The 136546-nt window shown below is 36.0% G+C and overlaps 15 protein-coding genes, 1 long non-coding RNA gene and 2 pseudogenes across 19 annotated transcripts; 8 read left to right on the forward strand and 10 right to left on the reverse strand.

The window, feature by feature from the left end:
• Positions 1 to 8677: 8677 nt before the first annotated feature.
• Positions 8678 to 9977, reverse strand: LOC125185501 (serine acetyltransferase 1, chloroplastic pseudogene; annotated as a pseudogene).
• A 6853-nt stretch (positions 9978 to 16830) lies between these two features.
• On the forward strand, positions 16831 to 18329 carry LOC125221695 (pectinesterase QRT1-like). The gene is made up of 3 exons (XM_048123905.2): positions 16831 to 17125; positions 17330 to 17525; positions 17635 to 18329. Exons 1-3 carry the CDS (start codon positions 16872 to 16874, stop codon positions 18223 to 18225), a joined length of 1041 nt encoding a protein of 346 aa, XP_047979862.2. The 5' UTR covers positions 16831 to 16871; the 3' UTR covers positions 18226 to 18329.
• A 38-nt stretch (positions 18330 to 18367) lies between these two features.
• Positions 18368 to 22994, reverse strand: LOC125221694 (Agenet and bromo-adjacent homology (BAH) domain-containing protein). 2 transcript variants are annotated; one of them, XM_048123902.2, is made up of 7 exons: positions 22660 to 22994; positions 22008 to 22304; positions 21219 to 21283; positions 21002 to 21124; positions 19463 to 20188; positions 19108 to 19324; positions 18368 to 19003 (listed from the first exon to the last, which is right to left on the reverse strand). In XM_048123902.2, exons 1-7 carry the CDS (start codon positions 22706 to 22708, stop codon positions 18525 to 18527), a joined length of 1956 nt encoding a protein of 651 aa, XP_047979859.2. In that variant the 5' UTR covers positions 22709 to 22994; the 3' UTR covers positions 18368 to 18524. The 2 variants fall into 2 exon arrangements, with proteins under 2 accessions (XP_047979859.2, XP_047979860.2); XM_048123903.2 differs by having other exon boundaries at positions 22431 to 22993.
• A 3569-nt stretch (positions 22995 to 26563) lies between these two features.
• Positions 26564 to 28860, reverse strand: ZIP11 (zinc transporter 11 precursor). The gene is made up of 3 exons (XM_048120142.2): positions 28394 to 28860; positions 27310 to 27356; positions 26564 to 27218 (listed from the first exon to the last, which is right to left on the reverse strand). The coding sequence occupies exons 1-3, from the start codon at positions 28824 to 28826 to the stop codon at positions 26700 to 26702; spliced, it is 999 nt and encodes a 332-aa protein (XP_047976099.1). The 5' UTR covers positions 28827 to 28860; the 3' UTR covers positions 26564 to 26699.
• Positions 28861 to 32114: 3254 nt separating this feature from the next.
• On the forward strand, positions 32115 to 33099 carry LOC125217780 (uncharacterized). Its single transcript, XM_048119315.2, has one exon. It carries the CDS (start codon positions 32180 to 32182, stop codon positions 32888 to 32890), a length of 711 nt encoding a protein of 236 aa, XP_047975272.1. The 5' UTR covers positions 32115 to 32179; the 3' UTR covers positions 32891 to 33099.
• A 6888-nt stretch (positions 33100 to 39987) lies between these two features.
• Positions 39988 to 43612, reverse strand: ATSPO11-1 (Spo11/DNA topoisomerase VI, subunit A protein). Its single transcript, XM_048120866.2, has 15 exons — positions 43467 to 43612; positions 43269 to 43368; positions 42990 to 43063; positions 42766 to 42867; positions 42435 to 42508; positions 42034 to 42050; positions 41594 to 41663; positions 41479 to 41515; positions 41208 to 41255; positions 41049 to 41107; positions 40944 to 40975; positions 40762 to 40867; positions 40509 to 40629; positions 40365 to 40428; positions 39988 to 40269 (listed from the first exon to the last, which is right to left on the reverse strand). The coding sequence occupies exons 1-15, from the start codon at positions 43519 to 43521 to the stop codon at positions 40143 to 40145; spliced, it is 1086 nt and encodes a 361-aa protein (XP_047976823.1). The 5' UTR covers positions 43522 to 43612; the 3' UTR covers positions 39988 to 40142.
• Positions 43613 to 45542: 1930 nt separating this feature from the next.
• LOC125223737 (large ribosomal subunit protein bL21m-like) lies at positions 45543 to 47966 on the reverse strand. The gene is made up of 5 exons (XM_048127017.2): positions 47494 to 47966; positions 47306 to 47386; positions 46575 to 46676; positions 46012 to 46086; positions 45543 to 45905 (listed from the first exon to the last, which is right to left on the reverse strand). The coding sequence occupies exons 1-5, from the start codon at positions 47902 to 47904 to the stop codon at positions 45780 to 45782; spliced, it is 795 nt and encodes a 264-aa protein (XP_047982974.1). The 5' UTR covers positions 47905 to 47966; the 3' UTR covers positions 45543 to 45779.
• Positions 47967 to 58317: 10351 nt separating this feature from the next.
• LOC125223938 (Pyridoxal-5'-phosphate-dependent enzyme family protein) lies at positions 58318 to 62094 on the forward strand. Its single transcript, XM_048127257.2, has 7 exons — positions 58318 to 58543; positions 58617 to 58691; positions 59387 to 59530; positions 59706 to 60092; positions 60172 to 60407; positions 60858 to 61081; positions 61630 to 62094. Exons 1-7 carry the CDS (start codon positions 58343 to 58345, stop codon positions 61644 to 61646), a joined length of 1284 nt encoding a protein of 427 aa, XP_047983214.1. The 5' UTR covers positions 58318 to 58342; the 3' UTR covers positions 61647 to 62094.
• Positions 62095 to 63938: 1844 nt separating this feature from the next.
• LOC125222583 (DEK domain-containing chromatin associated protein) lies at positions 63939 to 71745 on the forward strand. Of its 2 annotated transcripts, none has more exons than XM_048125280.2 (12): positions 63939 to 64096; positions 64598 to 65675; positions 65798 to 65831; positions 67466 to 67545; positions 68047 to 68106; positions 68217 to 68327; positions 68583 to 68663; positions 68755 to 68835; positions 69686 to 70151; positions 70316 to 70428; positions 70835 to 70865; positions 71352 to 71745. In XM_048125280.2, exons 2-12 carry the CDS (start codon positions 64632 to 64634, stop codon positions 71522 to 71524), a joined length of 2274 nt encoding a protein of 757 aa, XP_047981237.2. In that variant the 5' UTR covers positions 63939 to 64096; positions 64598 to 64631; the 3' UTR covers positions 71525 to 71745. The 2 variants fall into 2 exon arrangements, with proteins under 2 accessions (XP_047981237.2, XP_047981238.2); XM_048125281.2 differs by having other exon boundaries at positions 68761 to 68835.
• A 1540-nt stretch (positions 71746 to 73285) lies between these two features.
• On the reverse strand, positions 73286 to 74426 carry LOC125222584 (nuclear transcription factor Y subunit B-3-like). The gene has a single exon (XM_048125282.2). It carries the CDS (start codon positions 74028 to 74030, stop codon positions 73437 to 73439), a length of 594 nt encoding a protein of 197 aa, XP_047981239.1. The 5' UTR covers positions 74031 to 74426; the 3' UTR covers positions 73286 to 73436.
• Positions 74427 to 76894: 2468 nt separating this feature from the next.
• Positions 76895 to 77980, reverse strand: LOC125218964 (Mitochondrial transcription termination factor family protein). The gene has a single exon (XM_048120791.2). The coding sequence runs from the start codon at positions 77920 to 77922 to the stop codon at positions 77041 to 77043; it is 882 nt and encodes a 293-aa protein (XP_047976748.1). The 5' UTR covers positions 77923 to 77980; the 3' UTR covers positions 76895 to 77040.
• Positions 77981 to 88603: 10623 nt separating this feature from the next.
• On the forward strand, positions 88604 to 89443 carry TIC20-V (TIC 20-v-like protein). Its single transcript, XM_048121416.2, has one exon. It carries the CDS (start codon positions 88664 to 88666, stop codon positions 89318 to 89320), a length of 657 nt encoding a protein of 218 aa, XP_047977373.2. The 5' UTR covers positions 88604 to 88663; the 3' UTR covers positions 89321 to 89443.
• A 7528-nt stretch (positions 89444 to 96971) lies between these two features.
• LOC125223926 (fasciclin-like arabinogalactan protein 1) lies at positions 96972 to 98397 on the forward strand. Its single transcript, XM_048127236.2, has one exon. It carries the CDS (start codon positions 97036 to 97038, stop codon positions 98266 to 98268), a length of 1233 nt encoding a protein of 410 aa, XP_047983193.2. The 5' UTR covers positions 96972 to 97035; the 3' UTR covers positions 98269 to 98397.
• Positions 98398 to 100342: 1945 nt separating this feature from the next.
• Positions 100343 to 104784, reverse strand: LOC125217601 (nudix hydrolase 2-like). 2 transcript variants are annotated; one of them, XM_048119120.2, is made up of 8 exons: positions 104368 to 104779; positions 103812 to 103985; positions 102829 to 102894; positions 102493 to 102630; positions 101878 to 101955; positions 101754 to 101804; positions 100752 to 100895; positions 100343 to 100661 (listed from the first exon to the last, which is right to left on the reverse strand). In XM_048119120.2, exons 1-8 carry the CDS (start codon positions 104368 to 104370, stop codon positions 100464 to 100466), a joined length of 852 nt encoding a protein of 283 aa, XP_047975077.2. In that variant the 5' UTR covers positions 104371 to 104779; the 3' UTR covers positions 100343 to 100463. The 2 variants fall into 2 exon arrangements, with proteins under 2 accessions (XP_047975077.2, XP_047975079.2); XM_048119122.2 differs by lacking the exon at positions 102829 to 102894 and having other exon boundaries at positions 104368 to 104784.
• A 1952-nt stretch (positions 104785 to 106736) lies between these two features.
• LOC125217771 (3-isopropylmalate dehydratase large subunit, chloroplastic-like) lies at positions 106737 to 114075 on the reverse strand. The gene is made up of 15 exons (XM_089056315.1): positions 113893 to 114075; positions 113634 to 113777; positions 113372 to 113542; positions 112344 to 112496; positions 112175 to 112243; positions 111916 to 112032; positions 111498 to 111572; positions 111337 to 111414; positions 111132 to 111227; positions 110863 to 110912; positions 110576 to 110630; positions 109123 to 109254; positions 108490 to 108537; positions 108235 to 108393; positions 106737 to 107012 (listed from the first exon to the last, which is right to left on the reverse strand). Exons 1-15 carry the CDS (start codon positions 113938 to 113940, stop codon positions 106875 to 106877), a joined length of 1533 nt encoding a protein of 510 aa, XP_088912441.1. The 5' UTR covers positions 113941 to 114075; the 3' UTR covers positions 106737 to 106874.
• Positions 114076 to 115674: 1599 nt separating this feature from the next.
• Positions 115675 to 120817, forward strand: LOC148934437 (putative disease resistance RPP13-like protein 3; annotated as a pseudogene).
• Positions 120818 to 122109: 1292 nt separating this feature from the next.
• Positions 122110 to 132001, forward strand: WYR (inner centromere protein, ARK-binding region protein). The gene is made up of 10 exons (XM_048126686.2): positions 122110 to 122468; positions 122951 to 125421; positions 126168 to 126767; positions 127283 to 128717; positions 129230 to 129573; positions 129659 to 129832; positions 129982 to 130139; positions 131058 to 131149; positions 131227 to 131348; positions 131750 to 132001. The coding sequence occupies exons 1-9, from the start codon at positions 122279 to 122281 to the stop codon at positions 131268 to 131270; spliced, it is 5508 nt and encodes a 1835-aa protein (XP_047982643.2). The 5' UTR covers positions 122110 to 122278; the 3' UTR covers positions 131271 to 131348; positions 131750 to 132001.
• A 46-nt stretch (positions 132002 to 132047) lies between these two features.
• Positions 132048 to 133074, reverse strand: LOC125223511 (uncharacterized). Its single transcript, XR_016128823.1, has 2 exons — positions 133026 to 133074; positions 132048 to 132799 (listed from the first exon to the last, which is right to left on the reverse strand). It is a non-coding gene; the product is annotated as an uncharacterized LOC125223511 (long non-coding RNA).
• Positions 133075 to 136546: the final 3472 nt, after the last annotated feature.

A 136546-nucleotide genomic window follows, 5' to 3' on the forward strand; every position in this document is an offset into this window, starting at 1 on the left:
TCTACATTCCATAAGGATTCGCTGGAGACTAAAGAAAATGGAAAGCAAAAGGTTTTCCAGTTGAGTGAGAACTCCTCGGAATGTCGGAATGTTGAGCCTGCTTTGCTAAAGAAGGCATAACTTTGGTTCTCCTACTATTTTATCAGTGCTTTAAGAGTTGGTAAGGTCTATGGAAAAGCTTTCGTCCTTTATGGAAATTATAAAAAAGGTGGTCGTAAAAAAGTTGATGTAATTGTTGTAAACACTTGGATTCGGGGTCATTCTGCCGGATTAATGAATTTGGGAAACACCTATAATATGAACGTCATGTTGCAATGCTTGCATTCAATCCAAGAATTGAATTTTGTCTTGAAATGGTGACTTGTCTCTTGAACTAAAAAAGGGTTTCCACAAATTGCGCAACTGTAGTTATAACATGTTGTTTGTTCGTTATTCAAGTATCCTCCTCCTATAAGAAGTGTTCCTGTGGATCAATGAATGATTGTTGCAACAAGGGAATTATTCAATGAACTTGATATAAATATCCGACCAGTGGCACCTGTGCATTTTTTTTAATGGTATGATTTAGTTCAATTTTAAAGTATTGTTGTATAATTATAGTTTTGGGTTAGATCTTCTTGAAATACATGGTAAATGGTCAAAACGTGTTTGTGTCCTCATCCGAATGTGCATAAGATCATTCTCTAGTGGAGATAGTGATATACTATAACGGTATACCACTTTTCATGAATAGTTATATTGAGTGACATAGATAGTTGTCAGTCTGAATATAGTTTTTCTCATTTTAATGTGGTTGTGTTTGTAGCAAATTGTCTCCTAAATAGTACTCCATCTGTTTGCCAATTATTGTCCATTTTAACTCAGAACGGGTTTTAAGAAATGCGAAATTGAATATGATTGTAATGAGATAATGGAAAGTGGAGTCTATTTACTAAAATGTAAGAAAATCAAAGTGGACAATCTTTCACTGAAGGGTCAAAATGGCAAAACTGAACAACATTTAAGATGGAGAGAATATACATTATACCTTTGTTTTTTTCATTTAATGAGTTATTTGAAAATGTATATAATAATTTTCATTTTAATGTTAAAAAAAACCCTAAGCCCGTGTTATTTGATAATGTATATAATAATTTTCATTTTAATGTTGCGACAAAACCATAAACCCTAAGCAATTAGCTTAGAGCATCCACAGTGGGGTGGACGATAGTCCGCCCGATGCATCGGGCATTCTATCATCCGCCATTGTAGCTTCGCGGAGGATGCCCGATGCATCGTCTGCAGACGAAGGCGTCGGAACACGCATCGTCCGCGATATCGTCCGTCCCTTTGCGGGTCACGCGGACGATGCAACGCGTTTTCCTTTTTTTATTATTTTTTTAATTTCATATCTATATATACCTCACATTTCTCATTCCATTTTCCACACTTTTCTCTCCCATCTCTCATCAATTCTCTTTTCCCCACACACCAATCTTTCTCTCACTAAAAAAATGAGACCCGACGACGACTGGAGTACCTCGGAGGGCATTACTCGGGCCTTATTCGATTGCGTTCATGAGGCTGTGTGATGCACTTTTTATTACCAATAAAAATACCTGCAAGTATACAGGGTAGATCTAGTATAGCTAAAGGTCAGTACCGGGATATCGAACACGGGGAATATAATTGCAACTGGCTATTATGTACTAAGCGTCAAATACTATCTAGAGAAACAAGAGAAGTTTTGGGTTTTTGAAAGTAAAACAATTAAAAGCAATCAAACAACTAAATGCAATTAAATCACAAAGATAAAATATGAGAGATAAGAGAATTCCATGGATGTGCGTTCACAGTTATGGTTATACAAATTCCAACTACAATACCCTAGCACAATTTATACTTTGAAAGGACGAGTCACCTAGCTTATGCTCATGCGATGCAAACGTTGATTACAAGATTAGGGTTGTCAATCCTAACACGTAACTCCATAAAGCTCCTAAGACCCTTGAAAAGTCCTCACTCTCAATTAACAGTGCCGTTTTAAGGGAAGCTAACTGTAGTGTCTACTAAGTGAATCTAACTCGCTAGAACTCTGTCACAGTTATGAAGCAAGTTATATTGAATCATGCAAGATTGTGTCACTCAATCATGCAGCATCAAAACTACTTAGGGAAGAAACAAAGTAAAAACAAAACGAATATTAAATAGAAAAAGGAATTGTATAAACCAATAAAAGTTACTAACACATCCAAAGAATCCTATGAATTTAGTTAGACATAATTGAATAAGCTAAAGACATAGATTGGAGTGAAAACAATTGGAACATAAAACTAAAGCAAATAAAACCCGTAGGTTGAATCCTTGTCGTTCTTGATGTTCTTGCTTCTTTCTCCAACCCCTTTCACAATGAAGAACTCTCAAATTTATGCTATGGAAGTAATTGGCAAAAAGAAGATGAAAGATTAGGGTTGGAGGTGGAGCTATGAAAGCTCCCCTTTTGGGGGCTAAGGAAGGGTTGAATTCTATGAATGAGGTTATGGGGTAATATATAGGATTTAGAATGATTTAAATTTGGTAATAAGTCTCCTCCAAGCATTAGGAAATATGTAATTTTCGTTCCCCATAGTAGAAGGAAAAGATTTGGCTTCACAAGGTAAGATCTTCTTTCCTTTTTCAATTTTCCGCATAGACTGCAGCTGGCAGCTTTGCGCGTCTTTGGTAGAACGGTCATAACTCTCTCCACAGAACTCCGATTGAAGTGATTCTTATACCATCTTGAAGCTATTTTCAAGACGAAGATAATGGTGTGTAGAAAGCCCCGATCGAACTTCTGGATCTCCAGCAAATTGAGTTTGAAGACAGCTGTTGCGCGCCGCGTTTTTGTGGCGAGCAGCCGCACCTTGGCCAGCGGTCGCCGCGCGTAGTCCAGTAGCTTCTGACTCCTTGTGGCGGTCGCCGGGCGTGTCTTTGTCTTCGCTGAGCGCCGGCGGTCGCCGGAAGTGTTGCGGCGGTCGCCGAAGAAGCTCCAGATTTCCTACTTCGCGTTTTCACTCCCTTTTTAGGCTCAAATATGCACATTTCTCACAAAACATGTCAAAATACCAAAATAGATAAAATATACAAATAATGAACATGTAATGCACCTTTGACATTAAAAACGGACCAAGTAATGGCCTTACAACCGTACAAAATCCGAGCGTATCACTGTGGCGGAGTGCTTAGCCGAAATGGAGCGCGAGCATGAAGTGGCGAAGCAAGTCCAAGCGGAGCAGATCCAGAGGCCGATTCGACGTCGGACGTTTGTCCGCCGCGAGCACGACTTAGCTCACCAAGTTCTGTTCACAGACTATTTTACCGAGGAACCACGGTGGGGCCTGCCGGTTTAAAATATGGCGGGATCTTTTTCTCCGCATTGTCCACACATTGGAGGCATGTGATCAATACTTCCAGTATCGGGAAGATGGCATCGGCAGACACGGATTTACGCCGTTGCAGAAGTGCACGGTTGCGATCCGACAGTTGGCCTACGGCACCACGGCGGACATGTTCGACGAGTACCTTCACGTCTGGGAGACAACAGGCCACGAGTGCCTGAAGAAATTTTGCAAGGGAGTTGTAGAGGCTTTCCACAACACATATTTGCGAAAGCCGACTACTGAAGATTTCCAGGCCATGTGAACATGCACGAGACGGTGCACGGCTTTCCTGGAATGCTAGAGAGCATAGATTGTATGCACTGGGAGTGGAAGAATTGTCCAACAGCGTAATGAGGCCAATTTACTAGTGGATACAAGGGCAGCCACCCGACGATGATCCTCGAAGCCATCGCTGACTATCGGCTTTGGATCTGGCATACTTACTTTGGTGTGGCGGGATCGAACAACGACATCAACGTCCTGAACTCATCGTATCTCTTCACCGAGCAATGCAACGACAATGGCCCGGCCATCGAGTTCACCGAGCAATGCAAACGGCCGCAAGCATCATATGGGGTACTACTTGGCCGATGACATATACCCGAAGTGGCCTGTATTTTTGAGGACGATCAGCTGCCCAACGGATCGTCACCGAGATTTATTTGCGCAATGGCAGGAGGCTGCGTGGAAGGATGTGGAGCGGGCATTTGATATACTCCAAGCGCAGTGGGCAATAGTGAAGGGTCCGGCGCGTTTCTGGTACAAGGAAGTCATCGCTGATGTCATGTATGCGTGCATCATCTTGCATAACATGATAGTCAAGCACGAATGTGGAAGAGTCATCGATTGGGGCGATGATGAAGCTGGATCTAGCACGGCGACTCCGCCCCACGTTCGAGGATTACCGATGGGCTACAATGAGGTTTTAGCGGCACAAGCGTCAACATTGGCGGGCCTACACACAATGGGGGAGGGGCTTTAACCCCTAATGAATTCAGTTTTTAAATGTTTTTTTTTTTAAGTTCTAAATGTATTCATATTCTATACACATTATTATATAAAAGCCCCTATTCATAATCTAAATTACATACAAATTTATTTTTAAGGTAAAAATTGAGAATTTAGCCCCTACCCCCTTTCATTTTTGCGTCTGCCACTGGGCGTCAATGCGCAACCAACAAGACCATGCTCGGCTCATGTCCGACATGGTTGAAGAAATTTGGTCACGTAACCGCCACTGAAATTGTAGTTTTTTATAAGTATTTTGTATTGTGCTCTTTCAATAAAATGTAATTCACTTAAAAAAATTTGTGTTACAATTTTATTATATATTCAAATATAATAAAAAGTCAAATAAATATAAAAGATAAATAAAATGCTATAGGGCGAAGTATAGGGCAGGCTTTTGGGCATCCCACTGCAGGTGGATGGGTAGGAGGATAAAATGCTGATGTGGTGGAGGATAGGGCGCTCTATCGGGCGGACTATAGGGTGCCCCACTGTGAATGCTCTAACCTAAATAGGACCGCCTAGTTCACGGTTCTGATTATAGTTCGACTTGTAGCCGACACTCCAGAACTAGCAATCAACGATCTTGTTCGAGTAGTATTGCTAGTTTCAATTTAACAATGAATCTTTAGTTGAGATTCAAGGAGTCAACTTAGCCAGGCCGACCCATCCAAATTTAGCTCGAGGCTGGTCCGATAGACTATGTAGGCAGATTTTGGGCCGGATACCCCACTAGCCACTAGAATTGAGTTCCATTTGTGTGCAAGTAAAATTGGGGTCACATCAAAATACACTTAATACAATTTGTACTCTATATATTAATTAGTATTCATTTTAATACTAAACATAATTTGTGGTTCAAATATATTTGTGATCATTTTACAATTTTAGTTCAAAGCATTATGTTTGAAAGTTTATGTAAGTTACACTCAAATAATCATATTTTAAAACATGTTGGATGACGTGTAAAATGCTCAAAAATCACAAGGTGGTGAAGGAAAGTATGAGGATGAGTCCTTTCGAATTTGCGTTTGGTCTACTATGTGCATTTTTGACATGAGTCGTTGGCCGTCGTACTGAAGGACTCCTTCAAAGAAACTCGTGATATCTCCGGTACAATGTTTATCCTCAGTAATGGAAATAAAACCTTAAATAATTCAGTGCTAAAATGTAAAAATATAATAATAGTTTTAAGATATTTATGTTTTATTCAAGTTTTCAAGTTTTACAAACTATTGAATGAAGAAGAATATTTTATTCGAAGTTTTCAAGTTTTACAAACTATTTATATTAGCTCGCTCACCTCACAAACCAACTCTTTCAACCGTCTTAGTTTAAGTTAAGCTAGTTGTCACTTTCCGCCATTGATTGTTGTAACGATAACAAAATATTTTGCGAGTTATCTTACTCACCTAAATATCATTTTGCTATAAATTTTTATTCAAATAACAAGAGAAGGTAACAAAACATGGGAAGAAAAGAAATAACACATCTTTTTCATTATTCTACATTGGTAGAGAAAACATCTAAGATATGCATGTTTTCTTGGAATTGGGACTGATATGAAATAATGACAATCCACACCATAAATAAGGAGCGAACCCTCATATATGCAATATTAATTGCTAAGATAACTATGTGATATCGATGACTAAGATAACTTAATGAAACAACTATTTGTTCAAAGCCTAATCATTTGCTTCATGTAAATTAAATTAATACTCCAGTATTTAATACTTCGGCCGGTATTCCGCCTATGCAATGTGTAATAACTTGGGTTTTTGCAAATGTTCCTATAACACTATATTGTTTGTTCATGCGTCTATAAATATGCGGACAAAATTATATCCAATATATATTCGCAAATGTTAGTATTTATAAGCATTTTAGCTTGTTATATATGGTTTACATACATCCACATATTTATAGGTCTTGTTTTCTTATTATAGAATTTTCTAATATAATCTTGTATATATATTTAGACTTTTTTCATAGACATCTAGATATTTTTGTTACAAAATCTAGATATATCTATTTGTCCATTAAATTAATAACTAGTTAATTTATTCAATTCATATTTATATATAATATTTGTAATTTTAATTATTAAAGGATTGTGATCAATTAAGATTTTTTAGCCTAATTAAGAATTGAGATGCATTATCAGCCACTCATTTTTATTAAATGGGTGGTTCAGAATTGGCACATGGAAAAAAAAAATTAGATTAATTAATTATGATGAAAGGGCAGTATGGTAATTTTATGGTACATTTTATTCAATAAATACTTTTTTTAACTTTTAATTTTTTTAAATTTTTTTTTGTCAACTACATACACAATTCATGTCAACTACACACATATAACGTCAGGGGAGTGTTATATTGCTAACTCAACACTTAATTGCTAACTACAACTAAATAATAGTTATTATATATTCAAATTAAAGGCCTACATCATCAACCTGAAATGTCAATACGATTAACAAAAAACGTCAATAAGGCCATAGAATTAATTCCAAAAATTATCAATATGGGTATTAATGTCAATTAACTACAAAATTAGTTATAACTAACTTTTAAAAGAAATCCCAAAACTTTAAATTCATATAACATATATCAAATTAAAGATAATTTATAAGGATTCCAACGATATGCTACATGCATATGTTCCGACGTCAAAATTTGGAAAAAAAATTAAAATTTTTTAATTTTTTCGTACAGCAGAAATGTCATATACTATATAAAATACGTCAATATAATACATGTAAAATGTCAATATAAGCAATGGGTTAACATTCTTAAAGCATTGTGTTGATATTTTCGGAACACTATATTGACATTTTCATCCCAAACCCTAATTTGGAGTTTTTTTTTTTATCTTTTTCGATTTAATTAATAAAAAATAAAAATTACACGTGGCAAATTGTAGACCACACGTTTTCTAAAATCTTATGGCATTAAATTAGTTGTACGTAGCAATTAAATGATGAGTTAGCAATTGATCAATCCCCTATAATGTCAACTACATATACAATTCATGTCAGCTACACTGATGCCCATGGTTCTGGAACCAGCGGTTACGATTCGGAACCGTCAGTTCCGATTTTAGAAATTGTTGAACCGGAACCGAACCGCGAGGGTGTTTCGCGGTTATGGTTTCGGTTTCAAAACCGGCGGTTACGGTTACGGTTCGGAACCGCCGATTTTCCAGTGGCGGTTCCACGGTTTTTTGGTGGTTTTTTGCGGTTCCGGTCTAGAACCGGCCGGAACCGGCGATTCCGGCACGGTTTCAGTTCCGAAATTTTAGAACCTAAACCGAACCACGGTTCCAAAAAGTGACGGTTTCGGTTCGATTTAAATCTCACAGTTCCGGTTCGGAACCGGAACCGTCAGTTACGGTTCCGCGGTTAACCGTCGTCAACTACGTATACAATTCATGTCAACTTTACACATATAATGTCAACTATAAGTTGTTGACATTTGATGTGCGGGCTGTTGACATTTGATGTGCATGCTATTCACGATAATACCCCCGAGTTGACATAATCTATTTGCAGTTGACATTTTGAAAATATTATGAATGAGTGGCTGAATATGTATCTCAATTCTCAATTAAGCTAAAAAATCTCAACCTAACGGGGACCCATTATAACCATTCATATTATATAAGAAGAAGTTTTATGTTGATTTAGTACTACCATTATTCAAATTTTATAAAAGTAAGAAGCTTAAAAAAGAAAAAATATCTATGAAAATAAATAATTAGAATTAATATGAATTTAACGTTAAGTATCCCCAAAATTCTCCTAAAAACACGTCAATTTGCATTAGGTTAAAAATTACTACTTCATCGTTTGTCTTTCTTTTTCTCCAATCCAAAATGGCTCCATGTTTACTCTGTTTCTTCTTTGTCTTGGTCTGGCACCGGTTAAGCCTCTATTGGAGTCGCAGTCTGTATATTGAAACTAATTTTCTAAAGGTTAATTATGCGAAATTATTACTTATTCTGCGAGTGGCATATCTAGGATCTTGTTGACGATCAATATTCTACTCTTCAATTTTGCTCAATCAATCAAAATTTATTTCTTTATTTTCTTATGTTTTTTATGGAGGGTTTTAGATTCATATATTATGGAAATTTTATCTACCTTCATTCACTCAAATCAAATTTATGTAGTAGTAGTATGTAAGAACAGAGCATGAACAAGAGTTGCTCTGTTTCACTTATTTGACTCTGCTTTTTTTGCTTCTTCAGCTAAGCAAACACGCAAATTAACCAAAGAGGATTCTACCTTTTTTCTTACAAAAATAAAACCTCAAACATTATACATAAACAACTCAGTCAACAAATGAGTAGTAATATCTAATCATAGTAGTAATAGCCAAAAAGTTGCACACACACACACACCATGTATATTAGATTAAGAGCAAGAAACACCTCTGCTAACAACACTTACTCTTCTTCTTCTTCTTCTATATAACATAATTAGACCATTCAGAATGCGAGGTCTGATCCATGGTTAAGCTCGGCGTCTTCTCCAGCCGCCCTCCGATCAATCTCGCCGGATTCCCAACCGCTGTGCTCCTCGCCGGCACCTGCTTCAGCACAACCGATCCCGCCCCAATCCTCGCCCCCTCCTCGATCCTCACATTGCCCAGCACACAAGTCCCCGCCCCAATCAGGACCCCATCCCCGATCTTCGGGTGCCTATCACCGCTCGCCTTGCCCGTCCCGCCCAGCGTCACGTTATGCAGGATCGACACATTGTTCCCAATCACCGCCGTCTCCCCGATCACCACCCCCGTCGCGTGATCGAGAAGGATACCGCTCCCGATCCTCGCCCCGGGGTGGATATCCACCGCGAAGGCCTCCGAAACCCTGTTCTGTATCAGCAGCGCCAGCACTTTCCTGCCTTTGCACCACAGATTGTGCGCGATTCTGTGCGATTGAATCGCGGAGAAGCCTTTGAAGTTGAGGAAGCAGTGCGCGAAACTGATGCAGGCAGGGTCCCGCTCCTTCACCGCCCTCAGATCATCAACCACCGCCCTAATTATTTCCCCATTTTCGACTAAAATCCCTAAAATTAAATCGTGGAGGATGCCGCTGGGGAGGCTGTGGTTGCTCAATTTGATCGAGAGGTGACTCGCGAGAGCTGATTCGATCGAATCGTGGCACAGAATCGAAGTATAATAGTAGCTAGACAAAATCGGTTCCTGCTCAATATCTAACCTGGCCTCCTCCCTCATCCGCAGCCACAAATCGGCGACCAGAACCGTTTTTGGTTGCACGCGATCGGCGAAATTAGGTCTGCAGCAGATGGCGTAGGTGTCGACGGATGGAGCGGTGCGGGGGGGAGTTGGAGTTGTGGCGGTGGAGGAGTGGACGCAAGTGGCCATGGAGCGGTTGTGTGGCGGGAAAATCGGCGAGGAGAAGAATCTGGATGAGAGAGAGAGGAGAATGGTGGAAGGGGAGAGAGATTTATTTAGGGCAGAGGGTGTGGCTGTGGAGAAGGAGACGGAGATGGAGAGCGACAGAGCTTTCATTGGAAAATGATTTTTTTTTTTTTAATTTTGGGAGCGAATAAATAATTGTGAGGGAGATGAAGCGTAACGAATTTGGGAATAAGTGGTAAATGGAACCACGATTTAAAAGGTCCACCACGCGCAGCCGCGATAGTAATAAGTCGTCAAATAGTGGTAAAAGCAAATTGAATTTTTTGGAGCCGTTGCTTTTTATTGTGGGTAGATAATAAAGGGAAGGCTGCAGATATGATGTGAAAGATTCGGATATAGTAATAATAATGATCTTGCTTGGTTGCATGCACTAAATTAAATACTTACTCCATATGATAGAAGAATCAAATTATACTACTCCTTCCATTTTTCATAATTTGTCACCGTTTGATCTGACACGGGTTTTAAGAAAAGTAAAGTGAGTTAAAAAAGTTAGTGTCATATGGATCCTATTTTTATATATTAGTTTTATAATAAAATGTGAATGGAAATGAGTTAGTGGATTATATGAGGTCCACTACCAAAAATGATAAAAATGAAAAGTGATAAATTTTTAGGAACGGAAGAAAATAGAAATTAGTGATAAATTTTCAGTGACGGAGGGAGTAATTTAATTGATAGCAATAAATGAATAAATGACGTAATTAAGGATTGAATTGCATATCTTACATAGTTTTGTATACAGAATTCACAAAATATGCATATACATCTTCGATCCTTATTATTTTAAAAGTTTTTTGTATGTTAATTTTTAAAATTTTGCCAAAATCTTATTTTGAATGCAAGCGGCTATAAAACTGTATGTGAATTTTAAACTATATTAATATAATCTGATCAGCGATCGATTGAGATTTTGGTACTAACATGCTTGCTGCCTCAATTCGTGGTACAATCAAATCATGCGGAGTTTTAATGAAATTACCAAACCTTTTACTTCCATGTAAATTGAAAAACTTTTGCTAAATTTTGATTTTGCAATTAATTGCTACAATTCAATGTTGACATGTTGACTAAATTACCTTGCCTACGTGGACGATAATCAAAATGGCATCATATTAAAGATAACCAAACAACATCACGTTACACGGAGAAAAAAAACAATTATTGTTATGGTTGTAAAATACTCCTATTACGCGTGTTTATTACTTATCTCGTTGTTGCTCTATTTTGTTAAATCGTGTGCTTAACTGATTTGATCGAACTTTAACGTATTACAAATTTTTCTATACAGAAGTAGAGAACAATAGTATAAAGAGCATTTAGAGCGAGGATTGTGGCACGTAATTTAGTTAGCATGTATATCCATTATGTAATCTTCATTGATTATGAAATCATATTAAATAGTACCGTTGATATGCAAAATTAGAAGTTAAAAGTTTAGAAATTTAAAAGAAAATACCAATGCCATATAATTATGTCAATTAATATAATTATATGTAAATTTCAAAATTGATATGAAAAACAGAATTTGGTTTTGATTAGGAATATATTATAGATATAATGATTACACCTATCATTATCAAAGTTCCTTCTATGTAATCAATTGAACTCAACTTGAAAAACTTTATGCATTCCTTTCTTTATTTATCCACTAGGCATCCTCTATAAGAAGACATGTTTGTTTTAAATAATTAAGTTTAGATTCTAAATAATTTGTTTGAAGAATGAAGAAATATAAATTAATAATAATTACCTTTATTCGGAATTAGTCGAAAATAATGTACTCTTTAACATTAAATTATTATTTTATTATTTTTATGAATATTTACTAAATAACCTTGTGTGACAAATCACATCATTGGGGCATAATTTTATTGAACGAATATACAAAGATAATTTCGGAAATCAAATAGGATGATTGGATAAACACACTCACAAGTCACAAACAAATATCACAAAAGAAAAAAGAAAAAAGTACAATTTTACCCATGGGAAATTTAACTAAATTATCGTATCGCTAATTATAATGTTTATTGTAAAATTCAACGTCCGCTTTAAATCTGAGGTGGCCAAACACCTAGTTTTTATTTAAAAATTAAATATTTACCTTAATATATAATTATGTTCTCAGGTGGCCATATCAATCTATCTTACTCACAAAACATTGTCCTTTTTAATTGATTAAGGTATCAAAACTTGGCCTAAATCTATGAATCCTTTGTAAAATTACATGGAAATGGAAATTTAATAATTAATTACTTTTCAACGAAAATGATTAATTTTTAATTTGTTCCAACAAAAATGATACAGTGCCTTTTCAGAAATTTTTATCTTTATTTTTTTAATACTTTCTCTATTCACGAAAAATAGTCGCATTTTATCATTTTATGACGTCCATAAAAAATAGTCTCATTTCGTAAATATGGAAATTTCTCTCCCATACTTTTACCGTTTTTTACCATCTCTCTCATAACTACTATATTTACTTTTTCTCATCTCTCTCATGCTTTATTTGTCTCTTACTTTATCTACTAGTAATTCTCTTACCCTCTTACTTTACCGATTTTTTTATTAAAACTCGCGTCGTCCACTGTATCAAGAAGTATATTTTACACATAAATTGTATACTACTACGTACATACTCTTGTCTTTGAATGATAAGTATCAAGAAGTACATTTTACACATAAATTGTATACTACTACATACATACTCTTGTCTTTGAATGATAAGTCATTTTATATGATGTTGAGTTCATCTTCGTTGAAATAAAATGAGCATTTTCTGGCAAACTTTTAAGTAGATAAAAAAGGAGTAAAGAAAAAGACATTGATCCAATATAGGACTAGTTTGTTTACAGACAAAGAAGAGAAAGACGAAAATCAATGGAGGCCAAAGAAATGACGAGTGCGATTACGTGTTATTCGCCAGAAACAAAAACAAAAACTAATTGTCTCAATTCTACAGGCAGCCTATGACTTTTTTTCTCCTTATCCATCATTCAATTACTGTTACATTGTTTTTTTCTCACCCTCTTTATTGACAGGGAATAAGTATTATACTTATATTAGGATGTTATTTATATTTACTACAGTACTTTTTAAGGTTTTTTTAGGTTTGACTATATGTGTACCAAAACACGCGCTTTTGGTGGAATCCGACCAATCATGTTTGATAAAAATCTGGTAGAATCCGACTAATCCTGCTCGATCTGATTTTCGGATTAAGGCTGAAAGTCTCCAGCGTGTGACGGGATTTGAACCCATAACTTAAGGTTACCACAGCTCCACGTTGCCAACTGCATTGCAACCTGTTGGTAATTTTTAAGTTTTTGATTCATTCTCTTATTAGAATTTGATTTTAAATTAATCAATGATTGTTTAGTTGGTTATATTTAATTCAAGCATATTATTTGAAATTTTAATAAAATTTCTCATCCGTCGATGAGCCTTGGTCTTCTACGCTTATCGTGTCGCGTCAATATATGCAATAATACAAAATGACGTATTAGAAATTTCATATTAGAATGACAATTTTTAATAAGTATATAATAACTAGGTTGTATGAAAATAATAAATCTTACTTTATTAATAATTATTTAGTTGGATGACTAAAATGTGGACAAAATTATGGGGTGCGTTAAAATGACAACACTCTTAAAATGACACTGTGACATCACGTTAGATTGCAATATTATAAACATTAGATTGCAATATCAAATACACTAGACTGCAATCTATAGATTGCAGTCCAGCGTATTGGATATTGCAGGCGGAAAAAATTGCAGTCTAGCGTGTTGGATATTGCAGTCCGCGAAAATTTATCCTTGAGCAATTTTTATGATTTCCACATGGCAGCTGATTATTCGTCCATGTGTACAAATGATTGGCTAGGATTGGTGGTATGGTGTTACCTTAAGAGGTATTGTCATTTTAACACAAACCTAAAATTATATATTTAAACATGTTTCATGCAATGATACAAATTAAATATTTAATCAAAATGAATTGTTTTATTAATATATAATCAAACCAAACGCCTCCAAAATAAATTAATCCAAACACATAAATCATCAAGAAATCAAAATACTTTAACAAACCAAATTCTAAAATGACTTTGGGATAAATAAGAAAATATTAATTTTATCTAAAAAAATGTTTTACCACCAATGCAATCAAGTGTATCAAGTTGACCCAAGCCCAACTCAGCCTACGCCTATGACTGAAACTGACTTAATTTGTAGTGTGTTATGCTGGATTTCTTTCAAAAAAATCTGGATCTAATCAAGCCCACTTGATGAATGTGTCGGACTGGGCTGCACAGAAAAAATTTCATTCATTTTTAATTTTACATACATTTTTATTTTTTTGAAATAAATTTCATAAGTTATAAATATTAACATTTGGATGGTTAAGTTTATTTATAAGATTTTTATTGTTAATTGTACTACTTCACATATATATGTTTATAATTGCATAGAACGTACTACCTTCCTCAATCCTCCCGACTAAGTTGAATCAAAATTTTTGGACACGAAGATTAAGAAATTGTATTGAAAAATAGAGAAGATGAATAACATAGGAAAGATAAAGAGGGAGTAAAGAAGACGATGGAATAAAGTAAGAGTGACTAGATATTTTATTTTTTGTCAAAAAAGGAAATGACTCAACTTAGTAGGAATATCCCAAAAAGGAATACGACTCAACTTAGTTGGGACGCATGGTGTAGTATACTATGTACTACGGAGTTTGTAGGAGTATATATTTTTTTCCTCCAAATATATGGTTATTTTATGATTTCGATATTTTTTGGATTTTCGAATCTTGGACAAACAGAAATGGTATGTTTTTGTCCTTTTTATAGCACCGTCCATAATAGGTGGTCAACCCTTAAGTAACTATTTACTGGATTAGAATATTAAATTGAGATTAATTAGTTACTTAAACGCTATCTAAAAATTTAGCTTAAATATTTCAAAATAGAAGTTACATTAATAAATAAATAAAATAATTTAAAAGAATACAAAAACTCGATTTTTCTTTCTCGTCTCTCACACTTCTAAGTAATCAAACATTAAAAAAACAAAACTTGACGACGTCAAACAACGAACCCTAGTTCTCACATTCCTCCACGAAAGCAGTGCAAAGATTCGTCTTCTTCATGTCTTGGGACTGTTGGTAAGTTATACCGTTCTACTAGTGAGCTTCGCGACCTTTGGCTCTCGTATGAAAGGAGGACGAAGTAGACACACAAAAAACGGGTTGATCTTAAATAGGGTTGACCAACTATTTTTGGATCCAATCAAAATAGAACTTAAATAGGGTTGACCGTCAATTTTAGACGGCGCGTTCAGAAAATGACAAAAAATGAACTGCTTTCGTTTTCCGAGGATTCGAAGATCCAAAAGAAAATGAATAAGACCCAAATCTATGTTCAGAAAAAATAGACTTTAATTTTTTTTTTCTAATAGCAATTTTTTTACTATACTTTTATATTGTTAGGATATTGTTGATAATCAATCCAATAAAAGGTAGGGTTATATTCTTCGTTGAGGCTTTAAGGTAGGTTTACATTCTTATTTGAGGCTAATTGAGTGGATTATATTTCATCATCCAAATCGATCATTGGTGTCGTATCGTTAGGGGGTTACTTTGTAATGTTTTATTTGGGTTTTTTTGTGTTAACTTTTCTAATTTGAATGATGTTGTTGAATCCTATTAAAGGTGTTTGTTTTCCTATTTTAATTTTTGGCAATTTTATACCTTAAAGGCTTCAATGATTTAAATTTGGCAATTTAAATATTTTACAGCTTTTTTTTCATTTTTGAATACGATATCCTGTGGGTGATTTCAGTACTCTAATACTTGTTATAGTATAGTTTTCAACATTTATTTACAAGTTTTCCAAGTTTAATAAGTATTTACCAATTTCATACCTTAATTAAAGTATTATTCTGTTTTCTAGTCTCCAATTACAAGACGTGAGTTATACCGTGTTCAATACAATAGGGGTGGATTTCTTTTATATTTAAAATTTCATATCATGTTAGATTTAGATACTACTCCATTAAACAGATGCATTTGAAATTTATCTTATTTTTTTTATAATTGTAATTATTTTTTTATGAAATTGAATTGTATCGTGGAATTTTAAAAAATATAAATGAATATAAATAATTAGTAGGGTAAACATTATAAAAACTAGAATAAAATTAGGGTAGAAAATAAAAATATTAAAATACATGATTAATAATAGTGGGTCTTATTTGAGTCGTTCTTATACTTGGACTAACTCTGGATTTAAAAAATAACCCAAACGAAGCACAAAACTCATAATTTGGGTCAATTTAGTAGAGTCCGAGCGTAGTAATTAGTAACCATCTTTTTTTATTCTATTCCTCCTTTTTAGTTTGATGCAGTTTTAACAATGGAATATAGCCTTTCGAATTTAATGTCATAGTGCCTCACTAAATAATCTCATCATAATCAACAATTAATCAGCACCTACACTATTTTTAATTTTTTATCTATTCATAAAATAACCACTTTCCATGACAATTAAATAAATATAAAACATGATATACGATACAAATTAAAACTCATTATTTGTTGATACATACTGTAAAATTCAATTAGGATATGTATATATCTTGTACGTAATATATTAATAGTATTATATTCATGATCAAGGCGCGCGTGGCACACACGCCAACTAGCTCAACAACACTTCTTTCCTCTCTCAAAAACATAATCTCAGCGAAAACATCGTGACTCAATCACTAAAAACATCATAAATCCTTCTCCTATTCGACTTCACACTTTAAACTATAAAAATCAGCACCCATCTTTGTGTTTTCGACGCCTTAATTCCCTCTCTTTAAAAAGCGCACCACCCTTTGCATGAAATCTCAATCCTCAACTCTGCTGTTTCACGTTTGAAATCCTTTCGTAACGCTCCCCTTATTTATTATTGCACCATTTCCTCCGTACTAAATTACTCCTAATTAGCAAAGCCATGAAATCGTTGTGGGTCTGGATTCTGATCCTTTCCCTGGCCTCCGCGCAAGCTCAGCCGAGTTTCATCTCGTGGGAAGACTTGAGACTCGGCGACGCAAGGTCCACTTTGGGAAACGGCGATGATCAGAGCAAGGTCATCGTCGTCTCCCAGAACGGCTCCGGAGATTCCCTCACCGTTCAAGGCGCCGTTGATTTGGTGCCGGAGAATAATATCCACCGTGTCAAGATTCATATTCTTCCTGGCGTTTACAGGTTACTAATTCTTTTTTTTTTTTCAGTTTTTTTTTTTTTTTTTTTTTGAGGGCGGGAAGTAATTTGATTTGTTAGTTTTAGTGCAATGCGGTTTTTGTTTGAGCTTTGTTAGGAGAGTGGGGTAGTGAGGAGGTTACTTTTTAGTAGTGGGCCTTTTCATTATACTACTATCAATAATGATTCTCTATTTATCTGGCGATACAGGGAAAAGGTGCATATTCCGGCTAATAAGCCGTACATAACGCTGATCGGAGAGGAAGGGAGAGCGGGCGAGACGGTGATAACTTGGCACGACAAAGCCGGGGACTTGAATGCAGACGGCGGCTACATTGGGACGTGGAACTCGTCCTCCGTCACCGTGCTATCCGACTACTTCTGTGCATCCTACATCACTTTTCAGGTGATCAATAAACTACATACATTAAAAAAAAAACTAAAAAAAAATTAAAAAATAAAAACTAAAAAATTTCAAATTACCAATCAATTTATGTGTTTTTTTTTTGTCACAGAATACAGTGGTGGTGCAGGGAGATTTAGGAGTGAATGGTTACCAGGCGGTGGCGCTGAGGATCGGGGGCGATCACGCCATGTTCTACCGAGTCCGGTTCCTGGGGTCGCAGGACACGCTCCTGGACGAAAGCGGCTCACATTATTTCCTCGAATGCTTCATCCAAGGCACCACTGATTTCATATTCGGCAGGGCAAGATCCTTGTACAAGCATTGCAACATATCAGCGGTGGCGGACGGGTTCGCAATCGCAGCTCATCACCGCGACAGCCCCCTCAACGACACGGGCTTCTCGTTTGTCAACTGCTCCGTGAGTGGAACAGGGGATCTGTTCCTTGGCAGAGCATGGGGAGCCTACTCTCGGATTATTTACTCCTACACAGATTTCAACATAACTGTGAGGCCAGAAGGATGGCAGGATTGGGGGTATCCATCGAGACGAAACACCGCGGTGTTCGGGCTGTACGAGTGCACAGGAAGAGGAGCGGTGAGAAACACTACTGAAAACTGGTCCAAAGCTATGAATATCACAGAAGCAATGCCATTTTTAAACACAGATTTCATTGAAGGGGAGCATTGGCTAAGGCTCTAGTTTCCATTTTTTTTTTTCATTCATGATTTAGTTTTTGTATAGAGAGATAGATGAGAAAGATTACACTGTCATATCACTTTTTTTTGCAATAATATACTATGCTTTATTTCAATATAATGGAATCCTCTAAAACCAAAAAGAGTAATGAGAAAATTCATGATTAATATAGAGGAGAGTGCACATGAATGGTGGATGGCCTTGTTTCTAATTTCTATACATGAAGAAATTACTTACCATAAATGTACATCTATTGTAGTAAAATTCTATTACCATAGCCTAAACAAGACTTTATTCATTAACTAACAGCCAGTTAGCAGCATCTCAGTTGCTTCTGCTTCACATTTCACCTCAGCAATCTCACATTCCACCAAGTTGTTGTCGTCTCCATTGACGTTAACAGCGCCTAAGACGTCACTGCCAGCGTTCCCCATCTCTTGTTCCTTCTCCTCGGCTTCATCTACACACTTCTGCTGCTCAGCGTCAGTGCATTCGTCTTTCAGGGGGACGTTGGTCAGTGTCATTCCCGCTAGCTCATGAATCGCTTCGTCAACTACACACAGTTTATTACTGGCAACAAATTTATCAACAGAGGTAGGAGAGTTATCCGATTTGGCTTCCTTGGAAGCAGCAGACGATGTTGAGAGCTTAGTATCAGTGCTCGTTGAAGATATGACGCAAAGAATGTTAGGATTTGGCTCGATATCCATCCACTTATCGCCAATCCAATCTCTTGAAACTCTTAAATTCTTCACCTCACTAATCAGGTACATATCTTCACCTGATATAACCAAGAAAACAAATACCTAAGCCTCAATGGAAATAGGAAAAAGCAAAACTAACACACGCTACAACCAAAACGAAAAACCTTGCAACTGTACAAACCTGGAATATAAATCTTGTAGATTCCATTTTCGCCATCGCTGGTGTCAGAGATGACCCCTTCCCACCAACCATCACTCCACCACGCATCAGCTGGATCTCCAACTCCATAGGTTGGGCTCCCTTCGTTGCAGGGATTGGCAGGTCTGACAGTGAGGCGGCCAGCATACCGCATCCCCAGCTTATCAGCCTTAGCCACTCTATTCGTAGGAATCCATTCCTACAGTTACCACAACGTAAAGCACACACTCAACATAGTTCGAAAATGATCATAATCATCCAGAAGAATATCATGCAAAGACTAGAAAGTTTCTTTTCCATTTCAAAAGATACACAAATAATCAAAAGATAATCATACCTCGAGGTTAGTGCCACTATCCTCATCCATGATATCTTCATACAGAATTTTCATCTGTCTCCTCGAGATCTCTGCGATTGTACATCTGAACCAGCAGCCACGCATACCACTGTCTTGGCAAAGAAACTCTGCCTTTTCATTCTGTAACAAAGGTCTCTGCCGAAATTGGCCATCAACATGCTTGAGAAAATTTGTCTCCCTGCTCAGCGGACCGTATTTCTTGTCTGATAGATCTTGGTCTGATTTATGATCCTCTCTGGAACTTCTATTCCTTTTAGATCCCACTTTTCCATCGTCCTCAGAGCTAAACTCGTCATCCTCAAAAAAATCAGGGCTGAAGCACGAGAATATTGCTTGATCATAATATCCCCGCAATTTACTTAGTTTGAATTGTTTTACTCTATTAACCTTGAACTGTCTGAAACAGTAATGAAGTCCACCTAACAAATCGTGTGGAAAAACTTCCACACATTTCTCATAGTGTTCACGAGTTAAAACTATGGCTGGGCCATCAACGCATTCAGCGCTGATCACCTGTATGTAAGGAGTGATAAAGACTTCTTTGGGATCAGGATTACGTAAAGCCACAACTCCCTCCACCTCCTTATTATGATGGAACCATCTCACTTTGACCTTTTTCTGGCTCTTTCTGTCTTCATACATATCCTCCAAATATGCAATATAGCGATTATCTTTCTCAGCCATTACAAAGACAAACGAATGAACCTGAATAGCAGGAAAAATGAAGACAAGTAATGAGAAGAAAATCAGCCTGGGATTTACAATGCTTTTCACATATAGGTCCAAAAAAAAAAACCATTTAGACCTGTCTCAATACAATGTCTCAGTTTGAAAAGAAAAGAAGCACAATAATCCATTTCAAGCATACATCTGATGGACATGGTGGTGGCAAATAGGTAAAGAAGAGCTACTACGAGCATCTTGCCATTCTACCAACTTAATATTCCTTCTTTCAAGTTGGAAACTCAAGATGCCACCTAAACTAACACGAATTATCTTGCCTCGCATAAAATTAAAATTAACACTTGCAAAGTTTACTTTTGTTTGACCAATAAATTTTGACTTAAAAACTTAATTGCACTATATTTTACATTATTAAAACTACTAAGTGAAAACCGGGACCCGTTTTAAAAGTACGACACGAATAATGACAAGTCAATAAAGAAAGCTTTTCTTAAGTATATAAATAGAGTATTATATTAATTTTATTAGGGTTTCTTCTTCCTCGCGCGGCAGCCATTGTTATTCCTTTTCCTCAGCAACTTTTTGTTCCCATATTTAGTTCAGCCCTCCCTATCATTTAATTTCAAAGATTCAGTTTTCAACTGCATTGAATTGGTGAGGGCTGACATTCTCGAATATTTTGAAAATTTTGGAAGTACAAAAAAATATAGAATTTTTTTTTGGTATGGGCTGAAGCCCTCCCCTGCCTCTTACTTTGTCCGCCCATGTCTAGATGAATGTTTATACAAGTTAAGCTTGGGAAAATCTATATATGATGGATTCAAGGAGACTTACTGTTATTGAAATCCCATTCCTGCGAAATTCCGAGTAATGCTTCAATTGCTTACCACAAGCCCAAGAGGAACCTGACCATGAAATGTCTAAATGATGACCTTTCAAATTCCTAGCTATGCGTCCCTGACATAAAATATAGTACAATTGTGAATTAAAAAACTCGGACGAATAGCAACAAAAACATGACGCCATAAAATAAACAGCGAGGAATGTGTACCTTATGAGATAGCATCTGAGTGCGCTGAGCATTTAATTCGGCAGTATTGTTACCTTTTGGGGACACTATGAGAAAATGAAAAAAAAATATTAATCCAAAAACAATTTGTAAATGTAATGTGAGTGCATTTAGAAATAAAATCAAAGTATTTAGGTCAACAACATAATTTTTTTACAACAGGAGTTAACAAAGTGTAGTTTCAGACGTTCTGCAAATAAAGAAAAAGGTCTTATGGAGAACCTTCTGAGCTACTACTATCAAAGGAACCTTCAACGAATTAACTTTCACTCAAAAATCATAAGAAAATCCTGACATCTCAGGAACTAACAACAGATTTTCGCAAAAAGCTTACCACAAAAACCATATATGGCAGGATGCGGGAAAGAAAAATGGCACGACATAAAGGAACGTATACCACAAATTACTACCAAGACAAGTTCCATGAAAATAATCAACACCTTCTAACTTTATACAGTTGGTTAGCGGCATAGGAAAAGGCAAACATGCATTGAACATATGCTAGGTCAAGTCGAAAGTCATCCACTAAATTTCAGCATCTCTGTGCTAAAGAAAATAACTCAAGAACCACAATGATATCCATAACCAAAACTGAAACTACCCAAAAAGATACATGCCCAAGAAAAATTGACATAAAACCTTTCAAACAAGAAATAGCAATGAACCATAAACACCAACCCAACAATTACAGCACATAAACTGATCAGTTAAAGCCGTAGAAACACAAACAACATAAGAATACCCAAAAGAGAGACTCATAGGAACGCATACTTGAGCGATCTCCTTGCCGATGTTGCTTTGATAACATGGAAGTAAGCCAGTTCACCACCTCCCTCCTCGACCTCCATCTGAACCCGGCCTGCACCGAGTTATCAGCCCCGTGGGCGCTAAAGAACTCATCCGATACAACATAGAACATGTGCCTAACACTCCTTTCAGTACCCACAACAGCAAGAATTGATTCCCCTGAGTTATCTTTCAAAAAATAGTGAACCACGCGGTTGCCCCTCTCCTTCGACACATATTGCTCCTTCCACTCCACAAAATAACGCTCATTCACAGCCATAGCTGGCAATCAAGAAACCACTTTTCACAACCACTTAGCCATCAGAATCGAACTAAAACCCTAAATCAAAAAAACTAAAACTACTCCCCCACAAAAAAATTGCGACAGAAACTACATCAACACCTCACCTTAAGGTATAGATTAGCTGATGAAAGATACCATACCGAAAAAAAATCAACAAAAACACCAAAATTCAGAAAGAATTTTAAGCCAACTTTGACCAACAGATAACCCAATACTCAAGAGATACAAAGAACCCTCTACGCCCAGAGAAACTCAGAAAATCTTGAAGACGTGAAGATCTATTAAACCATGTCAGATGATTAAAAAAGGGGGGCTGTGGTGTGGGTCAGAAACCTGAGAAAAATTCATCTGAAAACATAAATGGGAATCTGGCTATGAGCATGAAATTAACTACAAAGGGGGGGAATTGAGCCCTCGAGCAAGATTTTCAGTTGAAACAACATGGAGAAGAAGGGACTGCGGAAATTGAGAAAAAAGGAGGTATAAAAATGGAGTCTTTTCGCGGCGCAGACGTTTAACTCAAGCAGAAAGGGCTGGGGTAGAGTGATAGAGAAAGAGGAGCTGAGAATAAATAGGAAAAAGAGCAGAATCAGAAGTGCAAAAATGGAAGGAAGTGAGAGATTGTGGATGGGCTTCAAGAATTGGAGACGGTAGGGAAGAAAAGGGTTCAACTAACTCACTCAACAAGGTCAAGGGCAAATAAATGTCATTTCTTTTTTATTTTGTTTTATCAAAATAATAAGTTGACATTTACTTTATTTGACTAAATGGAATATCAGTAAATAAATAACTCATGAAATGTATAGGAATTTATCACATTTATAGGGTTGGTCAGTTACTTGAAAGTTAACACCTACCAAATTGATATTGATATCTTGAAATAATTGCATGTTGTTCCCTCCGCACGTGAATATGAGTCTTATTTTTTTTATTTTAGTCCGTTTTTAAATATAAGTCTCGATTCATTTTTACTATAAATGAAAATGATACTATACTTTATATTCTATTCACATTTCATTTAAAATTCAGTATATAGTATAAGTGAGGCTCATATACCAATAATTTTTTGTCACTCGTTTTTCTTAACATTTCTTAAAACTCGTACCAAAAAGAAATGTGACTCTCATTCGCGGACGAAGGGAGTACTAATCAAATAAAAGTATTTGGTCTTTTTGGCATAAACATGACTTTAGAGAAAAATAAAATGATTAATTTTACTCGATATGTAATTGTACTTGTCTTGGTATATGTGTACTTTCAACCCTAGATGGATGAGAAAATATATGCAATCAATCCATACATCAATTTTTTTCCCTTGCCGAATTTAAATTATAAAGTTTAAAAATAACGTGAAATGAATTTAAGAAAATACAAGGTTCACGATTGAAAAAAGTAAAAGAGCATAAGTTACATTACAATGTATACAACCTAAAGAATGACCTAGATAACAATTAACCCTAAAGAAGTCGCATAACAAAACGAGCTAAAAGACAAAATCTCGAAGTAGAAGAGCATCAAAATTCACTCTCAATCTTCATGTATCAACACATCCTTCCAGCTAGGCTTGCGGTCCTGCTTGCTGGGTTGCGCATGTTCTACACTACTCTCATTAGGCATGTTTTCGGATTACTCAACTCTCTCTCGTTTGTGGCTTTGCATGGCTATGCATGGGATTATCTCCGCTAACCAAACCCTTTTGGACACCACGTCGTTGCTTTTCACAAAATATTTTGTACATTAGTACCTTCAAGTCTTGACTAAAACATGAGCGAGAGTGCACTCACATCCTATATTATCCATGTCTCAACCCTTGAGGATTTGAGACCATCATCGAGTTATAATCAATGACATATCCAGAATTTTGGATTTTTGGGTATGATAAATAATCATAGCGACTTGGAGCCTCGAATTATGAGCAATCGTTAGCAAAATTAAGTATAGATAGAAGTTTATGAATAGATACAAAATGCTAAGAGTCAATTCTCATGCTAAAGAATGATTCAAGTTATCTTCAATGCTCCTTAAAAAAGCAATTGACTTTGATTGTAAAAAGATCTAAAACATTAGAAGTCAGTAATAATATCATTCAAATTTGACATGAAGTTATTTGATATTTAAAGTATTTTTTTATAGTTTACTTTTTATATATAAAACACATGAACTTTAAAGTTATACTATAGTATATTATTATAGTAAAATTCATATTTTGCAAGTCAACATAATGTATACAAGTCAATAATACCTCTTATATATAATTAATGTAGACATTATTATAATTTTCCATAAAAATAAAGAATGAAATTATTCTCAAATTCATGTATACAATATATATAATATTTAAATAGTTATATTTGTATTTACAAATTCATTAAAAGATTAAAAAAAATAAGAAATGATTTGCTAACTAGTAGTACTATTTATTAGAAATTACTAATACTATTTAAGGGTAATTATAATTAGAGAAGTTTTATCAAATTTACATCGAACACAGCAGGGACAGTAATTATAGTTAGAGAAGTTTTCTCAAATTTACATCAAACAAATACAGCAGAGACTGAGAGATATTATTTATTACTAGTAACCAAACAAATACAGTTGGAACGCAGAGAATATTATTTATTATTAGTTACCAAACAAAATCAGCCAAACAAATACAGTTGGAACGCAGAGAATATTATTTATTATTAGTTACCAAACAAAATCAGCTATGACGAAGAGAGTATTATTTATTACTTAGTAACTACTAAAATTATTTGAGGGTAGTTATAATTAAAGAAGTTTTGCCAAAGTCAAACCATGAAAACCAGTTGGGATGGGAATACAATTTATTACTAATAACTAAAACTATTTGAGGGTAAGTAAAATTAGAGAAGTTTCCCCAAATTTACACCCATCAAAACCAGTTGGGATGGGATAGTACAATTTATTACTAATTACTAAAACTATTTGAGGGCAAGTAAAATTAGAGAAGTTTCCCCAAATTTACACCAATCAAAGGCAAATCAGAAGTGGCCTCCACCACATATGCAATAACGCAACCCATTCTCTATCTTACCCTTTTCGTAATTGCTCTCTCCCTCCCCATCTCTATGAAAACTCTATGTTAGTATTAATTATTTTCTTCAATTTAAAACAGCTGAATTTGGACTAATGGCTATGGTGGAAGGTCTATTAAAAGATTTTGGGGGTACAGCTGCGTCCGCCACTGGTTATAATATATGGTCCCAATCATGCATAATTTGATCCTCCTTGGAGATTTAAGAAGATTATAATGTGATTTTAAGAGTGTTACATTTTAAAAATATGAAATACAAACATATGTAGTAGTAGCAATACTTAATTAAAAGAGGTGAAAAGTACGCCTTACATGGTCTAATATCTTGCATAACAAATTAGCTAAACGACAAAATATCGTAACGAAATAGCACTAAATCTCAACATTTATTTTCATATCAACACGTCAGTCTAGCTAAGCTTGTGGTCCTGCTTACGAGGTGGCGCATGCTCCACATTCCACATTGCTCTCATGCAACACGTTTTCATCGATTTTAATCGGGCCAGCTACTTACTATTTTTATAATATACTAGATTATACTCTTTAATCATCTTGGAAATAATAGTCTTAGGATAATAGATGTTTTAATAAGATTGAAAATTGTGTAGAGAATAAAAAAGTGTCTGGGATATTTTGGATGGAGTCTTCTATAGAATTATACTCCAATAAATATACGTTTTTCTATTATTGTTATATAATTTTTTACGAAAAGGAAATTATTATTTGATGCGATCAATCCAACATCTTTATACATTATCAAAAAATGTTATTTATAGGACCAATTTTTTAATGATGTAAACTTATAAATATATGTTGGTTAGACAGAGAGCCGAAAATGTCCCACCCTATTTTCTGTATCAAATTTTTTCCATAAATTGAAAGAAAAATTGTATTCTGCTTTCTCTTGTGTTAATCCATACTAATGAGCCCAGTTAAATTATATTCAGTCATTAACCATCATCTCTTTATGATTTAATGACGAGACAAAAGTGACAACCAAATAAATTAGGGTCAGATTTAGGGTTGGGCTTTTAGCCCAAAAATTGGAAACAAGCTTTAATTTTCAAAGGGCAACTTGCCAAATTAATCATGAAACATGGGCAAATTTTGGCTAGTCCACACTAGATGAATTTTTTTCAATTATCTCTGTCTTTCCCTTTCTTGGCGAATTACGCACTGATGTGACAACCAGTTTACCATTGCACGTCACAGTAGCGGCTTTTATGCTCTTGCCACCCATCATTAAATAAAAATAAAAATAAAAATAAAATGAATCTACAAAGGTTGAAGACCTAAAGTGGGAACTAGAGTGATGTATCTAAGTATCCCAAATCATCACAACAGCAATGACTCCAACACCAAACAAGACAGCTAAAAACCTATAATGTGGAGTGTCAACAGCCACCTTGTTGAGAGGCTTATACCCCTTGGAGAGCAGATGATTTATGGACACATAGATGAACACACCACAGGCCAGCCCCATCGATATCGCGAATATCCAGTCCGCCACCTGGCCCTGCGTGGTCGAGTCTATCACAATGCCGATGGCCACGCCAATCGGGGTTGAGATCGCGAACGCAAAGGCGTACGTGGCAGAGGACAGGAGGGGCCTCTCGGGCATCATCCTCAGGAGCGCTATCCCCATCGCGACTGCAGCAAATATTTTGTGCAGGCAGACCGTCCACAGAGCTCGCCAAGCGTCTGCTTTTGTCTCTGCCACTCCGATTGCTATCCCTTCGAAGACAGAGTGGAAGCACAGCGCGGCTATGAGCAGCACGCTGTCGCCTAGCGAAGTAGCCCTTGTGAATGAAGCTTGGGCTTCTCTAGAGCCATTGTCCTGAAATAACAGAACCAGCTAGGATATATGTAAACTTTTTTTAAGGCCAAATGTCTTGAAGTTGAACAAGTTTTGATCTTTTCAGTTTCACCTGTGGCTTTGTATCCAAAGACAAACTATTGTTGTTGCTAGGATTTGCTACAACAAAGAGAGAAGAATTAGGACAAACTAAATACTATAAGAGCTTCAACCATGAATACAGAATTAGGAAAAACTAAAAACAATTTAAAATTTTAAATCATAAAAATCAGATCTTTAAACTAATTCACCTACAATGAGGACCACCCATAAGTGAAAAAGCTACTACACCTAACACACTATGCAAGTTTAATTAATTAAAACAAAAACACAACCAAACCACCAATTCTATAGAGTGGGAACATAACTTATAGTTAAAGCTTCAATAAACTCAAACAAACAAACAAAATCTCATCATATACTAAAATCCAACTTATTCACCAAAGCAACCTTTTCAATTATAGCCTTAACCATGAAATATCTCCCAACCACCATCCATTCCATCTCAATCTTCACAACTCATCAAATTCATCGCAACAATTGTTAGGGAGATTTAGAATATTGAACAAAAACGGATAATCTGAAAGTCGTGATAAATCACTTTCAGATCAAATCAATTTCGGTGGTTCTACCAAAATATTTGATCGGATACAATTCAGAGAAATCAGAACTTCTATATGTTGATGTTCGAGAAGTGTGTAGAACCAAGAGAATCGATCAGATTTTGAAGAAGATGAACCAGTGCATCTGTAGATGCAGTGCATCTGTAGGAGGAGGGAAAAAACCGAAAATAACTAATTTTCAAAAGGTTTCCGAAATTGCAAATTAGTCCTTTGACTTTCAGAAATTACATTTTCGGATGAATTTCTTACACAGCAACTTCGTTGGAAATAAAAAATTTCCAAGCTGCCTGGGCTCGACCCCAGCCGGGGGCGCTGCTCCCGGACCCCCGTTCATCTAACATCATAATGAATTCAAATAAGCGTGCACTCCGCACCTCCAGACTTATATGATGTCTCATTATGACCATACTGATCAATCAAGTTAATCCAATTACACTAAAATATCCAACAACAATTCCAATTTGATTCAATTTCACAACTAAACAATAACTAATTACAACTAACTAAAATTAAATTCAATGAAAACAAGCATACCTTGAAGCTCGAGGTCGGAGGCATGAGCTGATTTCTTGGCGTAGAGATGAGAAACGACGCAATCGGCGGCCATGGTCATCAAGTAGCCGGCGCAGGCGAGCATGAATGCGAAGGGGTACTCTGTCTCCGTCAATTCGGCGAAAGTCTCGTTGGAATCGCTGAGGAAATGCATCAGGGCGGTGCCGAGGAAGACGCCGGCGGCGAATTGCGTCCCCATTATCAGAAAACCCTCGTTCCATTTCATGAAATACGGCGACATTCCGCCGGCGAATGTCGCCGCGAACACCAGTATCAGGCACCATAGCTTCGCTGAGATCAGAGAGCGAGACCTCAGGTTCGGCTTCTCCGACGGCGAGTCGGTGTCGGAGTCGCCGTGGGCGGAGGCGGCGAGGACGAGGAGGAGGAAGAAGAAGAATGGGAGGGAACGAGACATGAGAGTGAATTTGTGTGTATTATTGTGGCTTTGGTGTATAAATTAAGTTTCTTTTCAAGAATAAAAAATTTAATATGGACGAATTATGGGTTGTCTAACATGTCGTTGTCAACAAGAAGGTGACTGGGAAGTTTGATTAACAATTCAGCAGTCCGGACATGTTGCTACGCGACACAATTGCAGCTGCATATTACTCCCTCCGTCCCCGATTAGGAGTCACACTTTGACCGGGCCCGGGTTTTTAGAAATGTAAAGAAAAGTTAATTGAAAAAGTTTGTGGAATGTGGGACCCGTTTTTTTATATTAGTTTTATAATAAAATGTGAGTGAATTGAATTGAGTCAGTGGAAGTGGAATGTGAGACCTACTTACCATTTATGGTAAAAATGACGTGTGACTCTTAATTGGAGACGGACTAAAAAATGGAAAAGTGTGACTCTTAATCGAGGACGGAGGGAGTACTGATATGTTTGGAGCACTGATATTTTATTCAGAAAGTGTCTAATAATTCATTTATTTGCAAGGAAATTTACAGATGAAAAGAATGGAAGATGGGGAACGTAGGAGGCACATCACATGACAATATGTTCAGACTACTAGACTTTTATTTGAGAAGTTTGTAATATTCATTTTCTGCAAGGAAATTTACAAATAAAAAGATGAGGACAGAGATGAAAGATGAAGCCCATGATTCATATTACAAGATATGTCTAGACTACTGAAATAGACCACGAAATAGACAGAGATTTATGGTACAAGCATATTGTCACGTAGAGAGATAAATAATTTGAGAAATTTAGAATACAAATTTAGTAGCTAGACGCATTGTTAAGTTAATTATAATTGCAGTAATTATTGGAATTTTATTAGAAAAGTTTGTAATATTCATTTTTTTCAATGAAATTTACAAATGAAAAGAAGAGGACGGAAATGGAAGAGGGAGCACATGATTCTCTATAGGTAAGGCTTTGAAGGGAATCATATAAATATTGACCAAATAATGTTTATATATAACCAATAATGTGTTCGAAGCATAAGATACCCAGGCAATAAAATAGAGTATGAAAATAACGGATATCCGATGTCATTATCTCATTGTATGTCTTTATAAATTCGATTCGGATTTAAAAAAAGGTTTCAATGATACTATAACTATAGTTTTTTATTTGTAGCAAGTTCCATACCTCCATTTTTTTAATCTTAAAATATCATTCCAAATTTTCAATTCCAAGGGCAATTCTGGCGAAGAAAATTGGGGTATACATAAAATGATACTCCTACTATCCTTTTTGCAACAGAAATTCAATAAAATACCTAAGTAGGGAATTTGAATATAAGTACAGTAAATGAAGTTGGATACGCAATGGAAATTTATTGACATATTGAATATGAGTCCAAAATGTGGCCGAATTTATTAGTCCTCATCCCAATCGAGTGAATGGGACCACACTCATCTATTACCCACCCATTTTATTTCTTTGGCTTTCAATTTTTCCACATCCATCTCATCTGTTTTTTAGGTTATAGTATATTATAAATTGAAATGCATAAGATTATTATCTGAACGAAAAATAACAAAATCATGAAAATACTACTATATGTCCCGGAATAAGAGTCGTATTTAGTTATAACACGGATTTTAAGAAATGTAAAGAAAAGTGAATTGAATAAGTTGGTGGAATATGAGTCGGATTAGTATATTTATTTAATAACAAAATGTGAGTGAGATAAGTTGGTGGAATGTGGGACCTACTTATAATTTACGGTAAAAATGAAATAAGACTCTTATTGAAACGGACCAAAATGACAGAACAAGACTCTTATTGTGGGACTGGGGGATTATTAATTTAATCATTTAAACAATCACCCAAAGTGTCATTGCTAATTGATTATTGATGATCGCCATGTGCAAGTGAGAGCAAACATCAGAAAGATTTGCAATGGTACAAGCGATTATTAAGAGATCGTTTTGGAATTGCATATGTTCAAACTGGATAGGTTGTAGTATTTTCTTAAGGTCTCTTGTAACCGGAAAAAAAAAATTAGAACGTGGGAGAATTTACACAATTTTACATAAACATGAGTATACAATAAGCAAAGTTTGGATACTGAGTTTTATTAGTAAGATATTAAGGAAACAATTTTGATTAATTTTTAAATAATAGGATGGTACAAGAAAAACAATAAAACAGTCCTGATACACAATCAACATGGAGATTAAGATAGATGCCTTGCTCAAAACTACAATCGTTTAAGTTCAAATTAATATAGATGTACTCAGAATGGGCCCTCTTAAGTGGTGGGTCTTGGGCCGTCACTCATGCTAGCCCACTCTCAATCCCCACTTCTAGAAAATGAGACAATCTCGATTCAATATCTTTTGGACTCTTTCTTAATAATGTTAACTGCAAAAAAAGAATAAACTTTTTTCCTCTTTGGGTCTCATTTAGAGTAATTAAAATTTAAAATACAAATAGTAGTAGTATTATTTTTTTTTAGACGTATGTATCATTTTTTTTGTTTTTTTTAATCATAGACGTGTATATAGATATGTGATCAAATGAAAACTCTATATATTGTACAAACTCAAAATTATGATCTGGACCATTGAAAAATATCAACATATCGCAAAAAAGCATCAACAAGAAAATGTCAACAGAATTTCAACGATAGTCAATGATTGATGTTGTGTTGATACTGTGTTGACATTAAAATCTTGAAATTTTACACTGGGTTGATATTGTATTGAAGCTGTGTTGAAGTTGTGTTGAGGAGTTTTGAGTTTGTACAATATATAAATTTGCATTTTATCACTACCCCGTCAATATATCTATAAAAACTTAGCTACTTAGCTTCTAGCGAGATAGCCTCAAGTACTCTTGTTTAATAATTTAATGGAAATGAATTTGATCTAGTCCAATACAATTAAAGGTGATTAGTATAGTACGTGTAATGGATTATTGATTCTTATAGCAACTATAATTTGCTAAAATAAATTCATAAAATAATCAAGATGTGTTCATTTATTTAGGACCTACTAAAAAGTTTGCTACTACTATTTGTTTTAATTTCACCATGAAATAATTTGCATGAAATATAATTCAATTTGTTTATACTTGAGGTCAAAATTCAAATCTATCTTTTGCACAAAAAGATGGAATATGAACATCCTGCCATAAATATCCTTCCACTTTTACGTTCAATGTCGCAATCTGGGGGCATTTCTGTAAAACAACTTCCAACTCTTCACCTATAAAGAGGCGCCATTTTCCTCTGTATATTCACCATGCTTCTTCAAAAATTTATCCCCAAAACACACACACTCGCACACACAATTGGATCAAACCCTAAGAAATGGACCAAAAATATCACCCCACCGGATCTCAACCGTCGAAGAAGATGATCTCTCACCTCCTAATCTCCGTCTCACTCTTCTCCTTCCTAATTTCCTACTCCTCGTCTCTGCTCCACTCCTCCCCCAAATTCCACCCCTACTTCTCTGCCACCTCCTTCCACCTCCTCACCCACGCGCTCAGCAAAAACTGCCTCTTCCTCGTCTGCAACGGCCTCCTCGTCTTCCTCGCCAAGTCCTCCGGCTTAATTCGCCCTCCCGCCGCTCACGATCTCGACGATAAGCGGATCGCCGACGCCTTGATGCAGACGGCTCTCGACCGATTCCAATTGGACGAGACCGCCGATGCGGATCGCAATCGCGATCATCGCGATCGCGCCGGAGACGACGAAGGGGATCAGATCGGAAAAGAAGTCTCCATTTTCATCGCGGAGAGTGAGGAGGAAAGAGGAGAAGATGAGCGTGATTCCTCCGCGGACGGAAATCGACCGGATTCGGCGAGTTGCTGGCTTTTCCAGGACGATGTGGAGGAGCTGTACGGACTCGACGGCGAGGAAGGAGAAGATGATGATGATGAAGTGGAGAAGAAAGAGGAGATGATGAGTACGGAGGAGCTGAATCGGAAATTTGAAGATTTCATAAGGAAGATGAAAGAGGAGATTATAATTAGTGAAGCAAGGCACAAGGTGCTCATGCTTAATTCACCTAATTAAATTTAATATATTTATTTAAATATATATAAACACATATATATCGAATTTAATATATAATTTTCCTTTTGTTAGTGAGTTAATTACGTTCAATAGTAATGTAAATTTTGAATTTCTTGTATAGACTAATTAGTAGAAGCCACTTTGTTTGTATAGGCTTTTGAGCTGCTTTTCTTCTTTATTGGATATAAATGTTGTTATTATTTATTCCACTTCCTAACTTAACAAAATTACATTCGTTTGCAATTTACTTACAAATTTTAGTAGGAGTATTAAAAATATATAAAACCGCCATTCTTTGTTATATTCAACTTATATAATTCATACGTACTACATAAATTGGGACACCAAATTTGCACACTGAATTTGAAGTAACGAAAATGACAATTAATAATTTTAGTACAAAATATTTTAATTATTGTTCAAACGTATCGCAACTCAACTCCCAAACTTTTGATCTTACTACATGGATATTAACATTTTTTTTTCTGATAATCATCAAAGTTTAGGGTTTAAATTTCCACAGTTTCATCTCTACCTAGTTAAAAGGGATATCGACGCCTAATATCATGGAACTTTTAAAAAGTTGGGTTTTTTCCACGAACTTTGAAATTGACAAATAATATCACGAACTTTATCCCGAGTTTGTTATTTTCCACCAATGAAAAAATTTCAGGTATATTAATTGATTGAAGAACAAATTTAGAGGATGTGCTTCAAGAAAAACTATTCTTAAATATTGAAAATCTTGAGACTCTTGAAGTAGTTGTCGAGAAATTACGAAAAAAATCTGTATCATGATATTATTGCCGGAATTTTTTCATTGATGGGAAATAACAAATTCGGGGTAAAGTTCGCGATATTATTTGTCAATTTCAAAGTTCGTGGGAAAAACCTAATTTTTTAAAGTTCTGTGATAATACTAGTTGTAGTAATATTTTAAATTTTAAGGCATGTAAAATATACTGATGGTTAATACTACGATGTCACGATTTTTCCTTAACTATGTGATTATAATTAAAATAAGTTGGCATAGTTGTGAACTTGTCATATTACACAACCATGCCTAAATGCAACTGTAATAATAGCTAGCACTATCACAATCATAGAGAAGCAAACGGTATTTTCTTTAAATTACACATTTAATTTTGATCATACACTATAGTAAAATTATATTTTTCATTATAATTTTAGAGTTTTCATATACTCCATATGCCCACGATTTAAAAGATCTATTTTACTCCACAGTTTAAGATCGATTTACTTTTTTTTCATTTCGGTATATAAACCCCACATTACATATATTTTTTTCACTCACAATTCATTATAAAACTATTAAAAATGAGAATGATATTCCACTAATTTTTTTTCATTACAAAATCAATGAATTTTTTAAAATTTATGTTAAGTCAAATTACTTTTAATATAGTGGACCGAGAGAATAAAAAATTGTGTGTCATCTTATATATATGTAAACATAACCTAGCTAGTAGCTACCTTATTAAAATTGATTCCACATAGCACAGAGATTAGTTATTATCAAACAAATGAGAATATATGAGTCAAATGGCAAAAGCTCAAAAGAGAAATTAAATATCGGGAGTAAAAAATTGCCTTAGTAGTCATCTTGATTACTCCCTCTGTTCCAGATAATTCGACCCAGTATTTTATTTCGGACCGTCCTACATAATTTGTCTCACTTCACTTTTACCATTTTTGGCAGTGGACCCACATTCCACTAACTCATTTCTACCCACATTTTATTATAAAACTAATATAGGACTCATATCCCACTAACTTTTTCAACTCACTTTCCATTAGGTTTCTTAAAACTCGTGCCGGGTCAAAGTGTCCCGAATTATCTGGGAGTAGCGTTTTTAGTTTTGCATTTTACGTGCTAAGTTGAAAGTATAATTATGACTTTAAATTTAGTTTTTGTTAAGTATATCCCTATACATATATACTGCTACTACTATATACTTATCACACAATTATTGATTACACAAGTAATTAATTTATAGCAAAAATTCTATATTTGCGCTATATATCCGCGTCGACCCATCTCCTGCATGGATCATCATGAAGATTCGAACCACCATGCATGCATAGTCCATGGACCCATTTATTTATCCGATTATCGTTAGGGATATTCTTTTGAGATGAATATAGTATATAGTTATAGTTTGACTGGATCATTTACTTCATGATATAAAACACTTTGGAGGTAAGACTTTGGAAAATGTGTTAAAGGGTGGTAATTAATTGATGTGTTTTAAAGAAAAAAAAGGTAAAGAGTATGCTAACTATTTTTAGGATATTTCAAATAGAAGATATTCTGATTTTATGTATTGCTAATAATTTTTCATAGTAACTTTTATTCCAGTATAAATAGGGTTTAAGTTTTTGTTAGAATTTTATTGAAAATTAAAATAACTGTACCGTTTATAATAGAGGGATAAATTAATACAACAATATATTAGTGCCAATGAGATTTAGTTCAAGTGAGAAAATTCAATCTCATGTGTTTCTTGAATAAAAAAATGTTACACATCATATATGTACACCCCCCCCCCCCCCTCCCAACAAACATGCACACATTAATATTAAAGCAAAATAAAATGCAAATAATATAGAAAACGTGAGAAAAATGAAAATTCTTAATCCCTACATATTTAAAAATTAAAACTTGCAATAAATCCGTGTGTAGCACAAAATCATTTAAATTTATGTTAATAATTTAGGGGAAAACATGTGTACATAAGTATGTAAGTTAGAAATATAGTTGAAATATGGATGAAGGTAAAGTTTCAGTTAGCTGTTAGCAGATGCATTGTCTCTTCTACTTAAATCAGTTAGAGAGAACAAAATAAATAAATAAAATAATTAAAATTGGGGGGAGAGTGTTATAATCAAAAAAGCTTCTTTATTTGATATTCTCTTCATATTGGGACGGCGGGAAAAATATGCAATCGTTTAGTATTATTAGGGATCGAAGGAATCTTTATATGTATAAGAGCACTCCCAATGGAGTTCCCTTATTTCTCCCTTATTTCTCCCTAACTCCTGCCACATCAGCGCCACATCAGCATCACATTTTATCCCCAGTTTTTAGCCAACCCCTACAATGGTTTCTCCCTTATTTCTCCCTTATTTCTCCCTAACTCAACATTTCATTTTTACATCATCACTAATTTAATTGTTTTATTTTTATATATAATAAAGCTAGCTTATTTAATTTATAAAGATAAATCAAATAAATAGTAATAAAGTTCGTTGTATTAAACACGGGTACACATTACAACGAAGAAAATTAAAAAAAAAAAAAGTACACGAATGGAAATAAAAAATCAAAAAAAAAATTCAAAGAAAAAAAAATTCAAGGGCGGTGGGCGCGGTTTCTATTTGCCCACAATTCTTCGATGATATCGTGTTGTAGTGCTTGATGGGCCTCCTTCTGGTGTATGTCCATGAACGCCTGGAACCGTTCATGTTCGTTGTGCGGTACACCCTGGCGGGCGGACTCGGTTGAGACACCGTGACTCGATGATGCAACACTTGGGTCGTTGGTGACGTCGAGGACGCCTTCGTGTTCATCTTCGATGATCATGTTATGCATGATGATGCACGCATACATGATATCGGCAATATCCCCCTGGTAGAAAAAGCGCGTCGGACCCTTTACCAGTGCAAATCGCGATTGGAGCACCCCAAATGCCCTCTCCACATCCTTGCGCGCAGACTCTTGCGCTCGGGCAAAATACCTTCTTCTATCTCCGAGTGGGCATCTGATCGTCTTCAGAAACACGGGCCATTGCGGATAGATGCCGTCAGCCAGGTAGTACCCCATGTTATGCACATTGCCATTGGCCGTGAATTCGATGGAGGGGCCTAATCCGTTGATCCGCTCGTTGAAAAGGGGCGAGGAATTGAGAACATTTAGGTCGTTGTTCGACCCGGCTATACCAAAATAAGCATGCCAAATCCAAAGCCGTTGGTCGGCAACGGCTTCAAGAATGATGGTGGGATGCGTACCTTTGTAGCCGGTAGTAAACTGGCCTCGCCACGCGGTTGGGCAGTTCTTCCACTGCCAGTGCATACAGTCGATGCTGCCGAGCATCCCCGGAAAGCCGTGGGTCCTCCAGTGCCAATCCAGTAGGAACTGGCAGTCAGCTGCGTCCGGCGAGCGAAGGTAGTGCTCCCCAAATATCTCTCGCACGCCCTGACAGAAATTCTTCAGGCACTCGTTGCCAGTCGTCTCGCCGCATTGCAGATACTCATCGAACATGTCGGCGGACCCTCCATATGCCAACTGCCGGATGGCAACAGTGCATTTCTGTAGGGGCGATAGTCCGGGCTTCCCTGCTGCGTCTCGCTGGAGCCGGAACTCGGGGTAACGCGCGGACAACGCATTAACAATGCGCAGGAAGAGGGAGCGGCGCATTCTGAACCGGCGACGAAATACATCTGCCGGATAACGTGGTTCCTCCGCGAAATAATCGGCGAACAGCCGATCGTGCGCACCAGTGTGGTTGCGAGGGATGTATCGGCGCCGCCGGCGGATTGGCCGTTGGGGGGGTGGCTGCTGCATTCGAGCGATCTCGCTTTGTATGCAGCGGGAGATATAGTTGTTGATTGGGTTGTTGGCGAAACCCGCTACATCCCATCCGGTGGGAGCGGGAGGTACCTCTTCTTCGGAAGAAGAATGTGATATTTCCTCGTCGGACTGAGCACGAGACGATGAATCAGAACTCATTTAATAAAGATGGAGAGAAAAAAGATTGAAAATTTGTGTGAATGAAGTTTGTGGGTGATGAATGGAGGAAGAGGATGAAATATTTATAGGGGTGGGATAAAATAGCCGTTCGGCCAAAAAAAAAAAAAAAAATTTTAAAAATCGCCGATTATCGCCGAGCGTCGCCCACAGTGGCCGGCGATCGCTCGGCGATAATCCGGCGATAAATCGCCACTCGGCGAAGCAACGGTAACATTATCGCCGAATTATCGCCGACTTCGCCACAATGGCCGGCGATAATTCGGCGATAATCGGCGATTTATCGCCGAGAATTCGCCACCTCCATTGGGAGTGCTCTAAAGAAGAAAAGGATCGATTTGGTGGAATCTTTGGCGGCTATCCCTTTTTGTTCTTTTCTTTTTTTACTTCGAATCATATCAAATCATCCTATCTTTCTAATTTCATTCCTATGTTCTTCACAAATAGGATCTCTAACTTTAACTAGTTTAAATTTTTTAAAAATATAAAAAAATTCAGGATTTACAAATGAAAGAAAAGTACTTTGTGATTAATTTCTATAACAATTGATTACCTACTTGCGTAGGCATACATAACAAAAATATTGTAGAGACTCATTAAAACTATTCTTACATTCAAATGTAGTACAACAAGATTACGTTGATGTGAACACTATTTTTAAATACTCCTACTTCTTTCTGTTTTTCTCAAATTCATTTTTTTTGCTATGAAGTTTCTTTGCCTTTTTTGGTTTATACAATTTCAGCCTTTTTATTTATACAACAGTAGCAGTTTGGTTTTCGGTAATGTCAACTTCATAACGACAGAGCACAGGCGACGCGAGCAAGGCAAGTTTCGGCCTTTGTGGTTTGTTTAATTTTCATGGTGTATTTTAGGATTTTTTCTTCAAATTGTGGAAGTATTTGTTGTGAAGTTTTGTGGTAATTGTAATGCTTGTAGTAATAGATGGACATTAAACCCCATAAGCCTCCATAATCTATTTATTTGCATCGCTGCCATAAGTGAGACGTTTCTTTTATGGCAAGATGGTAATAAATAGTTAAAATGAAGAGAAAATAATACAGAAGAAAGTCGTATCTACAGTAGGGTTGAAACTACGGTTGAAAAGAAACGCCTCACTTATAATGGGACGGGGGGAGTATGTGTTATCTCGTCCGATCCTACAATTATCATTTCTAGATCGGCCATTTTCGTGTTTCTGACTCTAAAAATAAGATAAACTTGAATAGCAAAACACAAAAGTCATGCAATATCAACTCTCAAGTCATTTATTAAGTATTTACACATAAATTCCTTATTTTATTTCCTCTAGGCTCTATCCACATTCTGCACGACTCCTTACTTCTCAAACAGAATCTGACCTTGTTGAGTATATGAACACGTACAAGAAAAACAATATGTAAAGAAAAAAGGAAGAAAACTTTTAGAGCTAATAACACTCTTGGATTTCACCTCCTTTAGCTACTTGGGCAACATTATTTCAAAGGAAGTATCATTTGCTTGTTACAGAGATGCAAGTATTTTATACGTTGAATACAGTAATAAAAGTAGAATTCTAGACTCATTTGAATCACCTATCATTATGTGGCAAAATTTTAATCTGCCTTTCGTTTTCGAAAGACTTGTGTCGTGCAAGAGGCCCCTTCAAGAGAGGGCAGATGTTCATATTCCAATTACAAGTCAATATCATAATAATTAGGAGAAATTTTAGACTTTCTAACTTAACCACGTACATCTTCATCTGGAAGCTTCCTAAAGTTAAGTATATCGAGTATTAATTAAGGTTGAGATTGTGACCGACATTTCCTGCTAAATTTTGACACGAGGAGCTTACATTAACACATTATTGTTGCAACTTGCAAAATTAATTATGTGACTATAGTTTATTAGTAGTATGTTGGTAAATGGTAAGTGTTTTTTGCATCTACGATCGAATTGTTCCTCAACCACTTCTAAATGGGAAGGGTAGGTCTGGTCAGCCATGGAGACCCCAAAAAATTGAAGGCTTCGACATGTCATTTTATACACACATATATAGTTTGTTTATATATACAAAGACAAGAAGTTTAATACTACTACTATAGCCTAACATACACGTCTGAATTAGCTCTGTTATATGAGAAGTATATGGTTCGTATCCTCTTCTTTGTGTTTCATCGATAAACAATTAGGACAAAGACCTAAATAATAACCTACCTAAATCAACTAATTGAAAAATAAAATCATATTCAAATTAAATTAATTACATTTTGAAAATCAATTAAATTGATATGCAGATATAATTTGATTTATAAATTAATAATCTAATTAAATTTGTATACAAATTCAATTTGTGTACTAATTATATTTGGTTAACTAATATATTATGTTCACCGGTATTCACATAGACCAACTTACCTATTCAACTATTGGTTCAAGTTCAACTGGGATTGTGATTACAGTAAGTCAGACAATATTACCTACTTATATGCATTATAAAGTGATTTAAAGGTGCACTCCCCTTGCGATCTTGGATGGCAGATATTTCTCCGACAAGAATGTGAGCGACTGTGCTGATAATGCTTCTATCTCGAATTTGACTCCTCTATCCAGCAGTAACTGGAGTTCAGACCTAAACAGGATTTTGTCAAATACTATATCAGTTTTTCATTGTTATTCAAATAACAGTCAACAGTCAAAGTGAGCATGTATAATTCACAATATAACCTCCAGTGTGGGACTTCTCGTTCCATGTAACACCGACATAATACAGCTTCAGCCTTTTTCTTATCTGCCAAGTTGCCAAGTCATTCCACAATTTAGTTAACCTTATCGTCTTTCATTCAAAGGAAAAGTTATTTTTCATCTCACCTTCTGCTGTCAAATTTAGCAGGCATTGCTGAGGGAGTTGATAATTCTCAGTGTCTGATGGAAAAGCTCCAAGCCAACGAATCTCAGGGAGGCGCAGATACTTGGCGTCATAAGCCATTTGCTTCAAGACATCAAAATAGATAATGATAGTATAAGCTTATGAAGCTAATTGAAGGACAAACACCGTACAAGTAGTTGAAACATAGCTCAATCATCATAATTGCAACAGTGGATCAAGAATGGAAAATCTTACCATAGAACCAAACCTGTAGGTAACTAAGATATCAATACCATATGGGTCACAATCCACCAAACAATACACCGGCAGATGCAGAGTTCCAACGAGGAGATTCAAAAATCTGAACTAAGAAAAGGTATTATGTGCTGAAAGAAAAAATGTTGCAAACTAACACAAACAAATAAGTTATTGTTTACCTCCTTGTGGGAATATCAGGGTATCCTCTACCCTGTAATGAAAATGTTTATTAGACACCATTCTAGTAAATGTCAAACTAACAAAGACAAATAAATTACTCATACAGTGATAACTATGGCACGATTTTTTGTACAGAATTGATCATTTGCCAACCTCTGGAAAACTGCACAATAAAGTGAAGGGTGAAATGGTATTTTTTCTGTTTAAGAATATGCACAATTTAAGGAGGTTATATGAGGAAATGGTATAGAAGAAGGTCACACCTGATTCTTTCTCCACAATTAAGATATAGTCTGCCAAACTGATTATATCTAGTAAAAGAATCGAAGAAATTACAACCTTTTAACAAACAAATGTTGTAAGATTTCCATATTGTATCTAAATATCGTAATACTCCAGTTAAAAAACTCATCTCGTCACTTTCAGTTAGTATATAGATTCAACTTCATAATCAAAAGAACAGAAGCACTTTAAGTTCGATTTTGAAGAACTGTTGTATATTCAGTAAGGAGCTTCATATGAAGTAATTGCTACCTTCCACGTCTTCCACTTGGACAGGAATATGGTAAGTCTGCAGGACGAAGTTTGATAGTATTACATTGTTGAAGTAGTATATAGTACCATCTCAGTTTCACTTTCTTTATTATACCTTGTTAGGACTGCCAATGCAATCAAATTTTCTCCCGGCCTCAGAAAATCTCAACCAACCCATTACCAATCTGAAAAATAATCCAGAACATATCTAAATACTTCAAATAAAGAACAAAAAGAAAAAACTAACCAGATACAGGCATCTAACTAACTCTAATGAACAACGTATACTGCCAAGGGGGCAATGCCGGGAGTTTTGTTAGCATTGACAAATCCATATGGGCAGTTTTGAAAGGGAAAAAAAAAGGCAAAGCTAATTCAATTCCATGAAGGGAAAAAGCTGGTATATTAGCAGTATTCTGTTTAAGACAGATATTCAGATTTGGTTGCTAATGACATAACTTGAGCAACTGGAATCGTATATCTAAACGATATAGTAATCTGAGAGACACACATTAACCTCAAGCTCTGTTATATTAATGTGCATTTGCTACCTACCCGTTTCCAACAGATACCTGCAATGGAAGATATAGAGGAAATAATCATAAGTCTGAAGCCCATTTTATAGCATTTAACTGGGGCATCTGAATATTAAGATAACTACTTTCAAATTATTAATACTCCTGGGAATAAAGCAAAGGATATTTCCCCTGCCCAAAAACAAATACCCCTTCATAGACAATGTACTGGTTAGACGTCACATAACCATATCTACCGATCCAATCTCATAAACAAAAGACTAAGCATATCATACTTATCACTTATGGAATTGCAAACTTTTTACTGGAGTCAGATAAGTCTGTAGATGTATATCGCATACTGACAAGAGTGGCGTGCATACATGTACTGGTTCGTATGGAAAAGTCTGTAAACAGAGATAGTTCAGTCAGAAAATATACCACATTCAAGTTGTGCCGACTGCAGTGCAAAAGAATGCAAATGTCGTTTATTGCCCGGTCAACAACAGATTGTTCTGTTTAACAGTAAAAGGAGAATTAGAAGAGTCCTTAAAAGGATATGAAAAAGGTCTATCAGAAAATTCCTGATTTGGAACACATCCCCAGTATATCATATGCCTTGATACTTTCTGGTAGTTTTGCAGTTCGAACTACAAGCTTAATTTTCAGTTCCTCTTATCAGTATCATACCATCTAGTATGAATTATGAAAACTACTGCAATAGAACGAATAAAGTGGCATCTTCAGGTGAAGAGATTGATGGTTAATTTACCTTTAAAAGCTGAAGGGTGCATGTAATATATATCTCTTTTTGAACAATGCTTGTTTTCTTGAAGAAGTTGCTGAACTATTAGCAATACCCGGAGCAATAAATCTGAAACCAGAACATAAAATTTTCTTTAAATTGTAAAATAATTCGAACACCACACATGAAGATTTTGGATAGCTAACTTCATTCAAGTTCAATTAAACTCTAATTTGAAATGTTTCACTCACCCAACCTGCGTACTTGACTTTCTCGCTGTAGCACGAGAATTTCCTTTCTGTTTGGCAAGTAATAGCTGCAACAGCTACATATATGCAACAAAAACAAATCAAAGTTAGCTAAATAGAAAATCTCCACCAGTTTATCATCTCAAATTACTTGCGCTCTGCCGTAACAAAATTCTAGTAACATACATATTCGATACTCACTGCCATCGAAAAAAATGCAAAATCCAGAAAAATAAAATCGTCCTATTCAAACTCTCAGAAAACAATGTACAATCAGCTGACCAGTTTCCAGAAACATCGGCGCAATAAGAAGTGAATTGATCGATTCGTAAAATCGGCGATCGACCACCACATATATCTTCAACAATTGATCGCGTGAGCTCTGCAGTTTTTGCGATTAGGTTACCAATTACAATAACTGATGATGATGATGATGATGATGAGCACGTGCAACAAAATAAAAAAGAAGTGAGATTATACCCCTAATTTGTTTGAGCAAGTCGAATCGATTGTGGCACAAGTGTCTTCCCGCCATTTTTACAGAGTCGTCTCTTCCACCATGCGAAAATATCAAATTGTGATTTTATAGTTTTTAACTGAAAAATACTCCTCATCTAAAACTTTGAATAAACCCTCTATCTTCTCTTCCTAAATTTAGTCCTAAATTTTGAATTATAGTGCATTTTTATACTTGTACGGAGTATAAATCAAATAATAGTAGTTCGTTGTGATTTTGAGATATGTTTGTTATGATTATTTTCATTATTTTATAGATCCATATTAGTAGTATTTACTATTCCATTGAGTAAGGTGATATTATTTTAAGATAAAATAATACTGAAATATATTTTAAAATTGAGTTGTGAATTTATTTTAGTTATAAATGGTTAGACTATGAGTCAATGACTAATCATTCCATGATTATCCATTTAGAATTGAGTTGGGTGATAAATCTTATGAACCAAACATACTAGTAGTAATTTAATTTCAGGATATAATCTTGCAAATCGAGCAAACCCAAGATGACACTTAAAATTCCAATTTTGAACTTTCAATTTATAACTTGTTGAGAATTCAGAAAACAATCTGGTGATTATATTTTAAATTTCACACACATATAGATATATGTCCTTAAAAAAAATCAATAATGGGTTTTTTAAATGTCACACATAGATTTCCTTATAAGTATGGGTATAGATTTGCAAAAGGAAATGGAAATAAGTAGTATAGAATTTTCCTTAAAATGAGAGACGTTGACCCTTCATGATTCATGATAGGATTAACGTACTGTATAATACTCCCTCCGTCCCCCATTAGCAGTCACAGTTTGATCGGGCACGGATTTTAAGAAATGTAAAGAAAAGTTGGTTGAAAAAGTTAGTGGAATGTGAAGCCCACTTTTTTATATTGGTTTTATAATAAAATGTGAGTGAAGTGAGTTAGTGGAATATGAGATCTACTACCATTTATGGTAAAAATGAAGTGTGACTCTTAATTGGGGACAGACCGAAATGGAAAAGTGTGACTCTTAATCGGGGATGGAGGGAGTATCTTTTTTTATGATTTTTTCAAATCTTATTATAAACTTTAATCCAAAACCGCATATGAAGGGGATATATATCAACAAGATTTACACCTTTTACCATTCAGACCTTTTACCATTCAGAATAAAATCAGAAGAATAGCTTATCATTTATTGATAGATGAAGATCATTGAGTCAGATTGTCGGATGATAAACAAAACTGGCCCTTCTGAACTCAGAAGAAGCAAAAGACTGATAGAGAAAGATTTAAGGGAAAAACGGTTGAAGACGGATTTTATGACAAAACTACCGCAAGAGAAGACTATAGAGATCTTGGCAAGGCTCTCAATTAAAAACATTATTAGGTGTAAGTGCGTCTGTAAATCATGGCGCAATATCATAGGAGGGGACAGTTTTGCGACGTCTTATACTCTAAACTCACGCCTAGTTTGCGCTCATCGAGACAATGGGTTCACAATCTGCCGTGACCATTGGACACCACTTTTTTGGCTCGGCTTGCCTCATGCTCATTATCCTGTTATAATTGATTCAACTAATGGTTTGCTTTTGTTGGGGGATGGATGTGTTAATACTCTATTCATATGCAACCCAATGGCTCGTGAATATGCAGAGCTTCCTCCTCTGCCCGCACATAGTTGCTTTTTTTGGATTTGGAGTGGGAAATTTAACGGCAAAATATAAGATTTTATGTGCTGATCAATTTAGTTCGCATCGTCTATACACTCTAGGAGAAGAAGAAGGATTGTGGAGAAGCATCACAGCACCACCATGCATTACACTGCCTCGTGATTATGTTGCATCGTTGAAAGGTTTGGTTGGATATGATTTTCAAAGAAATCTTCGTATTTGTTGTTTGGACAACCTTAGACTGTCTTGTGATTATGCTGTATTTTTTAGCGGAAGTCTTCATTGGTTGGAATATGATTTCGAGAAAAATTTATGTGTTTGTTGCTTTGACCTTGACACCGAGCAATTTACCGGTTTTTCTCTACCGGATTATGGAGGCGGAAAATATAGCAATTATCGACTATTTATACCCTCTCTATAGTCTACTGTCTCCCCATAGTTTTGGAGTAAAGATACAAATAAAACGACCCAAAACATGAGCCCGGAATCATGGATGAACAAGGATAAAGACCTCAATTCTGAGAATGTAAAGGTCACATTAAAAACAAATATGAGTAGTATATCAGGCTCGAGCTGTTGGAAAAAATGGATCTTGAAAGCACTAGACAAGCATATGTGCCTATTAAGCTTCCATAGCCACCTTCTTCTCTGCCTTTTCCTTCTTTTTCGTTGGAGGAGGAGGCAGAGGCATAGTATTTTCTTGCTTCTCGATCCCTTGTATATCCGTTATCCTTAGTTTAGTTAATTCCTAAAGCATGAGACAAGTTACAGATAGGACAGCACTACATCTTCCATGGGGATGATAATTGGTTAAGAAATAGGAACATGTAAATGTATATTCTCATCTCAATTACCTGGCGATGACCTTTTGTTCGTCTGTAATTCTTTCTTCTCTTTTTCTTGAATATGATCACCTTTGCGTCTAGCGCCTGCATACCAAAAAATAAAAATCCTTACATAAAATTGAAACAATAATTTATCTGTTGTTAAATGACCATCTCATTGTTATCATATATGGTCATATTATTCCTATTCGTAACTTCAATAAGAAGTTGTCACAATGATCAAATGCCTAGAATAGCAACCAGCTTGATGCTTTTCTAAATTGTTTAAAATTATTAGGAACGGAAATAGAAAGCACAACAATTCTTTGCTAGTGCTAGTTCACCTAGTTGCCACCTTTTTAGTCCCCTGCGACTTAGAATCACAAATCCCTTATCTTGGAAAATAAGAAGAGTGGTGTAAAGGGGGTGAAGTTTGTGTTCTCTTAGTTATATGCCTAACTCCAGAGATATGACAGCCAAATATAGCCATACATTCCTAATGTCACCAAAAGAAAGTCGTAGACATAAGACACACGGCCCTTGTATAAACTGTAACTGAAGATAGTATAAACTAGAAACAAGTTACAACTTACGTGTTCCTCAACAACAGCATGAACAGCTGCTTCAGGCAAAATTGGCCTACCGATGATTGTCTGTGTTTGTGAACCTAGCATAAGAACCTTATTGAGGACCAACTGCATGAAATGAGAATACAAAGCTTAGAGATTAAATTAGTCCAACATCATTTGCATAACTAGAACCATTCAACATAAAAACAGAACTGCTGGACTGATTTGTATTCCTAATGACTGGATTCGTAATGAGTAATGATGTTCGGTGTTTACTTTATGGGATAGGATATATGGATAAAACATATGATTTCAGCATTTGAAGGATTAGATGATAAAAAAAAAGTCCAAGATGAGTTAATCCACCAAAAATTGTTAAATAACAGATAGTATCATTTTGGTTTACGAGGAACGAAATCACTAAGGAACATGGTTTCCAAGCACCTACATTGTATAGGTTTACTTGGACAGATGTTTGGGGGCTTCATCAGCCTCATCCGAACCGTGATAAAGTAGATAACGCAATAGCCTAATGGCAATACAGATTAATCTGATAAAATTTAAACACACATCCAAGATTTATAAGCAATCCTTGTTAAAAGATTCATAGCTTCTCCCCATGAAAAATTGTAAACCTAGCTGAATTTGTTGTTCATGAGTATAATCAAGCAAACAGAGGAAAATTAAATTCCTAGCAATACAAAACCAGCCAAATAGCTACAGTCATCAATAGAATATCTAACAAAATGATTGACCTTATCATTGATGTCGCAGTGCTTCAACCTCTCTGTGTATATGGTATCCCCATTGCTCACCTTGAATTGATGCGATCCAATCTAAACATCAAAATTGAAACGAAGAAACATTAAAAATTCATTCAATCACTCAATTTACCACACTTCCCTATCAGAATCAAATCCACAAACATGTCCGACATTTTCACCTGAACAACTGCGAACACGGGCTCATACAATTTGAAAACCCTATCTGATTTCTGGAGCGGGCCAAGGACCGTGTACCCTATCTCATTGGCTTCTTTCTCTTTTTCTTCAGCAGACAAATTAGCGCTGTTTTCTTCATTTTCACTGTAATCCTCTCCTTCTTCTCCACTTTCGTAATCATCCTCTACGTCATCGTCGCTGTCAGTGTGCCTGGAGCAAAAGCTCCGCGCGGGCACTGCGGCGCGTTGGTAGGCGTTAAATATGTTGGCGAAAATGTAGCTTGGGGGAGTGGCGGCGAGCGTTTGGTTGAGAGCGGGGGCGGTGTAAGGCGCTAGGCTTTCTGAGATTGGGGTTAGGGTTGTGATGGATTGGAGACAACGAGTTAGGGTTTGAAAGCAACGGCGATTCGCCATTGATGCCTGCTCCCAATTTCCTTACGTTCTTTGTTCTCTGTAAAAAAACTTAAAATTACTCTGTGTGAATGAAATGTTTGGGACAAAATTATTACTCACTTCTCGTGGTAAAATTTTGGGTTTTAATTTTCATGACAATAAATTTATACTCTCTCCGTCCCAAATAATTCGTCCCAATGTTCTATTTCAGGCCGTCCCATATAATTTGTCCCACTTTATTTTTACCATTTTTTGTAATAGACCTCATATTTAACTAACTCATTCCTACTCACATTTTATTATAAAATTAGTATTTTAAAAGTATGACCCACATCCCACCAACTTTTTCAACTCACTCTCCATTAGATTTCTTAAAACCCGTGCCGGGTCAAACTGTTCCAAATTATCTGAGACGGAAGGAGTAACATTGTTTAATATGAACTTTTATGGAATATACTAACAATCACATAAATTTTTAAATTTTGGTAAGTAATCCATACTGTATATAAAATAAAGCAAAATTCAATTTGGTATGGATTTAAGGCCATGCAAAAATAACAGGAGAGGATCCTCTACTCTGCTTCAAAACATATCAGAAAATGCTGTCGTGCAAAACGGCAGAAATCTAATCAATCTTCCTATTTCTGTTTTCTTTCGTAGTTATATTTATCATTCATATTAAATATTATGGAGTATTAGTTGTATAGTCATCATTCTTCATGTATAATAATTAACTCAAATATATGACATCTTTTTCATTATTTTCGTAGTTAATTTTAGTTATCATTCTTGAAATAAAATAATTAGCTCAAAAATATATTTTATTTACTGTACATTTTTTCTTTCTAGTACTAGTATATTATATAATAATGATGATTTCATTCATATTTAATAATTTAATGCTGATGATTTTGTCTCACGACAGATAATATAAGAATATGAAAAACAAGAATAAAATATTGAAAAAAAACAGAAAGAGGGAGATTGATTAGATTTCTGCCGTTTTGTTCCTAAATCTCTGCGTTTTGCACCACAGCATTTTGTGCTACGTTTTAAAGCACGGTAGGGGGATCCTCCCCCAAAAATAACACGGTCATGCTGTAAATAAATCATCATGTCGCTAGATTCATTTCATTTTATCTCAATACAGCTAAAATTGAATACCGTCCCATCTTACTCAAAGTAACACGTTCTTCTTTATTAGTTATAACATTCTAATTTACATAAATGAAAATATTACTCCGCATTATCTTACTTCATATCTTGTTAATTAACTAAAAAAGACTAGATACAAAATTCATATCAAATTGAAAATGTTCTACTTAGAATAAGATGGAGGAATATACATGTTCAACAAACTCTATACAATTTCCTAAACAATTTTCTATTTCAACAAATTCCCTATGAAGAGAAGCGATGATTTTTTTCTTAATTAATTAACCTACTTCAATCTTTCACTTGCCCACGTATTTGACTGAGCTGCGATAAATTTGAAATTTTATTAGAGCATCCCATCGATGCTCGTCGAATGAGCAACAGTCGTGCCGACGGCGTAGCGAGTATCGTGCTTGTCGTTGTGCTCTTGCCGGCGGCATGGACATGCTCTTGCCAACGAGCACTGCCGTGCCGAAGAGCACACTGACGCGGCGCCCTGCGATTACCAATGGCACACAGTATATTATTAAAAAAATATAGTAGAATCTTTACAATTAAAAAAATAAAAAAAATATAATTTTAATAAATAGTTCGTAGCTCGATGAGCCATTGGGTTAATTCAAAACCTGAGCATTTAGGGTTAGGATTTTAAAATTTTATCCCAATAAAATTTCAGCCCGATTAGCTCACAACCTGAGTAGGATTGGCCCTAATCCGCTAGGCTGGCCCAATTGACATCCCTATTGAGTGTCATAGTGTCATAATGACACATAAGCTTGCTAGATCTTCAATTGATTTCAATTCGGCGTATGTTTGGGACAAACCTCCAGCTCATGTGGCTGACTTTTTCATTTATTGTACGTTTGTCGTGATCAACAAAAGTTTTTTTTTTTCTAATTTTAAAAAGACAAATTAATGAATACATTTTTTCATTTATTGCATGTTTGTCATGATTATAGTCATTTACTCACGTCCGAGTGTCATAGCGTGCAATGACACATAGGCTTGCTATATCTTCAAGGGACTTTAGTTCGCCGTATGTTTGGGACAAACCTCCGGCTCATGAGGAGGAATTTATTGTACGTTTGTTGTGATCAATAAATGTATTTTCACTTTTTCTAAAAGGACAAATTAATGGATACATTTTGCTAACATAAATACATCAAGAAGACTCACGGACGAGTGTCATAGCATTGTAATGACACATAAGCTTGCTAGATCATCAAGGGACTATAATCCGATGTATGTTTGGGATAAACCTCGTGCTCATATGGAGGACTTTTTCATTTATTGTTCGTTTGGCGTAATCAATAAATGTATACTTTTACTTTTTTTAATAAAACAAAACACAATTACGCATTTTTTCTAATATAAGTATAGCAAGAAGACAATACTCACCATGAGTGTCACAGCGCCGCAATGACACATAAGCTTGCTAGATCTTCAATGGACTTTAATTCGACGTACATTTGGGGTAAACCAAAGGCTCACGTGGATAAAATTTTCAATTATTGTACGTTCGTCGTGATTAAATATGTTTACTTTTATTTTTTAAAATAAGACAAATTAATGGATACAATATTCTAACATACTAATATATCAAGAAGACAATACTCACGAGCGGGTGTTATAACACCGTAATGACACATAAGCTTGCTAGGTCTTCAAGGGACTTTAATTCAACCAACATTTGGGAAAAACTTCAGGCTCATGTGGACGACTTTTTCATTCATTGTACGATTTGTAGTGATCAATAAATGTCTATTTTTTTCTTTTTAGAAAGGAAAAAAAAAACAAATTCATGAAAATATTTTTTTCTAACATAAATATACCAAGAAGACCATACTCACAGGATGTCATAGCGCCATAATGACACATAAGCTTGATAGATCTTCGAGGGACTTTAATTTGACATACGTTTGGGATAAATCTCCGGCTCATATGGAGGATTTTTTTCATTTATTTTACGTTTATCGTGATCAATAAAAGTCTTTTTTTCTCCTAAAAAAAGACAATTTTATAGATGTACTATATTTTAATATGAATATATCAAGAAAACGAATTTATAGACAAATTCTATTGAGTCTTATGTTTATTACTTTGCATTCCTTATTACAATAAAAGTTCCAGAACCTACTAAAATATTGCAATATAATCATCAATGGCGCATAATATCATCTTTCCTTTGATTATGCTAAAATTTATTACTATTATTATTATAAGTTTATTGCATCACTATCGGATGACGTTGATACTTTTCCTCCTTGCTTTGTATAAACTATGCCGCATATATGTGTTTTTTTACGAGCATAAACATTTCTTTGAGTGAAACACATTTAACACACTTATAATTATTTAAAAGAATGCATTTGATAATTAAGTCCTTATATTAAAATAATAATTAGAACTATAATATTTTTAACAAAAATATACTAGGGCTACCGAACACTGAGCTGGATTTTACCAAAAATAAATAAAAAATGAATCTACTCGTTAAAACAACATTTTTATATCAATTTAACCTCAAAAGGCTTGATGCCGACTCATTTTTAATATTTTAATATTAAAATCGCAATATATTGTTAGAGTGAATCTTCACTAAAAAGTTTTGACTTTCATAGTATTTAATTGTATTTCTAGATATGCAATCATCATAGTACTAATAATTATTCCATCGAGCACAAATAAATGTTAAAAGGGAATGAATTTTTAAGCACACTTAACACCTAAATCAGTGAAATTCGAATGAGAAGATATCGAACACTAGGATTATACAACATCATCAATCAAAAGCATAGATAATAGTATTAAGAAAGTAAATTTGAACTGAGTGAATACAATCCAAATAAACCAATAATAATTGTCACTGAAGCTCAAAAAGGAAATATTGTAACTCAAAATCCAGTAATGAATAACAATATTAATATTATTCCGCAGATTTAAAATTCAGAGCCTGTCTAACGGCGTTAATGCGCCGTCACAGTTTCTCCATCTTCCGCCAACAGCAAATGCTCCGGCTCGCTCGCCACGTAAGCCAGCAGTCCTTCGCCGGTTTTCTCGACGGAATCTTCCGTCACCAGCGGAGAAATCCTGCCGATAACGACGATTGCGGCGAGGAAGAGCGCCGTGGAGACGAGGAGCGGAGAGAAGTAGTTGAGAATGCGGATTAAGTTCGGCGCGAGGTAGAAGAAGGAGAGGATTGCGAGGACGAATCCGAAGACGGAGAGGATTGCCAATTTGTGCTCGAGAAGCTTCTCCGGTATCTCCATGGCGTCGGATCGAAACCTCTCTCGCTGCGGAAAGATGCTCTCTCTCGAGAGAGAAGAAGGCTTAGTGTATGCTGCGAATGAATAGATTTGGGGTTCGCATTTTAATGGGCTATTTATTTAAGGCGGTTTCCCCAAATGCCCATCGTAATTACATTTGACAGCGGTGAGATGAATGTGTGTATTTTTACCTATGCCGTTACAAGTGAGTCAAATGCGGATGATTTTCATTTTGAACTTTAACTGCTTTTGTCGCCCATCCTTATCCCGACCTCCTTTATCATGATTTTCATTTTTCAGTTTTTGTACCGTAGTATTCTATTTTAGTCCGTCTATCAAAATCAGTTTTAGAATCTCTTTTATTATTTCATAATAGAAATTTTATTTGGTTATACTTATAATATGTGGTATATGAGTTTCATAATAGTAAAATATGAACGAAAGAAGTTGGTGGAATATAAAATCTACTTGTCATTTATGATAAAAAAATGAAATAGGACTTTTATTATGGGACAGATCGAAATGGCAAAACATGACTCTTATTGTAGGATGAAATATTATTAATATTTTATTAATTATTTTTATTTATGTATCTATCACTTTATCAATTTTGCATAAAAATTCATGTAGTTTATTAAACATAGAGAGTATTGCTAGTAGTATTTATTTTAGTAAATCCAGTCTTTAAAAATTTGTCATTAAGTGTGTAATGCAATTATTGTGTTTTTGTAATAATCTTCAGCTATGTATGGACGAGAAGATACAAAACTCGATGTCTCCATTCGTTACGAGAAATTGTCGTTAAGTGTATACTACAATTATTGTATTTTTGTAATAATTCTCCTTTTCGTACAGAAGCGAAACCGATATAAGAATCTCGATTTCTTCATACTTAAAAATTTTGTCATTAAGTGTCAACTGCAATAACTGTATTTTTTATAATATTTCTTCGCTCTGTACGGACGAGACACCAAGCTACGAGTCTCAATTTCTTCATTGAATGAAAATTTGTCGTTAAGTGTTTACTGCAGTTATTGTATTTTTCGTAATATATCTCCTTTATGTACGGGAGCAAAACCAATAAGCGAATCTCAATTTCCTTTCTTTAAAAATTTGTCGTTAAGTGATTATTGCAATTAGTGTATTTTTGTAATATTCCCTTTTGTATGCATGAGAGACCAAGATACTTTCGAATTTCAATTTCTTCATTCCTTAACAATTTTTCGTTATAGCTGCAATTATTGTATTTTTGTAATATTCATCCTCTTCGTACGGATGAGAAACCAATATACGAATCTCAATTTTCCATTCATTAAAAGTTTGTCGTTAAGTGTTTACTGCAAATTATTGTATTTTTATGGTATTCCTCCTCTGTGTACGGACGAGAAATCGAGATACGGATCTCAATTTTTTCATTCCTTAACAATTTGTTGTTATATATTTGTTGCAATTATTGTATTTTTTTAATATTGATCCTCTTCGTCGGACAACAAACCTATGTTTAAATCTCATTTTCTTCACTCTTTAAAAAATTATTATTCCATCTTTACGGTAATTATTGTATTTTGTAATATTCTTTGTCTGAGCGAGACCAAGATAAAATATCAATTCCTTCATTCTTTAGCTATAAAAGATTGTTTTTTAAATTAAAACATCATTTCCAAATGAAACACATTATAAACTAAATTTAATCAATATTTGATTTTAATTAGAAAGTGCAACATAATTCCCAGTATGTATAAATACCAAAAAACTCAACTAAATTTAGGTGAGCCCACTAATCATTACAATAACCTCATGATTTCATTTTTTTTTTCTTGTGGACTGGGATCGGTGGAATATATGACTGATGACACTTCAAGAATGTGTGACTGTAACAACTAATTAAATTTAATTGAAGTGAGAGATGAATGAGGATTTACATAGTAAAAAATGTAAATGCGAGAGAGAGGAATAAAAGTGGGAAGTGTGCAAGTGAAAGTTTGAATGGAATGGCTGTCATTTAGTGGTATGTAATTTAGTGTGAGAGTTGGTGGAGGCTGAGGATTGAGTGTGTCCTAATCTCTAAAGATACCATCCCATGAAACAACAAAATCTTGTCATGTGATAATGCCCTCATTCATTCTATTCCTATCTTCTTTGCACATGTCCATGATTCATGATTAAAAGTCTCATTTAATTGATTACAGATTATAATAGATATGTATAAACTTATTTATATCTATCAATGATTTAAAGTCCCTTTTAATTGAGTGCAGATCTAAAAAGATATAGAAGAAAGTTGGTGAAAAAATAAATGGAGAGTGAATCTTATTTTTAAATATTAGTTTCATTGAAGTCCATTCTTTAATTATGTACAAATTTTATAAAATATAAAGAAAAGTATGAAAAAAAAATCAATGAGCTTTATTTGTATATATTAATTTTATAAGGAAATACGAGAATAATGATTTAATGAAATGGAAAGTCTATTATAATATATAATTAAAAAAATAGTATAATTTTAAATTGGGAATATTGAAAGAGCAAAACTAGACATTATTTTGTAGTCAAAAGAAGTGTTATATTGTCTTTGGATTTGCTCCACTTCAACCTCTAGGAATTCACATTTTCCAGTTATTTTCTCTTCCAGTATTAATAACTTTGTCTAAGACATCTAAGAAAATACTCCACCTTTTTTAAAATCAAAACAAAAAAGGAAAATATCCAATTGGTACAAAATTTAAAGAGGGAACATCTTTTTTGGTCCACGAACTTTGCCAAAGTATCATTTTAGGTCCGTAAAATTTGAAAATATCATTTGAGGTCTACCAACTATGGATTTATATCAGTTCAAGTACTTTTTTACTATTTCCAAGTTTTTTAGGACGAAAATACCCTCAGTATCAAGAGTATATATATTTTTAATAAACTTTTTATATACTCATATTTTTTATAAATATCTTTACTATATATTTTTGATGAATTTTCTATATATAATTTGACCTTCAATATTATCACTTAATTTTGTGACATGCAAGAAAGATCCTTATTCATTTTTTATTATTAAAGAAAAGTTTTTTATTCAATTTTAAAATTCTTTAATAAAAAAAATTTAAGAAGCAATTTTACTCGCATGTCACAAAATTAAGTGATAATATTGAAGGTCAAATTATATTTAAAAAATTCGTAAAAAATATATTGTAAATATATTTATAAAAAAATGAGTAGTCCCTCCGTCCCCCATTAAGAGTCATACTTTTCCATTTCGGTCCGTCCCCAATTAAGAGTCACACTTTATTTTTACCATAAATAGTATGTAGGTCCCACATTCCACTAACTCAATTCACTCACATTTTATTATAAAACCAATATAAAAAAATGGGTCCCACATTCCACTAACTTTTTCAACCAACTTTTCTTTACATTTCTTAAAACCCGTGTCCGGTCAAAGAGTGACTCCTAATAGGGGACGGAAGGAGTATATGATAAGTTTGTTAAAAATATATACCCTTTAAGGTGTTGAGGGTATTTTCGTCCAGAAAAACTTAGAAATAGTAAAAAAGTACTTCAAATGATATTAACTCATAGTTGATGGACCTCAAATGATATTTTCAAAATTCACGGACCTAAAATGATGCTTAAGTTTGTGGACAAAAAAAATGTTCCCTCAAATTTAAAATACCCACTTCTATAAGTTCATGAAGAATTCACTATACAAACTTTTAATTTGGTACTTAAAACTTTCACACACACAATCGGTATAAAATTGTTGACGAAATCATGAAAATTCTTCGACTTGTTTAGTTTAATGCTGTGACATTAATAGCAGTAATAACAATGAAAAAATGGGGATGAAATCAGGAAACTAACGAACTAATTAATGTTGAAAATTAATGCAATAAAAATCCTCAAACGGCAACTCTATGCGGAAAATTAAAGACAAATCATCTCCAACTCAACAACACCAAATTCCTTAATATCTTGTGAATAGTGAAATATATTTTGAATTCACCAAGAGACACATTGCTTTATGTTACAAAGTTTTTCGATTTTTGCGTCTTGGGTTTAATTTTGCTCCCTAATATAAATAAAATACTACAAGTACGTCCCTCATTTTATTGACTTGTACGTCTCTCATTTATTTAAGCATTTACATTCTCAAAATAACATAATAGTCTATAATGTACCGATTTTAATTTTAACCAAAGTTAAATCGCATTAATGTTTAAAATATTGCGTTTGTAAGTATAGTAATTTCCAAGATTTATACGGTTGCATATTTGCCGAACGCTCTAAAAGAAGACGGATTTAGATTTTCAGTTTAATGGTTATATCAATATAATTTAATATTGTACTCGCTCCGTCCCATAATAAATGTTATACGGTCTCATAAAAGATGTTATATTTCATTTTTAGATAAAGTTCACTCTCACATTAATATATACTATTTTCACTCTCCAACTAACACACAAAATAATACTCTCCTAAAATCTCGTGTCATTCTCCAACTATGTCATCTATTATGGGACGGATGGAGTATTTAATTAGGCCATGTATCAATGTGTGGCATGCCTTACACCTGCTACGTAAGAGTATCTCCAAGGGGAGAGGTAAATGAAGAGGTAAAGTCATACAACTACCAAATTTATTTATTTTTTTTTATGAAAAATCAATCTCTAATGATTTTTAATGCATTTTGTACTATTATTTTATGATTTTTAATGCATTTTGTATTATTATTTTATTTTTAAAAAATGATTTACCTTTCTACATACCTTTATCGTTTAGAATGCATTATTTTTTGGAAGAGTATATTTTCCTTTAAAAAATAGATAATATACATCTTTTATTTACCTTTCTTTGTTGGAGATGCTCTGTGTACACATATACCCAAACCAACTCAATCATCCAGCCCAACATGGTACCCGTCTATCCGATATGGGTTGGCCTAGATTAGGCTAATCAGTGACACGAAATAGGCCTACAGCCCTAGAGCGAGCTTATCTATTGAAGCGAACTCCAATCAAGCCTATGTTTAAACATAGGTGCATCATAAAGTTCATGGGAATTAACAAATTTGGAGATAGTTCATGATTTTAAGACTATTTTCCCTTAAAAATATAAGATCTCAATTGTAATTATTTTAATTAAAAATAGTACTCTATTTAATAAAAAAACATGATAAAAAAATAATTTTAAGTTAACCGTACCCAACTTAGTCACCCATTTATCAAAGTTTAAGTCCATGTTAATTGAAAGAGGGAACATTTTTTTTTCCATGAACTTTGCTAAAGTATCATTTTAGGTCCGTGAACTCTGAAAATATCATTTCAGGTCTGCTAACTATGGGTTAATATCAATTGAAGTACTTTTTTACTATTTCTAAGTTTTTTCTGGACGAAAATACCCTCAATATCTTTAAGGATATATATTTTTAATAAACTTATCATATACTCATATTTTTTATAAATATCTTTACTATATATTTTTGATGAATTTTTTAAATATTATTTGACCTTCAATATTATCACTTAATTTTGTGACATGCAAGAAAAGATCTTTATTTTATTTTTTATTATTAAAATAAAATTCTTTATTCAATTTTAAAATTAATATAAAAAATTGAAAAAGCAATTTTACTTGCATGTCACAAAATTAAGTGATAATATTGAAGGTCAAATTATAATTAGAAAATTCATCAAAAATATATTGTAAAGATATTTATAAAAAATATGAGTATATGATAAGTTTATTAAAAATATATATTGAAGGTATTTTCGTCCAGAAAAATTTGAAAATTGTTAAAAAGTACTTCAAATGATATTAACACATAGTTGATGGACCTCAAATGATATTTTCAAAGTTCACATACTTAAAATGATACTTAGGCAAAGTTCGTGGACCAAAAAAGATGTTATCAAAAAGAAGCTCAGTCCAGCCCAGTTCATTTCAGTCGCGAATGGAGACGGGCCTAAGCCGGGCCGATCCATCAATGTGAGTTCAAATAAGACTTCAAATATTTAAATTCGAAGGCTACCTTACATTGAGAGAGAGCGATGGCGGTGCTAGCGAGAACCGCCAGCGCCGCCGTAAGCGCTCTATCTCTCATCGGTCTCCTCTCCTACATAATTTTGCATAACAATAAGTCTCGGAGCAGAAAGGCCGCACTCAGAAAGCGCCCTAGTGGCGTCGTCTCCGCCATTGGCAACACTCCTCTCATCAGGATCGACAGCCTCTCCGATGCCACTGGATGCGAGGTCATTTTTCTCTCTTTTTACTTTCCATTGAGTACTTTCTTAACTGCCATCTCTTCTTCTTTCTGCTGTGCAGATTTTGGGGAAAGCTGAGTTTTTTAATCCTGGAGGTAGCGTTAAAGATAGAGTGGCACTCAAAATTATCCAAGAGGTAGGTAATAGGTTGGTTAATTGGTCCCCTCTTCGGAGTTTCTGCAATTCCTAATTACTTGTATTACGATTATTCTATCAAAGTGTCTTCTTTTATTGTGATTATTATTGTGAGTACTAGGAACTATACCATTTTTGATAGTGTAGCCTATAAGAGGGTTGTTTTTGGTGATCTAAACTTTATGAAACATCATACTATAAGATGTTCTTGGGCTCATAATAATTTCTAATGAGTTTAAAAAGTTACTGTCATTTTGATCCCAAAATAATGAAACTGAGGGACTCTGCCCAACCTTTTCCTTTTATCAGAAAAGGATCATTTATTGTAGAAAAACCTCTTGTATCAACCATAGTCATGGTAATCACAATTTGTCTGTCAAAATTATCATTTTGTGAGCTCAAACACTGAAAAATCCAACATCTTGTGATAAACATACTACTAGTATCTATGAACCCCTAACATTTTTTGGATGCTAATGAAAATGGTTTCTTAGATTCTGATCTACCCTCCTATTCATTTTCTGTCTCTTACTTTCTATATTAGATAGGTTTTTCTAAGCGAGATGGTTTGATTTTTCAATGAGACAATAGGTTGCTGAATCTGGTTTTAAAAAAAAACTGTATAGTTTTCTGCAGAACAAATAATTTCTATAGTTTGTCATGGTTCTGTAATTTGTTTTGGTATTGCATTTGCAGGCTCTGGAATGCGGAGCTCTATCTCCTGGGGGAGTGGTTACTGAAGGAAGTGCTGGGAGCACAGCCATCAGTCTTGCAACTGTGGCTCCGGCTTTTGGATGTAGGTGCCATGTAGTCATTCCGGATGATGCTGCAATCGAGAAGGTATGTAAGATATGTTCATATTCATTATTCATGCATTCTTTGTTGTGTTGAGCCATATTCGGTGTATTTCTTCCTTTTACAAGCTGTATATACAGTTGCTCTTCTGCAGAGATCAGTTGTAAGATGAATTCATCTTTCACTATATTTTTGTTTACTCTTTCATCATGTTTTGCAGTCTCAAATCCTGGAAGCTCTTGGTGCCACTGTGGAAAGAGTGAGGCCAGTTTCAATCACCCACAAAGAGCACTTTGTAAATATTGCTCGGAGAAGAGCGCATGAGGCAAATGAACTAGCCTCAAAGTACCAAGAAACGAGCGAAATTGGTAACCATTTCAATCAGCTGAATGGCAGTGATGCAGTCTCTGAAACGAAGAGTTCAAATTACTTACCCGACTGCAAAGGTGGTTTTTTTGCTGATCAATTTGAGAACCTTGCCAATTTCAGAGCTCATTATGAGGGTACTGGACCTGAGATTTGGGAACAGGTTGGTAAAAAATTGGATGCATTTGTTGCAGCTGCTGGTACTGGTGGCACTGTCGCTGGAGTCTCTCGGTATCTGAAGGTCGTTGATTGAAGAATTGTAGAATCCCTAGGTTGACATTACTGAAACAGTGAGTAACCTTCTTTCACATAATCAACAGGACAAGGATTCCTCTACCAAGTGCTTTCTAGTCGACCCACCTGGTTCTGGTCTGTTCAACAAGGTAACAAGAGGAGTGATGTACACAAGAGAGGAAGCTGAAGGACGGAGGTTAAAAAATCCCTTCGATACGATCACTGAAGGAATTGGAATTAACAGATTGACAGAAAATTTCAAAGCTGCTGAACTTGATGGGGCTTTTCGAGGCTCAGATAAGGAGGCTGTTGAAATGTCTAGGTTAGTATTATCTATCCTTTTCCCTGAATCAAATGATGTTTAAAGTTTGGTAATATGTCAATAACAATCATTGATGCATGCTAATGCTCATTCTCCATATCTACAAGTCAAGGGCGAGCTGTAAAACATGTTTAGGAATATTCATCTCTGTACTTGCTGTGAAAATGCCAATACCCAGGACCATTTCATGCCTTCCATTTAAAAGCAGTAAACAGGCATAATTGGTCCTAAGTTTTGCTCATGAAACGCCACTACTTGTTCATGCGATAGACAATAAATGAACACTAGAAAGTAGAAAGCAAGGCCAACGACATGTTTATTGAAATACCATAGTTGGAGGGTAGTAATGTATCCTGTTAGGCTTCAGCGTCTCAGTGAAGTTTATTCCTTAAACAGCACTCTTTCGAACTGTGAAACTGATTGAAGTTCCGTCTGTGATTTGCCTGTCAGGTATTTATTGAAGAATGATGGGTTGTTTCTTGGTAGTTCTTCAGCAATGAACTGTGTTGGAGCTGTCAGAGTGGCACAACAAATGGGCCCTGGTCACACTATCGTCACAATTTTATGTGACAGTGGTATGAGGCATTTGAGTAAGTTTTACAATGCTGAATATTTGGCCAAGTATGGATTGACACCTTCAGCTTCTGGACTGGAGTTCCTTGGCATCAGTTCTGGTGAGAATTTCAATGACTCACTACTCTTACATATATGGCTTACTCAGTTAAAACTCTTGAACCACATGCTCGTTCTATTATCTTCTTCATTTATTGACTTATAGTGAATGGCTGATGATGGAATTCCAGTTCTAGACATCTTTAAACAGTTAGAAGCACATAACATTTTCTCAGGAAAGATTAATTGCACTTGTCCCTCTCCCCCTTATAGTGTAGATATGAAGCTAGAGAAATTGATAAAAAGAAGAAACAAAAACACATGCCAAATGAAGGACCAGCTAAGTCGTGTGAAAACTTTTAAATACGAACTAGTAGATTCCTCGGAAGGTCGACCCTTCGATATGGTGAGTTATGAGTTGTTTTTCTGGAACCAGTTTCAAGTACTGCTGCCTTGTAAGGTTCCCCCTTCCTCTCAACTTAGGAAATGAATACCTAAAAAAACATAAAGAAATTACAGGAAAAGGTAGTTTGAAATTGTCTGCAGATATTCAAGTATCGTTTTGCACTCTTTATCTCCTTTCCAAAAGTTTATATAAATCACTGCACAGGTGTGAAGGAACAATGATCAGAAAAGGCGATGGCTCTTGATGAATCTCGAAAACAAGGGAGTTTGGGGGAGTCACCCACCTGGCACTATGATGGATGAAGAAAAGAAGCCTCTGCCTCTAAAACGTGACAGAAAAATGCCAAGCTGCAAATTGAAATGCATCTTTCTGCATTCATCATTCTCATATGCCTGGTTTGTGATCTCATTTCCTCTTTGTGAGTTAGTCATGCTCTAATATCTGCTATAAAATATTAAATAGAATTTTTTATGAATGGAGTTGTTTAGTAGCATCATAATGGTTTTAGTTCATAATGCTAAGTTGCTCTTCTACTTCATCACTTTTTGTAAGAAAGTATTTGCATGAGTCATAATTTGATTGAGATTTGATGCAGTGCAAAACAAAACACATGAACAAAAAAAGAATGCATGATACAAAATATATTAACCCATGTCTTGTATTCTTGCATTTTCTGTTGTTTCTCTCATTTTCGCGCATCATTCTCGCTCAAAATCCAGTCAAATTGATCTTATTTGCTGATCGCTTGTTTTATTCAACGACTTTTTTCGATCAATCTACCCCAAAAGTATGGTCATACACTAGATTCACAATATAATGAAGTCCCTTCAAATTTGAAATTAAGATTAAAAAAAGATGGAATTTATGTGTAGTTTTCTGTGTAACGTTATGCATTTTTGGGTTTCAGTTTCGTTTATTGATCTTTTGTTTCCTTTCTCAAATTTTTTCGATTAATTTATTAAAAGTATGTTCTACTTTGATTTACGGTGAAATGCCTTCAAGTATAAAAGCGACAAGTTATACTACTACTAGATACATATAAAATTTTGTAGTGTATACATGTATTCTTAGCACAACATTACAGATTTTTTTGTTTGACCATAAGCGTAAAACTGGAAAAAATTGGAAAATTACGAAAAACTAGAAAAACACACAAAAACATAATAATGTGAAAAAAGATGGGTTGTCCGTAATTGGATTTGTACGCACTACCTAAGAGATGGAGATCTATATTATATACTAAGCTCGTTGTAAGAGATGAAAAGAAAAAATAATGTAAATATGCTCGTTGTAAGAGATGAAAAGAAAAAGTAATTTAAATATTATTAGTAGAGAATGAGATTCACTTCAAATTTTAGCAAAAACTCTCTGGGGTCGAATCGATGGTTGAAAGGCTCGAAAGAGAACATTGTTTATGGGTATGATACCTGTTGGTACAATGTTGAAAGGAGGGATAGGGTAATTTTTTATGGATCAAATAGACTTTTTGAGGATAGAGAGACTTGAACCCTCACGATTTTTAAAGTCGAGGGATTGTGAGAGAATTTCAAATGTTATAACTCCAGTATGTCAGGAAATAGTGAATAAAACTGTCCGTGTTCAAGGCCTAAAACGATCTACTAAATTCATCGAGTTTTTCCAAATAATCAAAATAACTAGTTGTTAACCACCCCGTAGGAACTACGTGATCACCCTAAGGGTGCCTTCTGCATTAAGGGGTCATGGACCGAAGTGGCAATACAAAAGTGTGTAAACTATAAAAACGAGTTAAGGTGGATTGCCCTGGAAACTTGCTCGAATTGGATCCTTTCGATTTTTCATATATTTACAAAGTTGTTCCAGTCGATTGAAATTAATCCTAGATCATTGCCCTGACAGCATTCAGACTTCTTAGCCTAGCAGTTGCTCTCCAACAACCCCGTTTTCATGGTTTAGGCTATTCCCATTTCTCGAAATTTCGAAAATGGAAATAATTTAATTTCGGTCAACAAACCATAATAACACTCGAAATTTCGAAAATGGAAATAATTTAATTTCGGTCAACAAACCATAATAACAAAAAGTGAATTATGTATAATTCAAATTTAAATCTCCCCTAATTAACCGACATTAACATTTCAGTCAAACAAAATCTACTAGTGATCTATTCGAGTTTGTGTGGCAAATTGACTAGGTTTTATAATTAATATCGTCCCAAGTATTAAATAAACTGGGCTACTAAATAAGGTTATATCCATATTTCATTTATTATATTTTGACTAAGATAGATTTCTAGTATTAAAAGGTTCATGTTACAAAAACGTTCACTATCGGGCCTTAGGCCCAATGAAGCCCATTAAATGAGGAAATGGCTGTTACCAAAGGTCAACCGAATCCGGATCAGCACATTCAAAGGAATACGAAATCTCATCCGTCCATCACTTCCCAAACCCATCTCAGCCGTCAAATACATGCCTAGTTTCGGAATCCCGCCGAGTGTCGGGCTTCACGATCCGACATGGCATTTAACTGGATTTAAAATCCGAATTTGGTGTCCGCGATATATAAGCTCATCCCCAAATGGTGAACCCAACATAAATTTTAGAGAGAGGAAAAAACCAGTAAAATCGTTGCACTGTGACAATTAACTTCCGAGGAAGCTCTCCTGCCTCTCAATTTCGCATTTATTATCGTAAGTTCAACTTAATTCCGGTTCCTGTTTGTCCCCCTTTCAGTTACGGGAACTGCAGTCTGTTTATTTTTCAGCTTTGTTAGTGAAATTGAGGTTGAATTTAGCAGCTTTGCACTTAGGGTTTTGAATTGTGCTTTGTGAATTTCGATCCTTGGATTAGATGCTTTTCATGCTGAATGTGGTTATTTTGTTTCTTTCAGTTTTGATGAGGTAGTTGCGGTGTTAGTGATCCTGTAGATCTTGTTAGGGCATGCTGATTTCGTTCTTTCAAATCAGCCTTTTTCATGATATGCACTGTGTTTAGGGGTAAATGTTTATGAATTCATGATCTCTTTCAATTCCAATCAATCGCCCATTTTGGTCCAGTCTCATGGTCATAGGTTACTTTTTTTTTTGTGATGGGAGTTAATTACAATGGCAATTTGATGATTTATCATTATTTTTGTTTTCATGGATGTATGATGTATTGATGGTACAAGATGAACTTCAATTAATATGCAGTGTGCTTTGAGCAAGTTGGTTTCTTTGAGCTGTTATGGGAGAAGGAGATGTGGTATCTGAGAAGCCTGAGCCTTTAGCAAACGGGAAAGCTGAGGTGGAGGGTGAAGCTGTGGCAGTTATGGAAAAGGAAGGAGAGCATGAAGACGGAGTAAAAGAAATGGAAGTAGATAAACAGGATGATGCGAAGAGTGAGGCTCAAAGTATGGATGTGGACAAAGATGATGGCAGCAAGTGCGAGGAAACTGTTGAAAATGATGCAAAAGAGGGAGAGGAAGAAGCTGCATCGGACAAAGAAAAGAAGGAAATGACAGCAGATATAGAGGAGGAAACGGCAGCGGATATAGAAAAGGAGGAAACAACAGCTGACAATGAAAAGGAGGAAACGGCAGCAGACAAAGAAAAGGAGGAAACGGCTGCTGACAATGAAAGGGAGGAAACAGAAGCTGACATAAAAAAGGAGGAAACAGCAGCGGACAAAGAAAAGGAGGAAACAGCAGCTGGCATAGAAAAGGAGGAAACGGAAGCTGACATAGAAAAGGAGGAAACAGCAGTTGACATAGAAAAGGAAGAAATTGCACCGAGCATAGAAAAGGAAGAATCTGAGTTGGACAGAGAAAAGAAAGACATTGCAGCCGAAACTGATAAGGTGGATATCGATAATGAGGAAAGGGAGGAGAGTGCTGAAGAGGAAACCAATAATATGGATGAGGATAAGGTTGAAGAGGAGGCTGATGGAGTGAAAGAGGATGAAGCAAATGATGAGGAGCCTAGCAAAGAGAGAGAGTCTAAGAAACGCTCAACAACAAAGAATAGTAGTGGAAAGAAAAAAAATAATAAAAAGGTTTCTAAATCAAATGATGATAAATCAGCAAGAACCCCCAATGAGAAAAAGTCGAAAGAGCCTAAAACCTCATCGGATAAAAAGGAGGAGACAAGAGCCTCAGTTGATAAAGAGGAAAAAGAGCCAAAAACCCCTGCAACTTTTACAACTGATCGTCCTATTCGTGAGCGAAAATCTGTAGAAAGATTGGTTGCCACAATCGAGAAGGACTCATCAAGGGAATTCCATATTGCCAAGGTGCCAATTTTAATTTTCAGTTTGGTGTCTTATCCCATTGTCGCACAAGTTTTACGGGATGGCTGTTACATACTAAAGTTTTGTTTTAAGGATGGACTTTGACAAATTAGCTTTGCTTTCAGGGTCGTGGAACTGCGCTCAAAGATATCCCAAATGGTATATTCCTTTACATGCTGTTTAGTGCGTGGTTGTTCATCATCATTATTATTAAATTTTATGTGTGTGTGTGTGTGTGTTTCATAATTTATGCGTCAACCTCTGATGATCTGTTGCATTTCTTTCCTGGGTGGTCTTGTATACTTTCTTTTTATTTGAGCTATTTGGTTAGCTAAATTAAGTTGGGGCATCATGCTAACTCTTTGAAGAAGTATAGCTACATGGCATAAGGGTCTATTTTATTCTATTCATACAAAAGAGCTGTACAGATTCAATTTAATTGCTATATCATGTCCTTACTTTTGAATGACGGTGGGAATTTTTTATTTCCTTACCCTTGTGAGTTGATGGAAAATATTTGAGGCCTTGATGTCCACCCTCTCTGTATTTTTTGGTCATTCTGTGTTGAGCAATAGTTTTTCTGCAGCATCCTTGTTCTCAATCATCTTAGTTATGTTTCACTATGTTCCTGCTTCTTCAAATTGGTTGAATTTACATTTTAAACACTCCCAAATCAATATCTTCGAAAGCTATTTTGAGCCTGCATAAATTGGATCAAAGATTTTGAAAGCAATAATGGATTTAAATACTGGTCTTTGATGAAAAATGAGATTCCCTCATATTTTTTGAGATAAAACTCATACTTCAAATGCTCATCTGTTGTATTTCCACTGCGACATGGGAACTTTATTGTGGTTATATCTTGCTGTTATTAACAAGATATAAGAACCTGTAAGTTATGAAACAGCTTTATAATTCCAGACTTCCAGTTATAGCTGCATGTTTGCCCATCATAGAAATTGTCATGGTGGCATTTGAATCTGTAAATTGAACTAATAAATGATAGGCTGAAATATCTGGCATCTGGGTTACTTTGGAATAATTGCAATCCTGTGAGCGTCTATTAGGAATTACCACTTGTTCTTCTCTACCCTCACATTTGGCGTTCATGCTGAGTGATAGCTATTATATTTGCTTAGTAAAATGTTTACCAGGAGATGATAAAAAATACAGACTATAATCTTGTATCTTGAGAATTAAATAATACTCTCGGTATTTAAAAAATAGAAACATTTGAAACGGCACGGGTTTTAATGCACAATTGATAAAGTAAGTGAGAAGAATTGGTAGAGTAATAGAGAGGAAAATAAAATTGAGTTAAGTAAGAGAGAGGAAGAGAAAAAGTAGTGAAAGTAGAGTTAGTGGATTGTGGGGCCCATGTCCTAAAATAGAAAGATTCTAAAGTTTCTATTTTTAAGGAACGATCCAAAACGGAAATAGTTCTATTTTTAAAAAACAGAGGGAGTATTTGTATTTAAAATTGATTACTACTTGAAAAGTCTCTAATGGATTCTCAGGTTGCAATTGAAAAATTAGTTTATTTATGTCCTGTATGACTGTGTCTATATATGAAATTAAAGTGTCATATGTTTGAGTGTTAAACCTTGCTATTCTTATTTATTATTTGAAGTAGCATTAAATGCTTGGTTTTCTGCGCTCCATGTACCAGCTCTCGGCACATCAAGTAGACATTTTTATTTGTGCTGTTAAAAATATCTTGTTTATTGTACATCATAATGATGCCCAATTATCCTGCATCTAATAATGAAATTGATCTCATGTCTGAGCTGCAGTGGCATATAAGTTATCAAGAAAGAAGACTGATGACACTTTCAAGTTGCTGCATACTATTCTCTTTGCAAGAAGAGGAAAGGTAAGGCTGTTAGAGTTAATGTTATTCTGGGTTTAAGCTTCACAGCACTTAGTTCCATGGTTGTCTCTCCATACCAATTAGATTCTCTCTCTGAGAAAAACCTAATATTGGTAAATTTAGGTTAAGCTGTACTCTTCTTGTGAACTGTATTTCAGGGTTTATTAACTTTGGAGTAAAAAAGCATATCCATTCCGCTAAAGCTTTTTCTGCATTCCTAATTTCAATTAGCATTTCATTCTCTAGTGTTGTTTTGGAGAATTTGTTTTGAACTCTATGAGATTCTCCAGTAGCAATACAACTACTCAAACATGCTTACCGATCTTACTCCAATTCCTGTTAGTTTGCTTGCTAATAGTAATCCTATCTAATTCTTGCACTTGATCAGATGATATGTCTTTGACAAGTATATGAATGCCAGTCTGCATGGGTAGCTAAACTGTCCGGCCTGTTAAACAAAGTCTGGATTATTTCTTCGCATTTATACTTTTCTGGTTTATGCAGGCTGCTGAAGTTAAAACCCACATATCAAGATTCTCTGGATTTGTTTGGAAAGATAATGAGGTGAAATTGAAACTTATTAATAGTATGTTCTACTTAAGTTTGAACATCTCTTTCTTCGATTCTCCACCTGGATATTGAGCTTTATGTGCTTCATATGAACGTGATATCAGGAAAAGCAAATGATTAAAATCAAAGAGAAACTTGACAAGTGTATCAAGGAGAAACTGTTGGAGTTCTGTGATATCCTTGATATACCCATCTCCAAGACGCATTCAAGGAAGGTTAGTTATATTTCTTATGTCCAAGCAGCTAAAGACCAAAGTTGTAAATCTGGTTTCACTAGCTTGGTTCCCATTTCTAGTCCATATATTTTGGATCTTCAAGATGTTTTACTACTGACCTTTTTCTTGTTAATCATTATTACATTGTTGGCAACCCTGCATAATTGTGTTTAGGTACTCTAGATCACCTATTCACCTTTACCACACTGTTTACTGGTGGAATGAGTTACTAAGTTTCTGCTTTTCTGTTCTCAGGAAGATATTATTTCCAAGTTGATAGATTTTTTGGTGGAACCTCATGCAACAACCTCTGAATCACTTGCCGATAAAGAGCAGGTTTTAACTTCGTTGATTTTTTATGACTTTTCATTTATTATTTCACCAATTATCTCCTCCAACTCCTATTCATATGTATTCCATTTTTAAGGAACAGTCAAATAAGGGTAAAAAGAGAAAGAGGGTAAGCAAATCTTCTGGGAGTAGTACGCCGTCAAAAGACTCAGCTAAGGTATATTTTTCAGGTTATGTAATTATTTGCTCCCTGGATTTTTCTTTGAAGTTGGACTCCTATAATTGGGCCTAAGGTTTTATTTGATATGCTCTGACTTGCCTTTGTACAAGATATTATTTGTACAATATCTGCAGGGTTATCTACAGTTTGTGGGAGCCAGTAATTATTATATCTGCGTAAATGAGTGTTTATTAAGTGGCTTCGTTCCATACAATTTACAAATTTCCATAGGATGTAATGGTACTTCATTTTTAATAAGATGAAGTTCTGTAATAACATCTAATTATAGCGAGCTGCACGTAAGAGAGAGCTAGACATTCACCTACAGATACTGCTGTAAAACTTTTTTAAAAAATGTACTGTAGCATATGTTCATATCAGCATCACATGTATATCTCTACATGTATACAGAGCATCATATGTTTAATATTGTCCCGTGGGAGTGTTTGGAACTTTCACAAGTCAGCTACTTGTGCATACTGCACTGGTCTTTAATAGAGCAGTAAACAAAAATAAAAGGGAAAAGGCATAATCGGTTGAGATTCAATAGATAGGAGATGTCATGGAAGCAAAAGAAACCCACCCACCAACTTTTGTAGTAGATGCTTTAAACTAATAATTTATATGGAGTTTGCTTGGGGATTATATTACAATGATAAGTACATTATCAATCCATCTGGCAAAAGTTGAAGAAATTAGAAGGTGATCAACAGTATATGAAAATTTGCAACTGACTGTGGAATTGGATTGATAAAAAGTAATCAAGTGGGTGATCAAATTTGAAGTTCTTGGAGATTCTGAATGGTGAATACATGCATTATTTGATATCATGTCTGGTATTTTGCAGAGTCGTAAGAAAACTGGCAGTGCCTCTAAAAATGCTGATGAGGCTAAAGGCACACCTCCAGAGTCAGAAGATGAATCAGGAGAAGAGAAAGATGATGAACATGAAGAGGAAGGTGTAAATGGTGTCCCAGAAAGATCAGATGATGAAATGTCTGAACAAGCAGTGAGTGAGGAGAAAGAAAGTGAATCTGAGAAGAAAGAAAGTGAATCTGAGAAGGAATCTAGTGATGACGATGGAAAGAAGAAGCGGCGATTGTCAAAGTCAACTGCAAAGAAAGGATCTGCTAGTAAAGCCAAAACCCAGAAAAAAACAACCCCTAAGAAGGCCACCCCCCTGCCAAAAAAAGTATCTGCCAACTCAAAAAGCATTGGTAGCACTAGTGATAAGAAACCTTCTAATAAGAAGAAAGATGAATCAGACAAGAAGGTGTCCGCTTCGAAGAAGTCAGCTGTTAAAGAGAGCCCTGGTAAGAATTTTGGTTTCTCCTATTTTATCAATTGTATACTGAGTGTCAAAATCTGTGTATGATTTGTTGTATTTGATTTCATAAATTAGGCCCCTTACTATGCACCTTCTGTCCTTTTATTGCATGCAGTTCCTGAAGGTGCTTTTATTATCTTTTAAATGCAGGGAATAAGGTTCTCAAAGTCAAAGATAAGCTCAAGGAGGAGAAATTAAAGCCGAGTGATGATAAACTCAGGGAGGCAATTTGTGAACTCCTTAAAGAGGTCGATTTTAATACGGTTAGTCTCTGAACACTGCCATCCAAGCTTTATAATAGGCACTCTACTGTTGAATGCTATTGTAATCGTCAGGTAGTACAAAAGACTAGAACCTTGGTGTAACAATATTTCTATTTTGCATGTGTGACTTGATTTTAGATCAGGTTTTTCTTTTCCCTGGTCATGTATTTCTTGAAGATGCATCTGATAAATGAGAGTCTTGGAGAAGTTAAAATACTAGTATTAAAAATAAACTCAGTTTTAGAAATTCCAGCTATAGCTTGATCAACCATGGTTTTTCCATCACTGTGTGTTGAAGTATGAACAAAATTTTTTCATCAACTGATATTTTTGTCGGTATTTTGTTTTATTCAAGTATCTATATTTTTTGTTAACATTTAACACATTCATCGTACTTGTCTTGCAGGCTACCTTCACTGACATTCTGAAGCAACTTGGTAAGTTTCCCTTATTATATTTTTCTCGCTGAGAAGTAATTTATTTTCACTCTGCCTGAACTTCCACTCTTTCCTTCCTATTCTCTTTCTATATACAGATGCTAAGTTAAAACCAGGGGTTTGGCCTTGACTGAGTTGTAGCTTTGCTTTTCGATTTTATACAGATGTCTGGATGTTAGTGTGTGTGTATTTTGGGTATAATTTAGTTCATGCAATTTCGAGAGAAGTTAATTATGAGCGTCCTAGTTCCGCAGGTCTTATTCACTCCATCAAAGTTCTTGCTATCTTTCACCCAACGAGGACATTCTTAGTAAACTGCTTCAGTTTCGTCGTCACGTTTTGACATTTTGGCAGTGGGGGGGAAGAGAGTGCTTAAAAACCCTTTTATACTATTAGCCTTGTCTATCTGTATTGTGTGGTGGTTGCATTCTGCGTGTCCCATCATGTTAAGGATGAATATATCGCTAATCCTCATCACCATTTCAGCCCAGCAATTCGATACAGACCTCGCACCAAGAAAATCATCGGTGAAGCTCATGATTCAGGAGGAGCTCACAAAACTAGCTGATGCTGACGAGGCTGATGAGGAAGAGGAAGAAGACGATGCCGTTGATGCTGAGAAGAAAAACAAGGCTTCCGCCCAAGGTGTGAAGGTCTAGGAACCTTGCTACCTAAGCCTGTACACTAAATGCTATATAGCCCTAAGTTTAATCATTTTGGTACCCGTAACTACTATTTAGCATAATCTTATTTTGCTTGGTGAAGCCAATTTGATGCTAGAGATAAACAGCTGCAGCAGCCTGTCATGTAATATTAGTACAAACACAAAGTTGTAGATTTTGTGCTTTACTTCCCCTTTATTGATCCAACTTCTCTATGAGCACTTTTCTCAGGTACCATATATTTATAAATAAATGTTATCATGATACATTTTGATGTTGCATTGAAGTGCAAGAGCAAAAGCTGTGTTAAAGCGATTAGAAGTGTTTGGTTCATAATTTTTCCAATAGAAGAAGTCAAATGTGCAAATGATGTTGTTTTGGCTGATTTTGGAAATGTCCAAACTGAGAATCTTTAGACAGTTATGATTATTAAGAATCCAAGGCAGATGCATTAACCACCAAAAGATGTCACGTGTAACAAGTTAGGTGAAGACTCTTTATTTTAGTAGTAGCAATTGTTAGTATAACAAAACAAAATGAAGTGGAGCACCCAACGCCGACCCCTTTTCTTTATTCATTTCAATCATAAAATGCAAGCACAAAATGCATCGACGTGTCTTTGTAATTATATTATTTTCATGAGTGGACTTATTTTTAGATTGAAATGCATCGCCATATGCAATAGGACTTAGGAGTATTATATAGAAATCATCCTAGTCATTTCGATGGATCAATAAACAAATTTATAAGCATTATCTAGTTCTTTTATAAGCTACACTTTTTTACCTTTAATTAAGCCAATTATACCAAACTATGAAAACACCTCTTTACTCAATTTTCTCATGCATGGATTTATATGAAGAAATAAATAAGATGAAAAGTGCAAACCAGGAAAATTAAATCCACCTTGAATAGGGCTGTCAAATCGAATATACAAGGCCCTTCACCATCAAATTGCCCAAACAATATAAAATTGCAAAATCTATGGAGTCGATCTTTTCAGTGGAGAAAGTAGAGTTAGACGTGCTGTAAAATAAAACAATTTCATTTGTCAAAACTTTAACCCAAAATATACGTGTCTTTATAACGAAGAAACCATCACCATGCAAAATTTATCAAAACATTTGGGGAATTGGTAATGAAACTCAACTTAATTAGTAATACTGTCTCACTATAAGGCAAATAAAAAACAACTAATATTGAGTATTACTGAAAAATGCATTTTTTTTTCTTTGATATAAATAAATCTATCTCAATAATACATCCAAAATTTCACTTAAATACAAAAATAATTCAATTTAGGAAACATCATTTTCCGCATTATCTCAATTATTGAGGTGAAATTATCATTTTCCCTTAAAATGTGAACAAATCAACTACTATACTAATAAACAAACAAATATACTACTCCCTCCGTTCCACAGTAATATGAGCGTTTTTCCATTTCCGTCCGTTCCATAGCAATATAGTCATTTTCCTTTTTAGTAAAAATCAACACATTTTTCCACACTTACTTTACTCTCTCTTACTTTTTTCTATCTCTATCTCTCTACCTTTTTCATTTTCCACTTTATTCTCTCTTTACTTAACTCATCTAACACAATTTTTCTTAATCTACGTGCCGAAAAGTTTTGTCTTCATTACTATGGAATGGAGGTTTTGCCTCCATTACTATGGAACGGAGTGAGTACTACTAAGCTAATCTTCTTTTACTATTCTATGAAAATAAATGAATAAAGAAAGAAGACCAACAAGATGTATATGTAATTGTCATTCACAACACCAAACCATTCTTCATACTATTATACATACAAAATGCAATACAAAAATATAAACATAATTTATATCAGTGTATAATACATTTGAATATAATAATACCTATCTAATTAATCAAGTCAACTGAATTAAGCTACCTCGGCCTCCCTCCGCCGCCGCCGCCACCACCGGACCCGGATCCTATATGATAACCCGACCCGATCTTCCCACCGCCCGCCACCTGCCCGTACCCGTAAACCGCCCCTCCCCCTTGATGACTCATCACATTCATCCCGTACATCCCCTCATACCCTCCCCCGCCGCCGTTGCTCCCCATACTCACCACTCCGCCGCCGCCGCCGCTCTCCTTCTCCCCCCTCCCGGCCATGGCCGTCTTCTCCCCTTCCAGATCGCGGAACCTCTGCAGGTACACCTTCAGCGGCTCCACGTAGTCCTCGAACCCTAGCGTCGTCATCGCCCACAGCAGATCGTCGCCGTTGATCGTCTTCCGCTTCTCGCGCTGGCACTTGTCCGACGCCTCGCCGGTGATGAAGCTGATGAACTCCGACACGCATTCCTGCACCGTCTCCTTCGCGTCCTTGGATATCTTCGCGTTCGCCGGCAGCGCCTTCTTCATGATCCTGCTCACGTTCGCGATCGGGAGGAACCTGTCCTGCTCCCGAGGGGACAATTCGTGATACGAATTGTGCTCACGGTGCCCTCCAGACTCATTATCTGAGTCCGCCATTGATGCTTCACTCCCAATTTCAACTCAATTTCACAAAATTGGGGAAAATCAAATCACTTCCAATTGAAAAAATTCTGTACTCGCAAAAGCAAGTGAAAAAAACCTAATTAAGTTTGGATTTCGATTCCTAACTTCACAATCAGCTTCTATAACTCTGCAAATCCAGCAAAAATCCTCCGCCGAAACAGCTGAAAGGAAGAAAAAAGTGAAGTTGCAGAAAAAGGGGAAAAAGCTTCGTGAAGCGAAAGAAGAAGGAATTGAAGTGTTAGAGGAGAAAGGAGGCGGAAACGGAGGGTCGGAGGAATATTCCGGCGCCGGAAAATGGGATAAGAGGGTGGAGAGAGAGGGGTGGAAGGGGAGTCTGTGGAGGTCCGTTGGATCAATGCTGATAATAACGGGATCGTTGGAAACACGTGGAGGAGTGGAGGCCGTTCCTTATCGATAACTATGCGATCACTGGAGCCATCCGATTGGTGGTAAGTGGGAGGATCTTATCCGTCCATTTCGAATCAACCACGTACTCATCTCTCATTGGCTGCTTCTACTCCAACGAGGAATTGTGTAGTGGCTTATGTGGACCCCCCACCCCTCATTAATTATTCTTGTTTATTCATTATCAAACACACTTTACTTCTGTTGAGAACCCACGCACTTTTCTTCTTCTTATAGTGCATTCATAATTATGTCTTGAAAATTATATAATTAAAAAAAAATTAAAATTATTATATAGTTAAAATCTAAAAATTGCATGATTAAAATTTAGAATGACGTAGAACGTACCAAATTTTTCTTTGATTTTTTTATAAATATACGATTTACTTTCGATTGTTACTTGTTCATGTATATGGGTATGTAGTAGGGTTTTTTTAAAAAAATTATACAATAAGCCCCCTTTCACCTAAATCCAATTGTTGTCATACAATTGATTTATTTTTTCGTTCACACGGTCAAGTTTCCTTTGCATTTGCGCTTTTCTGCTTTTTGTTGAATTAGTCATCTCCTTTTCGATTCCAAGGTGATGCACTTACTAGCATTGTCACTCGGAATGGTTCGAGCCAATCTAGAGCTTGTCTACCAACTACCCATGGATTATTGATTGTCGAAGTTGTGCTTTGTGCACTTTGTTTGGGCCTCTTCTACGGTACCCTCACACATTTTTAAGCAGCAAACCTTCTCTCTTGTCGTGAAATAATAATAAAGACCTTTTGCTACCCTCTCAGTAGATGGTCATATATAGAATATTTGCATCGCTTAACGCACTTTGATATCCTTTCTCCAAGTTGTTATTGAAGGCACAATTGTTTTGGAAGTTGATTCAATAAGGTCTTTTTGGCGTGCCCAATGTTTCATATTAACAACTCTCTCATGATTTTTTTCTTATTTTTATTGTTTTCCAATGAATGAATCTTCGCTCACATCAACATATACTTTCAAAATTCGCTTGAATTCCTGAGGGGATGTATTGCACTTGTACTTCTTGTCTTGTGTTCAAGAAGTTAAAAATGTGTTCAAGTCACCAGGCAGAATTTGGAATAGCACCTTCAAATAATATACTACTTCTACTCTATTGTTTATATTGAATGAAGCGAATTTTGAATGGTGACCTTGCGCCATTAACTATTTGAGATATTCATTGTTATAATTGAGAGAGATGGAGAGAAAGTGGAGTTTAAATTTGTAAAATTAAGTAGAAAAATAAAGAAGAGGAATAACTTGGTGTAATGGAAGTGTGAAAATGAGGTGTCAGAAAATTAATTTTATAGAAGTGGAGTAGTGATGGTGGTGTGGATATTGGACTCTAAAACTTCAAAATTTTGAGTTCATATTGGATCTGGACACAAATTCAATCCCGGTCCGGCCCACTAACACATTTGTGTTACATTTTTCGATTCATTTCTCTCTATCTCTTTACTTACTTTACAGAGTCTACATAAGAACTTGTATTGACCATGACCAAGACAACTTTTTATAGATTGAAATAGTCAAATGAGGCATAGCGAGACAACAGCCCGATTACATCGAGAAATCTGAACTTGCAAAAGGATTAACTAGATGACAGGCAACACAACAACGATCGTGCAGACTGCTCGATCAACGACGTGATATGTCACAACATGACGGTATAGTATATTTATAGGAAAGATTAAAAAGATAGATATGAAGCTTAATCATATCAAGCAGCATACTATACAGCTATAATAAATCAAGAATCACTATTAATAACAAGCTTTCCATTTTCTCTTGAAGGATAAGTAAAGATCTAAATGGATCTAAAGAAGATGAAGAGGAAATGGCATGCTCACCTTATTATTGATAATATTCCTTCCTCTTCTACTAGCCTGGCCAATGATATGAATGCACTTAACAATCTTCCCAACAATCTTTTACATGATAAATTGAGTAAGAATCAAAGTATGAATAGATAAAAACTGTCAACTGTGAACTAAAAGCCTGCACAAATTAAGAAAACAACACAAACATCACACATGTCAGTTCATCAAAATCAAGAGACCATAAAAAGATGATTCAAAAGCTTAAAATAGCACAGAACCTGGCCATTCATCTTGTGTTTGATCTTCATCCGATCCCGGCATTCTTCGATGCAGCCCCTTATCCGTTATTTTATATCTATATGTAACGCATTAGCCCAAAATCCCCCCTTTGAATCGTTTCTTTCGCCTAGCTAATACGGATTTTATGCACATCCCAATATCCCATCATATCCTTCCCTCTCTTCACAATACAAGTTAGTGAAGTTACCTTTATAGGATTATTGAATCTTTCTTCTAGCAAGAACAAATTTCAAAAACAAAACAAACTAATTTTCACATCAAGACACGAAAATGCCATCGAAGCTCGTTGAATAATAGAAGCACAAAGATATACTATAGGCCAAAAATGGATTTACACAGATGAAGGATTTACATTTTACAGTGGCAACAATATATAGTAAGTAGTACTTACATAGATGAAAGAAGAAGACAATACTACTACTTTATTTATTAACACCTCATTTCCTGATCAACAGTTCCCTGAATTCTTCATCAGTGGCTTTGAGCATCATCGGCAGTCCAACCTTCACTCCACAACGTACAACCTCCATATGCCGCGGCTTAATCCTATTCTCCAAACTAAACGCAAAATACTGCGGAAACTCCTTCAATTCCCCCAATTCCCCCTTCATCTCCCCGGTAAAATACTCCAATTTCGGCTTGAAATTGTTCTCAATGCTGAAGGTGAAGAGCGCCGGGCATCTCAGCACCATCTCCACCGCGTCGCTCTTCGAGAATCCCAGGCTCACGAAGTAATTCAGCTTGGGGATGAGCGTTTTCTCGACGCTCGACACCAGCAGGATCGGATCCTGATAAGCCAGCGCGTGCAGATCGGTGAACCCTAGCCGCTGGAGGTAAAACAGAGCGGGCTTCAATTGATCCCTGACGCTGGAGATGAGGAGCCTAGGGCATTTATTGATGACTCTCCGGAAATTGAGATCGGAGACGCGGAGGTCGTGCGAGAGGAAATTGAAGACGGGAGCGAGGTCGGATTTGATGTCGGAGGTGAGGACGGCGGGGCACATGCCGAAGATGCGGCCGAGGTCCTTGAGGTGGATGCCCTTGGACTGGAGGAAGGTGACGATGTCGTGGATGGCGTGGAGGGAGGCGGTGTGGAGGGCGGGGTTGAGGGCGAGGGCGCGGCCGGAGTCGACGCCCATGATCTCGAGGCAGAGGATTTTCTCCTTGAATTGGAAGGAGATGTTGGAGTGGGTGGTCTCGTAGAGGGGGTGTTTGTGGAGGAGGGTTTTGGGTTTGGCGCTGCGTAGGAGGATGTTTTGTTGGTCGGGATTGGGGGAGATGCACATGGAGGTCCGGCATGATGTCGCCGCTGGTAGCATGGTGGAAATGGAGTTTGGGGGAAGTGAAGGTGTGAAGGTTCTTCTTCTTGCTCGGAGATAACTGACATAACTGGATTTGGTTTTTATCTCATCATACACGGACTGTGACGTGGCACTTTGGTGTGTGTTGATTGGCTCGTATTGGATTTCAGCAGATTGGGTGTGTGTTGCTCAAACATATCAAGGTCAGCCGACCCATTTTTACAATATCATCATTAAAAGAAAAAAAGAGTGAGTTACATCAATCGTACCTGATCTTTCACTTTCGCACGTAAATAGTATATGATCTTTATTTTATATCGTTTTTAGTATCTATAAATCACATTTTTGGTACCTGATGCAATTTTATTCCCAAAATGCCCTTTAAACAAATATATTTTCCCATTTATATCATAGAGGGTATTTTGGGCAAACATAAAATTAGTACCAAAAGTGATATTATAATATCTTCTCTCATTCTTCTAATTCTTTATACTATTTGTTGGCGAGGATAATGGAATTGATTGAGCAACAAGTGGAAATCAAGAACAACACTCTATCAATGGAAGATGAATATTTCTGTGTATTGAACTACTCTCGAAATCGATTACAGATGTTGAAGAAGAAATGAATTAACATTTTGGGATATAAACCCTCAGCTACTTAACTAGCAAAGTCAGCTCAAGTAAAAGGAATGGCCGAGATTTAATCCATCTTACAAGATATGATCTAACGGCTAACAACTAACTTCAACACTTAAGCTATAAAACGCATTCTAAGTAATGCGATGTCACGACCGCACTTTGCTAAGGATAGCGAACGCGGATAAATCGCGACTAATGGGGGATTAAAGAAGCGGGGAAAGAAAAGGGGGAAAGAACTTGTGAATATACTCGAAGGCCAAGTCGAACATTTCATAGAATAGAAGCCAATGTACCATTTCATGGTCTTAGAACTAGAATGAATATTACATCAATAAATCAGAGTTCGAAGGTGAGATTCTAAGATGTCTCACTTCACAAAAGAGCAGCGGAATAAGTCCATACTAGACGACGTCGTGTATGAAGACACGAATCGTGAAAGATCCACTTGATTATTTAGTAGCATCGACTCCGATCATTTCTCCATCCTCTTGACGTTCAACCTGCACATTTATAAATACATGCAGGGCTGAGTACAGGAGTACTCAGTGGACACATGCCGAAAACAAAACATACAATATATAGTTGTCATCCATCCACAGTATCGCACGGGGGTTTTTCTTAAAAGGCCCGAGCATACTAAATTCTCTGTGATCTTAAAAGTCCGACTGCAGTCTAAGTTCTTTTGGATCCTCGCCTTATCTGATAAACGTGTACCGTGAAGGTGGCCACCTTCAGCGGACACATCGCCGGCCAACAGCTGATGGCTCACGGCTCTCGTGCACATTATTACGAACAGGATTTGCGGTCCTATTGGGAACCGAATTCGTTAATCTCGGGCTGGCATCGCCAAAACCCACGGGCTACAACCCCAACAGATAGGCCTCAAAACAAACATTTTATGGCATGACAACATCTTTAAAATAATCACTGCTTCATTTTGAGAAAATGATTTTTCATAACTTCAAAAGTATTTGCTTTATATCCACACTATAATGCTGGATATTAAAAGAAAGCCCACCTGATATGCTTATGTCTCAACTCAATTACTCGCTTTGGCTTCACTCGCCCTTGAGCAATTTATCCCTTGAAAAATAAATAGCGTAGCACGCTAATTAATACTTGAATTGTTTCTCTTTAGAAAGAATGCATGCATCCTATTGGATAGCACCTATATCTCAGTTTCGGCCTATAGGATTTTTCTTAATCCTACCTCGGCTTTACTACTCTGCAGGGCTTATTTATTCTCTTTACTAACTTGGAGAAATTCTATTTTCTCTAACTTAATTATTCGGGCACTTATTAACAAGAATAGGAATTCTTGGAAAGTCTCTTAAAAATCCTTCTCTTCGGATTTTTCTTAAGGCCGCCCATGGCGTCGCGGGGCGACGCCGGTCGGCTTTCGCGTATCCCACTTTACTACTTTGTTTTCCCGGAGTCTAAATAAATTATTTGGAAATTTATTCCTCGACCTTCGAGCTCCAACTCTATTTTTTTCCATCTTTGAAAACTTAGCAAATTATTCGGGAATTAATTAATTGAGCTTCACCTCAATTCTTAAATTAATTCCATCCAACTTCTCATAATTTAACTTTCGGCCCAAACAGTAAATCCACTGGCCCAAATCAATAGAAATTCCTTGGCCCAATTCTTAATTAACTACTAAGGCCCAACAATCATTTAAAATAAAATTGGCCCAATTGCCAAAAATTAGAAATGGGGCAGCCCACATTATACTCCCTCACCCATCGGTCAACTCTCTCTTTCTCTTCCACACTTCTCAAAATCAGATTGGGGAAAAATCGGCGTGGAGAAGAAAGGCCGGTGCCTCCTTCTCTCCCTTCTTCTCTCGGCGGAACTCAGCCGCCCCCGTCTCTTCCTCGCGACCTCTCCGGCGATCGCCATCCTCGGTGTCGCCGGAGCTCTCTCCTTCTTCCCTTAATTTCCAAAACGAATTCCTAAATTAAAAACAGAGGCGGCGCCTTCTCCTCCCTCTCTCAGCCGCGGCTTGCAGCTGCTCCGCAGAGCTCCTCGGACCCCGTCGACGCTCTTCCGTCGCCCGGCAGCCTTGCCTCTGCTGCCGCCGTGATCTGCAGCTTCTCCGCGGAAGTTCTTCGGCTCCGTCGACGCTCGCCGTCGCCCGGCAGCCCCTCCGCCTAAGCTAAGTCTTCTCCCCTTGACCCCTTTTACTTGTTCTATTAAGTAATTAACTTCCCTGAGGCAGTAGCTATGTTGAGGAATTGGGAGTGTGATTGAGTTTGGAGAAGGTTCCCTTTTTAAAAGAAATCCTAAATCTCGACACTTCACCGAAAAGTGTCCTTACTTTTGTGATCTTGCTATGGCTTAGTTCTGCTCCAAGTTATGTGTTGTTTCTATTCTAAGCTTTTGAGCTTTAAGCATGATATTCTATACTTGTTACGGCCGTGAATATTCTATTGAGCTTCTAAGAATCTAAGTTCTCATGACTTGCTCAAGCTATTGTGCAACACTATTGATCTAAATTCTTGGCTAAGTGTTGGTAACTCTACATGATGCAAGAGGGTGTTGAGGAAATTACCTCACTTGGTGAATCCTTGAATCTCGGCTGCCACCTCCTTCTCTCTGCCACCGCCTCTCCTTCGATACTTCTTACAAAATTCAAACTTTGGGGTGCTTGAGAGGTATGAGAGAGAAGTGGCGTTGGGTGGTTTATATAGCCACTTTGCTTGGTTGTTTGTGATTGGAATCTTGGAGGCAAAGGCTCCTATTTTGGGGTTGCTAGCTCTTTCTCTTTCGAGCTTGATGATTGTGAGATTCTTGCCAAATTGATGAAATTTTTGGATGACATCCTTGGCTGTATTTTCAGCCTTGTTCTTGGTGTAAGGAGGGGTCTTGTTTACTCCCTTTTAGGCCTAGATGATGACTTCATCCCTTGTCTACTATTGTCTCTATTGCTCTATGTGGAGAATTGGGGATGTCTCGGTTCTTGGGCATATTTTTCGATTCCATGGCAGCAATGTGATGTCTTGATCATCACTTATACCTTATTGGTGAAAGCCAAAATCCTTGCTCTTTTATTGGAATTTTTCTAACCTCTTTGGTGGCTATTTCTTTGTAGGTTTCTTTGGTATAGCTTGGCTATCAAGGTGGTGTAGAAGTCGAGAGAGAGGAAGAGATGATCTTCCTCAAGATCCTCATGATCCTCTTCTTGGAAAGATCCAAATGTTGGTTTGAGAGCCATAGTCATACTTTCCATTTTCATGTAATTAGAGTCTCTAGAGGAGAGTTGTAATATAAGAGCGTATTGTCACTTTCACTTATGTAAGCACTATGTGAATAAATGTATCTCCAACATTCTTGTACAACTTTTTCTTCAATTATTTATCTAATAAAAGCATAGCTTTACTTTTATCCTTGAACACAAAATTTCCTTGCACTTTATTCCTTCCACGAAACATACTTAAATTACTCCAAAGTCGAAAACAACAAGGGAAGTACGAATACACCTCTTCTAAACGAAAATTAATTAAGCTACTAAATCTGATTTATCTCGAAAGAAAGGATCGAAATTTCCAGGGCGTCACATGCGACTTCTTCCTGCCTCAAGTCAGCTGCTCAAACCAGCAACCAAAGAGTTCACAAATCTCCACCTTGGCTGCCTGGCTTTGAGCTCAGTAACCTCTCTTCCTCATGCCGATTAACTCTCTGCACAGCTCAAACTTTTCTCTGTTCAGTGGCTTAGTTAGCATGTCGGCCGGATTATCTTCTGTGTTCACCTTGAACACAAGTATGTTCCCCTTCTCAATCTCTTCCCACACAAAATGATAACGCACGTCTATGTGCTTACTGCGTTCATGAAAAACTTGATGCTTCGACAAACTTATAGCACCACTATTATCACAGCCGATTGGAATTGTCCTCTGCACCACCCCAAACTCTCCAGCAATCCCCCTCAACCAGAAACTTTCTCTCACCGCAGCTGTAATGGCCATGTACTCGGCCTCAGTGGTGGACAAGGCCACAACACTCTGCAATGTTGATTTCCAGCTGATAGCTCCACCAAACAAAGTGAAGACATAACCTGTTTATGACTTCCTGTTGTCAATGTTGCCAGCAAAGTCACTATCACAGTACCCCACCAAAGCTTCCCCCTTCAACTCCTCACTTCCCCTGTACAGAATACCATACTCATTTGTACCTTTCAGATACCTCAGGGTCCACTTGAGTGCCAACTAGTGTTGCTTTCCATGATCTGCCATGAATCGGCTTGTGACACTGATGGCTTGAGCCACATCAGGCCTAGTGCTAATCATAGCATACATGATACTACCCACAATGTTAGCATAGGGTATCACCTGCATCTCTTGTCTTTCCTCATCACTTTCTGGTGTCTGCTGTTTTGACAGCCTGAAGTGCAATGCCAAAAGAGTTCCAACCCCTTTAATTTCTTCCATCTTAAACTTCTCAATCACCCTATCGACATAATCACTCTGATTTAGCCATATCTCCTTGCTTCTATCTCTTACAATGTCCATGCCAAGTATTCTGCTTGCACTGCCAAGATCTTTCATGTCAAAGGCCTTACTGAGATCATCTTTTACCCTCTGGATTTCTTTCTTGCATTCACCTGCAACTAGCATATCATCTACATACAGTAGCAAGTATGCAACCACAACTCCACCTCTCTTCTTAATATAGACACATTCATCATATCTTGACCTTTTGAAACCATTGCTCAGAACATGTTCATCAAACTTCTTATGCCACTGTCTACTAGCCTGTTTGAGCCCATAAATGCTTCTCTTAAGCAAACAAACTTTGTTCTCTTCCCCTGGCTTCACAAAACCTGGAGGCTGCTGCATATAGATGGTCTCATCTAAGTCCCCATGCAAGAATGCAGTCTTGACATCCAATTGCTCGAGTTCCCAATCCTTCTTTGCTACAACTGCAAGAAGAATCCTGATTGAGGTGTGTTTCACCACAGGAGAGAAGACCTCATTATAATCAACTCCTTCCTCTTGTGTGAACCCCCTTGCCACCAATCTTGCTTTGAATCTTATCTTGTCATTCTCTGCAGACTCCAGTTTCTTCTTGAAAATTCACTTACAACTTATCACTTTTCTGCCCTCAACTTTGTCTACAAGAACCCAAGTCCTATTCTTGATTAATGAGTCAATTTCCTCAATCATTGCTAGTAGCCATTTATCCCTTTCTGCACAGCTTATAGCAGCCTGATATGATTCAGGCTCTGAGAATACCACCTGCTCAGCCACACATAATGCAAAGAACAACATCTCTGAGTCCACATATCTAGCTGGAGGTCTAATATTAGTTCTCCTGACCCTGTCTCTGGCCAATTGGTAGTTTCTCAAGTCTGGTTGAATATTTGGAGACTGATCATATGCCTGAGTGTCTACCTGAGTACCTGCCTCATCTTCATCAATGGTGATCTTAGTGACTTCAGACTCCTCTCCACCAAATTCTGGTTGATTCTCCACCTCAACTCCAGAACTATTAGAAGCCAGCAATTTCTCCCCACTGCTTTGAGTCTGACTTACAGCCTTGAAATGCATCTCTGATTCAGAAAACACTACATCTTTGCTGAGGATGATCTTATGATTCCCAGGTTCCACACACCACAGCCTATAGCCCTTCACACCTGGCTGATATCCCAACATAACACACCTTAGTGCTCTTGCATCAAGCTTAGACTGCTTCAGATGTGCATAGGCCTTACATCCAAAAGTTTTGAGATGAGAATAATCCCCACAATCCCCATACCATCTGAAATTTGGAGTATCACGTCCTATACTGGAAGAAGGACACATGTTCATAAGTTTCACAGCTGTGGTAGCAGCTTCTGCCCAAAACCTCTTCTCCATTCCAGAGGCAAGAAGCATGGACCTAACTCGTTCTAAAATTGTCCTATTTGCTCTCTCTGCAACTCCATTCTGTTGAGGATTCAAGGGCACAGTTCTATGCCTCTTAATCCCCTTCTCCAAGCAGAAATTCTCAAATTCCTTAGATAGAAACTCCAACCCGTTGTCTGTCCTCAGGCATTTCAAACAACCCTTCTTCTCAGTTTCCATCAATCTGCACCAATCTCTGAATTTTCCAAAGGCCTCACTCTTCTCCTTCAACACATACAACCAAATCTTTCTAGAATAGTCATCTATAATGCTCATATAGTACCTCCCCCCACCCACAGAATTTACAGGAGCAGGACCCCAAAGGTCACTATGAGCATAATCTAGAGGGGCTGAAGAAGTATGCTTACCTTTAGGATAGGATAGTTTCCTGCTTCTTTATCAGTTGATCAATGCTTCCAAAAGCAGGGTGGCCGAGCCTCTGATGCCATAATTTCACTGACTCAACCTTTATCGAATTCAGCTCACCATGCTTGATCACACTGGCATCCAAATAATACAAACTACCTCTTCTTTCAGCCTGCAGTATCATCTCTCCACCCAATCCAACAATCATCACACCTTTGGAAGAACAGAAAGAATACCCTTTCTTTTCAAGAGCACCAAGTGAGATCAGATTTCTTTTAACCTCTGGGATATATCTCACTTCAGTGAGAATCTTGATTGATCTATCAGCAAGCCTCAATTTAATACTCTCAACCCCATCAATTCTACACACTTGGTTGTTTCCTAGAACAACTGAGACCTCTGCTTCAGAAATAGAATCGAACCAATGCAGCTTTGAACATATGTGAAAGCTGCAACCTGAGTCAAGAATCCAAGAGCTCTCCTCCACCTCCTCCATGATGTTGAGAGCATGAGCATTCTCAATCTCTTGCACACAGTCAGAAGTCTGCTTGTTGCCAGCAGCTTCTTCAACCTGCTTCTTCTTCCAGGCGAAACAGTCCCTTTTCAAGTGCCCTGGTTTCTTACACCAGTGACAGGATCTAGTTTCCTTTTGGTCCTTGGAGTTTGGCTTAATGGCTTCCTTCTTCCCCCCTTTCTTGCCCTTGAATTTCTTGATATTCAGACTTTCTGGAATTTGAGAGTCTTGAGGCTTCAAATCTTGATGTCTGCCCATACCTTTCTGCAATTCTTTTGCCATCAAAGCCGAATGAACTTCAGCCACGGTTATAGGCTTATCTCTTCCATACAGTATAGCATCCCTCAGTTGGTCATACGATTTCGGCAAAGCATTCAGCACAAGAATCGCCTTGTCTTCATCACTCAATTTCACATCCACGGCTTCTAAATCATCTACCGATTTTGTGAAATCATCATATTGCTCCATTATCGACTTCTCTTCCACAAAACAATAGGAATAGAGTCTTCTTTTTAGGTAAAGCCTATTAGCCAGAGACTTACCTAGATATAGCTCATCCAGTTTCTTGAGGATTCCAGCCGCAGTGGTTTGATCTTGTACTTCCCGCAGCACCTTATCGCCAAGACAGAGGATCACCACACTATGCGCCTTCATCGACACCTCTTCTTGCCGTAGAAGCGTTTTCTCGTCGAGCGGTTCTTTCCCCTTCCCCTCCGAATCTTTGGTCTGCAGCGCACTCACTAACCCTTGCTGGATCAAGAGAGCCTTCATCTTCATCTTCCATAGCCCGTAGTCGTTCTTTCCATTGAATTTCTCTGCTGCCTCAAATCGCGAAGCCATCTCGATCAATTTTCCAAAAGACTCCCCCAATCAAGACGATTCCCACAGACGGCGCCACTTGTTGGCGAGGATAATGGAATTGATTGAGCAACAAGTGGAAATCAAGAACAACACTCTATCAATGGAAGAGGAATATTTTTGTGTATTGAACTACTCTCGAAATCGATTACAGATGTTGAAGAAGAAATGAATTAACATTTTGGGGATATAAACCCTCAGCTACTTAACTAGCAAAGTCAGCTCAAGTAAAAGGAATGGCCGAGATTTAATCCATCTTACAAGATATGATCTAACGGCTAACAACTAACTTCAACACTTAAGCTATAAAACGCATTCTTAGTAATGCGACTTCTTCCTGCCTCAAGTCAGCTGCTCAAACCAGCAACCAAAGAGTTCACACTATTATTATTAATCAATATTAATATTAATATTCATTTTTAATATCATTCAAATATACTTAAATATAATTATAGTTATAATTATATTTAATTATAATTGTTATAATACTAAAAATTGATAGTAATCAATAAATAATTATAGTATAATTATATAAATTATGAATCACATAATATCATGTAATAATTATTATTATTATTTTATATTAAATTAGTAACTAATCAATATAGATTATTATTGTTATATTACTAAAAACTGATAAGTAATTAATAAATAATTGTAGTATAATTATATAAATTATGAATCACATGATATTATATAATAATTATTATTATGATTTTACATTAAATTAGTAACTAATCAATATATCTTTAATAAAAATTTAACATTGTGAATTGTATTTATAATGATATAAAAAGTTGAATATTTTTAGTTAGGTGTTTCAACCTTAAAATGAGTATAAAATAATTTAATAAAAATATTCAATTGATTTAATTACTTTAAATAATTAATTTAATTAGATATTTTGTTTTTTATTTATATTATGAATGCAATTAGATGTATGTATAAACAACTAAAAAGAAAGAAGAAAAAAGAAGGAAGAAGAAACATTTTACTAAGGAGAAAAAAGATAAAAGAAAGGAAGATAAAATACTAAAAAGAAAGAAGAAAATGAAGAAAAAAGAAAGAAGTAGAAACTAAAGAAGAAAAAGAAAAATAAGAAAGGAAGAAAAAATAATCACATATTTGGTACTATTTAATGAAATTTCCAAAAATATCCTCCATGAATAATAATCACATATTTGGTGCCTAGGGTTATTTTTGTCACTGGATACCAAAAACGATATGTAATAAAGATCAGATATCATTTATATGCGAAAGTGAAAGATAAGGTACCATTTATTATTTATTCTAAAAAAAAAATAGGTATGTATGATTTAAATCATTGATTCCTTTCTGATAGGTCAAGCGAATAATATTTAACTTTCGTTTATTAAGATCTAAATTCCATACTAGTCTAATCTCTAGTAAAAGGATCACACAAAGTTTTTTAATATTGAAACGATATTTGATGACTTCGCAATAAAGATACATTGGCTCTCCAAACAACTCGTGAGTGGATTCAAATTGTCTCCAGACTAACTCTTATATATGGACTAATAATATTCTTGATATTTTATTCGTTCTAAAAAATATACTCACTCCGTCGCATTCTAAGTGGAGCATTTCTAATTCAGCATGAAATTTTATGTAGTGTTGTTTCGTTGAGTTAAAATATTTTGGCATAGAGATTAAGAAATTATGTTGAAAAATATAGAAAAATGAATAAAGTAAGAAAGATAAAAAGAGAATAAAATAAGTAATAAAATAAAGTAAGAGTGTTTGAATGTTTAGTATACATCAAAAAATGAATATTATAACTCATAAGCTTTATTGAGATACGCGAACCCTCCTCCCCCAACTTAGTTGGGACTAGAGGTGCCCACGGTTCCGGAACCCGCGGTTCCGGTTTTGGAAATTGCCGAACCGGAACCGAACCGCGAGGGTGTTTTGCGGTTACGGTTCCGGTTCCAAAACCGCCGGTTTCGGTTTCGGTTCCGAACCGGCGGTTTTCCGGCAGTTTCTTTACGTTTTTCACAGTTCCAAACCATCGGTTTTTGCAGTTCCGACATGGTTTCATGGTTTTCCGGCGGTTTTTCGCGGTTCCGGCACGGTTTTGGTTCGAAAATTTTTGAACCTGAACCGAACCACGGTTCAAAAATCGACGGTTTCGGTTCGGATAAATTTTCACGGTTTTGGTTTGGTTTTAATTTTAACCGATGGTTCGATAAACCTTGGGCAGGTCTAGTTGAGACTTGGGAAAGTGGAGTATAAGTTTCAAAGCCAGTTTCAAAACCAACATAGCACTATTCAAAATTTAAAAGGCTTCCTTTTATTGGAAAAACGAATATGGGCCAAGCTATAAACAAGACCAGTGTTTGTGTATTTTGAGTATCACAAGATAGCCCAATAAAAGGGCCCATAAATCATAATTATCTTCCCTGAAATATCACAACTCAGAGAGGAGAGATATCTGTGATCCTGCAATCTCGGCCATCCTCTTTCTCTCTCTAGATATGGTGGCCATGACCATGACTTACCTAGTGGTCTCTCCCTCCACCACCACCACACCCAATACCAGACCTCTTTCCTCCTCATTCCGGAAACTCACGCTCGCGAATCCTCCATCGCCACTCCTCCACACCCTCACTCTGCCCTCGCGAATCCCCAAACCGTCCAAATTCGCCGCCCAATCCAAGGGCAACGACTCCGCCGACGCGCCGGACCGCCTCATCTCCGCCATGGTCTACTTCTACCCCTTCTTCGACGGCGTCCAGTACGGCAAATACATCCTCACGCAGTTCACCCCCTTCCAGGCCCTAATCCAGCCGCTCGTCCCCGCGATTAGAGTCTTCAAGAGCTTCCCCTTCAACGGATTCCTCGTCTTCCTCACGCTCTATTTCGTCGTCGTCAGGAATCAGAACTTCAGCAGGTACGTCAGGTTCAACACTATGCAGGCGATTGTGCTCGATGTGCTGCTGATTTTCCCTGACCTGCTGGAGCGGACCTTCAATCCGAGGGACGGCGTTGGATTGGATGTGTTGATGAGTTTGGATAGCACCGTGTTTTTGTTCCTGTTGGTTTCGTTGATCTACGGCTCCTCTGCTTGCTTGCTCGGAAACCTACCTAGATTGCCGATCGTTGCCGAGGCTGCGGATAGGCAGGTATTGTGAATTTCACCTCATTCTTACGCATTTAGCTTTCACCATTGTAGCAGATGATTCGACAATAGCGATTTCTGTAATGTGTAATAATTGTGATGATTTTAGCTGGTGAAATATATGATGATTTTGGAATTTGGCTGCTCTCTTCCCCTGCTTTTGAACTCTGCATGAGTTAGGGTTTTTAGCTTAAACTGTGCAATTTGTAGGGGGTGGATTAGTATTTGGTTGAAATTGTGCTCATCTTTAGATAAGTAGAGGCCTTGATTGTGCTCGAACAAGGTAGTTATCTCAATGTAGCTGCAATCCTGGTTATTCATTAGAGTGTGATCGGTTGAAATTATGTTTATCTTTAGATAACCAGTGGTGGAAAAACTAGGTTACTGATCATAGGCCTTGATTGTGCTTGAACTGGGTAGTTTTATCAATGTAGCTGCGATCTTGATCATTCATTATAGTGTGATTAGATAGAACTCACTCTCCACCATTCAATCGACTCTTCTTTTTTAACATTTGGTAGCTATGGTTGGTTGCTGTTTGCCTTTCAGTAATATTGTCACAATTTATTGTTTATTTAGAGCAACTATGATCTTGATCATTCAGTCCTAGTTGATTGCCTCCGTAGGTTGTCAAAATTCATTGGAACCTCATTTGTATAAGCCTTGAATCATAACCAACCCAATATCATCCATCTATATTGACCTTACTTCCATCACCACTACATTCCTCACGATGCATGAAAAATGTTGCTCCCTCCTCCAAAATATATGTTGAGAATTTTGGAATTTGGCTGCCTCTTCCCCTGCTTTGAACTCTGTATGATTTAGGGTTTGTAGCTTAAACTGTGCAATTTGTAGGCGGTGTATTGGTTGAAATTGTGCTTATCTTTAGAGACAAACTAGGTTTCTGCTCAGAGGTGTTGATTGTGCTTGAACAAGGTAGCTATATCAATGTAGCTGCAATCTTGATTATTCATTAGAATATGATGACATAGAACTCAATACAATCCATTCAATTGATCAAGCATTTGGTAGCTATATCAATGTAGCTACAATCTTGATTATTCATTAGAATGTGTGAGATAGAACTCACTATAATCCATTCAATTGATCAAGCATTTGGTAGCTATGGCCGGTAGCTCTGTTTGCCTTTCAGTAATGTTGCCACAGTTTATTGTTTGTTTAGACCATCTCCAATCATTTACACCAAACTCAAACCCATTTTTGAATATATGTCACACCAAAAATTAATTTTACTCTAATAATTTACACCAAATTTAAGATTTACATCATTTTTGGGATTTTGTCTCACAACTTTTGCAGTAACACCAAATATGGTGTTGTTTCAAAAAAAACACCAAAAAATGGGTTTGAGTTTAGTGTATGATTGGAGAAGATTTCTACACCAAAACTCATTTTTAGTGTATGGTTGGAGATGGTCTTAGAGCAGCTACAATCTTACTCATTCAATCCTAGTCGATTGTCTCACTAAGTTGTCAAAATCGATTACAACCTCATTTGTAGAATCCTTGAATCACATCCAACCCAATATCATCCATTGCTATCAACCCTACTTCCAAAGCCACTAGATATCCCTTCATACTAGTACTATGCACGAAAAATATGTGTTATAAATTTGAAGGTTTTTTTTTTTTCCTTTTTTCTTAAAGAAACTACAGATAATGGTTCTCATTTTCTTTGGCTTACGACTCGAAACTACTCCCTCCGTCTTATTTTAGGAGTCCCGGTTGAGATAAATTAATAAAAAATACCTACAAAGTGTTAAAAGTGTTCAAAGTGGATCCCAACATCAACTACAACTAATAAAAAAGTGTTAAAAGTGGGTTCCAACATCCACTACAACATTTATTTATTGGACACTCAATTAAAAGTGGGTCCCAATATCCACTACAATATTTATTTATTACACATTCAAGCACTTTTTTCTTAAAACATGTGTCCGACTCAACTGGGATTCCTAAAGCGGGACGGAGGGATTATAAGCTATTAATTCGAGGGAAAATATAAAATATTTACCAGCTGTTTCATTGTTAAATTGAAATCATAGTTTTTTCTAAACTGAAATAATAGTCGTTGGGCCGAATTCCATGGTGACTCTTTCGCCTTGCGCCTCTTGCCTAGAATTTTGGCCCATTAAAAGAAGGGTTTGCTTGATTCTGACGCATCATTGAATGCAATCATATAATTCTAGATATAACAAGTATAAAAAATAAATAATTGATGTCATTAAATAATAGCTCGACTTATGTACTTACTCATCATAGCAAAAATGTTTGTGTGCCTATGCCATAAATTTCCCAGTAGCTATAAAAATCACTAAACTATTCGATATAGCAAAAATGTTTGTGTGCCTATGCCATAAATTTCCCAGTAGCTATAAAAATCACTAAACTAATCGATTTATTCAACATGTCAAACTTTCTTTTTAGTTTGTCCTAACTAAAATTGATTCTTTCTTTTTGTTAAAAATATCTCTCTTCTCTTTTTGTTAAAATATTTTACATTTTTTCTGTTTGCTCTAATACTATTTTTTCTTGAATGCGACAGAGATTCATGATCTAACAAATGCATGTGATTTTTATCTTTATCAAATAGGCCTTCACTTTCATCTGTTCAGAAAATTTGATTCTTATGCTGATGTCGTTTTGTTTCATAAAATTCATAGAAAAATCTGATCACGACTTCTAGACACATCATGATAAAACGTGTGAATTTGTTGGTGGCTAGAAAACATGGTTTAAATTTTAATATTGTGATTTTCTATAGATATGATGAAATTAAAAGTAGAAGTAGTATTAAGAGCCACATAATTATTTTTACTAGGGATTTTAATGTTATTAATACTTCGTGTATATTTATTTCATATTAGTAATTAAAAAATTTATAAATTTATCATTCATGTAATAAAATGCAAAAATAACTTGGAATTTAAAGAGTTGTTTACCTTAGATCCAAATAAATGGAGTAGTACTTCTGTTAAACCGAAAAAAATTGAAGAATGAGCTTTTGTGATCTGTACTGTAGAATGCCATTGAACTACAGTGCTCGAAACATACTTATCTGGTATAGTGTACTCTTAGGGGGTGTTCGGTTGTTAAGATTAAATCTCATAATTAAAGATGTGTCATGTTTGGTTCATAAGATTAAACCCTACAACTTAATCCTAAATGGATAGTCTCATGATAATTAGTCATAGCCTCCTCCCTCCAACTAAAATAATCTCACAACTTAATCTTAGATGGATAGTCTCATGATACTTAGTCATGACAACCGAACGCCACCTTATTTTGTTCAAATAATATTATTGAATTTTTATATTTGTTTAAATCAATATACACAGTCTATATAGTCGCATGAAAATATAAAATTATTACTCCCTCCGTTCCATAGTAATAGAGTCATTTTACCATTTTGGTACGTTCCATAGTAATATAGTCATTTCTCTTTTTAGTAAAAATAACACATTTTTCCACGTCTACTTTACTCTCTCTTACTTTTTCCCCTTTTCATCTCTCTATTTTTTTCCATTTTTCACTTTATTCTCCATTTACATAACTCACCTAATACAATTTTCTTTAATTTCCGTGTCGAAAAAAAACGTCTCCATTACTATGGAACGGAGGGAGTATTATCTTAAAATCTCAAGCTCAAAATTTGTAATAATATAATTATACCAAAACAAATTTGCTGTGTGTATATACAATAATAGTCAAATAGCAACGGTAGATATTGAACAATAGTAAGTACTCTAGTAAATTTTTGTAGGAGTATAAATTAAAGCATATAAATATTGATGATGCGTCGGTGGAACCGTGGAAGCATCTAAATCTAGAATTCTTGATAATGATATGCGGTGCACACACAGCTGGCCAACTTTCTGTAAACCCACTACCAATTTCACACTTTTTTCAAATCACGAAATTCTATTAGTATATTCTAACTGGGAGTATGATTTCTGATAACATTAAACAATTCAACCATGCATCAAAAGAAAGAGATAATAAAAGTATAAATTAAGCCATTTAATATAAATATACCAAGCGAACCTTAATTATTTTATGTTGGAAAATCGTATGATAAAATAATCTAAGATGTAGCTTTAATAATTCTTTCTGGTACCTTAGGTCATTTTCAACCATTTACACCAAACTCAAATCTATTTCTGAATATACGTCACGTCAAAAAATAGTTTTACTCCAACTATTTACACTAAATTTAAAATTTACATCATTTTGAGTTTTCATCTCCAAATTTTTTGGAATAACACCATATTTGGTATTGTTTTACAAAAAATATCAAAAATGAGTTTGATTTGGTATATGGTTGGAGAAGATTTTTACACCAAAACTCATTTTTAGAGTATGGTCGAAGATGGTCTAAGCATTTACTTTGAGAAACTATATGATGCACCATGATTGAATAGATGATCGTGGTGGTAGATTTATATTAATTTGATCCAATCGGATTTTTTCTATGAGAAATAAATAATTTTTGAAAAATGAAATATGATTACACTTAATTAAAATATTGTAAATCGTAAAAATATTCATAAAAACTTTATTTTTCATCTTCTGTTGAGTTGTTGAGTTGTTTCTTAGTCACTGATCTATCTGTCTCCGGCTCGTTTACGATCATCACAAACGAGAAAATTCAAAGTTTGAGTTGAAATATTTGTTTTTATCTAACTTTTGAAAGCATATACTATAAATTCATTTATACAAGTATGAACTCTCACAATAATGAATAATTTTTAAAATATTTCAATCAAAAAATGTTTTGGAAAAGTTATTTTTGTGTAAAATAAAAATTAACTTGGAGTGGCGTGAAAGGATCTATAAGACATACACCGAAAGGTAATTTAAGTTTATGGTTGAAATTTGAAAATGATATTTATTTTATGGCGGATGTTTATCTGAAATAGAAAAATATTGGTATAATTAAAAAAAATGAATTGCTGCTTAAAATGAAACTGATTTTAGGGTATTATTGTGATTCCCTTTCTGGCAATTTTTTTGAAATAATTTACTACTTGTATCCTTTGTAAAAGAAAAAATAATTGAGAAATCATGTTCGACGCTCATTAATCATTATTTCTGTAAACGTCATTCATGATCAAGTCCAAATAATAGAATAGAGTAGTTAATAAAATGATTATATCCTCTAAATCATTAATCCTCGTGGAAAATTATCTTGAATAAGCATGATATTGATTCACATGTATGTATATTTCATATGTCATGTCCCACCAATTATTTCTTAATTAAGAGAATAAAGCTGAGTAATAATAGCTGCACCTATTAAATTACCACATTGAATTTATAACGGCCCCTTTTGCATGATGCATTAAAAATAGTATTGGTCGTATTTATTTTCGTGAACTACATTTATCAAGCTTGTCACGGCCTATTGTATTTTAGCCTAGCTAGCAAGGTCCACAAATAAATACTCATATCTTTCATTTGTGGCCAAAAACTTCCCCACTTCGATTCTTTTTGTCATAAATTCTACACCCAGTCTCAAAATTAACTAACTCTGTAATACAGTGTGAATCAAAATATTTTTGTTTTTCAAAATATCATTCTTGAAAATAGGACGGATAATTTTTGACACGACACGATAATTCGATACGAATCCGCACGAAATTATTGGGTTGGGATCAAGTCTTATTGGGTCCGTGTTCTTATCGGGTTGACCCATTAAGAACCAGATAATTTTGTATTGAGTTCGGGTCGGATGCAGGTCGAATACGGATTACCCATTAAGAAATAATATTATTATTTTTATTATTATTTTGAAAAATATATATTACGTAATTTTTTTAATTTCTTATAAATTAGGTTTAAATAGTATTAAATGAATTTTAATTGTGTAAATTAGGTTAAAAATTAAGGTTTAATTGTGTAATATCACGTTCGGATCGTTATCGTGTCAACCCAATTATATCGTGTCGATAACGGGTTCGTGTCGGGTTCGGATTTGAAGGTAGCAGGTCGGGTTCGTGTTCGGATTCACAATTTCCTTAACATGTTGGGTTCGGGTTAGGCCTTATTAGATTGGATCGTTATCAGGTTGACTCAATAACGACACAATCCGCACGATTTGCCAGCCCTACTAAAAAAATAATTACTCCCCTCAAACATATCATTAGTTCCCTGGTTGAGTATGCAAGTTATTAATTATTGGTCCTATGCAAATATTCATAAATAAATTGATGAACACATTAATAATGATTATATTACAGCCATATGGTTCTTTTCTCTTTTGAGATAAATAAATACTAACATGGTTAGTGTAAAGAAATAGAGTCTTAGAGCATCCGCAATGGTGTATAGGCCAGCCATAGGTCAGTCATTCTCTCCCCTGCCATGTCAGCAACACTAAAAAAACCACCTGCCACGTCAGATTTAGGCCAGCCATAGGCCAGCCGCAATAAAAACAATTCAAAATATACTACATTTACGGAATTAAAATTGTGATATACGGAATTAAAGTTACGACACATATACGGGAAAAATAATCCATTCCATTAAAAAAAAAGTACATGATTTTTTTTAAAGAAAAAAGGGCTTCAACACACGAGCCCCGCCACTCTCTACTCCTCATCGCCGTCGCCGTCGTCCTCGTCGTCGCCGCCGCCGCTGCCGCCACCCGTGGTATCTGAGCCCACGTCGGAACCCCCAGCCGTGACCTCGCGATCTCTAAATCAGCACGCATGCTCTCGAGCATCTCGTAAAGAAATCTCTTCTCCGTGGGGTCAGTGGCGTTCTTCCACTCTCGGAAGACCTGTAACATCTGAGCCCGCGGGTACTGTGGGAGTCTGAGATCCGCTCGTCGCCAGACTGGACTCGTTGTTGTGATCCATCACTCGATGATGCTCTTGTACAGAAAGTTAGAGAGAGAGAAAACTTGTTAAAACAAGTGGTGCAAATGAAAATGAAACGAAAATCGCGTTTATATATGATTTAAAAAAAAAAAAAAATTGAAAATCGGCGTTGGCCGATCGCTGGCCGATCGGGCCTCCACAATAGCGGCTAGCCGATCGGCTAGCGCTTCGGCCAGTGACGAGCGATCGGCCAGCCCACGCCGATCCGCTCGCCGAAATCGCCCTCGCCGATTGCAATGGTTCGGCTAGCCGATCGGCTAGCGCGACGAATCGGCTAGCCGGTCGCTAGCCGACCATTGCGGATGCTCTTAATATGGTTATAGTCCAAAAAAGTGTCGGCCTCAACTAACCTAATTCAACATTATTTTATGTACATCTAAATTGCACATTCCTTTCTCAATTAACTTGTCGGTAGTATTTTCGTGATAATATTTAATACTACTATATAAAATGCTATTGCATCACTATTTTAAATGAGAGAATTGGAATTTTTTACACCAAAACCTAGCATAAAAACACGAAATTAAATGAATTCAGTCAAATTTTTAAGTATTATGCAAATGGAGTAATTTTTATCATACGTTGTGTCAACCCATATTATAAATTCATCCACTAACGAGAATTTCTGACCTTAATTTGAAATATACATTTTGACAGCACAGTAATGCTTAATGGGGAAAAGAAGTTATTCTGACAGCTAATGTGAGCAATTAACAGCGGAAGCATTATCTGTACTGTACTCGAAAGATAAAAACCCACACCACACACACACACTCACACTCACTCACCTTTCCTCTTTCTCTTCTTCGCAATCTCCGCCGACAATGCAGCTCCTCCTCCTCGCCGCCGCCGCGGTACTCTCCCTCTCCCTCCTCCTCCCCTCCCCCGCCGCCGCCCACAACATCACCCGCATTCTCGACAAAGACCCCGCCTTCTCCACCTTCAACCACTACCTCACCGTCACCCAGCTCGCCCCCGAGATCAACCGCCGCGAGACCATCACCGTCTGCGCCGTCGACAACGCCGCCATGTCCGACCTCCTCTCCAAGCACCTCTCCCTCGGCGCCATCAAAAACGTCCTCTCCCTCCACGTCCTCCTCGACTACTTCGACGCCAAGAAGCTCCACCAGATCACCGACGGCACCGCCCTCGCCGCCACCATGTTCCAGGCCACCGGCGCCGCCACCGGCTCCGCCGGCTTCGTCAACATCACCGACCTCAAGGGCGGCAAAGTCGGCTTCTCCCCGCAGGACAACGCCGGCGACGTCTCCGCCACCTTCGTCAAATCAATCGACGCCATCCCCTACAACATCTCCGTCATCCAGATCTCGTCCATTCTCCCCTCCCCCGAGGCCGAGGCCCCCGCCCCCGGCCCCAGCCAGATCAACATCACCGCGCTCATGTCCAAGCACGGCTGCAAAATCTTCGCCGAGACGCTCCTCGCCAATCCGGCGGAGAAGACATTCGAGGACAATGTGGAGAGCGGATTGACCGTCTTCTGCCCCGGCGACGACGCGATGAAGGCATTTTCCCCCAAATTCAAAAACCTAACCGCCGCGGGGAAGCAATCGCTCCTCGAATACCACGGCATCCCGATCTACCAATCCATCCCCGGCCTCAAATCCAGCAACGGAATCACCAACACTCTCGCCACCGACGGCGCCAGCAAGTTCAGCTTCGACGTCAAAAACGACGGATCTGACGTCACGATCTTCACGAAGCTCGTGACGGCGAAGATCGTCAACACGCTGGTGGACGAGCAGCCGCTGGCGATCTACCAGGTGAACAAGGTTTTGCTGCCGGAGGAGCTGTTTAAGGGAGCTCTGTCGCCTTCTCCGGCGCCGGCGCCGGGGCCGGAGGCCGATGCGGAGTCGCCGAAGTCGTCGAAGAAGAAGCACAAGTCGCCGCCCGCGCCGCCGGAGGCGCCGTCTGATTCTCCGGCGGATGCTCCGGATGGAGATGTGGCGGATCAGTCGACTAACGGCGGCGCTAGATTTAACGGCGGAGGATTCGTTGCCGTGATTTTGAGTCTAGGGTTTGCATTTCTTCAGCTGTAGATTTGTCTTATTTTTCTGAATTTTTGCTGTTTTGTTGTTTGTTTGTATTTTACTCTTATTTTTGTTTATTTTTATTTGAGATATTATTGAGCCTTTGATGGCCATTTAATTTATTTGTATTTTTGGATTGGTGTTTTATTGTTTTTAGATTTGGGAGAAAGTTGCGGCGGTGTCTGGTCATTGTATTTACTACATTTAATTAAGTTATTAATAAAACTTTATAATTAAAAGTATATATGAGTAAAAGCGGAAATCAATTCAAAATTTTATAAGTTTATAGTATACCTTACTCATTTTTTGCTGGTTTGTCTAAAAAATATTAGGCAGTTTCAACAAAACAAAGACTGTTTATTTATCAATTTCATTTTAATTTGTAAACATTAGAAATATATATTAATTTTTATGTATCAATATATTTATCAGTTCTTTCAAGTGATTCACTATAGTGTTATAATATCACAAATTGATACTACTACTATAAATAATTCCTGAGGCGGATTCACCAAAACAAAGACTGTTTTTCACTTTGTTACATAATACTGCTACTATTTAACAACAATAAGTAATTAGTAGATAAAAAAGATGGCATGAACCCACAAAAATGAAATAAAAGTACTAGGAAGCAAATATTCAGAAAAGAGAAAGATAAGAGAAAATAGTAAAAAAAAAAAAATGGGTTTTGTTAATTAAGATAGTCATCTAAATTGTGGAGCGTAAATCACGGGATTATTAGTTTTTTTTTCTTCGTACAAATAGAAAATGAATTGTTCTAGTTTTTGAGGGATGACTTGCCCTTTTATTTCACATGCCATTCCATTATTGAGTATGCAACCATTTTTAGAGTGGCACATGCTTTAACTACATGAGGAATAGTGCTCCCCATCCTCGAAAATTAAATATTTCCAAGTTTGAATGCTCATCATGATACCAACATTACAATATTTTGTTAAACTTATCATTAGTTCTAAAGTTGGGCTGATCATATAAATAAATAATGCCCAAGACATAGTCTCGGTTCCCATTCACTGTGGCGCAGCCTTTAAAATTTTATACATTTAGGGCACGTCTGGTAGCCCTGAAAAGGCACTGTTCACCATCTCTATTCTTCATTTGGTAGCTCTGAAAACAGTCTATCGACCCGGTAAAAGAAGACCGGTTTCACACTCCCATATGCTACTATCTATGTGTGTAGGGTAACTCTATCAGGGGAGGAGGCAGGTATAAGGGCAGCTCGTTTCTCAATTCTGCTGAAAACAAATATTCTCTCATTTTTGCCCCCATCTCCCTCCAATTTGAAGCAACTGTTGCTCACCTTTCCCTCCATTTTTGCCGGTCGTTTATTCTATTGACGATGACTTTGGCCGATTTCTGAATGTGGAGATCTCTACCGAATCCCACAATTCTCTGTCGATTTTGTCGTGAAATTGCGGCCAGTATATCAGAGCGCAGAGGGTGGAAGCATCGGTGGTGTTGCAGAAGTAATCGGGATGCTCAAACTCTAGCAAATATCAAACGCGTAATTGCATAAGAAATCGAGAACTACATCTCTAATGTTTGACTTCAGCGAGATTTGAGCTAGGGCTTGTCAAAAATTAGGATTGTTGAGGTGAGGGGTTTCGAAGAAGAGCTCGATAGGGGTGAAATTAGCGTCGGGCAGGAGATTGGGGTGGGGAGGGGAGATGTGAAATCTGCGATTTTGCTCAATTGGAGTCGGGCAAGAGATTGGGGGGGGGGGAGGGGAGGCGGAGGAAGGTGACGGAAGCGGTGGCGGAGGAAGGTGACAGAGGCAGTGGAGAGGATGAAGACGGAGAAGGAAGGGTGATGTTTGGGGATGAAGATTGCTAGGCATGTGAGGAGCCGAAGAGGGGTAGTTTAGTATGTGAAAATTGTTTTCAGCCCTACTCTCATTCAACCAAACTCTTCAAATTGGGCAATACTAATTTCTTGGACTCAACCAAACAACTAACAACTCTACCCATCAACTCATGAAAAGCCCATAACCATACATCCATGTTAATTATTTACCCACCTACCAGACGAGCCCTTATATAAAAAATAAGTCAAAGGGAGCCTGTGTAAAACAGTCCTAATGAAATACCATACTATTGGATGCACAAAATTGTACATGAGAGGCTTTTTTTACACAAATAAAATCATAAAGCGGATTGGAAATTGTGATTATGAAGTAGGAATGATTAGTTAGAAACTGGGAGGGTGAGAAGCTCGTTTACATAGAGATAGCTGGGATTCTGACTGAGGAATGATGTAGTTGGACGTGGTGTGAAGCCAGTGTAACCCTTTTCGAGTTTAGCTAGGCATATATCCGCAGCATACTTGAACACATAGTGCTGCTCCGCGAAAGGCTGTGCTGCGTATTCAGCAATGGGCATCCACTGCATATACCATGAGATAGATTAATGTATTAGGTTTCGGTCTTCGTGTATTTGATGATCTTGATTTTGATTCATTCGTTTAACTCATACCTGGGCTCCATCAATCTCAGACTCTTGTATTTGGATCTCAAATGATAGAGGCTTCAGCGTGCACAGAAAAAATAAGTCTGACTTCTGGTAGAAGGTATTGTGCATTTGCCTGAATGCTAGCACATCGATGAATTCTGAATCAACCTGCAATGTAGCAACGTCTGTCGTCAGACAAGGTGGGCAAGAGCGGCTAAATTCTATAAATGGGGAGTTCTACAAAAATGGTTCCACCAATAGGCTAGTTTTTTTTTGTTTCTGCAAATGGGTGATACGCATTCTAAGAATGCGTATTCGAAATACGCATTCTAAGAATGCGTATCTAAGTCGCGCTTTTTCGTTCGCCAAAAATGAAAAGAAAACACGGAGGGGAGGGGAAAAACGCATTCTTAGAATGCGTATTTGAGATACGCATTCTTAGAATAAATCGACAAACAGAACAGAATCGGGCAGAAGCTGCACGAAGAATACAGCCTCCTTGCCTGCGAATTCCGTGAGCCGCTGCCTCTCCGCCGCCGCCGCGCCGCCGATCCCGTCGTTCTTCCACCGCCGCCGCCGAAAATGTGGACGAAAATGTGGCATTCTTGGAAGGGATTCGCGCAGAGGAGGCTGGAGTTCGCGCAGAGGGCAGAATGCTTCTGCCCCCGATTCTATTCTGGACTAAGTTTATGGAGGGGAGAAACGCATTCTGAGAATGCGTATTCAGAATACGCATTCTAAGAATGCGTATCTCAAATACGCATTCTAAGAATGCGTTTTTCCCCTCCCCTCCGTGTTTTCTTTTCATTTTTGGCGAACGAAAAAGCGCGACTTAGATACGCATTCTTAGAATGCGTATTTCGAATACGCATTCTTAGAATGCGTATCACCCATTTGCAGAAACAAAAAAAAACTAGCCTATTGGTGGAACCATTTTTGTAGAACTCCCCATTTATAGAATTTAGCCGGGCAAGAGCAGACACACAACATATGTATTTATTTATTCATCAGTTAACAATTGCTTACTCCGGTTTCCTCTTTTACTTCTCTTGTTGCTCCTACAATGATATCCTCTCCCTGGACATGTAAAAGCAATGTACTTGTTGAAGCGTTTTGATTTTTCAAATGAAACTTTATTTAAAACACAAACCTCCTCGACCATTCCGGTGGGTATCTTCCAGATGCCGGTGCCTTTAAATCTGCCATGCTTTTCCAGAACAACGAGCAACTGTGAAAGATGAGTGGCAACAGGTAAGAAAGAGAAGAACTTTTAGGGTTCTGTACAATATCATATCGATAAATTGCAAATCTTGCCCGTAAATATTAATTTGAAGTTACATTAAGAATATTAAGTTGATTGGAGACCAGAGCACATGCTTTATACAGCAACAATACCAACAGCAGTGAAATCTAAACATAACAAACAAGGGATATAACTTCCTAAGAACAGCGGGAAAAATGGAAACATGAATGATTTTGGTATGAAGGCCTTTTCCTGTGATGAATGGATACTATCTTCCAAATTTGCTTGGTTTCTCCTCAGAATCCATTTAACTATTTGAAGTTTTGAACAACTACACCGAATAAAATATGTGCCAAATCCACAAAGATGTTATATTATTGCACGAAGTTTCTTATGATCCTCTCAGTCAATTTTCCAAGCCAATCCAAATTTCTATAATAGAGTATTTAACACAAGCAGTTCACTTCATATACGTATGATGGACCGAGATAAGCAGATATACATAAAAGATATGGAAAACACCTCTCTTTTGTCATTCAAGACAATAGCACCAATGCGGAGTCGGTGCGTTGCATTTGCTGGAATGGTACTAGGAGTTTCATGAATCCATTTTACAAGCATCAAATAGTGAGGCTCAGCATGGTGATACACAAATCCTTCCTGCAATGTTATAAATTGGTGTGTTAGATCAAACTCATAGGTCAAGATTGGTGGTGCATCGATGCACATGGCAAAACATTGAAGATACAAGTCTTGAGTTGCTCTAGACTAACCAACTTTTTATGCTGGCGCCTAACTAGGTTTAAAAAGTGAAAGAGGACCCAAAAACTTCAAAGTCCTAAGTGAGAAGGAAACTACCTTGACTGCAGCTTCAGCAAGAGCCACAAGTTTAATTGGTATTTTGATCCAGACTCCCTTCTTCCCCTACGTAAATTTATTACATATTGTGAACATAAATATGGTATTTTATTAATACATCATATTGAACTATATATGAAGTCGACAGTCCAAAAAGCAGTTAAGAATTTTATTCCAACTATATCGGGTACCAACTAAGTGCATACATTTATGAATGGCATTCTCCATGCTCGTTAAACAACAATTATATCCGTACAAACAAATTTCAGACTCTGTTAGATTATACTATGTCAATATATGATGTAAAAGATGAAAAGTAGAGATGTATTTCTGGAAGGTTATACTCAATCAACACACACATAATGGACCCTTGACCTCAGACAATCTGACTTGAACTCGCTAGTTGGTCAATATAAATTTTCAAAAGTGACAGTTGGTCAGTCAACAAATCAATCAAGAAGGACCAAGTCCTTCCAAGAATAATATGTCTGGACTTCAGGTATTTACGCGTCAACAATGAAACTAAGAAAAACTCCAAGCTTCAATGGTAACTAGACAAAGCTTTTTATGTATGAAGTGAATTCTGGCTCTTACAGTAATCTGGAGTTCTCACCAAAACACAGTTTTGCATAACATGATTATACAATACGTGAGATCAACAGCACAAGTGAGCAACGCCACCCATCTGTCATGGATGAGGATGCAAAAAAAAAAAAAAAAAGCATAACAAACATGAGACTGCAAAATCTTGTTTCAATCTAACAAATATATGATTCAGATCCTTTAGTTTTGAAGTTCTGTGAAGATCAACTTCACTGATCCAAAAGATGGAAACGGCAGGAATTGATATTTCATAGTATTAAATTGATGAGAAGCAAGGTTTCCATTTAGCAGATTTTGAATCATATGAAAAGCAAGTAACAGTTGCTTAGGCATCATGATCATGTTAAATCAGTGATCTCAAAGCATGGGTGCAAAATTACCTGCAGTTTCCACTGTGAAAGTGAACTTTTGAGAAGCAGAGCAAACTCAGTGGGATCCATGGGATCCTTCAACTCCACTATGATACCTCCGTGTTCGTCTTCGCATGAAGGAAGCACGGGGGCATCTTCCGTTCCCTTTTCAGAATTCTCTTGGTCCATTATGCCACAAGCAACCTGAATTTAAGAAGCAACATCAATCTTAGTCACAGCTGCACATATAAATGGTGTTATCAAAGCTTGAATATACAAGTAGGATAATCACAAAGATGAAAATTAAAACAGAGATAATTTTCTCAAATTCTCTGCATCAAATCAATCAAGCATAAGCAAGCATATTCACGAACGAATTCTGTTAATGCTACATCGATTAAAATACTGAAATTCACCAAATAACACTGTTGTATCGCAAGTAACAGATGTTCGAACTTATCTAGACATCAGATTCCCACTCATAAACAGTTGCAGCAGCATAAATTAATTCAGGAAAAATCGAAACAAATTGAAAGCGGAATAGCAAATATGAATGATAAAATCGAATAGAATTTGCATTACACACCATTGAGAGAAGAAGCTAGAGCAGTGGAAATGGTGGTGCAGCAAGGTAGAGGCGCAATTTATAGTAGAAGGTAGGCGTCACTGCAGCGAGAGGAGCGTGACGCGGAGCATAGAGGTCAAGTGCGAATGGATCGACTCCACCATGTTGATATGATTGGGTAAAGCTTGGCGTAGCGGCAACGAGCCCGCATTTGGGCTTTTATCCGGGCCGTGGGCCCGATCCATACTCGAGTGCTTCAGTGATTGAGTGTGTTAGTGCGGCGGCGTTGCGTTTGGAGTTTAACCTATCATCGCCACTACCTGCCGCGCACTAATCGAATTGAAGTGCGACTCGGACTCCATTGATGGGTCCACAACAGCACTTGAGCACCACTTGAATCAATCCCTGCTTCTCATCTTCGTCTATTACGTTGCGATATTACGTTGCAATATTACGTTGCAATTTTTACAATTGTGCGATATGAAAAATCATTTATGTTTTTTATTGCATTTTAATTCTTACACTATTGTTTTATTTTAGGAACAATTTACATTTATATATACCTTTTCTATATATTTTACAAGATGCTCTTAGCTATAAAAATGTTTCACAATAAATGGCAAACATTAAATACTCCTTTCATCTATCATTATATATCTCTTTTTTTCCGCCTACCAATAAATATGTCATTACGCTCTTATTATTTTCAGCAAGAAAACCTCACATTCAATTAACTTAATATACTCATATTTTTTAGTTATAAAATCAATATATAAAAGTAAGACTAATTTTGTTACCATTCTTTTGCTTTATGTCATTCCCATTGTTTTTCGGCATGACAATGACTCAAACTATAGAAAAAAACGAGTAAATTAACACTTTTGTATTACACTTTAGACGTCCAATGTCATGTAGAATAGCGGTGTAATTTCAATTACCACATGTCCACATTAATACCTCGATCAACAAAAAGAATTTACAGTACTACATTTTACTTAATGGGGATTGCTTAAACGTTGAGAAATGTTTAACTAAACGTCTCGAACGTCGGCAAGGATCACCTACCGCAAATCCTGATTCATCTCCTAATATACAGTCACAAACATAATAAATGATGGTAGGTTCATCACTTATGTTTGTGAGTGTGTATTAGGAGATGGATCAGGATTTGCCGTAGGTGATCTTCTCCGAACCGCCGGGACAAAATCAACCATTTACCTTATTAGACAAATTAAAATGAAAATATTAAGTTGCTCAAATAAATAATGGAAAAAGATTTATTTCTAAGGTGGAAAACAATATTTCAGTTTTATTTTACAATAGTATGAATATAACGTACTAGTGGAAATATGAAGTAGTATAACAAAGTAACTATACATGTACATATAAAATAGAATACTGAAAAATATTTTCGTTTTTGTTAGGCCTAATCACTAAAAATTCATTAGTTTTGAGTTATATTTCAACTTAGATTTGAAATGTTCGTGAATCTAATCTCTATCAATTAAAATGACCCTAGATAAATACGTTCAATGATCCAAACATTATAATATTAGATAATGCAAAGGGTCAATCTTATATTCAATTAACTTTAGTATATAAATTGGATCCAATGCACTGAATTTACGTAGTACTATAAACGAACGATCAAAATGTGAAAACAATAATTTGTATAGATCAGTTACGTGAAGATCAGAAAGTGAAGTAGTTGTACAATGACAAAAAAAGGGCTTGTACATTGCATACATACATCCAACGTCATTACTTCGTGACATCTTATCATTTGTTATCATAATAGGTCTTGTAGCCATTACCTAACCTATCTCATAATAACGCATTATTTTTTTGTTGCTTTAAGTATATTAGAGCAAGTTACTAGTTCTTATCTAATTTTAATTGTGTGTTTTATGGCCCAGAGAAACTCATTTTAAAGCCTATCTTTTAACCTAGAAAATTAACCCAAATTTTGGTGGGTTATGTAAACATCTGTAAAAATTGAATCAAGATAGTGGATCAATATAGTTTTGTGTTCATGTTTGATTAGGATTTAAAAGAGTCCAAAACTAAAAATTTCACACTTTTTTAGAAACGAACAAATAAGAAAATTAGTTCATACAATATTTTTTTCAAGAACAGAGAAGTATTATATATACTGAAAATAGGTTGGATTTAGTGTAAAATAGATGGAGATGATTAGTGAGAGTACTTTTTCTGTGTGTGAGAGTAAAATTAATTGCAGGATACTTTTATTTCCGTGGGAGCAAATTATTGAAATAGAGGAAGCTCTGATTATTTTTCCATTTCTCCTCTTCACTTCTTTCTTGTCATACATGCATACCAAGTCTCATGACCACCCCAAAATATTTTTTCTTTTTTTCAGAAAATTAAAATAAAATAAAATAACATGTCCAGCAATCATCTTTATTGAAGAATCTACTTTCCAGATCTAACACAAGTTCTAACACATCACAACATGTGAAATCAAGAACTCAGAAGCAGCATTCAGAAAAGTAGAGCACAAAATTACTCTAGATAAATTCTCGTGGGTCAGTGACGAAACCAGTCAATGCAGATGCAGCAGCCGTGTATGGAGAAGCTAGATAAATCTGTCCTTCTTTATGGCCCATACGCCCGGGGAAATTCCTGTTTGTGGTTGAAACACAGACCTGCATTTTACCAAGATTGCAATATTCACTAGTTGTTATAACTTCTCTTGTCATAAATCCATACAACTGTGATGTATCATCCTAACTGATAAGATATCCTAAGCACAAATAAGTCACGACGAAGGAAGTATAAACTATTGTAGAATCTATTCTCAAAAAACAATATACTCCATACATCTATACACAGTTCACAACTCTATTCATATGGAGCTTTCAACTCTGTGCTGCATGCTAACATATGTCACTTTCCTCGTTTTAGTTGTAAAACTAATCATTGTTGTGTATGAACTTTTGAAGGGGTACAGGTTTTAATGCACAATTGGTAAAGTAAGAGAGAAAGTGACTAAAGTATTGTTAATGTCCCACCTCGTTAGAGAGAGAAAAGGTTTCCTAAAATAGAAAATTTCTAATTTTAAAGGATGGACCAAAATGAAAATAGTTTCTTTTGGCCTCAGGCATTAACCTCTCTACCGCTTGACCGACTAGCACACAAATGAAAATTGTTTCTATTTTCAAAGGCCGGAGGGAGTATCAAAATTCCCTAAGTGGGTTTTACATATTGAGGTGTTGTTAAGCAAATGTGTATTTATGTAAAAGCAATATAAGAAGTAGAATATATTAAGCCCAAACAAGACCTTTACTTATTCTTCTCGCTTGACATAACAGTTCAAAAAGCCCAATTCCAGCAACAGAACAATGAGCTAGCTCATCAGAATCTAAGATAGTTTACAGTTTGCTTGGGGTGTGACTTTTTTTGTTATTACAGTGACTATTTTCAAAAATGTCCACGGTATTATACATGGGACTTTTTCCAAAGCTGAGGTTTTTTAAGAGAAAAAACATGAAAGTTGGGAAAATAAAATACTATGAACCCCCAAAAATCCACCTCAATTAACTATAGTCCACCTAAGAATCCGCGAGCTGACTTGTCGTTCTATCACCAGATTATGTCAATTGGGACATATATCAAACTTCTCACAAAGTTGGGATGTAAAGAGAAAAGGTAAGGTTTGAACATGTTCAGAAAATTGCTTTAAATTGGGGACATGATTAGACACCAAAAATTTAAAACTTAATAACATTATTTTGCAAACTTGAGTTAAAAACTATCTAGTAATCAGACATGCAAAAGCACTTTCAGTCACCTTCTTCCTTAAAGACTGATGGCATTATTCTTTGGGCCAAGTTAGCATATACTGCAAAAAAACACAATGGTACATACCTGAGCTTCATTCATGCGTGCATATGTGTCTCTTGGTCCTCCCAAACAAGCACCACAACTGGGGCTTGCAGGAGTGTCGCATCCAGCTTCCTCAAATATCTGTGAGCAAGTTTTCCCACCCGATCCTGGGACCGGAAGGCTATATACATCCATCCAAACCTGAGGAATATGTGTGATTTAGAAACAAAATATTTAATGTTTTGACGTTTTACCTTTGGTCTGTTTAGAAAACATGTGTAATTTAGAAAAGCATACCTTCTGCGTAGCTGGAACTAGGAAGGTTGGGACTTTGACCTTTTTACCCTGTGAATCAGTAAATATGTGTAAGTTCAAGCAAGTTTTTGCATCCCAACTACGATTTTCTGAGAGAGAACATATGCTTATAATCAACTGATATGATACTTTTCACAAACCGTAACATTCACTGGTAAAAGGTCCACACATACTTATCACACATAAACTTTAAGTGCATAAAGAAATAGAGCACCTCCAGTACTAGCATGCACTAAATTAGGAAGGTTTTAGACGGCATCAGATTTTGAGTTTACATACAAGATACTCCCTCCGTCCGCCATTAGAAGTCCCATTCATTGGCGGCACGGGTTTTAAGAAAATGTTAAGAAAAGTGGGTGGAAAAAGGTTAGTGGAATAGAGTCCCACTTGTATATATTAGTTTTAAATGATATGTGAGTGGAATGAGTTAGGTGAAGGTGGGACCCTATTACTATTTATGGTAAAAATGAACCGGGACTCTTATTCGCGGACGGACTAAAATGGAGAAACGGGACTCCTATTCACGGACGGAGGGAGTACATAACAAGCTTCTCATGATTTGAGATCACAAAAAGGGACAGTACTAAAAAAATACGGTACTATTTAGCTACTTACCGAAGCAAGAAATACTTTAGCAGCAGCCATGAAATCTTCTGTTTTCCCACCAGTACAAGATCCAATATATACCCTGTCAATTTTCACATCTTTGCATTCTCGAGCTAAAGCACGATTGTCAGGAGAATGAGGCTGATATTCATAAATTTTATGTCAGTGTATAAAAGATGTAGGGTAAAACAGGAGGATTCCCTCTATAAAAAAAACACAATAGACAAAAACATTTAAAGAACTAGCCTAAAATCTTTGGGCTAATCGATACTCCCGACACAGAACTACACATCAAAATTATCAGCAAGTATTACAGATGTGTCTCATTCCACCTAAAATTCTCAGAATTTGTTGAGTTAGAATAGATTTGTGGATCAAGCCGGCTGATCCATTTCAGATTTAACAAATTGGTGTTCCGAAAATATACATCTTTCATGGCTCAATTGACCTAATGGACAGTAAAAAATACCTTTGCAAAGAATAGTAATCATTTAAGTATTCAATTACTTCAAAAAATCATAAAACTTAAGTTTGATGATTGTAATTAATTTCATTAAACACTTCAGAAGATTAAAAAAAGATTGAATCATTTCGACAAATTTTACCTCTTGCTAGCATCATGATTCATAAAACCAAAAACTGTTTACTAGAGAAGGGGGAAGAAAAGACTGTGCAAGCACTTGACATGTCAAGTCATTAGCTCTAGCATAGAGAATATATTTTCTTTTCACACATTAATATATAGGTTAATTAGAGTTTATGGCTTGATCTTTGGGCCAAGTTGCAAAAATGCCATGATCACATAAAAAAGTCTGATCGTTGGGCACGAGTGGCAAATATGGCTCATGCCTGTATTTCTTGACTTTCTAAGTCTGGGCTGGGCTGAAAACTCTGACATGGAAGGTCCAAACTTAGCATGGATGTTCTGATTTTTTTTTTTTGTATATTACATTGAAAATATATATTTGGGCATCAAACAACGTCATTTGATGCTCAAGTAAAAAATATGTCTTCCACTAGTGTACAAAATAAATTAGAATATCCAAGTCGGATCTGTGCCTTGCACTTCAATTTATAGCCCAAAAATATAGGCACAGGCCATATTTGCAACTCAGTCCCAAAGTTACTCGCTATTTTAGCAATATTTTAACAGATCAGGCCATTTTTGTGATTCGTCCCACAGGTCTGGCCATTTGAACAACTTGGCCCGAAAGAAAGGCGTAAACCATAACGTACCGCTAACTAAAATGGAATGTGCATTAACCAGAAGCAGAAACAACCACACCCCACTTTTCCATCAAAAAGAACACACCTCGAGGGTATAAGAGTTGCTTATCAGACAATAATCTTCCAATTATAAAAGAGCTAAATGAGACAGCATGTCTATATGAAACATTTAAGTCTCTAATGATAATTTCCTACGAGGGTATAAGGACAAACAATAAGGTTTTATACTACTCACCTTAGCAACCAAAGGCTCGAGCTTTGAAATATCAAATCTGTACTCTTTAAGAAACCTAATTAAAAGAAATTTGACCATAAGCACCCAATTATACAAGTTTACCATATTAAAGAAATGACATGAGAGGTTTCCATATATCACAAAGGATGGGAAATACCGAAATAGGCTGATTAATATGTCAAAAAGAATTCAGCACAATCTCTCTCTACTAATATTTGATTTAAGATTAAGACTAGAAGTGTCACAAACATAATACTGTTCAACTTGCAAAAGTAACAAGAAGCTACCTGGCTCCTCCATCGCTAAATACTGGTTCAAATGGCAAAGATGTCTTTCCCTGGGCAGCCAAAAAGTACTGTCACTATTGAAAAATGGACAAATTGTAATACATATGTTCTCATTTCTAGCAGATTTCAACTCAAGGAAACATGAACCAGCGTGTATATGTATTATTCATATATTCGCAATGATTGGTTAGTTGTATGCAATTTGTGAGCCCTGTGTGTTTTGGTTCAGACACATACTACAGTCACAGAATATATCTCCTAAAACTAACCTCAAGGTACTTGTAAGTGGTACTATCAGCAGGGACGACACCATTCTTTCCCCCAGCTTCAACTACCATGCTGCACAGAGTCATTCTTTCTTCCATCTTCAGGAAAAAGTAAATTTCAAGTTGCATGAAGAACAAATTAAAGGGAATTCAGGATATTACCCTCAAGAGCCTATATGCATTTACTGAAGTAGTTAGATGCACTTACGGTCAAACTTTCAACAGTAGAACCAACAAATTCCATTGCTTTGTATGTCGCGCCAGCAACTGAAATTTCACCAATAATCTACAAAATACACAACACATGAATCGATATGTTGCCTTTTGATATTCGTGTTACCAAATAATTCTAAGCTCGCATGCACTTACTTGCAGAATTAAATCTTTTGCGAGTAGATAGTCGGGCATTTCACCATCCATTACAAATCTTAAAGTTGGGGGCACCTGAAATGCACTTGCAAGAATTACTCACCGACTCATACGTTCATCAAGAAGTGTCTAAGACATGGAGAGATAATCTCACAAACAGTCATGCCCATTGAAAAACAGAATTGTGAGTATCATTATAGTCTTAGATAGTCAAATTTTAGTCTTCCAATTCAAATAAAACTGTTAGTGGTTAATTATTAAAACTACCAAAGAATATCTTCATGATCAGAGTGTAAAGAAAGAAATGGGACTGGACAGGATATTGAGTGATTAAAGTCTAGAATTCGTGAAGAAATTACAGCATGGATAAAAGAGAACATGATGAAAACAAGTTAAAAACGTGTAACATCAAATATACCTTAAGCAAAAGCTTTCCAGTGCCCAACACGAAACCAGCATCGGTGTTTCCAATTCCAGTAGCAAACTGACCAAATGCTCCAGCAGTACATGTGTGAGAGTCGGTACCCAGTAGGACCTAGGAGCATAATATAATTCGTAAATTATGAGAGGGTTTGATATCATTTTAAATACAGCCTCATCTAGAACTTGGTTACTAGAGGAGGCCAGATGGGCATTAAGTCACTAATACAGAACATTTTTATATTTAACATGTATACCTCTCCAGGTCGGCAATGGCCTTCTTGGGCAAGAGCCACATGGCAGACACCTTTGTAATCAGGATTAGCCTAAAATGCCAGTTGGTCAAACTCAATTGCTTTCTCCAAAAAACATTTGACAGGATAGTTAGTAAGTGACTAGTTCCAGCAAGTAGCAAAGTAGTCATACCTTGAAATTTCCGAGATCTTTAATATCGTAGAAGTACTTAATATTTTGCTCATTACAGAAATCCCTCAAGATGTCTACATTGCGATTTGCTCGTTCATCAGTTGTGAAGATATAATGATCAGGAATGATAACTACTTTTTCACGGTCCCACACCTACAATAGCAAATAGCAAGCAACAAATAAAGTGAGATAGGCACACCATAATGTACAATAGTGGTTTAGGAAAGTGTAACAAGCAGACAACAAAAAATACTTTCAGCCAGATAATATACGCCAAACTTTTCCTTTTGTTTTGAGAACAGCATACACAATAACCTCAAAAAAACATCCAAAAATATCTGTAGAAGAACATAACTTAAGTTTTTTCAAAATTGTGGACTATCATTTATCACCAAGACCCTAAACTTCAAGTGGCAGAATGGAATACAAGAAATTAAGGCAAGAAGTACCACCGAAAATTCACATTCCTAGAGCTCTAAAATAAAGTGTTTTAAGTTTTCGTGAACTAAGATCCACATACAAATTCAAGAGATAAATGATCCGAAATTTAAATATGATTCAGTTTGTACTTGCTAAGTTATATTCTTATTTTGGTGCCCAGTTGCTTCTATCAATGGCCACACAGAGACTCACTAGTCACTACCGAGAAGATGAGGACGCATACACAACCTCAACCAGCACACTTTATTCATCAAAGAATACAAATAAATATGACCCACAATGTTCATTCCAACTACTCCCTCCGTCCCCCATTAGGAGTCACGCTTCCGCTTCTGCACTCGTTTTATAAAAATGATAATAAATAGTTAAAGTGGAGAAATGGTAAAGTAAGAGAGCTTCTAATGGGGGATGGAGGGAGTACTATATAACATAGCAAAGAAAACGAGGTCAGGCATGGAATGTAATAATGAGCACAAGATGTTCCAATGACTACAAAAACTAAATTCAATTACTCAAAACAGCACATGTTTCTTGTCAAGATTATTTCAACCAAGGAAATACTCCACTTTTTTAAAAAACAAAATTACCTTTGCATTTTGGCCGAATTCCTTCTTGAAAATCCCAATGGAACCAGGGCCACAAACATCATGTGTCATCAAAATATCCACATTGACCCACGCATTCTCACCGGGAACCAATTGGGATTTTTCTGAAGCTCTCGCCAGTATCTTCTCAGTCATGGTCATCCCAGTCTTAACCTACAATTGTTTTTTTTCCCAAAAACCATCAAAATCAAAAAAAACCTCTCCATTTAATCTGAAATCCAAACAAAAAAATTAAATTAATCACCGCTCCCGTCGCCGATGGTTTGCGCTCAGATTGCTGATGCGTCATTACGGAGACTATTTTGTTGGAAGCCCTTTTTGTGGAAAGCTGCGGGGAACATGGAAATGAAGAAGGCTGGGCACAGGAAGCTGAAAATCCCAAAATTTTCTGCAAACACAAATGCAAAAATGGGGGAAATTATGTAAACTTTCTCGATTAACTACACGTTCCATGAATTGGAGGAAAATATATGAAAAGGTGCGACTTCATCAAGCACGCAAACCTTGTCAGCAAGGAATGAGGAGGTCGGAGCTACAGCAGATGAAGCCATCTTATGTTGTCTGAACAGCAAAAGTCGGTTTATAAGGAATTGCACAATACGTGGATTTCTCTCTAGCGGCGGCTGCTTGTGCTATACACTATGGATTGAGCAGAATAGAAAAGATTAAAAGAGTCTAAAATCTGGAAATTACTCATTGCAATGAAAATTGTTTATATACTCCCTCAATCAAAAAGTACTATATTTATTTGAATATTATATACTCCTAGTCAATCCGTTAGATATGAGATTTTTGGAATTGTCCGTTAATATGTTTAATTAGAGAAAAAAATAGTGTGAGTGTAAGTATTAAATAGAGAGAGAAAGAGAATTGAATATTTAATTGAATTGAGAAAAAAATAGTTGGGTGTATTAATTGAAAAAAGAAAGTTATCAAAAGTAGAATTGTGTCACGTAGTCGGGGAAAATAAAAAAAGAAAAGTATGTCAGCTAGAATAACGAACAATAGAAGGAGTATAATTTATTTTTTACTTTGTTCAACTCCACGTTAATAAATTCAATCATTATTCAATATAAATACTTAGGCAATTAATCACATCTTCATTTAAAACAGAATAACTAACTTTCATGATAGTAGACTATTTTTGAACTTCATATATGTGAACAAAATAGCTGAAGTCCTTCTGAGCATATCACCTCAGGGCTAAAAGGCATTTATGTAACGCGTAATCTATTAAGGCAAAACACATTCTTAGGTCCTTATACTTTAGTTAAAATGTTAATTAGGTCCTTGTACAATTTTTTCGTTTTAATAGGTCCCTATACTTTTCACAATATTTTTATCAGGTCCTCGTACGATTTTTCGTTTTAGTAGGTCCTCATACTTTTATCATAACTTTCATTAGGTCCTTGTACAATCTTTTATTTTAGAGACTTTTTACATTTATCTTGGATAATAATCTAAATTTTATTAAACTTAATGAACTTTTTAATATTCCATTATTTAACTTAGCATAGTCTATAAAGATAATATCATCTTGTTATCCAATAATCTCAATAAGTTGTAGACAATAATAAAAAGATTAACCGTGATGATTGAAGATTAAAATCAAAGATTTTTTTAGAATAACTATCCGAATTTTCAATTGATTATTTATATTTATATTGAAAGATACGTTTCCCTGAATATTTATAATCATAAGATAAGTTAAATAATAAAATTAAAAGGTTCATTAAATTTAATTAATTAAATATAAATTATTATCTAAAATAAAAGTAAAAAAATATCTTAAAATAAAATTTTTTATAAGGACCTAATAAAATTTATAATCAAAGTATAAGGACCTATTAAAACGAAAAAAATGTACGAGGATGTGATGAAATTTATGAGAAAGGTATAAGGACCTATTAAAACGAAAAAATTGTACGAGGACCTAATAAACATTTTGATTAAAGTATAAGGACCTAATAATGTGTTTTGCCAATCTATTAATATATATAGGGACAGTTTTTTGAATTGCCATGTGGCACATATTTGGGCGGGAAAACCATTCATCAGGAAATTTAAAGGCAGAAATTATTGGATAAATATTGGTCCAATGAAATTTAACAAAAATGACTTCTTCAAGAAGTTTAACACTCATAAATAGACAAACAACCTGCAACATATGCAATTCGACTATGCAGATCCAGAAGTGAGGAAAATGGTGCTTACCATAAAAAAAAATAAAAAAATAGAAGAACAGGAAAAGAAGAGAAAAAAGTGAAATAGAATTAGATTCAGCAATGCGGGAGTATTTAGTGGTCATCACGGTTGAAACTGCCGTCTTCGTCCTCCTCATCGCCAGTGCCATCATCAGCGTTGTTGAAGCATGGTGGTGGAGCTGCGAGGCAGGCGGCACGGGCGGCGATGCTGTGCGGAAGGAGCGCCGACAAGACCAGCGTGCACCACAGCGATGGCGACGAGGCTGCGCAGGTGAGACAGCAAGGCGGAGAGATGGGAGAGAGGGACGAAGAGTGAGGGAGAAAAAGAGATGGATCCGCAGGGGTGAGATGGATCCGTGCGGAACACCTGCTACTTTTCCTACACCATCCCTTACTCCACTCCTCACAAACATAAGTAATGGGCCCACCATCATATTTTATGTTTGTGATGGGTGGAGTAGGGGATGGTGTAGGAAAAGTAGTAGGTGATCCGGACTGTGGCGGGAGGCGCTACTTTGTAGGGTTTATAGGATTATTAATTTATGTACATTTGGGCTTTAGTTTAAGTATTAAATGGGGTAGTGGATTGGATTTAATGGAGAAATTAGATTTAGATAATAGAGTATAAACGTTTGTAATTGTTATTTTTCTATTTAAATAGAGTTTTAATTTGATTGCAGGGTTCTATTATTATCTCTTAAGCTAGGTTTTAATTTGAACTTCTTATTTATTAAGTTTTGTTAATATATATTTTTAAAATTAAATTCTTTTTTATTAATTAATTAAATTTATATTTACTTAATTAGACTTGAATTGATTTTGATTTATTCTATTAGATAATAGTACTATATTGTTGTTTAAAACTTTCACTCATATTTTTTTTAGACTCACAAAATATCGGAATATTTTTTTTAGACTCACAAAATATCGGAATATGTATATATATTATCATGTATTGAAATAATAATGATGAAAATTGAAACCAAATGTAATGTCTCCAATTAATTAAACAATATTACTAAGTTTATAGAAAAAATTATGGAATTAGATAAAATTATAAATACTTAAAATTAAATTTAATAAATTAAATTTAATACGGAATTAGATTAAATTATAAATATTAAAAATTAAATCTAATGTATAAAGTTTGCATGACTTCTTATAATATAAAGAATATTATAAATTTTAAGTGATAAAAATGTTATCACTTATTTTAAGTGATAATTTACCTTTTAGAGTATATACGGCGGGAAATAAGAAAAAAAAAATTCTATATTAAAAATATATTTAGTCTTTGACCATGCGTATCAAGTTATGCTATATATTGTGTGAGTAATGTATTTTTTCTTTACACAAATTACAAATGTACTCCCTCCGTCCCACGTTATTTGAGGCGTTTCTTTTCGGCACGAGATTTAAGAAAATTGTGTTTAGTGAGTTAAATAAAGTAGGAGAGAGAATAAAGTAAGCGATGAGACGGGGTAAAGTAAAAGAAATAATAAAGTAAGTGTGATTAAATGTTTTATTTTTAGCCAAAAAGAGAAATGAATCAAGTAACTTGGGACAATCCAAAATGAAATACGACTCAAGCAACTTGGGATGGATGGAGTATTAAATTGTGGGTCGAATAGATAATCTTTCTTTTAGATTAGGATCAAAGGATCATGCTTCTTTTTTATAAAATGTATACAATAATGGATTTTTTTTAATTAATTACAATTTCAATTTCTATTCATTATCTGGAAATTGTCTTGGCCATGTAGCACACTTTTTTTGTCATTTTTAGTATATATTTTATTATTTTTTATGTGAGATTAATTGCATCACTTTTGTTGATTACTCTAGGTAGGGTGCTGAATAATTATAAAATTCAGAATTTTAGGTTGGCAGATATTGAGAAATTGTTGTTGAATGTTGGAAAAAGTTTGCACTTATGAATACATATGATTTGTTGATCGAATGAAATCATGAACTATTTATTCATTCAAATAATTTTCCTTTTTTTTGTATTTAGGAATACATTTTACCTTAATCGCATATCTTATTCTAGCATCAATCTAAGGACAAAGTCTACATCGGTATGTAATTAAAGAGTAAGCTTCATCGAAATAACGTATTAAAGAAGAATGGTTTCTTTATGAACAGCAACTGCGACTGGCTGCAACTTCGTGCACTGCTTCGGTCGAATTGGATTGATTCTCTTATGAGATTTCTTTGGATTATGCAAATAGGAGTTCCAGCTCTTAGATCGGGCAATACAATATGTCTGTGGAATAAAAATGTGGACTCGTATGTGGGATTCCCTATCACCCTATCTATGGTCAGCCATCAGTCCTCATATAATTTACGCATGTCCCTTTTTTTATTATTTTTTTAATTTTACTCCATTCTTCCCATAAAATATGAGCGATTAATATGGAATGAGAATTAAGACAAAATTTGTAAAGTAAGAGAGAGAGGAGGGAAAAGATAGTTAAAGTAGTGTTAGTGAATAGTGGAACCTACATTATTAGTAGTGTTTAATGATGATATAAGTTGTAAATAAGTTGATTTATAAGGGTAATAAATTGGGTTAACTTTCCGAAAATGAAATGCATATACTTTTGTGGGACGGAATGAGTATGTTACTACACCTATATGCTATAATTGATAGTATTAAAAGTGTATAATTAAATAGTATGTTGAAGATGAAATGTTTCATTATATTGGGTTGAGAGAATTACAAATATCTATATGTTGTTGTTTATGATGTTTTTAATTGTTTATAAACTTATTAATGGAGTACTACATTTAATTAATTCATATTTTTAAAAGAAATATATTTTATATTATTTTCTCTATATTCTTGGAGCCAGCTTTATAGAGCAAATTAATCAAGGAAACAAGCTTGATGGAAAATCAGCTTGGAAGTCTACCTCTTGGACAGCTGCCATAAATGCACTTCGGGTGAATCTAACATGAAGGTGGATAAGCAAAATATCCAAGCTCGTTTAAAGATTTGAGAGAAACACCATGATATCTTGCATCATTGTTGATATCATGCAATTCTGTGACTCCAATCACATGGGATTACACAATGGGTAGAATTGTGGTTCATGATGAAAATGTGTGGAACGAACGACTAAAGGTAAGTTTATATCTGTATATTCTTGTCTCTGTGCTTTGATAAGAGATTCTTATCTTTTAGCTTTCAATTGATTCTGGTTGTTAACAGCTTATAGGATCATCTGATGCAGACTGTTACTCCACTTATATTTTCTTTATTTTATTTATATAATTGAAAGGCTATTTATGCATCTTCCTTTATGTTATTTGCATCTCTCAAAGGCGTGTTGTGTTGTTACCTAGCTGTATGAATAAGGTCATGCTTGATCAACTCTGATTTAACTTTAGTTGCTGTAAATTGTAGGATATATAGATGTATGTGAAGTTAACTTTATATGCTTATAGGAGTGTTTTGGTGTATATGAAGTTAACTATGGTTGTTATTGTTTTGTAGGCAAATCCAAAAATTGCGCCTTATAGGAAAACAATTACTATAGAGAATTGGGATGATATTTGTAATGTCTCCACTTGTCTATTTAAAAAGGATTAACAATAAGGGCTCATTTGGTTTGCTTGACTTGATATGTCAAATTAAGATATTGTTTAGATACTATTGCTATGTTTTGAGCTCATAAAGATTTTTTTTCTTGACAAACTTAGAGAATTAGATTGAATCGACTCCTATGGCCTCTTCCCCATGTGTTTGCACTTGCCAACTCGGAAACGTTTTGCCACGAATTGGAAAAGTCAATAGCAGAAACGGATACCATCCGACAAGAAGCAATGCAGATCAAGAGTAGCAGGAAAATTCATATGCCGTCAAGAGAGGCGAATAATGGCTTTGTTGGGCTCGAAGAATACTTATTGGAGATAAAGAGTCGCCTATGTGAAAGATAATCTCAACTCAGAATCATCCCCATTGTTGGGATGGGAGGCATTGGGAAGACAACTCTAGCTAGGTATGCTTACGATGACCCTTTAAGTGTTCAACACTTTGATATTCGTGTTTGGCTCACAATATCGCAAAGTTATAGCATAAAGAGAATTCTTCGCACTGTTCTGCGTTCCATCAAGGACGTGTTCAATTGGGATGAGGTTCAGTATTTGTATGTAATGACGAGGAATTGAAAGAACAGGTGTATAGATACTTAAAAGGGAGGAGGTATCTAATCGTGATGGATAATTTGTGGGATACAAATGTGTGGGATGATCTACGAATGATGTTTCCAGATGATCTTAATGGGAGTCGAATTATAGTTACTACTAGGGAGTTAAAGGTAGCTTCTTACATCGACTGTCTTGGCCGTCCTCACCAAATGCATTTAATGAGTGTAGATCAAAGCTGGATGTTACTTAAAGAGAGAGTGTTTGGATATGGAAGTTGCCCTCTCGAATCGGAGAAAATCGGGGAGGCCATAGCAGAAAAATGTAGAGGGCTTCCACTTGCAGTTATGGTGATAGCTGGAGTTCTCTCTAATGAGGTCAATCGAAGGAAAGATTATTGGGAAAGCATTGCTAGGAATGTATATGAAGTTTCTTTCACAAATGATGAACAATTCAATGATATATTGTATTTGAGTTATAAGTGCTTGCCTAGTCCTCTAAGGCTTTGTTTTCTGTATATGGGTGTTTCCCAAAAGATTACGAGATCAATGTGTCAAAACTCATCAAATTGTGGATGGCAAAGGGCTTTCTAACATCAAATGAATCTAAAGACATGGAAGAGATGGGATATGAGTATTTGGAGGAATTAACTGCCAGAAGTCTTGTTTTGATCAGTAAAATATGATCTGATGGCAAGATTAGAACAGTGAAGATCCATGATCTCTTGAGAGACCTCTCTTTGAGAAAATGTGAGGACGAGAACTTTGTTTGCAACATAAATGAGTTTTTGGGCAGCTTTCCTCAAGGTATTGAGCATTCATATCGCCTTAGTGTATTTTGTAACATCTCCGGTAGCATTCCAAACACGGAGACTTCACATATGCGTACCGTCCTTTTCAAGCACTGGGCCTTTGATTCTTGGATAAGTTTTAAACTACTAAGGATATTTGATGGATTAAGTGTAAGTATAGACCCAACAAACAACTATGCTATATATATTGGTGAGCTAATTCACTTAAGTGTATTATTGTCAATGGTTTTACAAAACTTTAAAGTGCTCATCATATGCGATTAGAGAGCGATAGTCTACTACGTAGTATTTCTTCATTTATAGTATTTTTGAGCAAATCAAGTCGATGCTATTGTATCCTTTTCTCATGTTGATATATTGCAAATAGTCATATTCTATTTTTTTTTTTTATGATAATGGAGTCTATTAGTAGATGTTTTGTTTATGCAATCAAAATTACCGTTATTACTTTGAAATTCAATATTATGACTATATTCATTGCACGCTTGAGAAAAAATAAATAGATAAACTTGAAAGTGTAGAATATAATGTAGTTCGAATATTCAGTAAATAGTATGATAGATTCAATCAAAATTACAGTTATTACTTTGAAATTCAATATTATGCCTATATTCATTACACGCTTGAGAAAAAAAAAAGGATAAACTTGAAAGTGTAGAATATAATGTAATTAGAATATACAGTAAATAGTATGATAGATTATGACTTATTAAACTGATTTACAAAGAGTGATATATATAGTTCCTACTAATCTAGAATGACATAAAACTATCTAGTATGAAGAACTTAAATTTTTTGTTTATCATCACATAGAAATTATATACTCTTAAGAACGTAGAATACTTTAAAACATAATTCTAGATAATTGCATCACTGAATATATCTTTTGTATGTGAACTCAAATGTGATAGTACAATTTATGAATTGAGGTTAGGCTTATTTCCATAACCATTTAAAATTTTAAAGTTGGAATGTGACTATAAAAATTAATAAAATGTTTTGTTGTATGACTTTAGATACTCCATATCATTAAATATCTATAAATTATAGAAAAAATTAATTCTTATTGAATAGTAGTATTATATAATTATTTTGAATAATCATGTGAAAATTTATTACTTATATCGTTAAATTTTTTACTATAAAACAATACAACTAATAATAGCATAATAATTTATCTGACTTAAAATTTATTGATTTATTTTTTTTTCCACAAACTTTAAACTGGACATATAATATCACAAATTAAATTCTTCCCACACGCAACAAAATTAGGTTATATTTCATTTGTTATTAATAAGATATGATTACCATTTAAAAAAGATGTGATTACAAAGTATATAGAGGCCAAATATGACTACCCTTCTCATTTTAATAAAATTGGATTTTATTATTGGTGAGAAAAATTCAGCAACTATTTACATTAATAATATCAGCCTATTACTAAAATTGACAGTACTGAGATTGGACTGGATCCGACCCGCATATTAATATAACCAGCCTACGTTTCTATTTTTGAACGGTTAGCTTAATCACCCAATTTTTTGAATTTCCCTTCCGCGCTCGACTGGATGCGATCCTCACCGTTCATTCAACCATCACATTTACACACACTCTCTCTGTTCGTAATTTTCGCATCTGAAACGACTTCAAGTCGCAGCTTCAGGTCGATTTTTATACCATAGATGAATCATCTATAACCACACAGCTTGGTGGCGGAAGAAGATGGCGACGGCGGAGAAGTTGAAGGCGGCGGAGAAGCTGTTGTCGCGGCTCTCCGAGCGGAAGAGATCGATAATCGAACTCGTGAAGCAACAAACGGAGGCGTACAGTCAGCACCTCGCTTCCAAACTCCTCATTCAAGGAATTAGCCCTCCCTCGTGGCTTCGGGACCCTAGCACCTCGGCCGAGAAAGGTATTTTCGTAAAGAGTTTCGCCAATTTTTGGTCAAGGGCTTCAAACCCCGAATTGAGTGTGCAATTGAGTGCTCCCATGGTTTGAGCCTTGAAAAAACAGATTGTTTATTGTTTTATCTGTTGGATTTTTTTTTTCAAATTTATTGTTTGTTTTTAGGTCAGCAGCACTAGCAAATCTGGACAGAGCGATTTTTTTTTACATTGATAGACAGGACCAATCTTTTTTTTTTGTCAAACAATTTTGGGCTAAATAGTATAGATGAAGCTTTGGGCATAAACTATTGCTGGAAAGTCTTTGTATCTGCCATTGTTGCAACTGTTGACTATGTCTAATTAGACGTCTCTCTAGGTTAAATAGCCAAGGAAAATTGAGTTTTTGCATTTTGATAATACTTAGTACAATATAATACTATGTGAAATAAGGTGTTCGTCACTTGAGGACTGACATACATTGTTTGTTGTAATTATGTTGTCATTGCAGAGCTAAATGAAGAAGACCTCATCTCTAGACTTCTAAGTCAGTATCAGGAGGGGTCAGCCCGTTGCTCTATTGCAAGCTCCCCAGGGCATAGCAACTTAATCGTTATTGGTGATCACGATAAACTTAGGGATGGAGACATTGTGGAAATTCCAGCTGCTAATGAAGATCTTTATCAAGAAAATGAACCAGTAGCACCTGGATTTAGCTGTGACAATAATGGTGAATGTGCCCTCAGCTTAGTTCCCAAGCTAGATCATAGTGCTGCATCGTCTAAGGATCAGATAGATGAAAATATCTCAAATAATTACACTATACCAGATCAGTCGCTAGCTGGAATCCAGAGGTCCAAGTCCAGACAAAAAGCTCTTAAGCTCCGCAGCAGTGCAAAAGCATCAGGGAAGAGTGGTTTAAGACATGAGAGCAATGGCGATGTTGTTTCTAGCCAGATTAGGTTTTCTCTCTCTATTACAAAGCAGCCATGCGAAAATGGTGATATGTCCCAATTGGAAGAACCCTGTATAATTGATAATCAAAGTAGTGTGAATAGGAATGTGGTTGAAACTCATAGCTTAAATAGAGAAGAGGAAGTGGCTGCACGCTCTGAGAGTAGGTCTGAATCTCATGCAGAAGTTCCAATATCTGTTGTAGGTTCTTCTCCATTGGGTTGTTCATCTAATTACTACATAGAAAAGACCTCATGTCAAGATGCTCGTGTAAAGAGAAAAGAATCCAATCCTATTTCTGACACTGAGCATCCTGATAATCACGTTAACCTGCCAAAATCAGCTGGACCATCTGCTGTTTGTCGTGAAAGCATTAGAGGCAGGGCAGATGAAGATGCAGATTTTCTCTGCGAGGATGAAGGAACAAATGTTCATACGGGTGAAATTATTAGGTCAGATGTTTCCAGCAGAAGGCAAACTTGCGGTTGTGACTCAACCAAAGCTGGTAGTTCTTTTGATGATCATCAGGGAATCGATATTACTATGAAGGATGCTGGGGATTATCTACCCCCAGATCGTTTTGATGGATCCTTAATGAAGATTCATTCCAGTAACGTTCATAGTGCTGGATTAGCAAGACAAGTTAATGATTCTCAAGAGCAGTTGGGGTTGGATAAACCATCTGATGAATTTCGTAGCTTGAAAAGGTCAAAAACTCATTCTTATGGAAAAGAAACGCATCGACCTGTAACGTATAATGAGGGTAAAGAATCCATCGCATACTGTGAAGGAAATTCTGCTGAAGAACTTCAGAGCTCATGTGTTCAATATATTCCTTCCTATCTTAGTACCCATAAGATGCTTCATGATGATGAAAATGGCAAGCTTGTTATGGCCAGTGAGCTTTGTTTGCCTGATCATGTTGATAAGTCTAGCCTTTCCAGTGCTAATTATTCTAAGCAGGGGAGAGGATTGGAGTCTGAAGTTGCACTGACTCCTTCAGATTCTTCTGCATCTGCGGAACCAAAGCAGTTAGAGTCGAAACAGGCTGAAGAGTACGACCTGAAAGCCTTCACTTCTACATCTGGAAAGAAGTTGAATTGTCCCTTGAATGATCCTGATGTACCACTAGACAAAGGAATTTGTGGTGAAAATAATCCGCCATCAAGAGCAGGATCAGCCAGACAGGTTAATGATTCTCAAGAGCTATTTGGGTTGGTTAAAACGTCTGATGGATTTCGTAGGGTGACAAGCTCACAAACTCATTCGTATGGCAAACAAATGTATCTTCCTGTAACGTATAATGAGGGCACTGAATCCATCTCAGACTGTGAAGGAAAGTCTGCTAAAGAACTTCAGATATCAAGTGTTCAATCTATTCCTCCCTATCTTAGCACCCATAAGCTGCTTCATGATGATGAAAATGGCAAGCTTGTTATGGCCAGTGAGCTGTGTTTGCCTGATCACGTTAACAAGTTTAGACTTTCCAGTTCTGATTATTCTAAGCAGGGAAGAGGCTTGGAGTCTGAACTTGCACTGACTCCATCAGATTCTTTCGCATCTGTGGAACCAAAACAGTTAGAGGTGAAACAGACTGAAGAGTGCGACCTGAAAGCCTTCACTTCGAGATCTGGAAAGAAGTTGAGTTGTTCCTTGCATGATCCTGATGTATCACTAGATAAAGGAATTCCTGGTGGAAATAACCAGCCATCTTCAAGTAAGCAGTTACCAAGGATGCTAGATATCTCAACTCAAGGAGGGAAAGTCTGTAGGGATTCCTTTCAACCTGATGTCCAGGAGAGCCCAGACACTCACATTGGAAAATTTGGACCAGTTATAGACAGTGTAATAGTAAATGCTTCCGAAGTTAGTTCAGAAGTTGAGCTAAATTTTAGAAGTTCTGAAGTTCATGGCGAGATGCATGATCTTCCATCTAAACTGGTCGACATAACTGACATTCAAATTCTTCCAGAGAATTTACATATAAAATATGGGCCTGAGTCCTCCCCTGTGCACAGCATGGAACAGGTATTTTCATATGAATATGCTTCCTCATCTGGTGCAGTTTCTAGTGTTTTTATAATCTCTTTTTATAATACTGTGCACATTTTCATTCACACTGAACTAGTATTAAGTTAGATAAAAAAACCATTGAAGATGCTCCTTCTACATTTACTACTGCAATCATACAGCTCCTCATTGAAGAGTAATGCTGGCACAAAAAATCTGACATTCCTAAAGCCTTCTTTTCTTCTGAAAATTCATAGCTCCTCGTATAAAGTGACATCATTGATGATTTTTATAACATTTATTATTGCAGCAAGACCACATTTGCAAATTCCATTTATTTTCTCCCGACTTATTACTATTTTTTGGACTGTTTCTGAGAGTAATGAATAGGGAGAAGGATGAAGTGTCTTGAACGTTGGATCACCTTTTTGAAATTATAAATAAATTCTATGACCAATCTTTTCCTCTCTGAAGTCCGCAATGGCTTTGCCAATTTTTATTTTAGGATGTGAATGACCATACGGTAGTAGAAAATTATATCATCCTCATTCTTTGTCCAACAACTGTTTGCAAAACTTCATCGAACCATCACTATTCTAGTCAACTGCAATTCATCAGCACACACGACTCCACTATCTTAAATATGCATTTTATCATGCCTACAGAGATGCATAGCCTTCAGTACCTTTCAACGTTGTCTGTTAATCTAGGATTCTAGATGTTATTTTTTCTTTTTTTTTGAGGTTAATTTTTCTTCGTCACAGGGGAATTTCGATGATGAAGCATGTGATAAGAGTCAATTGGTCTTCAGTGTTCCAGAAAGCAAAAACTCAAGGCTTTCACAGGTCCAAGAGTCAGAAAAAGACCAAGCAGCAAAGTCCAATGCTTGCTCAATTAAGAAAGCAGGGACAAATCCTATTGCAATTGATGATATGAAGCAATATCCTGCTCATCAATCTCAAATATTATCATGGCCTGAGAGTGGTGTAAGTAGCAAACATGGAGATTCATCACTGGGGATTACTTCATTGGGAAGACCTAGTATGATCAGGTTGGATGATAAAAATTTGTCATTCGAGAGAAGACTCAGACACGTGCGAACCGAATCATGGCCACAGATCAAAAGACGGAAAATTGAACACCAGCAAGATCGTGGCTGTGCAACTTCCAAAAGCTTTCGGGTGACAAAGCCTCACACCTTTCAATGGGATCCTGACATTGCTTATCAGAAAATAATGGAAATTGAGATAGACTCTGGTCTCGTGGTAAATGGAGAAAAGAGTACAGATGATGGATTATGCTTAGAGGCGAAGGCTAATTCAATGGAAGAAATTCAACCTGCAATGTTGTCCCATCATGGAGAGGTATAATCTTCTTCATGCCTTCATTTCAAAGCATTTAGGTAGATATTATGAAATATGACTTCTTGTGAATGTCCTACCTGATGGTTTCTTCTTCATGTTAAATTATGTCTAGTTTTATTTATTTTCTTAAAATGTTCTACTCATGAATCCATGATCATGATCCATATATGCTGAATATTCATTATTTACTGACTTTTGAATGGCGCTGTCAAATTTGGTTTGTTTCATGTAGGTGTTTAAGGGATTGGGGTTGGATGAGGGAGATTTTCATGATTTTTAACAAAAGGATCTTGGACAGCTGGCAGTCTAAGATCCTTAAAAGAAAAAGTCACCGATTCAGAAATAATGAAAATGTACTGATATTCTATTTGCTTTGCTACACTTCAATGTAATGATAGTGAGGTCAAATAATTGAAAGTAGATCAGACCTGTAATCGAGAATGTTGCTTGACCTTAAAGATGCACAGTAGGCCGAGTATGGTGATTCCGATTTTTCTTCTTCTTTAAATTTGCAGGTTGAATCTTGCAACGTTGAAAAGAGTGAAAATGAACATACATCGCCTGATATAAATAGCGAGCTGTTAGCTGCGACCATCTCAAGCTTGGCCAAGAAAGAATCCCGAAACTCACAAGGATGCTATATTGAGGGAACCAGAACTTCACCTTTGACTTGCATTGACCTTGATGCAAGCCTGTCTGGGTATAAACAATGTAGACAGAACTTTTGTAATCTCGAAAATAATACTGACAATCAAAGTTCTGATATTATGAAACTCAGCAGTACACTGACTGAGGAAATACAGCAACCTCCCAAGTGGGAGGATGGTTTACACATGCAGCATTCTGTTCTTTCCTCAAGCCATGAAGATATGCAACTTATTGATTTTGATCAATCTATGCCTGTATTTGAGGGGTTCATTGTAAATGCAGAAACAGACACCGAGGAAATTAATCTTCCAGCAGTTGGATTTGACCTTGGTGAACTGGAACTTTCTAGGACAGCACTGGAACGTGCTAGCGTTCTAGCTGAAATTTGCAGATCTGCTAGCTTGGATGGATCCTCATCCCACTTCTCATCTGCTTTCAAATTTCAGGACACCGGAAATTTGTGCAAGTCTATATCTGATGATGGTCATCTCGAGCACACACAATTTGGAGATGCTAATCCTTTAAATGCTGAGGTTGGGATTCATTTTCAATCTCACAGCAGTTCTTCAGATGATTACAAGGATGCCCTTGATGGGATGCCTTATTCTGTTTCTCTTGCTTATTCTGGTGAAAGATATGGTTGGGATTCGAGAAACCAACCGCCATCTCCAGTTGGGAAGCTTTGGAATCAATTCTCATCACATTCTCGGAGTTCAGGAAAATGTTCCACTTCAAATCCTGAACTTACTTGCTTCCCAATAGAGGAAGATCCCAGTAGTAGTGAAGAGAATAAAACTATGGAAGAGAATGCAGGTGATACACAAGATGAAACTGATTCATCATTGGCTAACAACTGTGATAAAAGGAATCCACTTACAGATTTAACAAATATGTGTACGAATCCTCCCATTTCAGTTTCTACAGAAGAGGAGACATTGAGAGCAGGTTCTGTGGATTTTCTCAGATCAAAATTTAGTGTCACTGGGACACAAGAGAAGACACTATTGGGTCAAAAGTATCAGTTCAGAAAAAATAGCGAGGCCAGCGAAAAGCAGACATCATGTACTCGTGCTGCTGATGGTAGGAAACACCAACTTTCATCTATTGGTTCAAATGCAACCAAGAGGGCCAATGAATCAGTGTACAACAACATCAGCAAGTCAGTTGTTTCAACAAAAACCAGGTTGAAAGGGCGGGATCAAAAGTTTTCTTCGAGAGGATCTAGAAGTAATAACATTGTCTCGAATATTAGTTCCTTTATACCACTGATACAACAAAAACAAGCAGCTACAGCATGTCAAGGTAGCTTTTTTCCTGTCTATTTTATTTTTAATGTTGACTTGATTGTTAGATTATATCATTATATTAACACTGCCATATTGAAAGGGTTGCATGTCTCACAAACCAGCTAAGGACCTATTCCATCTCAAAAAATGTTTGAAAAGCTAGGCCCTTGCTATCTTCTTGTTGGTTGTCTAAGTATTTACTATTCATAGTAAGAATATAAGTCATCACTTGTAGCTCTTGGATTTTGGGGGAAGAAACTTTTACTTGTAAGTATAACGATAAACTGAAAGACAGGGATGCCTCATACATTTGTATTTGTTTGGGTTAGTCATACATATAAAGATTTAAGAACTATAGAGAGTTGAACTGTTCTCTAGCTGTCATCCCCGGTAAAGTTGTCAATCCTCTAAATTTTAGAAATTTGTCCAGAATGTTGGTAGTTGTTGACGAGGTGGCAGAAGAAATAATTTATCATTCCTTCGTTCAACTATTCTTTATATTTATATATAGAAATCGCTATCTTGTAGGAAAAAGAGATGTCAAGGTGAAGGCCCTGGAGGCTGCTGAGGCTGCAAAACGTGTAGAGGAGCAAAAAGAAAATGAACGTAAGAAGAGGAAGGAAGCATTAAAACTTGAACGAGCAAAGTTGGAAGAAAAGAATTTGAAAAACATCGAATTGGAGAAGAAAAAGAAAGAAGAAGATCGCAAGAAAAAGGATGCTGAGGTTATTGCAAAGAAAAGGCTGAGAGAGGAAGAAGAGAAGAAGGAGAAGGAGAAGAAAAGAATGCGACTTGAATCAAGGCAGCGGCAAAGGGATCAAGAAGAAAAAAAGCGAGTAGCGAGGCCTGAAAAGGAAAATCAACGGACCAAGGTTACACTTTTAGATGTGTCAAAAGCTTTGTGGCTACCAATTTGTCTGGGTAAAGCTGTCTAACTAAATTCTGTTTTTATCATAGGATGACCAAATGAAGAGAAAGAAGGAATTCAACAATGAATCTAAAAAGCAGCAGAACAGGGAAATCACTGTAGGAGAAAGCGTGGCCATGCAGGATGCAGGCAATAATTTAACACTAAATGAATTTGTGGCGAATTATGAAGAATCTGATACTTCTGCTATATGTGATGGAGAGGTAGGGGATTCTTTCATGGTAGCTTTAGATGAATTGTCTTCTGCAATACTTTTAAGTAGTGCTTTACCTGTAACCCATGTTTTGTACATTAATTGTATGCTTACTTCCTTCAATTTGGCATCAACATTTGTTGCATCAAATTCTTCCAGGGGATGCATGCAGTGGATAAATCACCCAGAAATGAGGACTTGATATTTCCGAACAGTAATGGAAAATCATATGAGATCTCTCCATACCAGTGCACAGATGATGAAGATGAAGAGGATGATGAGTTGCGCAACAAGAAACGTATTCCATCATGGTCCAGGTGCTTATTTAATAAATTCTTATGGAGATGTTTTGCATAGCTTTGGAAGGCATGAAATAGTAATGCTTGATTTCTAAGGACTAGAATGAAAGTTAGGAATTCAATACGAGATATCATGAAAACAAGAGATAATTGCCCATTTTCATATTAAATAAAATGGGGAAGTAGTTTGAATTTTATTATATATAAGCAATATTATCAACTTCAATTATTTCTCCACATAAAACCTTTTGTTGTAGTACACCCTTTATATATAGAGAATTGGAACCATAATTCTAATTGTATATGTCCTGCCTACTAATCTTATTGTTGTCTTAGATGCTTGCCTTGTACTTCTGAACATACATTTATGCTATCTGATTTCCCTGATCTTTTTGACAAAGACGGTAAAAGTGGCATATTTGTCAAAACACTTCAATATTAGACAGTGTGCTTTCCATACGCAGTCATGCCAATGTATCTTACAAATTCATTTTTATTTGACATCTCTTTTGATTTTGCTCAACTCTCTTCTAGAAAGGCATTAAATTATAGTAGTACTTTAGACGTCCTAAATGAAATAGAAACATAGTTTAGCTTTTGGTTTCTTATTTGAACTTGTCCTTCCACATATTCTATGCTGCCTAATATCCAAATAAATGGAGTTTTAGATTTTTATCAATGCCCTGTCAAGTTAAAGTATGTAAGCATAAATTTGGAACTTGTTTTGAAGTGTCAAATAATTTATTTGTTTAGATTATAATCATAAAATTAGATGACACAGTTGATTTAGATAGGCTAAAGTCTTAGCTTAGTAATAAGTCAGCATATGAATCATTCATGCCCATGGAGTTCTCATTCTCAGCCTCTTTCAAGCTTTTTCAGCCTTAAGTTCTTTATTAAACATAAGCTAAGGTTGTTTGCTATATTTTTGTGCAGTAAAAGCTCCATCGCTCTGTTTTTACCAATGCAGCACCAATTGGACCCTGATGTGATTTTCCCCCTTGAAAGTTTTTGCAGTATTGGTGAAAGTAAGTTTTGAATATATATGAACTTATTTTGCATGAAAACTTGCAGTTCATAATTATAACTTATTTGTACTATCCAGTTTTGCTACCCCGCAAGCTACGGCAAAAGAAGGTGGCTGCTTGAATCAAATTATTGGCTGTTGATTGTCATCTCTCAAATTTTTGCTGATTGTTTCTGACAGAGGCTTATTACGCTCAAAAGGTTTTTCCTTTCACTTTCTGTGTCATATCAACTTATTAAATTAAGGGTTAATTTGACAATTCTATCAAAATGCAAGAGTAGAGAGCTAAAGGATGAATCACTTGTAAAGTACTTTTAAAATTTTAATAAAAAAAGTGTCTTCTATTCCCAAAAATTTCTCTTATGACTTTGTAATTAGGTTGTTTCATGACATCAGGAATCAGCAAAAGCTGAATCTAGTTTTGACACTCCTTATCTGAAATGTTTGTAATAAGTAGTATTTCATGTCAGGGCAGTATCTTTTGATTTCTAATAATGGTGTCTTCCTAGTCCATTGCATGTATCAACCTAGGATGCAGATTGGAGTGTTAAGAAAGCTTAATCTCCCCCCCCCCCCCCCCTTTTTTTTGTTTTTGATGCAGTAGGTTAATACTGCCCTGTGTCTACATGAGATGATATTTGGAATTCGAGGCTTTTGATGTTTGCCGGAGGAACTCTCTCAATCATTTGATGTTAGATGCCCGGTATGGATGCTTGGCATATCACTAATATATTGTGTACATGAGAAGGGATGCTTGGAATAAATAGGACAAAACTAACATGTATATCTATTAATGTTCTTACTTCTGTTACTACGAATCCATGATTTTTAGTTCACAATTTGTTCTTTCATTTGATGTAACTGTCCTAATTCCATGTTTCACACTGCTGGGAACATAATTATAGTATAAGAAGAGTGAATTAGTTAGTTGTCTTTCATTAACCCCAACAGTATATTTCTTGTGGAACACATGCTACAAATAGTGCAAATTCCATTACATGATGGAACACAAACAATCGAAGAATTAGAAACTCAAAGTTTGTTATAAAAATGAAACAAAACTGATAGTTCTCAATTGTCACGAGTCATGACTCATGATTCATGTGTAATTTGTGGAGCTCTTTGATTCACTTCTGCCACCTTCATTTGCTAATCCAAGAACCATCTTTGCTCTAATAACGTAAAGCAAGTAAATTAACATAAACATGCAATCATCTAAAGGTCCACACCAGAAATTGAGAGAGAGAGAGCTTTTGTCCAGCAGTTAAATTGAGCCTTCTGAATATGAAAGTGCTTCCTTCTATGGATGGAAAAGTGCCTACTTCAAACGTAGAATCATTGAATGCTGTCCTTCAATACAACAACCTTGTTGAGATTTTAATATGAAATGGAAGAAATGTACTGTGAAGAGATGATGCTTTGTGTGTGTGTGAGTTCAACTTAGATAGATACAAATATAGAGAAGATAAACAACGTTACACAACGGTGGTAGATGACGACGACGGCGGCAGAGGCAGCGGTGGGATGGTTGACAGAATAAAGAGAGCACATTTCCACAAAGGCAAAGAAGCTTGTTTGCCAATGGCGGCATGTGCTCTCTCTCTTCTGTCAGCAACTTCCCCTATTATTTGTCATCACCAACAATTTCATCCTACATGTTTTTCACAGCAACCAAATCAATAAATGCATAGTATAGCTAAACTGCAAGTTGCAGATTCTAATGGAGAAAGGAGATCAATTATGAATTAGCATATGATCCCATCATTCCTTTCCTTCATGAGTTGAGGGAATTCTATGCACTAAAAGGGGCCTCATAATTCCACAAGAAAATCACAAAACAATGTAAAGATATGTAGTTTGGAGAAAAAAAAACTTGCCTCAAAACAATAAGAATATTTACATGTCTGATGTCTGCATGTGTGTGTTAGAGAGATGTGGTTGTTGCAATGGTAAGAGCTATATTTATAGAGGGAAGAGATTTCCATTCTTATTATCATATAATACTACTACTTTTTCATCATACTTCACTTCTCTCCAAAATTAATTTCAAATACCTATAGGACATAGCATTAATTATGTGCCACCACATAACCCTACCTAGCACAACTAGGGACGAAATTAGGATAGTTACCCATTTTTATTAAATTGGTTAGTTACAAATTAAATTTTTATAAATAAGTAAATTTAACTCAACAAATATTAATCCCATTACAATGTTGGGAAATAATGCCTACACAAAAGTAAATCAAGACCATAAAGAGCATGATAATTGACTATCTAGCTATCTCTATTAGACTATGTTCGAGATTGATGTCATGAAGCTAGAGATTTTCATTAAGATTAGGATACAAAATCCAAAGAGAGATCCAGGAAACAATATATATTAATTTATTAAATCATATATTGATGAAGAATTGCCAAAACTATAAAACATATTTCTTTCAAAAAATGATTAAAGTTCCCCTCTGATCTCATGCATTCAAGATTCAACATGCAACGAATAGCATCATTAGAAAAAAAAACATTCAACTAAACCAAATCTATAACGAAATTATAAATCCTAATTGTGAATAATAAATTAGTTAAGATTAAAATATTTTGGACAAATATCAATTGACTTTACCTAAATGGATACATCTGATCATACATAAATTTTTAGCTTGTAGAAAGGTAATGAATGAGAAATACAGTAATTAGTGGGTAGTGGTTGGAAAAGGCTGAATAGATAAAAGATAATTGGGGCAATGGGAGAGTGAGGATAAGTGCATATGTTTAGACAAATAAAGAGAATGAAGGCTCTTCAAAGCCCCCTCGTGACTTGTTTTCATTGCATGTGAAAGGGTTTTCTAACCAAACCTAGTGTCTTTTTCGTGTTTACGTCTTTACTCTTTAAGTCCGCGTGCGTAAAATTATCTATCATATTTTTTTTGCTAAATTTCGTGTATTATTATCATCGATGCAGCATAGTGAAACACGAGATATAACATGTCAAATAGAATCGCTATGATACCACTCCAACTTCTCAAATGCCTTCACTACATATATTGTGTGATGAAATAATTAGGTCTCTTCTTCTACATGACTCAAACCAAGCTACTAAGATTAAATTACTCAAGATTAGATCTTGCTTGAAATTAGGAAATTACTCAAACACAAATTATTTTTAAACACATTTGAATTAGGAAATTATGCACTATTACATGAAATCAGAGAAAAGAAATAAGCTAAATATGAATAAAATATTGATCATGTAAACACTAGGATGATTCGTTTAAAACAGAAACAATCAATTGAAAAGAGAAGACAAATTCTCGAGAATCTTAATTAATTGAGAGTAGGACAACAAAATCTTTATATTTTAGGAAACGATTATGCTAATAAAGCAATTATACATTTGGGCAAGCAAGTTATTCAACTTTTTCTTCATTTCATAATTATGTCACCAATTATAACAAACACTTTATTCTCAACACAAATTATAACAAAAAAATTGACAGCCAATGTAGACCTCTTATAGCTCCGTGCACAACTATATGCAAGAAAAATTGACAAGCACTACATATATACTACTCCATATTCATCTGTACAAAAAAAATAGAGCAATTTGTGTACGACACGAGTTTTAATGTAGAATTTAAAAGTAAGAGAGAGGGGAAAAAAGTAAGAGAAAAGGGAAAAAGTAAGTGAAAACTAGTGTTAGTCGAATGATGTGTAAGATTATTATTTGTTGAAAACTTCCATAAATGAATGTGCTCTAATTTTTGTGGACGGCCAAAAATGATAATTGTGCTTTATTTTTTGTGGACGAAGAGAGTATTTATTTAATGATATTCCTGGAGCCAGCTCTCTTTTCTCTCGTAAAATATACTCCCCATGTCCCGCTTTAGCAGTCCCAGTTACTTTTGAGCACTCAGTTTTGTAAAAATGACAGGAGTAATAAATAATCCATTTCTCCACTTTAACTATTTATTATCATTTTTATAAAACGAGTGCTCAAAAGTAACTGGAACGACTAAAGTGGCACAGAGGGAGTATGAACCAATATTTAATTAAAATATAGTAAATATAATTAAATTGATTAATACAAAAAAAGGTTTAATTCAGTTGGAATTATTACAACAAAATTAAATAAAGAAAAGAAATTAAAAAGCATTTGATATTGATATTTGGGTAGCGTAGAGAGTAGTACGTGATCGGGTACGTGTTGGGCTTATTTGGGTAACGGGGTCCGGTTATATCCGGTCCGACTCGTGTAGTGTTGTCTAATTAAGCCTTCATCACCCATAAATCCATGCGCCCAATCTTATGAATTTAAGGCACTTTATTCAAATATTGGTAATTGATAGTGTAGTAAATTGAGAAGAGGTACAAGTACGCCCACAAAATTGTAGCCGCCCCCTCCCTACCAAATTTAATTTGTCACCACCCCATTACGGATATTCACAACATCTTCAAACTTCACCTATTCAAAAATCATAGACATGTGATGCTGGTTAAAAAAAAAAATTTATAAATTCAATCGGTAAGATGATGAAGATGGGACTTGAAAATCTCCTTGGCAAACAGAAAGAGACGCATACCCATGAAGTCACGCTCGCCATGCTAGAATCCATGCTTTGATTCTATATACTTGCTCAAGTAAATTCTGATAATGTAGGATATGAAGTCATACCGTCCTTCTTATCTTCGTAACTCGTAAGTCCTGACAATATATTATGTTGTTCAAATTTTTAGTCATTTGTTATGATGGGAATGCGAAGTTTGGACATCAAGTGTATATACAAGTATTGTGCACCACATCAAATTTTTTTCCTCGAACTCTAAGTTATATGAAGTCTTAAAATATGATATTGTTCTTGATATTCCAGATAGACCAAGATATTTAGAATAATCGATATTTAGAATCACATGGATGTTGTCACTTGTCAGATATAAACCTGATTAGAATGGTCTTTTTTTTTACGTATGCAACACAAAAAATTGGATTATTAATAAGTGGGCCACATTTTTAAAAAAATACCCATTTACTAATTGATACTACTACATTAATTTAAAATGAAAATTGAAACATTTATAAGTGGGCCACATTTTTAAAAAATTTAGTATAAGCCCATTTACTAATCGATACTACTACAACAGTAATTTAAAATAAATGGCCCATGGCCATGTATCCAATCACCTCACCTCATATCTGTCACGAATAAATGCCAAATCAAACCCCCTTTCCATCATTCGTTTATCAATCAATTTCATCAGTCATCACTCACATTTACCGTTAGAAAAATGATATATTTAATTTTAATGAGTTGTTACATTTAAGAAAAATTCAATTACTATTTAAATTTGTGATATTAATACGAAAAGTTTAAAATTCGTGAATTTTTTTATAAAAAAAGCC

The sequence above is a fragment of the Salvia hispanica genome, chromosome 1 (genome assembly GCF_029641045.1).
Source record: "Salvia hispanica isolate PSC_SH4W2 chromosome 1, Shi_PSC_v1, whole genome shotgun sequence".
Taxonomy (NCBI): Eukaryota; Viridiplantae; Streptophyta; class Magnoliopsida; order Lamiales; family Lamiaceae; genus Salvia; species Salvia hispanica.

Bases quoted from the DNA above. Each gene is read 5' to 3' on its own strand.
- LOC125223926 (XM_048127236.2), top strand. From the start codon at position 97,036: ATGCAGCTCCTCCTCCTCGCCGCCGCCGCGGTACTCTCCCTCTCCCTC.
- LOC125221695 (XM_048123905.2), top strand. From the start codon at position 16,872: ATGAAATCGTTGTGGGTCTGGATTCTGATCCTTTCCCTGGCCTCCGCG. The intron at 17,126-17,329 runs GTTACTAATTCT...CTGGCGATACAG, and splicing joins ATTCTTCCTGGCGTTTACAG to GGAAAAGGTGCATATTCCGG. The intron at 17,526-17,634 runs GTGATCAATAAA...TTTTTGTCACAG, and splicing joins CATCCTACATCACTTTTCAG to AATACAGTGGTGGTGCAGGG.
- LOC125217771 (XM_089056315.1), bottom strand. From the start codon at position 113,940: ATGGCTTCATCTGCTGTAGCTCCGACCTCCTCATTCCTTGCTGACAAG. The intron at 111,573-111,915 runs GTATATTTGATG...AGTGCATTTCAG, and splicing joins CTGGAAAGCTTTTGCTTAAG to GTGCCCCCAACTTTAAGATT. The intron at 111,228-111,336 runs GTAAGTGCATCT...TTTTTCCTGAAG, and splicing joins CTACTGTTGAAAGTTTGACC to ATGGAAGAAAGAATGACTCT.
- LOC125223737 (XM_048127017.2), bottom strand. From the start codon at position 47,904: ATGGCGAATCGCCGTTGCTTTCAAACCCTAACTCGTTGTCTCCAATCC. The intron at 46,677-47,305 runs GTCAATCATTTT...CATTTCATGCAG, and splicing joins ACTGCGACATCAATGATAAG to TTGGTCCTCAATAAGGTTCT. The intron at 46,087-46,574 runs GTAAGTTGTAAC...TTTGGTATGCAG, and splicing joins ATGCTGTTGTTGAGGAACAC to GCGCTAGACGCAAAGGTGAT.
- LOC125223938 (XM_048127257.2), top strand. From the start codon at position 58,343: ATGGCGGTGCTAGCGAGAACCGCCAGCGCCGCCGTAAGCGCTCTATCT. The intron at 58,544-58,616 runs GTCATTTTTCTC...TCTGCTGTGCAG, and splicing joins CCGATGCCACTGGATGCGAG to ATTTTGGGGAAAGCTGAGTT. The intron at 60,093-60,171 runs GTCGTTGATTGA...CATAATCAACAG, and splicing joins GAGTCTCTCGGTATCTGAAG to GACAAGGATTCCTCTACCAA.
- LOC125221694 (XM_048123902.2), bottom strand. From the start codon at position 22,708: ATGCTCATAGCCAGATTCCCATTTATGTTTTCAGATGAATTTTTCTCA. The intron at 22,305-22,659 runs GTTTCTGACCCA...CTTGATTGCCAG, and splicing joins TTCAGATGAATTTTTCTCAG to CTATGGCTGTGAATGAGCGT. The intron at 19,004-19,107 runs GTTTGTACAGTT...TGGTTATATCAG, and splicing joins CTACAAGATTTATATTCCAG to GTGAAGATATGTACCTGATT.
- LOC125217601 (XM_048119120.2), bottom strand. The intron at 101,956-102,492 runs GTGTTTTCCATA...CATCTTTCACAG, and splicing joins TCTTGAATGACAAAAGAGAG to TTGCTCGTTGTTCTGGAAAA. The intron at 100,896-101,753 runs GTAAGCAATTGT...GCTACATTGCAG, and splicing joins AAGTAAAAGAGGAAACCGGA to GTTGATTCAGAATTCATCGA.
- ATSPO11-1 (XM_048120866.2), bottom strand. From the start codon at position 43,521: ATGGCGGGAAGACACTTGTGCCACAATCGATTCGACTTGCTCAAACAA. The intron at 41,256-41,478 runs GTAGCAATTACT...TTCTTTTACTAG, and splicing joins CCAAGTGGAAGACGTGGAAG to ATATAATCAGTTTGGCAGAC. The intron at 40,270-40,364 runs GTTATATTGTGA...AATCCTGTTTAG, and splicing joins CGAGAAGTCCCACACTGGAG to GTCTGAACTCCAGTTACTGC.
- TIC20-V (XM_048121416.2), top strand. From the start codon at position 88,664: ATGGTGGCCATGACCATGACTTACCTAGTGGTCTCTCCCTCCACCACC.
- WYR (XM_048126686.2), top strand. From the start codon at position 122,279: ATGGCGACGGCGGAGAAGTTGAAGGCGGCGGAGAAGCTGTTGTCGCGG. The intron at 129,833-129,981 runs GTAGGGGATTCT...AAATTCTTCCAG, and splicing joins CTGCTATATGTGATGGAGAG to GGGATGCATGCAGTGGATAA. The intron at 130,140-131,057 runs GTGCTTATTTAA...ATTTTTGTGCAG, and splicing joins CGTATTCCATCATGGTCCAG to TAAAAGCTCCATCGCTCTGT.
- LOC125218964 (XM_048120791.2), bottom strand. From the start codon at position 77,922: ATGCTACCAGCGGCGACATCATGCCGGACCTCCATGTGCATCTCCCCC.
- LOC125217780 (XM_048119315.2), top strand. From the start codon at position 32,180: ATGGACCAAAAATATCACCCCACCGGATCTCAACCGTCGAAGAAGATG.
- LOC125222584 (XM_048125282.2), bottom strand. From the start codon at position 74,030: ATGGCGGACTCAGATAATGAGTCTGGAGGGCACCGTGAGCACAATTCG.
- LOC125222583 (XM_048125280.2), top strand. From the start codon at position 64,632: ATGGGAGAAGGAGATGTGGTATCTGAGAAGCCTGAGCCTTTAGCAAAC. The intron at 68,836-69,685 runs GTATATTTTTCA...GGTATTTTGCAG, and splicing joins CGTCAAAAGACTCAGCTAAG to AGTCGTAAGAAAACTGGCAG. The intron at 70,152-70,315 runs GTAAGAATTTTG...TTTTAAATGCAG, and splicing joins AGCTGTTAAAGAGAGCCCTG to GGAATAAGGTTCTCAAAGTC.
- ZIP11 (XM_048120142.2), bottom strand. From the start codon at position 28,826: ATGTCTCGTTCCCTCCCATTCTTCTTCTTCCTCCTCCTCGTCCTCGCC. The intron at 27,357-28,393 runs GTATGCTTGTTT...TCTTTGTTGTAG, and splicing joins CTCCGACCTCGAGCTTCAAG to CAAATCCTAGCAACAACAAT. The intron at 27,219-27,309 runs GTGAAACTGAAA...CTGTTATTTCAG, and splicing joins CTTTGGATACAAAGCCACAG to GACAATGGCTCTAGAGAAGC.